Source organism: Heterocephalus glaber, unplaced genomic scaffold (genome assembly GCF_053883595.1).
Source record: "Heterocephalus glaber isolate CG9 unplaced genomic scaffold, H.glaber_assembly_v1.0 deba00001577, whole genome shotgun sequence".
In the NCBI taxonomy this organism is placed as follows: domain Eukaryota; kingdom Metazoa; phylum Chordata; class Mammalia; order Rodentia; family Bathyergidae; genus Heterocephalus; species Heterocephalus glaber.
Window position 1 is genome coordinate 973690 of NW_028258358.1, and position 144179 is coordinate 1117868.

Here is a 144179-nt window from a genome sequence, read left to right on the forward strand (position 1 = left end):
ATTTTTAATTAAGTTTTCAATTTCTCTGATTGCAATTGGAGAGTTTAGAATATTTATATCTTCTTTTAACTTTGGCAATTCATATGTATCTAGGAATCTGTCCATTTCTTCTGTGTTTTGCATTTTATTAGAGTACAGTTTCTCAAAGTAGGTATTGATGATCCTCTGGATTTCTGCTGGATCTCTTGTGACTTTACCTTTTTTGCTGTTAAGTGCATGGATTTGAGCCTTTCCTTTCCTTTTTTTTTGATAAGGTTGGCTAAAGTTTTATTGATTTTATTTATTCTTTCAAAAAAACAACTCTTTGATTCACTGATTTTTTTGTATCATTCTCTTAGTCTCCATTGCATTAATTTCTGCTCTGATCTTTATAATATTCTGTCTTGTATGATCTTTGGGTTTCTTATCCTCTTCTTTTTCTAGGTGCTTGAGGCCTGCATTAGGCTGTTTATTTGAGTTCTCTCTGTTTTCCAAATATGGGCATTCACTGCTATGAATTTCCCTCATAGAACTGGTTTTATATTGTCCTATAGATTCCTGTATGGTGTACTGGCATTATCATTTACTTGTAGAAACTGTCTAATTTCTTCTTTAATTTCCTTTGTGACCCATTGGTTCAGGAGGATGTTACTCATTTTTCATGTGTTTGTGGGAGTTTTGCCATTTTTTATGTTATTGATCTCTAATTTTATTCCACTATGTTCTGATAATATACAGGGGGTAAGTTTAGTTCTTTTACATTTACTTAAATATTTCCTAAGAGCTAGCATGTGGTCTATTTTGGAGAATGACCTGTGTGCAGCTAAAAAAGAATGTGTATTCTGATTTTGTGGGGGTGTAACACTCTGTAAATATCTATTAAGTCCATTTGTTCAATAGCTTGATTCAGTTGTAGAATTTTGTTGTTGATTTTTTGTCTTGATGATCTGTCTATTTGTGATATTGAGGTATTGAATGGTGTATTGTGATAGTGGGGTATTCTAGAGCCTCTTTCATCTGTTTTGTTACTTCCTGTGCTATCAGTTTAGGGTGTCCAGGTTGATGATTGTTAGACTTTTCCACCTCATTTTCCCCAGAATTTGCTTTCTGTGGGGTGGAAGTCTGAGTTTGTGACTTGCTTAAATGTCTTCTCATTTTTGTTTTTGGTACTGTCTTTGGTTTAATTTCTGGGTTGATTGCTTATTATAAGTATCTTTTTTGCTTGTATTTAGAAATTTTATGGAATGATTGCTTCTCAGAGGTGTCTTCCAGATATATTTGATCTTTAGGTTTTGAGTCTCTAATGACTCTGGGACTATCTCATTTTCATTATACCAGGAAAGACAACTGATTAGATCAATCATAACACCTTAGCCCAAGGGATACAATTATCAACACCATAGCATCAATCACAGCTTAGAAAATGACAATTCATGGTAGTTATTAATCTATCACCTTTAACTGTGTGATTTAAATCAAAATCAAGGACCAATCCAACTTATGTTTATAATGAATAAACTCTTCAATATAGCAACTTTACCCTTTGGGATGGGGAGTTAGAAGGAGTTTGGGAGGGAGGGATAGATAGGTAGAAGTTTGGGGCAAGGTTATCAGTGAGGCCAGAGGATGGACGAAGTTCATGCAAACTCTAAGAAACAGTTAAAGACAAGAGGAAAAGATAGAATGAAAGAACAAAGGTGAGAACAGAACAACCTAACAGCTCTAGAGAGGCTAAATCTGTGTTTACTTTCCTTTAAAATTAATGGTAATTGAGAGGAGGAAAAAGAGAAGAAAAGAAAAATAAAGAAGAAATCCAAATTGGAGCCAGAACAGGAACAAATAGGGGGATGATGAACAATGTTGGTCAGTGAAAGAGTGAGAGAGAGAGAGAGAGAGAGAGAGAGAGAGAGAGAGAGAGAGAGAGAGAGAGAGAGAGAGAGAGAGAGAGAGAGAGAGAGAGAGAGAGAGAGAGAGAGAGAGAGAGAGAGAGAGAGAGAGAGAGAGAGAGAGAGAGAGAAAAGAAAGAAAAAAAGAAGAGAAAAAATTTGAAAAGAGTAGAAAAAGAAAAAAATTAAAATAAAAAATAACAGCAAAAGAAATAATTTTGCAAATAACAAATAAAAAATAAAAATGAAGGGCTTCCTTCAGGGTATGTGTCTGCTGTCACAAAAGACAACATGAGAAGCAGTGTGCAGACATAAGTCAATGAGTCTCAGCAAGCCAATGCAGACAGGTGAGATTCAGGCAGATTTCTCTCTTCAGGTCCCAAGTTGAGCTCCCTGTCCTCCTGTATGGTTGAACTCTGCAAGGTTCTACTGCAGGTTCCTGCTGCCCTTCCCCTGAAGATATCGTCAGGTCCAATGGGAGGTGATGATCCCTCCAACTTACCAAGTACGGTGGTCTGGTGTGCCTTTATTGCAGAGATTCTCTTCACTTTTCCAGTAGGGTTCAGATTTTTTCAAGGAGCCTGAGAGAGGCCCTCTTTCTGTCATTCACTTCTGCTCTATCTTCTGGAGCTCAGCACAATGGCCTTTATGAACCCCTGTGCCTCTGTATTGTGGAACCAGGTAGCAGCACAGCCAGGAGGTGAGGAGCCTGCAGGCCCCCTTGTGGTTAAACTGGTGGCTGGGTGTGGGGTGAGGGTGGGATGGAGGGGGACTCCATGAGGCCAGCTGAGGTTTTTGCCTTTCGCCAGCTGTTACACAACAAGATCTTAATAGTTATCAAGTTCTATCTTGATTAATATCATTCATTATTTCAAATTAAAATATAAAGCATAGTCTTAGAATTATTACTCTCTTCATTTTAAACACATTAAAATTAGGACCAAGGAGAATAAATATCTTCCCTGAGATCATATTTTAGCAATATTTAAGCTTGAATACCAATCAAAACATTTTATATCCAGATTATATGTACTGAATCACTACTTGTGTGGTAAGGATTAGACTGAACAGTGGTAAGGATTAGACTGAACAGTGAAAAATATCTTCAGAACAAAAATTTAGAGCATTTGAACATTTTGAAAAAAGAGACTAAAATAATCAAACAAGGATACTTGGAATAAATGACCAATACATTGACTGTAAATATATTAGCTGTGTTGCTGCTATACAAAATACTTGACTTATAACATTTAAAGAAAGGGAGTTATTTAGTCATGGTTTCAGAGGATTTAGTCCATGTTTAGCTGTCTCCAAAGAAGAAATGCCCTGGTGGAAAGCTATGGTGGAAAAAAGCTACTCACTTCAGGAAGGATTGAAAACAAAATAGGGGAACAGCGCAAGAAAGGCAGCACTCAATGGCCAGATAAGACTACAAGTTCATGTCACAATGACTCATGTATAGACACACAGATATATGCTTTAATTGTATCTTAGGTAGCTCCCAATTGTTTTAATCAAGTTGACAATTTTCACCATCGCATTCCTTGGCTTTTAGTCTTGACAGTCAAACATATCTCCTTAAACCTTAATCTCCAAATAAAGACTAAAAAATTTGTAATTCTGCCTAATAATAAATAATGATCCTTGATTAACCAAAAATTTAATAATAACTTCTTCAAAGTCTCAATGTTTCAGCATTGCCTAAAACTTCAATTCAAAATCTCTTCTGAGATTCAAGGAATTGTGTTCCTCTGTAAAATTTTTTTAAAAAACTACTTAATCCAAAAATACAATGATAACAAGTAAACTTTCTGATTTAGAAAAGGAGAAGTAGAGGAAAGAAAAGAATCAAACCAAGGCAAGACTGAAAACTATTCCTATAGCTCTATTTCAGGTGTCATGGGCAGAGATGGGTAGACAGACCCTGCAGTCTTGGGCCTGACTCTCCTGACAGTGCAGAAGGTTGTGGAAGAATCAGATAGAGATCAAAAGCATAGAAGCAAGGTTGTACTTTTATTCAGTAAGCATGAAAGAGTACAGCTGCCTTCTCTCAGTGAAACAGGCAGGGTTGCCCGAAACAGAGCCACCATTGAAGGGGAGCTCAAGAGTTTGATTTTATAGTAGTCAGGGGGCTACCCAGTCTCTGGGCTAAGGGTGCCTCTACTTGATTGGCTAATTGGTTGATATGGCTTGTTATTAGGGAAGGGTCATGGAAGTTTTCACACCTTAGGGTCATTTTTTTTCTTGTCTTGATCTTAGCAAACCAAGCTTTGCAGGGTACAACATAAAGAATAAGCGTAACTACAGACCGTCAGGTTTTCACAGGTGGTTAAGCCTGTTCTGACATCCATCTAAAACTCCTTCAGGGGTAGGGGGAAATTCCTCATCTTTGCCTGGCTATGGGCCTCGATCCCTACACAGGAATCCAGAGTTAATGGCAATAAAATATGAGTTTTACAGAGTTTTGGCAGGCTTATCTCCCTGGAGCTTCTCTTGGGCTACCTCTGTCAAGACCTGCAGATTTTCTCAGCAGACCTACCACATTCCTGGCATCTTCAACTTTGTGAGTTATTAACTGCAACTCCACAGCTTCATTTCTACAGCTTCTCGTACCTCTAAGGAGCACATTGCCTGCCTGTCCCCTGAGAACTTCCTTTGAAATATGGGTGGGAGGCTACAACAGCCCACAAGACTTGCATTGTGCATGCCAGTAAAACCAGTATCTCATAAACAAGACCAGTGTTTTCCACACCACAAGCAGTCACCAACCTCTATTGACTATAGCTGCCACAGGTTCTGAGGCTGTGGATGGTTGAGCATGGTAAAATGAATTTCAGGGAACTATTTCCTTTTGTGGCCCATCTCTAGCAGAAGGTTCAAAGTATCTCTTCTCAAAGAGAACATTTACACTTTTGCACCCTTAAATCTGCCATGAGGGGGGTTTGGTAATTTTTAAGATGTTCTCAAAGCATCTTTTTTTTTCTTTTCCCTATTCAAAGTACTTGGTTTTATTTTCATAGAACTCTCTTCAGCAATCACTTCTTCTTTGGCCCCAACTGTCGCAATCTGCTTTTTACTCCTATTTCTAATTTTAAATCTGGCTAAAAACATCTGACAGTAACCAGGCCACAGCCTCAAAGTTGGGCTGTCTGAAAATTTCCTTCAAGAGGGCTGGGGATTTAGTTCAGTGATTCTGCCACCTGCCTCGCCAGCACAAGGTCCTGAGTTCAATCCCTGGTACTAAAAAAAGAAAAAAATATTTCCTCTATGAGATCAATTAGTCTATAGCTCTTAACTTCAGACTTCCACAAATTCTCAAAATAGGGGCAAACTTCCGAGAAGTTATTTGCTACAAAGTAATACACATGACTTCTAATATAATTCCAATTAAAGCCCCCATTTAAAACCTCACAAGCCTGTCCTTTATTGCCTGCATTTTTATCAGCATTCTGATCTTCTGAGTTTTGACAAAAATTGCAGATGAGGTTCTGCTTACAATACTGTAGAGGTTCTCTGGCCTGCATCTATAAACCTGTCCAAATACTTCCTGAAAACCAGTTCCAAAGGCTTCTGAACTATGTGATCATGTACAGTTAAAACAATTATGTTGCTTCTTGGTACCATTTTTTTGTATTAGCTTTCTCATAGAAAAAGTTCCTAATACCTGCAACTTAAAGGATGAGATATACATTTGGCTCATGATTTCAGTGGATTTATATCATGTTTTGTAGCTCCAAGACAGAAATATCATGATAGAAGGAGATGGTGGAACAAAACTACTCACTTCATGGTGGCAAAAAAGTATAGTACAGGGGAATCTCATGTAAAATGAAGTGGACAGGGACCAGATATAGACTTCAAGTTTACATCTCCAGGTCAATTTTAAAGGCACCCAGAATTGTGATTTATTGGTCTCCTATGTGGCTTCAAGAGCACAAATATAACAATTAAGCTAAGGCATTGTGGAAAGTAAAAAAAATATTATGTTCTGGAAATCAAGACAGATTCTGTTTTAAGGAGAATTACATATAAGTTATGAATTTGCTAAAAGCTGCTGAAAGGTTAAGATGATAACCTAGCAGAGATGTATGGGCTTTATAAAACACATTATTTGGTTTGTTTATTTATTTGTCAAGTTTAGCCTCATTGGTATGGTAAAATGAAGTACTTCTGAAACGGACAAGAGGTTATAGAAAGTATGGAAGTGAAATAAATGAATATAAAGTTTATGAGAAAGATTTCTTAAAGGATAAACAAGATGGTTTTGATATTATGGGACAAAAATAAATAGTCAAGGAAACTTTGTGTATTTGGGGACATATTGTAGCATGTTTGACTTCTATTGGAAATAATCTGGAGGACAGACAATACTAGATGCTATAAAATAGGGCTATTTCTAGGGCTTTGTAGTGTCAATAATCAGGCAATGCTGATATGCTAATTGCATAAGTGAACTGATTAAATTCAGAAGAAGAATCATTCATATGAGTGAGAAAATTAGAATATATGGGTAGAATCAAGGAAAAATGAGAGATTTTGGGATGGATTTTTAAAAACTGAGGCTCTTATTTTTTTCTATTTGTCAGCCAGGGTGAATTGTCAACTTCTACTTTTTTTTCTGTGGTCACATACATCTTCAAAGCCAGAAATCGTGGGTCACATAAATCTCATGTTTAAAGTCTCTCTTCTGTCATTTTTGCAGCATCTCTTTAACTTCCGTTTTTGTCATTAACTGGGAGAAAGCTCTGATTTTAACAACTCATATGGTTACACTGGATTCACCTAGTTAACCCAGAATAATCTTCTTAAGTATGGAGCCTAAGAAATTTGGGCTTTTCAATGAACATAAGAGGTAGTAATAGATAATGAGGTTCTATTGACAGTCATTGGACAAGCATGCATGGAAGGTAATGTCTCTCACAGAATAAGTTCTCTCAGGAGCTTATGGCTTAGGAATCTAATGGGAAAGATGGAAAACCAAATCATAGGTAAAAGAGAGATCTGGGGGGCTAACAAGCCTAGGTGATGTCACTCCGTAGCATGGGAGAGACTCTTCAGGTCAGGGAAAACTACAGTTCCCTGGCTTGTGGCTTTATAACTGTAAGGTCCTGAATTATCTGTAACAGTTATTTAACAATATTTTGTGGGGTAGGCAAAGCAGTATCCTCTTAAAAGCTTCAATTTCTTCATGTCTTGACTACTTTTTAAATAACCTTATGGGAATAAGTTGAGTTTAATGCTAATCAGCTTTTGACTCTGCAATGCAGAAATGAAGTAAAGATCAAATATACCACCCTTGGCTCATTTATGAGACAGTCTGTCATCTGACCCTAGCTTATAATCTAAATTATATATTATTTTATACTTGGATTTAAAGCCAATGATAAAACATATTTAAGGCCACTGGTCATCACAGAGGACAGACTAGGATTTTAAAGGCTATTTATAGCAAGTTTAACTATTTAATGGATAAATGACAGGAAAATGGATAAAAGAAGTTGGGTTGTTTTATCAGTTTTGTTAACTGAGTGATATTATGGCACCTTATGTGTCTCTGTGTAAAGTTTGGTATTAGCTACAAACATGTTACAAAGATATGTGAACAAGTGCTTCAGCAACCAATAAATAATGTCTGACTAGGGTGACATGCTACTATATATGTGATCTTCAAGTGAGGCGAGGAGTGACTCAGGTAAGAAAGAAATAAAAAAGCAGAATAGAGGCTAGGCTTGTAAGTTATCTTTGACTGGCAATAAGGTATCAAATTGTCCTGTGAATATCATGCAAATGGTGATTTGAGTATATTGAACCATCCTTATATCCTGGGAGAAAATCTCACTTATTTTGTTTATAATGCTTTTAACTTGCTATTGAAATATGTTTGCTGGTACATTTTGGGGATATTTGCATCTGTGTTCATCAGGAATATTGCCCAATAATTTTTTATTCCTGAAATCCATCACTATCTTTTATAAGTCATATTGTGTATATTTACTACCTTCATCTGTGGAAAAAGGTGAGTTGGTTTCCACTTGGTAGCACTCACCAACAGTATATAAGGTTTAGTATTGACTGAGGCAGTACATTCCAGTAAAAAGAAATTTTATTATTGCTATCAACCAAGACAGAAGCATCTCTTAATAAAAGTAGGCCACCTTTAAAAAGTACACAGGTAATTGCTTCTTCAATTAATCTTCTTCCCAAGACAGTAACCTCTTAGAGTGGGGGATAAGGCAGATAGAGAGGGAGAGCTTCATTATTTACATAGCACATTTTTATGGGAAATGAGGCTTAAAGTGAGAAGTGTATGAGATTAAAATTACAATTACTAACTTAATTATGTCTATAAAGTACTTTTTCATACCAGGTAATATAATCACAATAGTAGCAATACAGGGTGACTTTCATGCCAATGAGCATGTTCACTACCTCTGTGATTAATTATAATCTTATTTATTTATTTATTTATTTATTTTTTCCCATTAAGTTTGTTGGCACATTTTCAGTATAAAATAAAGTTACATTCATCATTGGGATCTTGTACCATTACATGAGTATCTTGGTTCTTTTTTCTTCCCCCTTCCCTTGCCCTCCCTTCATCCCCTCTACCCTTCTCTATTTGCAAAGACTTTGTTTCAATTTTTTTTCCTTTTTTCATATTTTTTCTTTTCCTTTTTTTCCTTTCCCCTACCCTTCCCACTTCCACTGCACCTTTAGACCGTTTCTTCCTGTTACGCAATATCAATTAAACATTTTTTAAATTACAATATCAAGATCTAGGAGACATTACCATAGATTTTACAGAATTTAAAAGGATATAGAAAGCATATTACAAAAATCTGTTTTGAAATAACTTTGACAACTTCTAAGAAGTACCTTGGAAGACAAATTAATGAAACTAACTCTGGAGGAAATAAAAAATTTGAATAGCACCTATTAAAGAAAGTATATTCCTAGCTTGAAAACCTACCTATACGACAACAGCAGGCTCAAATACATTTTAACTGATGAATTTTATCAAACAATTAAAGCAGCAAAAAGAAGGAATGCTTCTCCCCTCATTTTAGGAACTCGACATTGTGCTAATCCTAAAACTAGATAAAGATAATAGAAGAAAAAAGTATGAACATAGATAGGAATTTGCTTAACAAAACAAACTATTAGAAGTCAGATCTGACAATAGGTAGAAAGTGGTTTTGTTGTAGGGATGGCAGTGTTGGTTCAGCATTGGAAGATCCACCCCCAAAAGTCATCATTTTAACAGAATAAATGACAAAGCCATATGATCCTGTCACTAGTTGGAGAAAAAGTATTGGATTAAATACTACAGTTGTTTATGGTAAAAGCTATCAGAAGACTAGAAGTAGAACAGAACCTTCTCAACAGATTAAAGACATGTACGCCATACTTCCAGAGAGGATGTCTTATATGAATGGAGAAGATACAATGCTTTCTCCTTAAGGTGGGGAACAAGGGCAGATATGCTTACTCTTTATCTGTCCATTAAACTTTGAAACCTAGTCCCCACCAAAATAGTCTGGCAATAAAATGACATAATTAGGATAGGATTGGCAAGGTAGAAGCAAAATCTTTATATGTAGATGAAATGATCATCTACAGAGAAAATACTAAGAAATCTCTAGGAGCCCCTAGAACTTGTATTTGAATTTAGCAGGATTAGAAAACACAAGGTATATATAAAAATTCAGGTCTGTGTATACTTGGTATAAATGAAGAATTGGATATTGAAATTTAAAAGTTATGTAGGAGTACACAGGACCTAGAAAAGTTAAAAACAAAAACATTGTTGGAAGACGTTTAGTACCTAATTTTAAGACTTCTTCTAAAGCTACAGTAATCAAGGCAGTGTTGATGTAAGGAAAGACATATAGATCACTTGAATAAAACAGAGAATCTAGAAATAGAACCACATATACATGGAATCTGATACTGGTGATAAAGAAACCAAGAGCATGATTCATTTAGCCTATATAGACCTATTAATAAACTATCATTAAATAATGTATTATTTTATAGTGTCTTATTTTAGAAAGGTACCTAGTCAGATTAGGCAATTATAAAACTTTTGTCAAATTAATACATGTAGTTGGATTAAGAATTTGACTAACTCAACACTATACATATAGGGTCAATTATGTACAATTTTCTACAACAAGTATATGCTTAAACAGAATATGTTATGCTTCCAACTTCTTTGGTATCCTTGTACACTTTCATTTTATTTGTTTCAAGAAAATATAAAATAATACAATCAAGATAGATGTGAAGTTCTGTCTCTAGCTTTTTCTGTATTTTTGCCATAGAATAAAAAACAAAGATAAGTCAAGCCTAGGGAAAAAGGCTCTCTTGGATACTGTGAGATAATTCTATCAGCCACTGACATCATTTTATATGGATACAGTATTAGAATTCCCTTCAATAAGTTCTGATTTTAAGATAAGAAAAATTTGCAGGAAATATATAAAGAACATCTTTTCATTTGAATTTAGATACAGTAACAAATGTCACCAGATTGTTAGTTTTCTGTTACAGAAAAAAATACCTGAAATAATCAACTTGAAAGGAGAAAAGGTTTATTTTGGCTCACCATGGTTTCAGAAGTTTCAGTTCATGGTTGCTTGGTACTAGTGCTTTGGAACTGTGACAGCACAGTACATCACGGTGGGAATACTTGCCAGAGAAAGGCTGTTCACCTCATGATGTTCAGGAAACAAGAAGAGAGACAGAAAAGGGTCAATGTCCCAGTATCACTTTCAAGGCCTTATTTCCAATGACCAAACTTCCCTCCAGTAGGCCCCAACTCCTCCAAGTCATACACCTGTAATAAGGTCATGTAACAACAAACCATTTGTCCTAATGATGTGCGCTTGGCTAGACATGAAAACTTGGAGAGTATATAAACATGTCACTTTTCCTACTTTACAAAGTTTCATTAAAACTGAATCAAATTATAGTTATGAATAATGGACATCTATTTTTAACAAAATGAAATAATGGTAAACTTATAGGTATATAAACTGTGCCTCAGTTCACAAACTCAGTTCTCACCACGATTCTGGTCACAAACTCAACTGGTGAAAACTGTATCAAATTATTTGCAAATTATTTTACCAATTATATTTATGTCCTAGAGATGAAAAGACTCAAAAATTAATATTTTTCATGAAGCATGGAATTGTTTAGCATTAGAGACAACATGGAGTATATTAAAGATACCTAAATGAATCAATAGGCATTTTTGTTGAATCAGAAAATATGTTCATTACATGTACATTACAGAGAACCATCAAAAGATGCATAAATAGCTCTGCACTTCTAACAGTTATTCAATAGTTAAGGGCTGCTTTAAATTTATATCCTTCAAAAGTGCTGAAGTAATTCTTATTTAAATCCAGTCATAAAAAAGTTGCTTTAAATTTTATGCCAATTAAATAGTTCTATCAAAATCTCTAATTATATGAATAGATTTTTAAACTGAGTAATTTAATTTAAATTATAAAATAATCTAAAATCTAAATGTCCCTTTTCTGTAGTATTATTCTCATGTCTTTTTATGTGTTGAATTGTATTATTTGTTAAATTTACTCTCCTCTAACTTTATGACTCTAGTAATTAATCAAGTTTTAATGTAAGTATATTGGAGAATATATATATGAGTATTTTATGATCTGGGTCAGATATATTTATAATTTAATTTTATGATTATTTATATATTCTTTCTATGCAACATTTAAACAAATATCACAGAGAAAAAGTAAAAGGAACTTTATGTGCACAATTAATATTAGGTTTATATATTATGCTTTTCCTCAAAAAGTTTATGTTGAATAGTTCAAACAAAAAGAAAGGGAAATCAATATATAAATACTGTGAAGTAAAATTCATTATATATTATCTCATTTCATTTCATGATTATACCATTATATCACATGAGAGAAATAAAAAGACAAAAGAAAATTTTATTTTTTAGACTACAGTACTTGAGGAAAAAAGAATATTTCCAATGTGGGAAAATACATAGATTTTTGAAAAATATGTATATATTAAAAATTAAAAGCACAGCAAGCAAATGTTCTTTGGCAAAAATGAAGAGCTTATAGTAGCCAAGAATTTCTTTGGTTTAATTCCTGCTTCTCTTTGTGGCCACATCTGGGATTGATTTTTTTCTAAAGTCTCTGCCAAGCAAGCTAATGAAATGCTTCTCTGAATAGCTATTATTTGGTTTTCATATGTAAACAAATGGGTATATATTCCATATTGCAATTAAGATTTATCAAATTCTGCACATATCCTCTGAATATGTAGTACTATTATTAATATTTAGGCACATCTGTGTTATCCAGCCATATCTTTACCAATTGAAGAAATGCCAGAGCACATGAAACAAATATTTTTTCACCAATTCAGAAATTAGTCATCACTCAAAATTGTACCAGTAAGCACATTGAGTTTCTCTTTACAAACTTGTTTTAGATGCTTTCTTATTAATGAAATCTTTGATAGAATCACTTAGAAGAAATTTTCAAGTAAAAAGTACAACCAAACTATTTATAATATTCACTCAGAATTGAGCCAGTTTTGTTGAACAACTTACTAAAGTTTTTAAGGAGGCGCTGACATAAAACTTTAGAATTTCTGAAAAGTATACCTTAAAATTTATAAGATTTAGGTTTTTTGTGAGAATTATATCTCAATTTTTAGACATTTCAAATGGACTAAAATTAGGGAGTCACTGGCTTGTGGGTTTTAGGTAATCTCATCCATCTCATCCATTATCAAGAACAAGAATCTTTACTTTTTAAAATTAGGCAATAGATATACTTAAATACTCAATAGTCAATAAATATTTACTTTTGAATTAATATTAATTTTCTATAAAATGTTTTGTTTTCCATAAAGATAAAAAATAAAAACTTCATGTTAAATGACAAGTCAAACTTGCATGAAATCTGTATATATATTTCTATATCTCCATGTATAACTGTGCATATATCTATTTCAATCTTATATTCAAAACAAACTTTAATCCATTTATTTTGTGAATAAGACCCCAAATACATAATTAGCAAAAGCAAAAATAGTGAAGTAAAATCACATCAAACTATAAATCTTCTGCATTACAAAAGAAACGGTTAAAGGTGAATAACCTATAAAATGGAAAACAGTACTTACAAACTGTGCATCTAGGGAGGGATTAGCATGCAAAATATATAAGGAACTCAACGCAATAACAAAAAATAATAACACAAAAATAAACCAAATTTTAGCAAAGACCATAAATTTAAATAGATATTTTTCAAGAGAAGGCATACAAATTTAAAGCAAATATATAAAAAAGTACTCAACCACACTAATTATCGGGGAAAGGCACATCAAAATCAAAATGAGATATCACCTTAGTATATTTAGAATTGATACCACCAGAAAGACAAAAAGTAAATGCTGGCATTGATTTGGAGAAAGGAGAGCTTTTATATACTATTCATGGAAGTGTAAATTAGTACAACAATTATGGAAAACAATATAAAATTTCCTTTAAAAAGTAAAAATTAGAAATTTCATGTAACCAGGTATTCTACTACTAGGTATACATCCAAAGGAAATTAAATTATATCAAAGATATACCCTTATCTTTATTTAAACATTATTAACAATAAACAGTAGAGTGTATGGAATTAAAATATTCTTCAACAGATGAATGAAGAATACTATTTAGTTGAAACAAGAATGCAGTCCTGTCATTTGCAATAACATGGATGAATCTGAAGTACATTATGTTTAATTAAATAAGCCAGGAAAAGAAGAATGGATATCAGATATTCTTACTAATATATGGAATCCCAAAGGACTTATCTTATGGAAGTACAGTAGAGCTGAGAATGGTGCACATGCCTGTACTCCCAGTACTGGGGAGGCTGAAGCAGGATTGCTACAAGGTTTAGACCAACATGGGCAACGTAGTGAATTCAAGGCCAGCCTGTGCTACAAAGAAAGACTGTCTCAAAAAAACCAAACAAATAAATAAGCAAACAAAAACATACAGTACAGTGATTGTTAGAAGCTGGAGAGTGTGAAAAAAAGCAAAGTCTAAAAAGTTTTTTTTCTTTTTTCCCAATGGGTATAGAGTTACAACTTAGAAAAGAGGAATAAGTACTGGTATTCTATTTCACAGTACATTAACTATAGTTAATAGTATTTCATTGATTATTTCAAAATAGGCAGAAGTGAGGATTTTTGTTTGCTCACTACAAGGTAATGATAAATTTTTGAGATGATATGAATGCTAAATATGCTAATTTGATTATTACATAAAATATACATGTGTCAAAGCATCACACTTTATGCCATAAAAATATATATTTAGAATGTATCAATTAAAAACAATGTAAAATAGTATACTTCCTTTAAGGGCTATGAAATTCATTCTTTGATTTGAGGAATTAAAAAATTTAATTCTCAGGAAAAATTTAATGTTGAAAGATGACTTTTAATTAACTAGACGATGAGGGATTACAGGATGAGAAAGCATCTCACTAATTGGAGCAGGAATGCATTGACAAGGCAATATATGTGGAGGCCAAAGGAAAGCTTAGAGCGTGAAAGGAAAAGAATGGAGCAAGGGAGGGATTAATGGATGAAGGCTGTAACACGGAAAAAAATGTTTTAGCAAAATCTGAGGTTTAGAATGCTAAAATTTCCATTAAAACAAAAGTAAGATTTGTGGTCTTTAAAGACAGTAAAAAGGGAAGTCAATATAATGGCTATGCAATATTTTAAGTAGCATGCCACAGTATTTTACATATATGCAAATAAGATTAAGTAAAGTGATGAAAGGATGACAGTAGATAAATTAGGCCCACATGTTGATTTTTTTAGAAAATGAGCAAGAAGACGGTAAAAAGAGAGCCTTCTAGATTTCTGGTTTGTTTGATTAGGCAGATGGTGTTGCAATCAGAAGAGATAGAGATTCCTGGGAAAATAGCTATGTTTGGAGAATATGGGTGGGGAATGGTGAATTCTATTTTTGATATGTTAATTGTGTCCTTTTCTTTTTCTTTGTTAAATTAGAGTATCACAGCAGTTTTTTTGGTGGGATAAAGAAATTAGAAATAGCATAGTGCAGTACTGAAAAACATTATAAAAATAAAGAGATTTTATTTCTAAAAAAAGCTTAACATCAAATGTGAGGAATATTACTAAACATGAATTCTGTCTCTTTTTGATGCCAGGCACAGTGTTAACAATCTGACCTTGGATATGTCTCACGAATATCTCACTGATGGGAGTACTAACTACACATTAACTCTGTCTGTGCTGCAGTTTCCTTATCTAAACTTCCAGGAAAATGTTAAGAGTATCAAGTAGAGGAATGTATAATATGAAGTAATAAAAACACATATAAAATACTAAGCAAATATAGCTATTACAGTTCAAAAGATGGTAAGGTAAAATTGTTCATTAAACCATTGCTTAAAAAACAGACATTTCATTTTCTTTTCTAAAGAACAGTTCTTTCCTTTTCCTATAGGTAAAAGAATGAAGAATTTTCTTCAATCACTATACTGAATACTTTCCTGCCCCTAAGTAAAGCATAATGGCCAGGCATCCTCAAGAAGTCACATTCTGCTTACACAGAGTCACCAAGCAAAAGAAAAATCTATATAAACTTAATGTGAATAGTGTTTAGTCTGTGGAAGTAAAAAGATAAAAAAACATACATTTAGTGGCAATAAAGACACTTGCTGCATAAAGAAAAAAAAGCAAAACAAAATAACCTTGCCGCCTTTGCCACACTATTACTGCCTACTTATATGTGAATGAATAGAGAAGATAAAATTAACACTATCTCAGCAATCACAATACAAACGGTTGGGTTCCCATTTGATTCTAAACAAGTGGATAAAGGAAAACTACTTGATCTCTCAGTGTTTACTAATTTTTCAAGATTGAGACAGCATGCAATTAAACTTTGTTTCTCAATTCTTCCTATTTGGTGAAGGTTACTCATTGATTGCTTGATTTTCTAAAACTTTTCACTTATTTGATTTAAGCTCTTTGATAAAGAAATATAAAAATTTTTAATTCAAGAACTCATGGAGAGAAAGTACTAAAATATTAGCCTAAGTTATTATTTAAAAATAAATATTTTTGATTCAATAAATTGTGTTGCTTTAGGAATTATTAAAGTATAATTCTAGTGACTTTTAAAATTTAGAAATATAGAACTAAAAGTTTTATTATTTCATTTTCATATAAACATTATTTTAGCATGTCACTCCAAAGTGAAGAATATATTTTAACCACACCTACACACACACTACTTATTCAATGAAATGTATTTAATTGGTTTTCCTTTCTACCAAGAGATGAAAATAAAATTTTTAAAAGCTTGTAATTTTAAAGGGAGTGTAGGACATTGAAGATGAAATTTCTGCCTAAAATGTCCTTAGCAAGGTAAACTTGTGGGAGCATTTAGTCACATAATCTTTCAAAATCTTTCTAATAGTCTTTCAAAAGTTTACAAAAAATGTAAATGTGAGTTTGGCAATCTTGGGATAAGATAACATTATTATGCTATTTTACTGAAATATTTTCTCAAAGTACAATCTCTTCTTGAAAGTGGAAATATAATTTTCATAGTAAGATTATAAGCCATTTGTGAAAATTATTAAATGAATATTCTTAAAGTAATCAGAGATTTTAACTAGTCAGTTAAAATAATATAATGTTAAAGCACTACAGATTTATAAACTATTGGTAGATTTAGTTTTAAGAAAAAGAGACCAAAAACACGTGTTATACACTTGAAGGTCAATAGATTCAGCTTCCATCAGATTAGGATTGATGAGTTCAGAGAACCTCATGAAAACTCTTACTTCAATTTTTACTGTTTGTCTTTCTCTTAACTGATGGTATCAGTTGCAAAAGGACAAGATGAAAAAACAGTCTGTAGGTAATCTGTATGTAAAGAACACAAGGTGTCTGCTAAAAATAAGCACTGGCATTGTAGTAAGGTCTAATAGGAAGCAGGGTGCTTGTCACGGAATTGGTCTGAGATACAGCATAGCCAGAGGCAATACATATCAGCTGTAGGTTGTAAACTGTGCCAAGATGGGTACCAGAAGTCAGCATACATAGTTACTAAAAATTCACTGTTTTTATCAGTGACAGTTGAAATCAGAAAGCCAAGGTCAGATCCAGCTGAGAAGCCAGTCTGAGAGGTAGAATATTCTGCTTGGAGGAGCTGAAGGTAAGTTCATTTGAAGCAGTATTGGCTTTAAAAGATTGTTCCTTAATAAAAGATGTTCTGACAGGATCTGGGGAAAAATAAAAAGTAATTTTAATTTTCTGGTTGAAGAAGAATTTTCTTCTCTTTTGTTATAGTCTGGGGAATAGGAGCAGGACTGTTAGGCTAGTGTACATAGAGTTAACCCATACCTTGAGACATAAAAGTTCCTAACAATTCAGGCCCTGGAAATGTAACTCCGAAATGTTTCCAGGAAAGATTCTCTCTCCTCAGTTAGATTAGTGGAATTTCCAGAAGAAATCTCTAGCAAGTATGAATTATGATTTTTTGTATTACTTTTGGTTGGCTTAAACAATCATTCAAAAATATTGAGTTTATTGAGAGAAATAATAGTGTTTGGATCCAGATTGGTTATGTATGAGAATATAAGATTTAGACTGAAATAATGCCCATATTTCTATCAAATTTGATGACTAAGTTTTAGTAATTTCTGAAAACTAGTTTTCAGGATTATTTGTGAAGGCATTTGTTTAAAACTAAAATCTGAATTACAATTTAAAATTTTTAAAAAAGCAATTGTAGAGCTTAAGAAGTAGCTGACTGGTCAGGATATAGAAATAACATGATTTTCACTAGTACTAAATTGAATTCTAGCTCATAAATACTGCATAAAATTCACATAATTAGTCTGTAAGAGGACATTAGAGGGTAAAGGTTAATGCAAATAAATGCATAAGTACAAATATTTCAAGGAACAAAGAGTTGAGACAATCATTATCCAGATGTTAAAGTCGGTATGGAATAGGGACTGCAATTCTTCCTTTTTTTCTGTAATATAAATGATCTCATATTCAGATATCTCTGAAAACACTGCTGCTGATATAGAGAAATATTCAGTGTAAGTAAAATAGTAAATATTACAAACACATTTCTACCTTCAGCCATAATGTGTTCCATTGATTCATTGAGTTAGCAGTTGTACAAGACCTATATCAGTACATGCTATCAGAATCCCACAGTCAATAATTAAATAAAAACTACATTGTGTTGTTTATCCTCCCTACATCTTAAAAGATAAGTTGCAAACTAGCAGAGGGAGGGATATGCCATTGCTTTTCCTATCTTTTAACTTCTTCAAAGGCAAAATTTGTTTATTCCTATTACATTGTTCTAACCAGCACAAAATGAATACTTAAAAACATTTTAGATTCTGTCTTAGTTATTTTTCTCATTGCTGAGACAAAATACCTAGGGCTGGGGAGTTAGCTCAGTGTTTCTGCCACCTGCCTTGCAAGTGCAAGGTCCCGAGTTCAATCACCTGTACAAAAAAAAAAAAAAAAGTTCACCAAAATACCTGACACCCAAAGTTAAAGGAGGAAAGGTTTATTGTAGCTCACAGTTTGTGGAGGTTTCAGTCCATAATCAGCTGGCTCCAAGTCAGAGTGCCGTGGCAACGGGGCATCACAGAGGAGAAATAGTTCATGGAAGGCAGAAGGGAGCAAAATCACCCAAGCAGCAAGAAGCAAACCACAAGCCACAAGCAACTACAGCAGCCCTCTTTCTGTCCTTCATATTCTGTCCATTATCCACTACTAGAACTATTCCAAACTAATTAGTAGACTAATTTATTAATTATTCACCCCTGATCTTAGCTTAATCCTAGTGTCACACACTGTAGATCTAGCCACCTCTAAAAAGCTCCGCCAGTGAATGCATGAGTCTTTGGAAGGGGGGCATCTAGACAGAAACCATTACAGACTCTAATTGTAGAATCATTAAATTGAAAAAATATGGACAATATATAACATTCTTCTATTTAGAGATATATAAACAATCAAATGGTCTCCTACTCTTCATGAATTTAACAATTGATTATACTAATTTCAAAATTAAGTTTTAATAGAGATTATTTTAATTAATAAAAATTGAAGTGGTTATATAGACTGTGTACATAATACTTATAAACTAATAATTTTAAGAATATTAATTTCTATACTTACATGTATTACTCCTTATTTACTATTAGGGCCCAGTAATTGATTTTTAGTGTATTCCAAGTTGCTGCATGCATGTGCATTGTATTTCTAAGTTTAGTCAAGCAGTTAAAAAACCTAATAATACCCTTGAAATGTGACCTTACATATTCTTTTGTTACATTGTTTTTCGTTTCTGACACCTTCAAGGTACAGTTTATCTCTGGGTTCTTTAGTAACCTTAATAGTGACTTGACATGGTGGGTTTTAACAAATATAGGATATTTATTTTAAATGAATTTAATTTTCAGAGAAGTTTTAAATTCACAGCAAAACTGATTAAAATGTTTATGAGATTTTCCTTATCCCCCTGCCACACTATTGCATAATCCCTGCTCTTATTATCATCCCTCACCAGCCTGATATATTTATTACAACTCATGAATCTACAGAGACATATCTGTTATTACTTAAAACAAATAGTTTAAATTATAGTCCACTTTTGGTGTTGTACACTTTGTGGTTTTGGACAAATTTCTAACAAGTAGCTACCATCATAATACAAACAGTTGTTTCTGTTTTGGTTTGGCATGGTATTTTGTAGTGAGGTTTGAACCCATGCCTTCACACTAAGCTTCACCCTTAACCCTTTTTAAATTTTATTTTGAGGTAGGGTCTCACTAAATCACTGTTTCACAGTCTAGGATTGAATTTAAGATTCTGTTTGCTCAGTCTCCCAGGGTCATAGAGAGTATTTTTATTGCCCTAGAAATTTGGGTACACCACATTTTCCTCACTATTCCACAGCTCTTGAAAACCACTAATATCTTACTGTCATAATTTTACTTTGTTCATGCTTCTATATACTCTACTTTGAATCATACAGTATAAAACTTTTTGAGACTGGTTTCTTTTCAGGTAGTAACATATATTTAAATTTTCTCCATGTCTTTCTTTGGTTTTTTAAATTATTTCCTGTAAGTGCTGAATAATTATTCATTGATACACCACAGTTTATTTATTACATCACCTGTTGATGAACATCTTCTTGCTTCAAAGTTTTGGCAATTATCAATATAAATCTGCAATCAACATCTATGTGCAAAATTTGGAGTAAACAAAACTTTTCAGCTCCTTTTGTTAAATAACAAGATCAGTGGATCCTATAATAAGAATATGCTTTGTTTCTAAAAATATCTACCAGTGGTCCCAGGGTTTAGCTCAGTGGCACAGCAGTTGCCTCACAAGTGCAAGGTCCTGAGTTCAATCCCCGGTACCAAATAAGTAAATAAATAAATAATAAAAATATCTACCAAAACTATTTTCCAAAATTTCTCTATGTTATTGTGTAACTACCGGAAATAATTGAGAGGTTTTGTTACAACCTATTCTTAGCAATATTTGGTGCTGCCATTTTTAAAAATATCGTCCACTCTAATATATATGTAGTGGTATCTTTGTTGTTATTTTAATATGCATTTCCCTGATGACATATATTGCAAAACATCTTTTGCATATGTTTCATTGCCATCTGTATATTTTATTTGATGGTGTCTGTTAAAGTATTTTGCTCATTTTTAATTGATGTTTAGCGAGACAGAGAGAGGGGTGGGGGCAGTTTTACTGGAAAATGAACCCATGACTGTACACTCAGATAAATCTGCAACCAATATTTTTGCTAAGTCACTAAATTGCCTCTGCTGGGTTGGAACTTCCTATCCTTTTGCCACAACTTTTCTGAACACTGAGATTACAATCCTAAACTAATATGACTGGCTTGTTCTTTGCATATTTTCGTTAACAATTCTTTTTCAAGTATGTATTTTGTATATATTTTCTTTGAGTCTATGTTTTTCCTTTTTATTTCTTTGATAGTTTACTTTGCAGTGCAAAATTTTGAATTTTCAATAAAAATTTGTCTTATAAATTATTTCTTTAAGATTGTTCCTTTGATGCTATATCTAAAATGTTATCTTCAAACTCTACATCATCTAGATTTTCCCTTATAGTTCTCAGTTATTTTAGCACTTTACAGTTTTACACTTAGATATGTGATATATTTTGGTATGATTTTTGTTAAAAAGTTTAATTTCAGCGTCTACATTCTTGTGTATTTTTATGTCCAATTAGTCAAGCATATATCTGGAAAAAATAGATTTTCTCTATTTTCTCTATTGTATGTGCACAGTTTTTTTTTTTTAATCAAATATTGATTTACTCTACTTATATGATTCCATTTCTGGGTTCCCTATTCTTTCTAATGACCTACTTATCTATTCTTTTCCATCCATCATCTCTCTTAATTACTAGAACTTTAAGGTAATTCCTAAGGTCAAATAGTATGTGTCCTTCAAATTTATTTATTTATTTATTTGTTTATTTATTTATTTATTTTGGTACTGGTGTTTGAACTTGCAGGTGGTGGAACTACTGAGCTAAATCCCTGGCCCCTTCAAATTTATTTTTACCTTTCAACATTTAGTTAAATATTTTGAGTCTTGCCTCCCTGTATAATCTCAGTCACATAAATTGCTTCAGTGAAAAATTTTTTAAAAAAGTTTAAATATATCTTATGATAATTTTTAATTGATTGAACCTCTGTAAATGTTTTTACCTGTGCAAAAGCACAGATAAAGTTCCTTTTGCTGCACTTTTCCCACACACTAAGAGCTTAGGATATCATTCTACTAGATATGCATCATCCACATAAATTTACCCATCTGGAATTATCCGTATTTCCATGGGATACATTCATTATGTTCATTATCTTGTGCCTTCTTTAGATTTTATTTTATATATTCTATCTTTATTAAACTAGCATTGTAAGGTTAACACCACTGTTAGCTTTTTGCTCTCACTCATATTTCCAAAATCAGTAATCAAGATAAACAAAATGTAGTGAGAATCCTGTAGATATTCTTATCATATATACTACATGTACACTGTCCTTTATCCTCACAAAGCATATGAGAGCTAATTAATTAACAAATTTCACTGTGGAGAAAATACTCTATACTGCAGCCATTTCTTTCCTCTCTGAGAAAATTTAAAAACAAATAGACCAGCTTCCTGTGTTTGTCTCTGCAATACAGCTATTAGGCTGCCTGTGCCACTATTGATAATTTTAAATGTAGATATCAGGAAACAACCATAGGAAAATGGAAATCAGATTCTCTACCATGTGGTGAGACATGTGGGAAAAAATCAGTAATATAGAGCTCACAGGAGCTAGGTCACCTTGAATTCTAGATCTAGGAAAAGGGTCTAGGACACTTGCTGCTGAGCTATCACAGTGTAGCATTTTATCAGGCACCCTAAATAATAAGTACCTCCTCTTTCTCTTCTGTGATTTATTCTAGCAACTTTTCAAATATACCACTATGTTGATTTTAAATAAGGTGTAGTTTCTATAACTTATAGCAAAAAATGCTTAACTAATACAAACCATATATAGTCAATGTAAATTTTATGCAAATAAGTGTTTTACAGGTCATTTTTACCATTCAATTATGAAAATCTTACTGGTAGAATATAATATTTTTAGTATTTTTCCAAACACTATAATTTTTATAAACTACCATGTTCCTTAAATTTTAAAGAAATTATAAATGTGAAGGATGGATTACATACAAAAATATTTGAGTGGAATGCATCAAGGAAAAGAAATAATTCTGAATTTTTTTCACATTACATGCATGTAACAAAAATGTCTAACATGTATTAAAGGAATTAAGAGTATATTACAAAATTATTTTTGCAACCTTGTTAAATAAATATTATTTCATCTCTAATTATTGCTTAGCTTGTCATAGTTGTTCTTTTTTGTCAATAATGAATAATTTATTGTGAAGTATAGATATATGACAGTCTTACAGACCCAACCTTCCCCAATATTATACATTCTAGTTGTTGTATGTAATACACTTACATGTGTCAGACAAAGTTATAAATATGTTTTAAGCAGCAACAAATACTTTAAGAAAATACAGTACAAAATTTATAAAACAATAGTGAAAATAGAAAAATAAATGGAAAAGGGCAAAAAATGTCTTTGTCATTTTTCCAAATATTCATAAATTCTGGTGTTCATCATGCTTTTCTGAGTATCTGGATTTCTACCTGATATCATTTTATGCAACACGTAGAATTTGTTTAGCATTACTTGATGTGCTGTAGATGAATTCTTAGTTTTCCTTAAATTAAAAAATATATTTCACTGTGTGGTGTGTGTGTGTGTGTTTGCGTGTGTGACTGGAGGTTGAAAACAGGGCCTTGTGCATACTAGGCAAGTGCTCTGCCATGATGCTGCACCCTCAGACCTCCTTCACCCTTCATTGTTAGCTATATTTTCATTGGACCTAGAGCTCTCTCTTTGCTGCCAATTTTTTCCTTCTGTACCTCAAAATGATCAATTCTTTCTCTTGTGGCTTTTAGACTTTTCATTAATCAGTCATGAATTGGATCACTGATCCCCTGTTTGTAACATGTCATTTTTCTCTTACTATTTGCAAGATTTCCTTTTTCATTCTTATTTTTATTAATTGTTTATTGGTACATTTTTGTCAGTGGTCTCTCTATAGGGAGACCAGTGACCCCGGAGAACACTGACCTTTATAGAAAGAAAAGGAGACAGCTGGGGGGAGGAGCAGCAGTTTATTCTACTGATACTGTTTGACAATCAGAAAGGAAAGAGGTAAGGCTCTTATACATATAAGAAAGCAGCTTAGTCATTCTGGCTATTGTCTTTTTGGTTTTAACATCTGGTGATAACAAGTGACTCTAAGTGATTCATAAAAGCTACAGGCGAATTTACATGTCCCTTGTTTCTGTTCACTGATTCATACATCTAAGAGTACACCACAGCCCTCTTCTTATCAGATGGTATCAAGAAAGTAGGGTGACCTCAGCAGAAGTCAAGCCCACTGGCCAACTGCAAACATCACAGCTGTACATAGTGAACAGTATCTCTCTCATAGAGTTATTGGGTCACAGTCCTCTGACCCTGGATAATGGTCACTAAGAAAGCTAGGAAAACATGTTTTTCTCCTGTAAAACTTTTACAACATCCCTTAAAGTTTCCTGGAATTCTTTTAACAAACAGACTTGTGGAAATTCCCAGAAATGACTTCTTAATTTTCTCAGTTAAAAAACTTCTTGGATCATATTCTTACAATTAGATAACTAAATTCTACAATTTCCCACAATTCCCCTTTTTTAAATTTTATTTAGGCTAAATTCTTGATTATAACATTGAGAAGATCAAGAGACAGGATCTTGAAAGGCCAGGAAGGTAGCCATCTTATGCCAGCTCAATTCAATGTTTAGTCCTTCTATAATTTTATAAAACAACAAGAAATATAATAAAAGAGGAAATAATATTGAAAAAAATCATCCTTAAATCCTTTAATCATTGTATAAAGGGGATAAAGATGGTTTCTGTTTTTGTTTTAACATATAAGTAATTTCTTTTTTCAGGCACAATCCCATACAATAAGGTGGGCATTGCATGCTGAAGTATGATAACAACAAACATATGGTAACAATTATGACTACAAGAAAAAGCTGTTTCAACCGTTCCGTATTAAGCAACCATTGGGTTAACCATTGAAACAAATCCCATTCTAATTTTTCATTATGTATTTTCTCTGTCAATTCTTCTAATTGTTTTATTTTTTCTTCAATCCCTGGGATATTGTCAGTCATTTTAAAACAACACATATTTTTTATTTTCTCACATCCTTGATGATGGAATAAGAGTAAGTAATCTATTGCTGCCCTGTTGTCTAGTATAGCCTGTTGGTGTTATTGTAACTCCTGATTAATTAATGCCAAGGCAGATGAGGCAGAGTTTAGACCTTTGACCACCTTGCATGCCAATTTTCATACCACCCTTTCAGCATGAATTCCTATGGCAGGCTGAGCAAGCACAGATACTATCATAGGTATCACTTGAGCATCTGTCAAGAGACTTACATCATCATCACATCCTGGTTCAGTATAGGGTGACCAATGTTTAATTCTTTTGGGTGCTATCAAATCAGTTTGATCTGGTAATATTATGGCCAAGTGACTTAGGCAGCAGTGAGTCTCAGACAAGTAGGGAGGGATATAATTAAACATTACTCCTTCACATGTATAAAACCATCCTGATGGTAAAGGTACATGACCATCATTACAGATGATTTTTTGTTCCTCATAACAGGTAATTTTTTCTAACTTTTGTAATCTTAGACATTTTGTAGTACATTTTTTATATATAGCACATTGTGTATTGTTTAACATAATCATTTGAGGTGTATATTACTTAATGGCATTTTTTGGTTTAAAATAAGAGGGGGTCCCCCAATTGTAACTATCTTCATATATAAGATTTTTTCCTGGGATGTCTTTAAACAGGGTATAAGGTTGTATCAGACTCAAGGGAGTACACACTGGGATGAGGCAACTCCCTAATATATAATGTAAATTTACATCTACAGTTAAAGAGAACTTAGACAAATTGTGATTGTGCCAGCTGAATCCAAACATTATCAGCAAGTTCTAATTGTTTTGGGGGTCATATTGCCAATGTTCCAGAAAATAATGAGTTAAAAATAATGATCATAATAAATGCTAAATTATGGGTCAATATAGCAAACATTATCATTCCCAACAAAAGGAATCCATCAGTTTCCCTTTTTACCTCTTGGACTTTATAAAAGTTTTTGTTTGAATCTAAGAACATTTTGTTAGAATAGAAAGAGAGAGTCCAAAAGGAATCATGGATATATATTATAGGTTTCACATATATCCAATCTTCAATTATAATAGTACTAGTACCATTTTGAGGGGCCCAATAATCATAATCCAACATACACCTACCTGAGCAGTAGATGAATTTAATAGAGATATCATAGTGAGGAAGAAAAATACTGAGCGTCTAGGCTCAGGGAGGTGCTGGGCCCATAAATGACATGTAGTCTCGAGCCTTTGTTACCAGATTAGTTAACATATCCCAATGAGGGAGTTTAGAATGGTATTTAGCATGAGACATTTTCTTTCTTTTTCTCTTTGATTTAAGAGAGAGCTTTCTAATTTTTTGAATGACCTCTTCTTCCGATCCTTCTGGAATAGTGCTTAAAGACTGTTTAAGCACTATTTGTTCTTGGAGACCCATTGTCCAGGTTAATGTCTTGATACCAGAATTTAATTCTTTGTCCAGGAAGCCAGATTTGGTTTGTTCCACTATCTGTGGAAATACAAGCATATCCTTTCCCCTTTGCAAGCATTTGTCCTGGTGTCCAATTATCGTGATCTAATTTTACCCAGACTGGTTGAGGTGATTCTGAGTCAATTTCTTTAAAATGTTTTTCAGCCCAAGATTCAACATCTCCTTGTGGCAAATTTTTAAAATGCAATGTAAATAAAGTAATATGTAAAAGTTGATGTGGTGTTTGTATTAATTGTTTCATAAATTTCTTATAGGTTACATTTTCTTCTTCACCTGAGGAATCAGTTTCCTTTTCCCCAAATTCCCCTTTTTTTAAATTTAATTGTAATTTTAATGTATGATGAGCTTATTCTACAAGTGCTTGTCCCTGAGGATTATAAGGATTGCCAGTAACATGTTTAATATGATATTCTTGCAAAAACTTTTAAAATTTTAAACTAGTATATGCAGGTCCATTATCTGTTTTTATAGATCCAGGAACTGTCATTATAGCAAAACATTCTAATAAATGAACAATAACATGTTTAGTTGATTCTCCTGTACGAGCAGAGGCCCATATGAATTTGGAGTAAGTATAAATGCATACATGTAAATAACAGAATTTGCCAAATGGAGGATAATGAGTAACACCCATCTGCCAAATTTGACCTGGTTTTAAACCTCTTGGGTTAATTCCCATTGGCTCTTGTTGTAAGTGTAGTGGATAAAAAATTGGATATGATCTAATAATTTTATGGGCTTGGGAATATGGAATTTTATAACTTTGATGTAGCCTTCCTGAATTAGTATGTAAAGTATCATGTTCTTGTTGAGCATTGTTGAAATAAATTAAATCTTTGTTAGGATGTGCCAATCTATCTGCTTGATCATTGACCAAAGTTAAAGATCCAGGCAAATTTGAATGTGCCCTTATATGAGTAATATAGATAGGCTGTTGTCTTTTTTTCTGATCAAGGCTTGAATCTCTTTAGTTAGAAATTGTATACTGGATGAAGAGGTGCATATAATGGTAGTTTCTAATTGATTAATCAAATTAACCACATACATTGAGTCTGCAACAATATTTATAGCTACATCAGGCTTCCATTGTAACAGAGCTAAGACAGCAAACAATTCATTTTGTTGTGCCATATGATATGGGGTTGATATAAACTTTTGTTCTTTGGGTGACCATACACCAGCGTGTTTTTCCTTGGTGACATCTATAAAATAAGTTTCTGTTTTTGTAAGGGACTCAACAACAATGATTTTATTAATAATCCATTCTGTCATGATTAGAAAATTCCACATTTTTCCTTTAGGGTAATGGAACCTTATATTTACAAAATAATCTGCTAATGCTAATTGTAAAGTATCTGTTTTCATTGTTTCCTCAAATTGTTCTTTGGTAAATGGTCAAATAATATTATCTGGTTCTTTTCCTAATATTTGTTTGCTTCTGGTTCTTCCTCCTAAAATTAATTTACCAATTATACTAACATATGAATTAATACAAGAAGAATATTTATGTTTAGAATGTATCCATTCTAAAATTCCTTGATCTTAAATCAAAACTGCAGTAGGATATAATTTAGTGGGAAGGATCATGAGCCCTATAGCCAATTCCGGATCAAATCTTGTTAACATTTTATTTTTAAAAGCTTGTTCTACCAATTATAACTCTTTTTCACCTTCTGGAGTAAGAGTTCTGGGGCTGTTTAAACCTGGATCTCCTTCAAGAGTGTTAAATAAATTTCTTAAATTGCCAGTAACAATGCCTAAAGTAGGATGGACCCAATTAATATTACCTAACAATTTTTGAAAATCATTTAATGCTTTTAACTTACTTTTATCAATGGTAATTGATTTGGGAATTATTTGTGTATTGGTAATTTGAAAACCAAGTTATTCATAGGGTGTAGTCTGTTGAATTTTATCTGGGGCTAAAAAAATCCAGCCTCCATTAATGTCTCTTGTACAAGAGAAAAAATTTCTGAAGCCTTTTGTCTACCTATATGGGCTATCAAAATATCATCCATATATTGAATGATCACAGCTTCTGGAAATTTTTGCCTTACAAAAATAGGTAAAACAGTACCTACAAAGGCTTGACACATAGGGGAATTCATCATTCCCTGTGGTAAAACTGTCCATTCATATCATTCTAAAGGTGCCTGAAAATTAATGGAGGGAATGGAAAAAGCACATCTAGCAGTATCATCTGGGTGTAATGGGATAGAATAAAAAATCTTTAATATCTACAATAATTAAAGTCCAATTTGTTGGTATGGCTGTTGGGGATGGCAGTCCAGGTTGCAGAGCTCCGAATGGTAACACAGTATTATTTACTTTTCTGAGATCAGTAGGCATTCTCCATCCATCTGATCTTTTTAAAATAACAAACACAGAATTCCAAGGGGAAGTAGATGGTTGAATATGTCTTAATTTGAATTGTTCTTTTACCAGTTGTTTAAGAGCCTCCAGTTTTTCTGCTGTTAGTGGCCATTGATCTACCCAAAGGGGGTCATAATTTTTCCAATTTAATTTAATGGGTTGTGGAGACTTTACAATGGCCCCTATCCAAAATATCCTAAACCAGATTTGTCATTTGGGCTTGGTCCATTATTGAGAATGGGAGTAATTAATCCCTGTTCATTTTGTCCAATGCCCAGACCAGGGGTGTAACACAATTTTTCCATCATTTTTTTACTTTCTTTAGAGTAGGAGTTTTGAAAAGGTATAACAAGATGGGCATGAAATTGTTGTAATAATTCTCTTCCCCATAAGGTTATAGAAAATGGCATAATCCTAGGCCTAATAGTTGCTAATTGTCCTTCTGGCCCTTCAGTCCTATATATATGAACAGCTCTTTGAATCTTTTTTATTCCTTGTGTTCCTACTCCTTGAATATGACATGGCTCTTCTTCTATTGGCCACAATTTAGGTCAGTCGTTTTCTGATACAATAGAAGAGTCTGCTCCAGTATCAGGTAATCCATTAAATACTTTGCCATTGATTTTTACTTTAAATAAAGGTCTTTGATCAGTAAGTTTTTCAACCCAATTTACAGATAAATCTGTGCTTCCAAAACCTCCAATTCTCATTTTATCTGATGATCCAATAGTTTTATAAGGTAAAACTAATATTTGAGCTATTTTATCACCCCTTTTAACAGGAGAAGACATCAATATTATTATTTCTCCTATGTAGTCAGAATTGATGAGTCCTGTATGAACTATGATACCTTTAGATGTTAGGCTAGACCATCCTAGAATTAAGCACAAAAGTTTTTTGGTAGAGACCCATAAATTCCAGTTTGAACTCTAGCAGGTAAGTGTCCGCATGAGAGGACAATGTCTTCCGGGCAGGAATGTCTACTGCGGCACTTCCTGCGGTGGCAGGACACAGTGATAAGAGGGAAATTTTTGAATCAGAGGATTGTCGAGAGGCCTTATCATCTCCCAATTTTGACTTGTGTGGGGGACTGGGGTAACCCCCAGGAAACAGTTTCCTGACTTTACACTTTCTGTCAAGGGATTTCCCTCAATATCAAACTTAGATCTACATTCATTAGCATAATATTTTCCCGTTTTGCATCTTGGACATAGCCTAGGTCCCTTACTTTTCTTTGTAGGGTTTTTTGGATAAAATGATTATTCATTCTTTGACACAGGGCGATTTTTCTTTATGTGTCCCTGTTTTCCACATTGAAAACGTCCTGAAGATAATTTTTGTTTGTTAGAGTTTAAGGCCTGAGTCAAAAAAGCTGCATGTATTTCAGCTTTATAATTTTCTGATCCCTGTTCACTACAAGCTTTAATATAATCATAAAAAGAACTTGAGTCTTTTATAGGTCTGATAAGGTGATGGCAATCAGCATTTGCATTTTCATAGGCCAACATTTTTAACAAATTTGTTGAGCCTCTTCTCCTTCTACTTGTCTTTGAATTGCTCCCTCTAATTGAGAAGCAAATTCAGTATATGATTGGGAGTTTCCTTGTCTAATATTAGTACAAGCTCCCCTAGGAGACCCTTTAGGAGTTATTTTTTTGAAAGCCATCATACAAATGAGAGCAGTTTGTTCAATTGCCTCCGGATGGAGCTGTGCCTGAGCAGCATTAGTATTAAATTGTTCATCTCCTGCTAACATATCAGCAGTGATATGTTGATTGCTAATATTGGCCATATTACGTCGTACCTGTTCTTCAATTCCCTCTTGACACCACATTTTCCATTCCAAGAATTGAGAAAGTGGCAACAAAGCTTTAGCCAATAAATTCCAATCATAAGGTGTCAAATGGCCCACATTTCCAGATATGTTTCCAATTAGTCCTAATGTATAATCACTCTGTATACCATAATCCATTGCAACCCTTTTTAAATATCTGAAAACACTTAAATCCCAGGGTTAATATTGCCTTTGGCCCTGTGCATTTACCATAATAGGAGAAGCCATTTGTGAGGCTGATAATTCATCCTCAAAACTTAAAGTTTTTAAAGCAGTTTCAGATTTTGTTTGGTCATGCTGAATGTGCACAGGAAAATCATATTTTTTTAGAATGAACCCAAAAACTTTTTTTATGAATAGTAATCTTCCTCATTCTCATCTTTCCCTGAGCTACTTTTCTGAGGAGGAAGAAGAATCAGTATTAAATTCCTGTCTTTTGCAATTTCGGAGAGGATACGATTTTGTCATGGGCTCTTTTTTTAGATTTGGCTTTTAAAGATTTATTATTGTTTTTAAATAATGGTATAGGCTGATCTATGGGTCCTAAAAGATCTTGCTGCATGGGCATAGTTTTATTAGGCATTTTGGCTCCTTGTGCTGAAGAACAAAGGTTTCTAATTTTTCCTTCGGCTGGAGTTAGCATAGAAGGAGCCAAGGGTGTAACTTGAGGGGGAGGTAAAGGAGCCAAAGGACAAGGAAATCCTTTTTAATCAGATTTATCATCCTTATCCTGAGGTATAATTTGAATTAAATTATTTGTCACATTTTTCTCATCTTCCTCAATTAAACCTTGTTCTTTAAGAGCTAATTTGGCCTGATCTGATAACTCTGCTCATGCAGTTAAACCTTCAGCACAATGAAGAACAAGTTATAATGCAATAGCAGTTCTCTCAAACCTGTCATCAATCATTATTCCTTCTTTATAAGACTTTCGAGCACAAGCAAGCACTTCACTCCATTTATCCTCAGACCAGCCCTCCTTGAACTCAGCCAAATTATAAAATCTATTTGCCATATGTAAACATTGTTTAAAATCCTCCTTATTGATCTGAAATCCAAACCTCTTTAATAAAAGTTTAAGGTTTGGAATGGCTTTGCTAAGCTGTGAAGACCCCTGTCCCATTGTTACCCAGAAATTTCTGAGTCTTCCCTGACTCACAGAATGCCGATCACTCCCTTATTTTCACCTTACCTCTGCTGAGAGGATTCAAGGTCCCTGTTCGGGCACCACTTGTCAGTGGTCTCTCTAGAGGGAGACTGATTGGTGACCCTAGAGAGCACTGACCTTTATAGAAAGAAAAGGAGACAGCCTGGGGGATGAACAGCAGTTTATTCTACTGACACTGTTCAACAATCACAAAGGAAAGAGGTAAGGCTCTTATACATATAAGAAAGCAGCTTAGTCATTCTGGCTATTGTCTTTTTGGTTTTAACATCTGGTGATAACAAGTGACTCTAAGTGACTCATAAAAGCTACAGGTGAATTTACATGTCCCTTGTTTCTATTCAATGATCCCTACATCTAAGAGTACACCACAACCCTCTTCTTATCAGACAGTATCAAGAAAGCAGAGTGACCTCAGCAGAAATCAAGCCCACCGGCCCACTGCAAACATCACAGGTGTACATAGTGAACCTTATCTCTCTCACCACCTGTAGAGTCAAGGGGTCACAGTCCTCTGACCCTGAATAATGGTTACTAAGAAAGCTAGGAAAACATGTTTTTTCTCCTGTAAAACTTCTACAACATCTCTTAAAGTTTCCTGGAATTCTTTTAACAAACAGACTTGTGGAAATTCCCAGAAATGACTTCTTAATTTTCTCAGTTAACAAACTTCTTGTAATCATATTCTTACATTAAATAACTAAATTCTACAATTTCCCACACATTTTAGTTATACAATATGATGACATTCATCACTGGGAATTTGTACCTTTACATAATCTATCTTGGTTCTTATTTCATTCCCACTCCCTTGACCACCCTTCAACCCCTCCACCCCTCCATAATTAAAAAGACTTTATTTCCATTTTTTCCTTTTCTCGTATTTATTCTTTTCCTTTCCCCTATCCCTCCCACAATCCCTTCCCCTTTGGGCCATATCTTCTTATTTCACATTATCTATTCTACATTTTGAACCTTATTTACACTTTCAATTTCTTACACCAGAGAAACTATTCAGTATTTACATATGTGTGTCATATTTATTTTACTTAAGAGTATCACTTCAATGTACATCCATTTAGCTAAAAATCTCTCTAGTTTCTCATTCTTTATGGCTGAGTAGTACTCCATTTTATAAAAAGAAAATCCCATCTTCTTTATCCAGTTATTAGTTGATAGGCAATTGGGCTGTTTCCAAGTTTTAGCTATTACATACTGTGAAAAATAAACAGGGGTGCACATATATCATTGTTGTATGATTCTTTCAATTCTTCCCATAGATGCTCTTAAGAAGATTTTATGTCACAGTGAAGGAAAAATAGACAATATTTGATCTTTCAAGAGTGTGAGTTAATTTAATACCTTTTATAAAATGAATTGTAAGTGATTCTACTTATATAGATTGATAAATATTATATTAGGTACCTAACTAAAGGAATATTAGATGTTCATTTTAAAAATTTCAGTAGTTAAATCAAATCTGTTTTAAAAGTTTACTTTATAGTGAATAAATTAAGTCAATATAAAATAATACATATTTGTGTTTAGAGCATTTATTATATACTGTGTGTTATATTTTTATACATGTTTATTTAAGTGTAATATTTGTGGAACTTAAAACATCCCATGCTGTATGAAATAAGGTAGTGTAAGAACTGATATTTAGATAATTTTTTAGTTTGGAAAATAATCAATTGCAATTAGAAAAATAACTGAACTCTCTTTCTTGCATGTCATTATGAAGTGTGATTAAAATTTTTTGGTGAATGCTGCAGGCTAGTGCCATCCAATAAAAAGGCAGGCTCACAAAGTCAGTACAATGTATCCTCATCCACCTTATTCATTGGACATGGAACTGGGTGACTTCAGACTCTTCCTCAAAGATATAATGATCATGAAAGGTAAACACTTTGAATGGATGCAGGAGATTGAAGCAGACATATAACAGTGTCACTGAAGACACTCATAAGGGAGAACTTCCAGAACAGATTCACAAATTAACAAGAGCAATGGGATATGTATGTGGGTTGTTTTTGTATTTTTAAAATTCTTTTATTGGTACATTTTCTATAAAACACTTTTACACTTATCACTGGGTGCTTGTACCTGTACATGATGTATCTTAGTTCTTATTTTGATCCCATTAGCTGTGCTGCCTTCCCTATTTACATAGATTTTGTTTCCATTTTTTTTCTTTTCTCATAATTTTTTGTTTCCCTTCTTCCCTTTCCCCTTCCTCTCACACCACCCTTACACCTTTGGACCTTTTTCTATTTCAAATTATCAATTATTCATTTTAATCATTTAAATTCTTATTTACACTTTCAGTTTCTCAAACTAGAAAATCTATTTGGTATTTACACATGTGTGCTATTTATTTCACTTAAGAGTATGGCCTTAATATGAATCCATTTAGCTATAAATGTCTCTAGTTTCTCATTCTTTATGGCTGAGTAGTACCCCATTTTATATAAAAAAACACATCTTCTTTATCCACTTTCCAGTTGATGGGCATTTGCCCTGTTTCCAAACTTTAGCTATTACAAACTGTGGTGCTATAAACATGGGTGCACATATATTTCTGTAGTATGATTCTTTTAATTCTTTGGGGAAGATACCCAGCAGGGGAATAGCTGGGTCAAATGGGACCTGTAGTCCTTGTTCTTTGAGGTATCTTCATACTGATTTCCACAGTGTCTCTACCAGTCTACACTCCCACTAGCAGTGGAGCAGCGTTTCTCTTTTCTCACAGTCCTGCCAGCATTTGATATTGGTTGATTTCATGAAAGCAGCCATTCTTTCAGGGGTGAGGTGTAATCCCAGCATTGTTTTCATTTGCATCTCTCCTATGACCAGTTATGTTGAAGATTTTTTCATATGCTTATTTGCTATTTCTACTTCTTCACCTGAGAAATGTCTCTTCATTTCAGATGCCCATTTTTGGTTTGGGTCTTTAAATTTGGGAGGTCTGATTTTTTAAAATTCTTTATAGATTCTAGGTAGTAGGCCTTTCTCTGAGGAACAGCAGGTGAAGATTTTTTTCCTATATTATGAGTTGTCTCTTCACACTGTTGGTGGTTTGTCTTTCTGTGCAGAAGCTTTTTAATAAGAAAAGATTCCACTTGTTGGTTGTTTATGCTAGTTCATGGGCAACTGAGGTTTGGTTCATAAAATCTTTTCCTACACCAATGTCTTCAAGAGTTCTACTGAACCTCTGTTCCATCTGGCTCAGTGTTCCTGTTTTAATATTTGGATCTTTAATCTATTTTGATTTTAGTTTAGTGCATGGTGAGAGATGTAGGTCTAATTTTAATCTCTGGTAAGTTGAAACCCATTTTTTCCAGCACCATTTATTAAAGAGTCTATCTTTCCTTCATAAGGGTGTTTGGCTCCTTTGTCAAAGATGAGGTGGCTGAGTGTGTCTGGAGTTGTTTCTCCATCTTCTAACCTGTTGCACTGGTCCTCAGGTCTGTTTCATTGCCAGTATCATGCTGTTTTTATCACAGTAGCTTTGTAGTATAGTTTCCAGTTGGGGGTTCTGATACCTCCTGCCATATCTCCATTGCCTAGAAATACTTTTGCTATTCTCAGGTGCTTTTTGTTCCAAATGAATTTTTGGATTGTTCTCTCAAGGTCTGTGAAATATGCTGCTGGGATTTCAATTGGGATTGCATTGAATCTATAGCAGTTTTGGAAGTATGGCCATTTTCACTATATTAATCCTTCCTACCCAGGAGCAGGGGATGTCTGTCCATTTTCTGATATCATCTTCAATCTCTCTCTTCAGAGTGCTATAGTTTTCAGAGAACAGGTCTTATTTCTTTTGTTATGTTGATTCCTAGGTATTTCAGTTTTTTGGATGCTATTGTGAAAGGAATTGTTTACCCTATTCCTCTCTCAGTGAGTCTGTTGTTCATCTAGAGGAAACCTATTGATTTTGTGTGTTGACTTTCTATCCCATGAGTTTACTGAATTATGTTATTAAGTCTAGAAAACTTTTGGTTGAGTTCTTAGAGTCTTCTATATAGAGTATCATGTCATCTGAAAATAATGACATTTTGACTTCTTCATTTCCTATCTTTATTCCTTTTATTACTTTCTCTCATCTTATTGCTGTGGCTAATGTTTCCCAAACCATATAGAACAGGAGTGTGATAGCGCACATCTTTGTCTTGTTCTTGATTTCAATTTTTGACCATTTAGTATAATATTGGCTGTTAGTTTTTCATTGATGGCTTTTATCAGATTGAGGTGGAGACTATATATTCCTATTTTTTGTAGGGTTTTTATCATACATGCATGTTGGAATTTGTCAAATGCATTTTCTGCATTTATTGAGATGATCATATGGATTTTGTCCTTGGCTCTATTGGTATAGTCTGTTAAATTTATTTATTTGCATATATTGAAGCATCCCTGCATCTCTGGGATCAATCCCAGGTGGTCAGGGTGTATGATCTTCTTAATGATCTTCTGCATTCTATTTGCCAGTATCTTATTAAGGATTTTTGCATCTATGTTCATTAGTGAAATTGGCCTATTGTTCTCTTTCGATTGGGTGTTTCTCCACTTTAGGGATCAAGGTGATGCTTGCTTCCAGGAATGAATTTGGGAGTATTGCTTCCCTTTCAATTTCAATGAAGATTTTAAACAGTAGTGGCAGTAGTTCTTCTCTAAATGTCTTGTAGAATTCAGCAGTGAAGCCATGAGGACTGAGGCTTTTCTTAGTTGATAATTTTTAATTACACTTTCAATTTCATTGATTGTTATTGGGTTGTTTAGAATTTTTAGGTCTTCTTTGTTCATCTTTGGTAAATCATACATATCTAGGAATCTGTCAATTTCTTCTGTGTTTTCCATCTTATTGGTATATAGGTTCTCAAAGTAGGTATTGATGATCCTCTGGATTTCTGCTGGTCCATTTTAATTTAACCCTTTTCATTCCTAATTGCATGGATTTGAGTCTTTTCTTTCCTCTTTCTGATAAGGTTGGCTAATGGATTGTCAATTTTGTTTATCCTTTTGAAGAAAAAAGGTTTTGCTTCATTGATTTTTTTTGTATTGCTCTCTTAGTCTCCATTGAATTGATTTCTGCTCTTATCTTCATAATTTCCTCCCTTGTCTGAGCTTTGGGTTTGTTCTGCTCTTCTTTTTCTAGATGCTTAAGGTTCAGCATCAGGTTGTTTACTTGGGCTCACTCAGCTTTCCTAATATGAGTATTCACTGCTATGAATTTCCCTGATAAGTGTGCTTTCATTTTGTTCCATAGATTCCTATATGTGGTATTGGCATTTTCGTATAATTGTAGGAACTATCTAATTTCTTCTTTAGTTTCCTGTGTGACCCATTGTTTATTCAGAAGTGTGTTGTACAACTTCCATGTATTTATGAAATTTTTGTGGTTTCTTTTGATGTTGATCTCCAATTTCATCACACTTTGGTCTGATAATATACAGGGGATAATTTCAATTCCTTTCCACTTACATAAATATGTTCTATGAGCAAATATGTGGCCTATTTTGGAGAATGACACATGTGCAACTGTACAGAATGTGTATTCTGATTTTGTGGGGTTGAACTCTCTTTAAATATTTCTTCCATTCATTTGTTCAAGAGTTTGAGGTCTAGTATTTCATTGCTTATTGTTTTGTCTAGTTGATCTATCTATTTGTGATAGTGGGGCATTGATGTCACCCACTACTATCATATTAGAGCTTATTTGATTTTCATGTCTGTTAGTATTTGTTTTATACAGTTAGGTGCAGTAGAGTTTGGTGCATATATGTTTATGATTGTCATCTCATCCTCTTGGACTGTTCCCTGCATAAGGACATAGTGGTCTTTTTTGTCCCTTAATCAGTGTTGTTTTGAAATCCACTTGATCTGCAAAGAGGATAGCTACTCCTGATTTTTTTGGGTTCCTGTCACATGGAGTATTGTTTTCTACCCTTTAACTTTCAGTCTATGAGTTTATTTTGGAATCAGTGTGTTTCTTGTATGGAGCATATTGTTGGATCTTGCTTCTTGACCCATTCTGCCAGACTATTTCTTTTGGTTGGTGAATTGAGACCATTAACATTGATAGCTATAACTGATATGTATTGGCTTATCATTGTCATGACCTTTTCTTTTTGTTGGATTCTCCCCCTTTATGTTTAATTTCTTATCTTGCCAGGTGGATCCATTCTTCTGGCCTTCCTGCTGTTGTGATGCTCATTGTCTTTTCCTAGGATATTGTGTAAAATTCTTTGGAGTGCTGGTTTGGTATTCATGAAGTTCCTAAGGTGCTCTTGTCATGAAAGTATCTTATTTCACCATCAATTTTGAAAGATAGCTTTGCAGAATACATTAATCTGGGTTGGAGGCTGTTTTCCCTGAAATACATCACTCCAAGCTCTTCTTGCCTTGAGGGTTTGCATTGAGAAGTCTGCTGTTATTCTGATGGGCTTTCCTTTGTATGTAATTTGTTTCTTTTCTCTCACTGCTTGTAGAAGTTTGTTCTTCTGTTTGGTTTCTGGAATCCTAACTATTGTATGCCTATGTGTAGATTTTTTTTTTGATCAAGGCTAGTTGAAGTCCTATATGCCTCACTTATCTGTATGTCAAGTTCTTTCCCCCTGCTTGGGAAGTTTTCTGCCATCACTTCTGTGAACAGGTTTTTTTATGTCATCTGCACTCTCTCCTGTTTCTTCATTGACTCCAATCACTCTTATGTTATTTGTCTTGACATCATCTAGCAGCTGCTGGATTGATTTCTCATGTTCCCTTACTATTTTAAAGAAAATTTCTTTTTCTGGTCACTAATTGCAATCTTATCTTCTACATTGAAATTTTGCCCTCACATTGGCTGATTGTACTGTGTAGACTTTTATTGGAGTTTCTAATCTCCTAGAAATCTGTTTGCATCTGTTTTATGGATTCCATTTGTTTCCTATATTATGATTCTATCATGTTTCTTAGCTCCTCTATTTTTTTTATCTGTGCTCTCTAGATTTATTAATCATCTCTTGCGCTATAGGCATCATCTCTGCTGTTATCTGTGAAATTATTTCTGATTTAATTTTTTCCAGACCCTCTTTTGTTGACAGTTCAGGTTGTCCAGGTCATTGAGTATTGGATTGTTCCATCTTGTTTCCCTCTGGGGTTTCTTTAGTTGATCTGGAAGTCTGGTTTTGAGATCTTTGTACACATTGTCTCATTTCAAGTGGGGGCTGGTAGGAGGGGTGTGTGTTGTTGGTGGCTCACCTCCTTGGCACTGGGGGTAGCTGTGCTCCTTAGTGCTGGGGGTGGTTTTATGGTGGTCCAGAAGGTTCACCTCCATGGGGCTCAATATTTTTTTTTCTTTCTTTCTTTTTTTTTGGTATCAGGGATTGAACTAGGGACCTTACATTTGTAAAGCAGGCACCAGAACCACAGAGCTAAACTCCCAGCCCCTGACACTCAATATTTTTTATTTTAATATTCACCATACTTTTTATAGTGTATCTATAATAGAAACTTCAAAAAATTTAACTTATATTACAGAAAAATTAGCCTGACTACTTTATTTTGAAATATATTAATTTTACTTATACCTACCTTTCCCCAAAACTAAATTAGCCCATTTTCAAAGAAAAAATTGCCCTGGACAATTTTAGACAAAGAACACTTTATTCTTGGCCAATGTAATGAGGAAGATAGAATAGAGCTAAATATAACCTTGACTTCACTGAGAAATAAAAATATGAGAGAATTCTTAAACCTCAGGGCATCTGAAAAACTGTAGAAGGATGTTTGTGGGAAGGATGACCAATGGTACTCTTCTAGCTCATTGGGTTACTACTGAGTTTACAAATACTTTCTCTCTCTCATCTCTCTCTGTATCTCTCTCTATTCCTCTGTCTCTGTCTCTCTAACACCTTCTCTCTTTGTCTCTCTCTTCTCTCTCTCTTTGTCTCAGTCTCTCTCTATTTCTCTTTCTGTTTTTCTCTGTCTCTGTCTCTCTGTCTCCCTGTCTCTGTCTCTCTATCACTCTGTATTTCTCTGTGTCTCTATCTCTCTCTGTCTCTCTGTTTCGGTCTCTCTCTTTCTCTTTCTCCATCTCTCTGTTTCTCTCCCTCTCTCTCTCTCTCTCTCTCTCTCTCTCTCTCTCTCTCTGCTATTAAGCCATTTGTATTTGCTAACTGGAACTTCTTGTAAGCTGATTCTATTTAGCTCTTTCATAATACCACAGATGGTGTCATTTACAAAGAATAGAAATTTATTTTTTTACAGTTCTCGAGGTTGAGAAGTCCAAGATCCAGGCACTGGCATCTGGTGAGAGACTTCATACTGCAGCATATCATGATGAAAAGCATCACACAGGCAAAGAGAAGAGACAGAAATAATCATATATAAAGACCCAATTTTCATAACATACTCACTGCCATGAAAACATTAATCCACAGGATTAATTGATTAACCCATTGGTTTCTTCCCTCATGACCCAATCATCTTTGAAACGCCCCACCTATTAATGTTATTGGATTGGAGATTAAATTTCTAACACATAAATTTTAGGGGCCATATTCAAACCATTGAAAAACCTACCAACATTAGGCTTTTATTCTTCTAAATAGACTGGAGGGGTGGCACTAGCTTCCTTGATGATTACTGAATAAAGCAATGACTTCTCCATAATTAAGAAAACATACCTGTTTTGTAAAACTGACAAAAGGTTTTTTATTTTTAATAAAGACTTACATCTCATAGGAGGAGAGAAAAAAGTTACAATTACATATTTCCCTCTAGTAAATGCTTTAAGAAGAGGGAGCACAGGGACCTAGAATTAGGAAAAATAATATGTAAATTTAGTCATCCTGGAAGAAAATTTATAAGGCAATCTTGGTAAATCTCTTAGGGAATCTAAGAATGAAGTTTGAATTCTATAAGCCTTTTATTTTACATCAGAGACTCAGTTTGATCCAAATTTTAATGTGCAAACAGTCATTATCCAGGCATAGAGTCTTATTTAATACAAAATTTTATTAGGCTTAACCATAAAGTACAGCATAATGAACATATTTTCTGATTCAATGAGTATGTTTATTGAGTATCTAGCAAAAGATTAGCAATGCCAGTTCTCTTGCTTCAAATGGGTACCCAATATAGCTGAAACATGAGAAGCATAAGCAAGATTTGGGTTATGTTGAAAAGAAGGAACTTAGGAGAGAGAAAAATATATATTAATTCTGAAATTTTCAATTTAGTGTGAAATATAAACACTGTAGTCAGAAGATCTGGATATCATATATATAATAGTATTAGTGATTTTTTTTTTGATAGCAGTAGTTAAGGTAAGATTTTGGGGAGCTCTGATAGTCTGGGCCACAATAGGTACACTGCACTGGGTTCCCATGTCCAGCTTACTAGTAAATGTCAACAGCTCATTAATAGACATTCTGAATTTCATATAATTCTCAATAAATCTTAGGAAATTAGGGTTGTTCTTGTTATTTAACAATTGAGGAAATTGAAATTTTGATAATTGTAATTTATTTTTAAGTTTATGTAGCTTATTACAGAGTTAATAAGACTTGTTAATACCAAATTGTGTGCTTTTCCCACTAAAAATACTGTTACCCAATTTGGTCCACTACACGAGATATAAACAGTTTTTCCTTGTTCCTTTAATATTGAAATTGCTGAACTATGCTGTCAAGAAATATATATATATATATATATATTAATTTTTAACTCATCTTGTGGATATCATATTTTTCTACCATAAGAGAGCTTGATAGGTAGTTCATTTTTATTTTTTAAATTATATTAGTGCACATTTGCAGTATATAATTGTTCATCCATTGTGGGGAGATAGTTCATAGAAAAACTGAGGCTTTAATGACAGAATTATTGTACTTATGTTGCTAACTTACACATGGTTTTTATCAGAGGCACCATGTGTATATAATCACTAAAATTATCTCCCATTTTGTCTCACAAATTGCACAAAGGAAGACTTGTTATTGCACTAAACACAAGAGAAGGAGCTGAACAAAACTACTTGTCTAACTTAAAAATCATAATGTAATATGTAGGAACTCATATAAAGTGCTTAATAGTTGTATTTACAAGTTTTATAAAATAATTGTGACTAGTGACCTACCTAACATACCACCAGTCATAAGGCACTTTGGTAAAAGTATGACATTTCTAAATATAAAAATAGGTTTTGCATGATATCATCATCTAGATATGTTATAATATATTAAATTTTCATTTATCTAGTACAATAACAAAAGTGTTTTACCTTTTCAAAACACATGCAGTTTGGCTATGTGATGTAAAGTTTTTGTCATTTAATCATTTAGCAGATAATTAATTTTTATCAAATTAGGTATCATTTTCAGCAGAGTTGTCAATAAAAATGTCAGTTATCATATTATAATTAAAACTTCCTGAATAAATTTCAAAGGCTGAGAAATACATACCTCATTCAAGTCTTTTAAAATATATTTATTGTACTATATAATCAGGAATTAAATCTTTACAAAACAATTAAAAGTTAATATATTAGTGTGATTGAAAAGGGATTGTCAAGCACTTCATGAATGAATGCTTTTACATAAGCTATAGAACTCTACATGTACACTATATACATGTATGCTGATTTTGTTGCAATTTACAAGAGTTGCATAGTTGTTGCTATTAATTGGTTTTTACTGTATGATAATATCTGGTTGGACTCATATCATCAACAATACTACAGTTCTTTCTTAGAGAACTGGGTGCTACGCCAATTACACTGCACCCTCCCCTCACAAATTAATAGAGGTAGTTGTATTTTTGGACAGAGTCAAAGGCCTATAGTTAGCCAAGACTTGTGCCCATCATTGAAAAGCAGACACAAACTAAAAAGACCTCCATACTAGCAACAAAGGCTTTCCACTACAACAGGTCCACAGATCTCAGCAAAATAAACATATAGAAACAGGAGAAAGCAAGGCAACAAAATGTCTCCATGTGATAGTTAACTGTTGTATCAACTTGAGTATGAAACTGGCTTAGACTTATTGAAGAAGAGGGAACACACACCCTGGGTGTGATAGGCACCAACAAATAGGCTTGTAGCCTAAATGGAATAAAAAGGGAGGGAAGAAGGAAGTACCACTTCTGCTTCTTTGGAGGGGCTCCAGTCTTTGGCATTGCCTTTGGATGTCCATCTCCAGGTTTCTAGTTATCTTTCTCTTTCTCTCTCTCTCTCTCTCTCTCTCTCTCTCTCTCTCTCTGTCTCTCTCAGAGAGGGAGAGAGAGAGATAGATCAGGTGCATGTACCAAGCAAGAGTTGTAGGGTCAAAGGCTTCCACCTAGATTTCAGAAGACCTGGGAGGGTAGTGTGTAAAGCTGAGAGTGTAAAGCTGAGAGCGTAAAGCTGAAAGTGCAATGGAGACCCCAGAAGTTTGGAGAATCCAGGAATGTGTATTGTGTGAGGAAAACTGCAAAGGCTGAGCAAATCTGGCCCAAGAGAAAGACTACTAGAGCTACAATCACTAGCAGTGATGTGAGGATGGGGCCATTCAACCCCTTTGGAGTTCACAATTTGTCACAGATTTCCCCTGGTGCTGGACATGGAACTACAGAATTTAATATTTGCCACAATGGATTTTGGTCTTACTTTTATCCTGTTTCTTTCTATTCTCCTATTTCTCCCTTTTGGAATGGGAATGTTTACATTGGGGCATAGTATGTTGGAAGTTTTTCACTTTCTTTTCATTTTTACAGGGGTTCACAGTAAATAGTTTGCCTTAAATTTTAGAGAAGAATTTGGATTTGGACTTTACAGCAATGCTGAAATTGTTAGGAATTTGGTAACCTCTATAGATCCACTAAATGTGCTTTGAGTAAAAGGATGCACATGAGTCTTTTGGGGACTAAGGGCAGAATATTATGGTTTATATATGGATGTCCCCCCCAAAACTTCCATGCATTCATAGATGGGTCTTTTTGGAAATGATTAGATCATGGGTATGTGGTTCTGGATTAGACCACTGATGGATTCATAGGTGAGTGTGAAAACATGATTCTGTTTACTTTTTTATTATTTTATTTATTATATAATATAGAAGCCAAATACTCAAAAATCAAACAGAATCATGTTATATATCAGTAAGAATTTTTCAGGAAAAAAACAGAGACCAAGATAAAAAAAATGATTTCTATTAGATTTTGAAAAAGGCTCAATAATAGGAGAAGAGGAAAATTCTGTTAGGAGACAGCAGAATCCTTCAAAGAATATAGGCATGATATATATAGAAGAGGGGTTTTTTTCATATAAAAATGGCTGAACTCTAGTCCTTACAAAAAGTGAATGGTGATTAATTCTGATAGATATAAAGAGAAATTATTTTGTATCCAATGGGTAATAACTGAAAATTTTAAGCAAAGAATAAACTTGGTAGAATTAGTAAATTAACATGTATAAAGTTGTAGACAAGATATTATTGGTTGAGGGGGATAAAGTCATGGGATAGAAATTGTTAAGTGGTCATGAGATTCAGTTCATCTTGGTTTTTGGATGAATGGAAGGAATGTCAGTGTGTGTTGGGTTTACTTTGAGTCTTTGATGTTAATTATAGATAATAAAATATGTAGAGATCATTTCCCTTAGGACTTCTTCATACTGTCCTCTAGTGAAGAACATTCTAAATTTACATAATTATCATATATAGAATAAGGGCCAACACACTAAATTAGATTTTGAAGATGTCATTCTGAGATACTGTATTTAGTCAATTATAATCGGACTACACGAACAATAGGCCAGTGTAAGAAATACAATCATACAACAAGGCAGAGTCCACATTCCTCTTCAAAGACTTTGGATGATTTGTGGACTAAGAGTTATGGTTCTTTCTAGGAATAACAGGGGCCAAGGGCATTATATTATCTAAATATTGCCATCATTTGCATTTGATTTTCTTTTTAAAGTTTTCCCCCCAGTCTAACTCAAAAAGATTATTTTCCATCTTTGAAAAATTTCACTTCACCATTAAATCAATCCACAAAATTGAATTATTTTCAGTGTCCAAATTTCTAATATTTTTCTTTCATTTATTGGACCCATGAACAATCCCTGTCATTCAGTACAATTTTGCCATTTCATTGTCATTTTATTAGCAACTTTTGTTCCATCGGCAACCTTAATTCTCTTTTCCCATATAACAACCCTGTATAGTCAAATTTCAATTAATTGGTATGTACATATCTTTGTGAGAGGTATTTTTTATGATTCTATTTACCAAAGGTATTATTTTTTAAATGATCTATTTATTATAATGTATTAGTTTACATATCAGAGGATATTTGGAAATGGATCTTTTCCTATATAACTATACAAATATTTCCTCAAAAGAAAGAGTAATACATGGTATGCACTTAATTTAAAACTAGAGAAACTACATTATATTCTGTCACAGTTTTGAGTGGTCTTTCTGTAAAATGAATTATTTAATGGAAAACGTTATACTTCAAAATTATATTTTCCATTTTTAGTATTTTAAATATTTTTGTGGTTTGTTCCTTCTTTATTTTCTATGAACCTGAAAGAGAATATGACCTGCTTAGCAATTGAAACTGGTAATACTTCACCAGGGGAATGATTAGATACTACCACTCTATAGCTCAGTATCTAAATATGGACACCAGAACTGTGTCAAGACACTATAAATAATTTATGTTATAATATTTCTAAAATGATTTTTTAAATATTTGTTGCAATGTAGTTTAAGGAATAAAGATGAAATTAAAGATGAAATTATATGTGTTATAATTGGCAGCAAATGGATTTCTATTGTTATTTTATTTAAAAAATAACATTGTAAGAAAAACTAAGACAATGCATTTAAAATAATAAGTGAAATGTGCTATGCATAATTACAAGCTTTAATACCATTGTTTGTCAGGTTTACTGATGAATTCTTTACATAAAGTAAAAATTAACATTTTTGTTTTGTAATTCTATGAATTTTAACACATACAGATTTGTACACTAAAATCATGAAATACATCTATTTCTTTAAAAAAATTAGTCCTATTCTCCTTTGTTGCCAAATCTCCAACTCTTTCACAGTCCCCAAATATCCACCTATCTGTTGACTGTACATGTGATTTCATCTTTTCTAGAATGTCACATATATGGAGATTTACAGAATATCATACTCTTATTTTGACTTTGTTCCCTCTATTGGTCAGGTTTACACTGCTGGGACAAAATGCCACAAACAAATTAAAGAAAGTATAGTTTATTTTTTTCATGGTTTTAGTCCTTGGTCAGCTGGCTCTAAAACAGAAAGGTATGGCAGAGGAAAGCTGCTCAGCTCATGGTGTCCAGGACACAAAGAGGGGAAGAGAGTAAGAAGGAATCACGCAGTAGATTTAGACTCCAACATCACACCCTCATGACTGACCAGACACAACAAGAACTGTGCATTACAAATTTCCTAGTCATGTCTCAAGCCAATTAGTTTATAACCAAGAATAACAATCACTATCACCACCCTCCTTGCTTGTCAACTTTACACTCAAGCATATATCTTTAACCAAGGTCATTGTTCCACCCAATATGATATAAGTATCTCTTGTACAACCAGAATGTACTATTTTCTTCCATAAAGTCGCAACAGCCCTAGCCCTGCTCAAAAGGACAAGTCCAAAATACCCTCTGAGATTCAGTGCAAATGTTAATAGTGAATATATGGAATATTTTTTAAAGTATATAATCCAAAAATAAAATGCCACAAGATGAACATTTTCATTCCAAAAGGGAATAGGAGGACAGAAAAGAATTGGATCAAAATCAGACTGAAGTCTGTCAGGGAAACTATTCTATTCTATTGCTACATGTCCAGCATCCTAGGTACATGGGATGATGTAAGCTCTAAAGGACTTGGGCAGCCACAACTCTTTGGCTTTGCTGCTTGAAGCTCACAGGACCTTTCTAGGGCTGGCTCTCTGCACAACCTATGTCTTTCCTCTGCAATTATTTCAGAGTTATGACATCTCCAACTTCTTTCATACTCCAGTACACCTTTAGTTTCATTCCCACGCCTTCACATATCTACTTAGGAGTTCTTGGCATGATCTTTGATTCAGTCATACATTGTCTGGGCTCTCAGGCCTTTTTATGAAATCTGAATGGAAGCTACCTGACCCTGTAACTCTTTCATACTGAATGCCTGAAAAACCAGCATCATATGGGTGACAAAAAATTCTGCTGCCAGCTTGAGCAGTAGCCAGATTCCTTGGCTTTTGAGTACCTGAGCATTCTGAGATAAAGCCCAAGATGCCCCTCCTTGATCAGTGGCCTGAGGCCTTTTCTTTGCAGATGAAAGATTTACAATTTTAGGGCCTTGAATTTGGTATTGGTAGGGTCTTGCTGATTTCTGAGATACTCTCAATTAATCCTTCTTAATTTTCTGTTGTAAAATATTTATCTTCTATTAAACTGTGATAACATCTTCAGCAAACATGGCTTCCATTGCTCCAACTCTATGCATGTTTCTTTTCTGAAAATAAAAGGAAACATCTTCCAAATCTTTTGGCTGTGATTTTTGCTCCCATTTTTTACTGTAAATCTGGCTACAAGTGGCAAGAAGTACCCATGCCTAAACAATGGACTACCTTACATTTCCTTCTCCAAATCAATTAATGCATTGTCAATATGCCCAGTATAATACAATCTGGTAAGTCATGCTCAAAATGTAACCACATTCTTTGTCAAAATGTAACACACATGGCCTCTAGTCCAGGTAACAATCAAGACCTCTTTTCCGCATGAATCCTCCAGTGCTCTCTTGTTACTGTCCACACTGCTGTCAGCATTCTGATCTTCTAAGGTCCCAGAATCGCCTCTTAATTTCTGCTTATAGCACTATAGGTCTTCTGTAGTCTAAATCTCCAAATTCCTCCCGCAGACTGATTCCCACATATTCTAAACCACGTGGTCAGGTATAATTACATCCATAATCTCAATTCTTTTTTTTTTTTTGACAAGTACACATAACATTTATTTTGAACACTGAGCAGCAAGAAAATGCCTCTGATTTTAGTTACAGAGAGCAATGTAAGAAAACCTCTGTAACAGTGTAAGTGTTGTCCAGACTGTCTTGTTAGCTACTGCCAAAAACAGAACTCCATACATTTCTGATTACATCCTAGATTAGCAATATAATTCATTTTATAATCCTTCCATTTATGTATAGTCATTCATTTAAATACACTATATGTACTTATGTGGATTCTAAAATGTACACAAGAAACAGTACTTTTTAAAAGATTAAGGGAGAAATAACAATCCTAATACTTATTTATGTTTTCACTTATCTCTGGTAAGTAATAAAAAAGGTAAGTAGACCATGGAGCTAGTAACTTTAACTTTAATTTTAACTTTAATTATGAAATTTTCAGAGTTATATCTAACGTGGCATAATTTTTAAATTACAAACGGTTATGTAAGAGTTTCATTTTCTGTGTATCTTATTTATTGTTAGAGTTACCCTCAATATACCATTAACTTCAAATTCTATTGGAACATTGTTATTTCTGTGTGTTTGGTTGTAATTTAGGCCAGGAGAAGATTTTAGAATCTGGTACTTCCAACACTGTTGCTGATACAAAAGCGCAGCTTAAGACTAAGGCAAACCCGAGGAAGAATTTTGAGGAAGAAACACTACACATACTAAACTTACTCCTTACCAGTCTGATTTTCTGCCTGCTAATTCTGATATCTCAAGTACTTAGGACTAAGAAATACCTAACAGATTGGGAAAGCATGTTCCTGTGTGTGTCTGCCTGGGTTATGAAGGTACGACCTTGACTGCCATCTACGGAAGCACGACCATTCCTTTCTGGCATTAAACAGCCTTGCTCCATGGTGCCGCTTCTCCATGATGTCTCTGTCTTGGTGTAAGATGAATATGGACTGAAACTTTGAGAAAGTTAAATTTCTCTTCTTTAAGTTATGAGTGTTGGGTATTATGTCTCAGCAATGAGAAAGCTGACTAGTACAAAAAAAATGGTGCCAGGAATGGGGTTGTTGCTGTTGCAGTACTTGAAAATGTGCTTTAGAAGTCTTTGGAATTACTTTGAGAGTGTTGTTTGGAAAGATTTGGAGACACAAGTTAGAGAAACTCTGCAGTGCTTTAAGCGGTGCTTGGTTAGTGATGCTGATCAGAGCTCAAAATGCTAATAGTAATGCAGAGAGCAATGACAGACACAAAATGTTTCAGTTGGAAACAAGCATTGGATTCATAGTTGGACTAGTGGCTATGTGCATTTCACTCTGGTAGAATGTTTTTTTTTTCATTTTGCTGTGTACAAAGACTTTATAAGAGACTGAAAATTAAGATTGTATAATAGTTACCTAGTGAAGGAAATTTCAAGACAGCACAACATTAAAGCTGTCGCATGGATGATGCTGCAGAATTTTAGCAAGTTTATAATGAGAACTAACAGAAAAAGTATAGTGGCAAAAGGAGAAAACTTTGAAAAATTTAACTTTGGGCCCAAAAAGAAACATGAATAAAGTTGTAGATAAAATATGTATGACTGCTAAAGTGATTAGCATCATTAAAAGTAAACCAAGTCCTTTGTTCAAACACAGGAAGAAAGAGTCCTTCAGAGCATCTAAAAATACTGATTGCTAAGACCCCAAATATTGCAGGCTTGAAGGTACAAATGTGTAAACTTTTCATTTCAGAAAAGAGTCTCTGGGATGCCTGCTCTAGAAGGCTCCTCTGGGGAATTGCCGCTGTGGAAACTATTTCACTGTAATCAGCAGCCACTCTGACACCCAGAAGCTGCTGCAACCATGCATCAAGTGAGCCTGGCTACTGCTCATGCTGGCAACCAACTTTGACATTGTCTTTGTGATGCTGGCTTTACTGGTATGCAGAATGTAAGAAATATAGCCTCAGGAAGTCTTTTTATACAGATTTCAAAGGAAAATCTGCTAAGACAGGAAAAAAGCCACTGAAAGGATAGCACCTAAGAGTGTACGAAAGAAGTCAAAGTGCAGTGGAGGCTCCAGAAAGTCCCTGATGCCAAGAACATGAAATGTCTGCTGAGGAAAGCTGGAGGTCCTGAGTGAAGATAATGTGTGTCAAAAACAGCAAGGTCATGGGGGAGAGGGGTGCCCAAGCACTGTGGAACACACATTTTACCAAATATGGAACAATAAAATTGTATATTTGCCCTACTTTGTTCTGCTTTCATTTTGGTTCAGTTCTTTCCTGTCCCCCTTTCTGAATGAGAATCTTTAAACTGTGTCATGGTACCTTGGGATTATGTAGTTTTTTTTTCCCCACAGAGACTCACAGTTAAGAGTTTGCCTTGAGTCTCAGAACTAGGACTTTTAAAGAATGCTGGTACTGCTGAGACTTGGGAGAGAATTATCATATTTTGAGTTGTACCCAGGATCATTGTATGCTATTTTCAATTACGAACTTACTACTCTCTTTTTGTATAGATTAGGTATATGGTTTAAGGAGATTCATTTAGCTATGACATTGACAAGGGATATATTGTGATAGTTAATATTGATATGTCAACTTCATTGAATTAAGAAATGCCTAACACATTAGTAAAATATGTTTTTGGGTGTGTTTAGTTGGGCTATGGGTGGGAGGATAAACTTGAGTACCATATACCATCCTTTGCCCCTTCTTTTTTAACATTCTTCCCTTGTTTTGCTTTCCAGCTGCCATGAACTAAGCAGCTTTGTTCAACTATGCCATTTCACCATGACATGTCTGCCTTGAAGCCAGATGATCATGGGTTGAAATTTATGCAAATTAAACCAAACCTCCTTTAAATTTAAGGTGTTGGGTATTGAATATCAGCAATGAAATAGCTGACTGGCACAGTTATTTAATTTTGTGTAGATAGTATTTGAATATGTACTTATAAAATCAAATCTTCTGAATTAAACATCTTTCTTGATATTCAGTTATTACAAGGATTATCTTTATATCCCTTCAAATCTTTTTCTTCCTTACAGTAACAAACCAGCACAGTAGCTTACCCTCCTGTTTACTTATGTAGTTTGTCTTTTGAGTTGTTAGTGTAGATATACTTTCAAGGTATATTTGAAATTTGCCACTTGTTTATTAGTTCCCCATGCTTCTCAATCAGTCAATAATATTGTACAATTGTTTCTCTGCTCTGTCTGTCTGTCTGTCTCTCTCTCTCTCTCTCTCTCATGCTCTCTCTCTGTCTCTCTGCTTATTTTTTATCCAGCAAAAGATAACTTTCTGAAAACTTTGTGCTACCTTTTTTTGGATGAATATTGAGAATAAAATATAAAAGGAGGTCATGGAGGTGGAAGATGAGGAGAAAGAGAATGAGGAGAGGGTGAATGGGAAGAGGAAAAGCATGAGGAGGAAGAGAAGGAAGATAAGGGAGAGAAAAATAAATCTTTGCCAGTTATTTCCTTTTGTTGTCCACTTAGCAGAAACAAAAATCCACCAAAATATTGTTTGTATTCACTGGTTCAGATTACCCTCTTTATATTCACTATATATTTTTTCCTGTTAGGATTTTGCCAATATCATTCAGCAGAAATTTCTATAGTTAAAATCAACAGTTATACTTACATTGATAAGTTCAGTGGTTAATTTTTAGTCTTCATCATATTTAGGCTATTGATATCTGTTCCAAAAATTGATTTTCTTGTATTGGTTTCTAATAGGAGCCAATTTCATTAGCATGATAACTTTGCAGTCACGTGAGTCTAACAGGTCTCTGGGTTGAGAAAGTTTCTACACTTGGAATATTCTGCTCTTTTGTTGAATTTTAAATAATTTTAACAAGAATTTCATCATTTTATTTCAAGCAAAAGCAACAATGTACTTCATGATTATTTCAATAGACCAATATTTCTGATAGTTATATCTTTGTCTCTTTCCTTGCCCACTTCTCTACTTACTCAGAACATTTTTTCTCCTTTAAATATAGTCATTTTTTATCTCACCTATTTTTATGCTGTATGTACCATGAATTTGCTAAATAATTCAGTTTATATTTCTAGACAAGACAGATAATCCTCTTAAACTCTAGTTTTGTAAAACTGCAACTAAATTTTTCATGATCAATATAGTTGAAATTGAGCTCATATTTGCTCACAGACTTTCTCATCTTTGTTGAAACAGTTTATATTATCCCAATTGCTCATTTGTTTGTATATTTAAAAAGTTCTCTACATCATAGCTGTCAGGAAATAAGGCTGAGGCTGTCTTCACAATATATCTAGAATCTCACTATTTGGTCATCATCAACAAGGCAATCCTTTTTGTCTGAGCCACCATGATCACTCACTAGATTTCTTTGATAGCTTTGAAGAAAAGTTCAATCTCTTCTATTGTTTTCCTGCATTCTATTTTCAGCAAAGCAGTAAATGTCTTTATGGTATAAATCAGTTCAAATTACTCCTTTGTTCAAAACTCTGATGTGTCTGTCTCTTTCACAGAGTAAAAGCCTATGTTTATACACTGGTTTAACACATCCTACAAGATTTGTTCTCTCAATTTCCTGTCAGATATTCTTTACTACCTTATTACTCACTAAACTGTAGAATGCTAGTGTCTTTTTTCTTCCTCAAACAGACCAAGCATATTCTTATTTTAACATGATTCTTCTGGCTGTCCTTCCTTCCACAAATTTTCTTTTTCTAGACATATATTTGACTAACTCCTTTGTGACTTTTAAGCTATTTGTTGTATCTGAACTTTTCAATGAGGCTTTTTTGACCAGCCTGTTTATAGATGGTGACTATGTTTCTTTCTTTGCATTCTATGTTTCTTTTGCTTTATTTTTTCTTCGTTTTCCATTCTCTGTGTGTATTTTCCTGATATATATGAAAGTTAAAAATTACTATTGTCATTTCCCCCCAATAAATTTATATTTGAAATCCTAACGCCCAAGGCGATAGTATTTAGATGTGAGTCTTTGGAGTGTGACTAAGTAATAAACATAAAACACTCATGATTGGGATTAGTGCCTTTGTAAAGAACAAATGGGGGTGTTTGCTTGCACCATCTGTCAAGTAAAGACACAGGGAGAAGGTATCATATATTAATCAGGATATATGTCACCACCAGACATAGACTCCACATTGGTCTTGGACTTCTTGTCCTCAATAACAGTGTGAAATAAATTTATGTTTTTCATAAATTACCAGCTTATGGTATTTTGTAATAACTGGATGGACTAAGACACCAATATTGTCTCTCAACACCAAAATGAATTCTTTAACAATAAGAATGCTTTCCTACATAACTGGAATATGGTTATCATTCCATAGAAAATATTAACTTCCTTTGGATGTCCAGTTATCCAGGACTTTAGCTTTATTATTTGTTTCTTTTTTGATGAATATTTTTTAGTGTAGTGCATTAAATAGTGTCCTCCAAAAATCTATAATGACACAGGATCTCAGCATGTGATCTTATGTGGAAAAAAGGTCTTTGCAGACATAATTAGTCAAGATGAAATCATAGAGAATTACTGTGGGTCCTACATGAAATAAGCCCTGTCCTTATAAGAAGAGGAGAGGATACATAGAAATACACATAGGAAAGATAGTCACTTAACATGGAGGTACCCCCAAATTGCAAGGATTACCGAGAGTTCAGTAAGCTAGAAGAAGCATGAAAAGATACTTCTTTAGAACATTTGGAGAGTGGATAACACTGCTTGTTACACCTTGATTTTTTATTTTTATCCTCCATAGAATAGTCAGAGAGTAAGTAGTTTGGAGTTTGAGGCATTTTGTTAGGTTGTGGTCACTATAGAAAATTAATATACCTATTATAAAATAGAAATTGTCAACCAAATGTATTTTATGAAAAATTTCTGTGATAGTAACATAGGAGAGATCACTTAAGGAGTTTTGTCTTCCCTTACAATCTTTTATGATTCAAGCAAGAACAAAATTAAATTATATTGTGCCAGAAGGACAAAATTTGCAAAGATTAATTGTAATATTGCTGAATTAAAAAACATTCATTTCTTCTCTACAATTTTATTTGTAGGTAAATGATTCTGCAAATTAAAATATGTAACAAACATTATATAGTTTTCTGAGGAACAAAAATAGTATATTTGCATGATAGTTAAGAATTATACTTAGAATTAACAAAATGAATTTTTTTCATGTTATGACTGAAACCCGTTAAACTTTAAGAAATGTCTAATTGTCTTTGCCAAAGACAATAGTCAAATAATAGACTTGATATTTAGTACACATGGCTTTTTATACAAATTTTAGATTTTGAGACTGAAATTTAATCCTTGTCCCTTTTTCTTCTTTACTTTGAAACGTATTTCTTATAGACAACCTGCTGAAGATTGTGTGAATAAGCAGGGGGCTACACAGTTGTCAAGTGTCTCCAGGTGAGAGGTTACATAAAAAGTAACCAAGTGAAGGAACAAATGACACTAAGAGCCAAATGGGGAAAATCAACAGGTGGCATGGACTTAATATCAATCAGTAGATTAGAAGGGGAGTATCACCCCCACATTGTGTTAGTGCCAATGAGCCACTAACATGTCTACAGAAGAAGAGCTGGAAAGATAGACTGCAGCTGGTTTTTAATATAGAGAATATATGCCTCTACAATGGAGTGTAGGTAGTCCCTAGAAGCTAGAAAAGATAAAAGCAAAAACAAAAAATATGACACAAAGAATCCCATGTCATTCTCCTTGATATTCACTGAAAAGGAATAAAGCATTTTTAATACCTTGACTGTAGCCTGATGCAACCTGCCAAACTTCTGAAATTTAGAACAGTAACTTAATAAATTTATATTATTTCAAGCTGTAGATTTGAGAGAATTTTTTATAACAATAGAAAACTGAAAATAAACAAATATTTTACTATTAAAGCAAAATAGAAAGCATAAGAAACAAGTTGGCTAGAATAAATTCTGAAATGTTTAATTAAAATTCCAATTAATAACACAAACATTAATTCATTATGTGAATATAAATATGATTATAGTTATGGATTGATACAGATATGAATGTCTGTCTTGTATTTATATGTTTACACATAAACACAAAGGCTGGGAGTAGCTCAGGTATAAGACACGGGCCTCATTTCACTTTTCTGCGTGTCCATAGTAGTGTTTTCCTAATACTACTTCTTTAAATGACTTTTCCTTCCTCATTATATGTTCTTGTCATCTTGTTGAAAATCAGTTTGCCATAAATAACTGGGCTGGATATCTGGTTATTTATTCTATTCTTTTGGTTTATGATTTTTTTTCATATACCAATACTATGCTGTTTTACTTACACTCCTTTGTAGTATAGTTTGACACTAAGTAGTATACTGCCTATGGCTCCATTCATTTTGCCCATGATGCTTTGACACTCTTTATTTTCTATTATATAGAGATTGTTATTGGCACTTTGATAAGAATTGGATTGAATTTATAGGCCAATATTTATAGTGTGTATGTTTGCAGAGTATTAATTCTTTCAATCCACAAACATGAGCTAATTTTGCATATGTATCTTCATCAGTTTCTTTCATCAATGTTCTAGAATGTTCGTAGTAGGAATCTTTTACCTTCTTGGTTAAATTGATTACAGAATATTTTTTTGAGATATTTTTGTAATTCAGATTGTTTTCTTCCTTTCTCTGTTTCTTTGTTTCTTTTTTTTTTTTTGGACCATGGCTCGATCGCCGAATTTGGTGTTACCGTATAGGAATACTACTGATTCTTCTGTATTAATTTAATATCCTGCAACTTTACTAAATTCATTAGTTCTATCAGTTTTTTGTTTGTTTTGATGAAGTCTTTAGATTGTTCTATACATGAAGAAGTTCATGTCATCTGCAAATAAAGGACAATTTACTGTGCTGAGGTATATTCCTCATATGTATAATTTGTTGAGACTTAATCATAAAAAAGTATTGAATTTTTCAAATGTCATTTGTATATTTATTAACAAGATTACATGTTTTTATCCATCATTCCCACATCATTCCCATGTTTGTTGATGTGCATATGTGAATCATCCTTTATCACCAAGGAAACCTTACACTGATTTGCACATGGAGAGCCATTCTTACATCTCAGAGATAAATCCTACTTGATTCTGGTAAATGAGGCTTACAATGTATGTTGAATTTAGTTTTCCAGTATTTTGTGAAATGTATTCACATTTTTGTTCTCCAAGAATATTGTCCTGTGTCCTGATTTAACTTTGCTGTACATTAGTTTAAAGCTAGCCATACCAAATCACTTGAAAGTATTTACATTCACTTTTTGAAATAATTTGAGAAGGAATCATATTGAATTTTCTATAAATATTTGATAAAAAAAAACATTGTGAAAAAATCTGATTTAAAATTTTTCTTTCATGGGAGACTTTTACTTATAAATTTAATTTTCTTCTACTTATTTATCTGTTCAGATATTTCCTTTCTTCCTGAAAGTTTTACTAGATTGTATGTTTCTAGGAATTTATGCATTTATTTTAGCTTATCCAATCTACTGGCATGTAATTATTCATACTAGTGTGTTATTATCATTTATATTGTTATGAAATTAGTTGTAATTCCTCATTTTAATTTCAGATTATATTTATTATAATTCTTATGTTTTTACTAGTCTAGGTAAATGTTCAAAAATTTTTCTTAATTTTCTAGGTCTTTTTTATTGGTTTTATAATCTGTATTTCAATTATTTCACCTCTGATATTATCCCCTTCCTTTTTCTAACTTTGGGCTCAGTTTCTATTTTTCTAGTTTTATAATATGCAACTTTAAGTTTTTTATGTGATCCTTCTTCTTTAATTATATAGGTAGTTATTGATATAAACTACCAATTTCCAATTGCATTTGCTATATCCTGCATGTTTGAGTACGTTGTGTTTCCATTTATGTTTGTTAGAAGTATTTCATTTTAAATTTCTCTTTCGGTCTGGTTATTAACTTTTTGTTATTTAGGAGTGTGTCATTTAAATTTCATTTATTTGTGATATAAATTTCCTCCTATTATTAATATCTGGTTTATGTCATTGTAGTCAGAAAAGACACTTTTTGAAAAAATCTTCAAATTGTTAAAACTGTTTCCTGTCTTAACACGCAATCTATGTTACAGCATGTTCTATGTATAATTATAAAGAAAGTATACTTTGCTGCTGCTGGATGAAATGTTCTATATCTGTACATTAGCATGAATCCCGTATTTTTTTATTGATTTTTTAATTTGAATAATCCAGTCATTGCTATAATAATGTGGTGAAGCCACAAAATTATCATTTGGCAGTCTGTCTCTCCTTTTAGATCTATTAGCATTTGCTGTATATTTAGACCATTGGATGTTGGCTGTACATAAACTTAATATTGTTACATTATTTTGCCAAATCAACTTATTTTTCATTGTATAATGATCTTCCTTGTCTCTTTTTACAGGCTTTTTGCCTGACGTGTATTTTACATGATAAAAATATACCTATATTTTAAATATTTTAGAAGTCAGCATATGCCACAAAATGAGTATTTATATATCTGTGTTCACACAAACACACTTTTAAGAATATGTATCATACACAAGAGATGTATACAGGTATTTATTTTTAAATAACATTAAGAAAATAGGGAAAGAATGATGTTGTCACGTAGGTAGTATATATACACAGCACACATTTACTTGTTCAGAAAAAGTCACTATTAATATTTTGTACACATTATTTTCAGTTTTGTGTGACAAAGTTGTATAAGAAGGATGGTAATGAAGTTGTGAAAAATAAGGGATTTGTTGCTGTGAAATACTTCTACAGATTCCATTAGCTCTTTTCTGCACTAGCTATAGGGGTTCCAAATATTAAATGTTGAACAATTATTTAAGAGTTGGCTACTCCCTTCTTTTGTTCTTTAGCAATTGGATGCATCTTTCTTTTTATAATCAACATTCCTAATCTCAGTTTTCTTCTCTTTCTCTAACACTGAAATTACTATTCAGTCAGGTATTCATTCATGTACCATCTTTGCTAATTTTATTGACTAATTTTCTGAAGATATGAGTCCTTTCCTTCTCATATTCTATCAATTAATGTAATACACTATATCAATAAAACCAAGGACAAAACCCATACGATTATCTCCATAGATGCAGAAAAAGCATTTGACAAAATCTAACATGCATTTATGATAAAAACCCTACAAAACATTGGAATACATGGTCTCTATCTCAAACTGATAGAAGGCATCTATGAATAACCAACAGCCAATATCATACTAAATGGTCAAAAACTGAAATCCTTCACACTAAAATCAGGAACAAGACAAGGATGTCCACTATCACCACTCTTGTTCAATATAGTTCTGGAAGCATTAGCCAGGCAAATAGACAAGAGAAAGAAATAAAAGGAATAAAGATAGGTAATGAAGAAGTCAAATTGTCATTATTTGCAGATGACATGATACTCTATATAGAAGACCCCAAGAACTCCACCAAAAGTCTTCTAGACTTAATAACCAAATTCAGTCAAGTAGCTGGTTACAAGGTCAACACACAAAAATCAATAGCTTTCCTCTACACCAATGACAGACTCACTGAGAGAGAAATGGGGCAAATAATTCCTTTCACAATAGCATCCAAAAAATTGAAATAAATAGGAATCATCCTAACAAAAGAAATCAAAGACCTCTTCTCTGAAAACTATGGCACTCTGAAAAGAGAGATTGAAGATGATATCAGAAAATGGACAGACATCCCCTGCTCCTGGGTAGGAAGGATTAATATAGTGAAAATGGCCATGCTTCCAAAACTGCTATATAGATTAATGCAATTCCAATTGAGATCCCAGCAGCATACTTCATAGACCTCGATAAAACAATCCAGAAATTCATTTGGAACAAGAAGAGACCCAGAATAGCAAAAGCAATTCTAAGTAACAGAGACATGGCAGGGGGTATCACAATCCCCAACCTGCAACTCTACTACAAAGCTACTGTGATAAAAATAGCATGGTACTGGCAAAGAAACAGACTTGACCAGTGGAACAGATTAGAAGATGCAGAAACAACACCAGACACACTTAGCCATCTCATCTTTGACAAAGGAGCCAAACATCCTCACTGGAGGAAAGATAGCCTCTTTAATAAATGGTGCTGGAAAAATTGGGCTTCAACTTGCCAAAGATTAAAACTAGGCCTATATCTCTCACCATGCACTAAACTAAAATCAAACTGGATTAAAGATCTAAATATTAAAATAGAAACTCTGAACCAGTTGGAACAGATGTTAGGTAGAACCCTTGAAGACATCGGTGTAGGAAAAGATTTTATGAACAAAACCTCAGTTGCCCGTGAGCTAGCACAAACAATCAACAAATGGGATCTCTTCTTATTGAAGAGACAACCCACAATGTGGGAAAAAATCTTGACCTGCTCTTCCTCAGACAAAGGTCTACTATCTCTATCTTTAAAATGTTGATGAAATCATAGTGTAGTTTAAATTAATGTGTTGAAAAACTCAAATTCTTCAGCTTTTCTCCTGGCTTCCTAGTGGCATATATCTATCCCTTTACTAATATATTTCTCCTGTAATGGGGATTGAATTCAGGGCATCACAAATGCTGGGAAAGATTGGCACCTTTGTGTTATTTCCCAAGCCTTACTTTATTTTATTTTTGAGAAAAGATCCGAAACAGCTGCCAAAGCTGGATTTGATCTTGTGAGCCTCCTGCTTCAGCCTCACATGTAGCTGGAGACTGTAGGCATTCACTACCTTGACTGGAAGATTTGAACCAACTTTGTTACCAACAGTGATTAATCTAGATCTTTAATGATTTTTTTGTATTTAATACTTGGTAGATTGGATTATTGCTTAATTTATAGAAGGAACCTAGGATATCAGTTTTAATTTTTCACTTGAATAAACAAACCTCTTGTGAACAGTTTACCCACTACTTGTCTTTATTTTTTCTAAGTAAAATGAGTGATACTCCCACTTCTTCATCAGTCTCTAAGTACACACTTTTATTAACACAATCTGAACCAAAACACTCATAAATACATACATATATCTCTCTACTGTCTCCTAGTTTTCTCTTTTTCTTTTTCATCCAATATTTTAAGAAACAATGATTTTTTTTTATTTCTTTAACTTTGTTTCCCTTTAAATCTATAATTGGCTTAAATATGTTATAATTTGTCATCATTCCTAACAATCCACTGACTACCATATAAAAGGATTATAATACTTTATTTACATTTTCCAGTTATTGCCATTCCCCTGTGTGAAGGGAGTTTAGCATCACATTAACTCAGTTCAAATGGAATTTATTTGGTTATTGGAAATGAGCAGATATGATCATTTTTATGTTGAAGCAAAAACCCCTGGCAACATACTATCAATATCTCTACTCTTTTTCTTCCTACCATAAAAATTGTACATCAAGATCCAGGATGATCTTTTACCAGAAAGACACATTAGCAGAACCACAGCTGACTTCAGTCAACATGCATGAAAAATAAATTAAAATTAAAACTATCTTATAAATGACTGCTTTTTTCTTGTTTTCCTATAAGATAACTGAAAGACAGACAGACATAAAGATAAAAGAAAAAAGAGAGACAGAGAGAGACAGAGAGACAGAGACAGAGAGACAGAGAAAGACACAATTTTGTAGTCAGAGAAAATGAGGAAACATCACAAGGAATTATTTGGCAAAACTGTCAAAACCAGTACTGTGAAAGCAAGTTATATATCTAGGGAACTTGAAAATTTAATTTTTATTGATGATGCAGTCTGCATTTGGCATACTACAACAAGAAAGACACAAGCTGATTTATATATTGGGTAGAGGAAAAATACAAGTGAAGTTAAATTTTGAGAAGTTCTGAGACTATCAGTGTTGGGAGACACAACTCTTGCATACAGCTGATCAAAGATCTACTTTAAAAGTTCAACAATTAGCATTAGGAAGCAGACCTAGTCTAGAGTCTCACCATGAGATTCTTTGCTAAATATCTAACTTGATTTAATTGTCTCTCAGCCAGTACTTAAATCAAGAAAAAAAGCCTAGAGAAATGAAATTAAATATGTTACTCTTCCAAAGGAGAAAAAAGAGAAGAGACACTCAATTACCTGCAAATGAGTCAAGCGAAAGAGCATGTCTAGATGTTTATTGTATTGACTGTTGGTACATCATCTAGAACATAGTTGTTATGAGTTGAATTATGCCTATCAAAACTGTATGTTGGACTCTAATTCCCATTGATTCATCAATGAATATATTGGGAATAAGTTCATTGCAGATTGACCTAGTTAAAATGAGGTCATACTTAAGTAGAGCGAGCACTTAATCCAATATGACTGATGTGTCAGAAGAATGAAATAATATCATATACAGGTACCTTGACATGATAACCACGTGAAAGCGAAAGACTGAGTAGTGATCCATTTATGTTGTCACAGGTCAAAGAACACCTAAGGCTACGGAAGCTGGCACAGCAAGGAGATACCCTACCCAAGAGGCTGCAAAGGTAGGATACATGCAACCACATCCTAATTTTCAACTTCCAAGTTTTATAACTGTGAGAGAATTAACGTTCATAGCTTTTAAAGTCACAAATTCTGTGATCATTGTTATAGTAAACTTATAAAGCTAATTCACAACAAAAGCTAACACTGGGCCTTTACAGTATCAAGTCCAGACTGCTCTCCCAAAATTTCAGTTATAAATATTCAAAGCTCGGTGTTTAAAGCAGATAATCTCCCAAACTAAATGCATGTCCTAAGCCAATCTCATCACACTTCCCTCAAAAAAAAATTCTATTATCTATATTTGTTTCTCTTATGAGTGATGATGTTATTATGAAAATCAAATATTCAAAGACTAATTTTTAACTTCTATTACTGCTTCTTCTCTACATCCAATAAACTTTTTTATATTGCCTGTTAAAATTTTCTTAAATCCATCACTTCAAATTTGACTATGGTTCCTGAGCTTATTCTCTCACTCATGGACAGTTAATTTTATAAATTAGTTCATTCCACTCTTTTCTGTGATATGTCATTACCACATTCTACTCCTCAGAGAGTTTATTTTCATTTTCTTTTAAAGTCTGTTCTGTGTCATTAAGTCTCTTAGTTACTTTTCTCTTGTTGCTGAGACAAAATACACAACACCCAAATTTAAAGGGGTAAAGGTTTATTTAGCTCACAGTTTGTAGAGATTTTAGCTCATAATTGGCTAGCTCCAAAGCAAGGTGGCATGGCAGACAGGAATTGCAGAGGAAAAACTCTTCATGGTGGGCAGAAGGTAACAAAGCAAAAAGGACAACCTTGGCTCTTTCTATTCTTTTTACCTTATCCAGGCTTCTTAGGGTAGGTAGCACTCACACCCTTAAACCTAGTGCCCTTGATGCTAGCATCACCCCATGAGTCAATTCCAGTATCACACACTCTATTTCCAGCCACCTCTGAAAAAAGCCAACCTATGACCACATGAGGCTAGTGGGGGACATCTAGACAAAACCATAACATTAATTTTAAAAATTCTTAGATATCTCTTACCATTCTTTTTATTATTACTAGTACTACAACTACACACCATATTACTGCATAGTTTTACTTACTTCTATTGTATTCAACATATTTTGTATTCTTATTGTTTGTTATTTGATGATCAGGAACCGAATGGATTTAGATAACAAAGAATCTCTTTTCATCCAAATTTGCTGAACAAAGCCTCATTATTTAATCACTCTCAGAGAATCTTAAGAACAGTAATTTAGAGGGCTGGGGATTTAGCTCAGCAGTGCCACTGCCTGCCTGGCAAGAGCAAGGTCCTGTGTTTGATCCCCGGTACAAAATAATAAATAAATAAATAAATAAATAAATAAATAAATAAATAAATAAATAAATAAAACAGTAATATACAGAGCTGTAGTAGCTTGAACAGATTAAGGTACAAACCTGTAGAGAACAGGGAAAGGGAAAGTTACTATAACATAAGTCCTAGTCTCCTGCGAGCCACGACAACACAAGGTGAATTAACTTATTGTACAGGAAAGGTGGAAAAAATGACACTTTGAGAAGCCAAGCTTTTAGTCTGATCAATGCTGAGCTGGGTGGCAAAGATGAAAACCCCCCAGTTTGCCACACCTTTGTTCAGTACATCAGGAGAAACAAATATAACAAATGATTCCGGACAGAGAGTTCAGTACATCAGGAGAAACAAGTGTAACAGATGACTTGGGGGGGGGTGGAAATCCTGGAACAATGAGGAACTATGCAGATGAATATTTTGTTCCTCCCAGGATATCTTCAGCTGGTGTAATCTTGTCCTGGAGCATCACAGCATCGCTGGACCATTGAGGTCTTAGCTGTGACTGGAGGCCAAAATGGAGTTATGCCTTGAAATGCCATAGCTGGCCTGTAGGCAGGAGAACTAGGCCTAATCAAATTATTTTTTCCCAAAATTATATAGAATTACGCCCAACACAAACCTCATTTTCAGCTGCTTATGCAATCTCCACTTGAATGGCAATAGGTACTCTGGTTCATATTCCATAATGGAGTCATCTACACCAATTTCTATGTGCAGTTTTCTATTTCTCCTCATTGTAAATAGACTTCTGAAGTAATGGGTGTTTAGATATCCTACAAATAAGGTTTAAAGATTTAAATTTTTATTCACAGATCCTTATCCCCAACTTCACAATTCAACTGTCTACTAAGTCTTTCATTCAGTACATTTCAATAATTCTGAATTTCATTCTTGTCTGATAGTAATTTCAGTAAGCTTCCTGGATGTTCTTTTTTTCAAAAATCTCCAGAAAAATCCCACTTCCTTATATCACCTGAAACAAACGTCCATAAACTAAGCCAAATTTGCCTTTGAAACCTTACCTTTGCATTAGTCTATAAACAATCAAAACAATTTTCATTTTTCATACAAGTTGTAATTGCCATCTCTCTCAATATAAAATATCTTTCTTGACAGATTTATTCACTGTTCTGTGAAATGCATCAAATTTTTGTGATTCAGTTTAATATATTATACTTTTACTATGTTAGCTTCTGCTATTATTTTTCCATTCTGTAAACTTTGTGTTAGTTGTCTTATTATTTTCTGTAATAGATACATAGTTCACTAAATTTCTTCTTTTTTAATATAAATATTTAGGACTCAATTTTACATTTAATCACAGTTTTAGTTGTGAGACATATATTTTAACATTCATTAAATTTATTAACATGAAACTCAAAATACATATTTTTGTAATAATTTTTGTCAGTTTTTATATAATACATATTTTCTATTTATCATTTCTTGATAATAATTTCTTGCTAAATACTACCTATGGACACAAAGCATAATATAAATCTTTCCAATATCTTTACTATTTTAGATATTTTGTAGTATATAATATTTTAATTTTATGATTGCTTAATGTCCACTGAAAAAAATCTAATTATTTTGAATATGTTAATTCATTCAAATAATTGGGTATTCTTGATATATATATTTATATGTATATATATATTATTTTTTTCAATATATGATACATACACTGCTAAGAAAAAAATATGTTAAAAATATCCCAGAATTATGCTGTATGCATCATTATGGATTGGAAGTTATATACATAATTGTGCTAAATCTCTTTGAGGGTATATTATTAAATACACTAATTTACAACTGTTATGTTTTCAATGACTTACCATTCTATCTATATACATGTCATTTTTTCTAACTGATTTTAAATTAATCCTTTTTCTGATATTAGAGCTACAAATAACTTTATTTTTGTTACATTTTGTCAAAAATATTTTCTATTCTTAAACTTTAGACATGCTACATGTGAACAACATACAATTGGCTTTTCCTTGTTTTATAAATGGAACATTTCATCTTTTACATTTTTTAATATAATTATATTTAAATCTACCATATATTTTGTCCTTATTGTCTTTGCTTTACTTTTTTCTGGAGAGAATTCAAAGGTGGCAGAAGAGAACTCCAAGCTGTATGCCTGCCTGTATGATCCTTCCCCTTCAATGGGGGCAAGACTGATGAATACAAAGTAATGTGGTTCCTATGAAAAATTTGATATTGAGTTAACTTTGACTTAATCAAAAGAGAAATCATTCTGGGTTTTCTTGATATAATACATTGAGATGTTTTTAAATAGGTGAAACAAGCTGGGTGTTATGACACATAAGGGGAGACTGAGGCAAAAGGCTCATGAGTTCAAGGCCAACATGGGCTAATTAGTGAGATCCTGACACAAAAGAGAAGAAAAGCGGAGAGAAGAGAAGAGAAGAGAAAAGAGAAGAGAAGTTGGTGATGTAGCTCAGCAGTAGAACACTTGCCAGGCCAGGGATTTAGCTCAGTGCCGCTGCACCTGCCTGGCAAGTGCAAGGCCCTGAGTTCAATTCCCGGTACCAGAAAAAAAAAGAAAGAATAGAACGCTTGCTTACCATGCTCAAGTCATTGGGTTCAGAGCCAGCATAAGAAAAACAATTTGGGAAAAATTGCCATATTGCAGAGAGAGTTCCATGTCAAGGATGAGTCCTAGAGGTGAGAGTGGCCCCTGGCCAAGATCAAGTATGAAAATACACATCCTAGTCATATCTCCACAGCGAAAATGTCTGCTCACAACTAGAGTGAGCATAAAGCAAGATGTTTCCCCATGTGAGTCTACAGATGAATATGCATGCACTCCAACACATTGATACCAGTCTCATGAAACCCTCAACAGAGGATCTAACATAAACATGTACCAATTTAAATCACAAAAACTGTAAGATAGTAAATCTGCATTATTTTGAGTTTTGATAAATTTCTGATTTTATATTCTGTAGCAATAGAAAGTATGCAACTCTACTGCCTCCTTTTGAATTGATGGGTATATTTGACAGATGAAACATTCTATGCCTACTTCTCACTATTTCTTCATTGGTCTCAAAGCATTGTTTGATTCACAACTTGAGTTGTTCTGCATGGAGGGCTAATTCCATAAGTCCAGAAGACCTCAAATAATGAATTTATTTCTCTATATTTTGCTCATTCTCAGAACTTTTCTTAGAATGTTACCTTGTAGTTGTCTCACAAATTAAATTGTTTTACATATGTTGTTAATTTTCTCTGTATGTTCCTAGGGTTCAGAATTGGTACAAAACTATTTAAACTATTATCATATAAAATATTTTAAAAGTTCTAAAAATTAAGATGTGTGCTAACCCTTTGAAATAATTAAAATGCTCTTATTTGGTTTCTTGTGCTCAAGTGAAAGAGGATTGTGTAAAATATCTTATGTAAATTTTATCTAAATCATTTGTCATTTTAGCCATGATACCTGTGACTTAGCTGTCCAGTCAATATAAATGTAATAGTGTTATGATATTGCAACATTTTGTTCTATATATATGTGACTTGTTTATCTAATCATTATACTAGTCTTCCTGAATTGCATTTTTAAAATTATTTATTTTGTATAATTTATACCAGTGTTTAAATTTCTGCAACATCTTTATACCTTCTATAGTCAATCTTCTGTGAAAACAAAAAACACTGGGTAAGAGGTATTCATAATTTAGTCATTTTCAGAAAGTTATGATACATTTTGACTAGGGTACTTTTAAGCCTTGTTTTTGGAATACTGTATTTACTTCTATTTACTTCATTTTAGTATATATAAATATACTACCTAATTTGCTTTTTTGTTGAGCAGCTCATCTACATGTGGTAAATGTTCCTTTCTACTTAATTTCTGCTTCATCTACTTTTGAAACAATTTTATAGATTGCCCCCATCTCCTACTTGGTTGTTTTGAAATAATCTAGTGACTATTGTTTTGTTTTTCATTGTTTTCTAGGTGTTTTGATATCAACTTATTCTGTGTGCCCCTATACACCTTGCTACAAATAGGCAGCTTTCTTGATCCATCACATCGAATGGGGTATGGGTGATTAAGAGCTCTTGAATACTGTTCTAAAATCACAGGAGACATGAGTCACAGTTCCACACCAGAGACCTAACCATCATTCTTTTATTTAAGTTTACCTTCAGTTTTGTCAATATAGCTTACTTACTTTACTTTAACTACTGGTTGGACTCATGTAATAAATGTACTTACCAATTAGAGGAATGAAACATTTTTAATCCTTTTAGTTGGCATATTATTTCTCACTCTATTTCCACAAACACTACTCAATTAGTATCAGTTATCTTTAAGCCATTCTATGTCCTAATCTCCTGATCTGTAATATTGAAATCAAAAGGTTACTCTACATATTTCACAGAATTTTTAGGTATTATAAATGTATCAGATGAAATAGTTTACAACAATGCTGAGACCTAACTGTCATGAAACTACCATGGTTATATAATCTATCTATGTAAGTTATATTATCATGATTCTACTCTAAAGTTGGTGCATACAAAATTGCTTATGTTTTCTGTTTAATTTTACATATGGTCTTCATGTCTAAAATAAAATTGTTGGATGCGACCAATCAAATTCTAAAAATTGTACCTATATTTAAACAGTATTTATAACGTATGTGAATGGAGAAATTATTCCTGGACCTACTCACCACCTGGTTCTTACTTTCAAAATACATTTTTGATATATTTTAAGCAAAGTTGTACTTTTAGATTTTGTTTGTTTATTTGAATCTTAGGCCACATGGCAAATGAATGAGAAGAAAAAGACAGTTACAGCAAAGAAGTTACCACATATGCCCGTAAAATCTAAAACAAACATTGTATGACTTAGTTTATTCTGTAAGAAATTCAGGTTCCTATAAATGTATCTAACATACAATTCAATATTGAATACAATAATCAAATAACTATATAGCCATGAACAAAATCCTAAAATGTGAATTTGTGAGATTTTTAAAAATCCTGAGCAACAAAATGTCTAAAAAGTCATAGCCCAATAAGAATACATACTCCAATAGTAAATATTTTACTCTTTCATTAATGTGTGCATTCTAATGCTAAGACTTCACCAGGAAAGTAGATGTACAGAAAAAATACAGATTTTTAAAATTGATTTCCCCCTAATATCTAAGGAACTGGATGTTAATTTCAGTTAAGTAAAAAATGTAAATTAAATGTATGCTATATTTGAATTTGTACATGTGTGTTGTGATCTCAAGGTACTTAAGGATTATGAAATCTTCAGAAAAAAGATAAAAAATGTATAGATTGTAAAACACTATCTTAGAAAATGCTGTTCTTTTATTATTATTCTCCTAATAATAAAGGAAGCTATCTATGAGACTTGCTATAATTTTTATGAACATATCATATTTATTAGCCCTACAATGGTATTTTATATATTGTTTTCCATAATACAATGAAAGAAAAAGGTTTTGCAAATTATCCAAGAAGACAGTGATTTTAAGTGATATATCAAGTATTGAAACTTAAATCAATAATATCTAATTCTGCAGTGAATTGGATTTCTTACTAAAAGTTAATATTACATATCTGGTAGTATCTTTATTATCTCCATTATAATATATATTACTAAATTAATAATTTGTTAAATGAATGTTACAAGTTAGAGAACACAAAATGTAATATGTATTCTTCTCTGAGAAGAGCACAGTCTGACCATTTGATTCAAATTGAACGAAGTGCAATAGCAAACATGACACAGGCAGAGGATTGATAACTCCCTGCACACTGAGATGTGTAGCCTACATTCTCTTCTAAATGTAGCTATTCAGCAACCCTACTGGAAATCCACATGAAGAAAAACACTTAGCCCAGATGTTTCTGCCATCACAATGAGTCTGCCAGTATATAAAATAAGAGAGCATCTTGAACACTCCAGTCCCACTGATGCTACGGGAAGCAGAACATCTGTCTGTGCTCATCCTCAAAGGAAGATTTATGCAAGAAAAAAATTAAATATAAGTTTTTGAATGGTTTCAGCAATCCGTGGACAATTGAATCATCAATGTAGTTATTGCTTTATAACCAAATAATGTATTAAATTTATCTCTATTCTTCCTCAATTGTTTTGCTCACCTTTAAAGTTATGTAGTGGTTTAGATCTATGATGCCCCCAAAGTCTCATGTGTTTGGAAGGTGATTGGATCCCGGGGATACTACTCAACAGTAGGTTTATCTTTTGATGAGTTCAGTAGCTGAATGTGCTTTTAAGAGGTGAGACCTGGCTGGGTGTGGGAAACTGAGGCATGACACAGAAGGATGTATTCTCCCCCCCCCCCCGCCGCCCCTCGCCCTTCCTGGCTGCCATGAGGTGGGCAAATTTCCTCTTTCATGTACTTTTCTCCATACTGTACAACTCTGGAGCCAGCTAACCATGGATAGAATTCACAGAAACTGTTAGGCAAAATAAATATCTCCAGTTTTAAGTGCAGATCCCAGATATTTTGTCCCAGCACAGGGAATTTGTCAAATACAGATTATATCATGTCTTTACTTATAGATAGGTTTTTCTTTCTTCTCTGTGAAATATATCATTTGAAAATTCTCTAGGTAAGTCATAAGATTTTGTTTTTATAAAAGTATTTTCATTTTGCTCCCCCTTAGAATGACAGCTTGTATATGCTATTACTTACCTTCATCAATTTAAAGATTCTGGTTCATACTCTTGGCTTTCATTGTTACCCTCAGCTGCTGTTAAAAGCCAACAACAATTGTGTGGTCATTTTTTCCATTCTCATTAGTTATTTTGAAAATCTAACATTCTGGACATTTTTTCCTATACTTTACTATGATATTATAGCCTATGTATTTCTTGGATGGGGAGTCTCTGTATTTGTTTTCCTTCATTTTGGAATCTGAGTGAGCGTATGATTCTTCAATTCTGGAAAAATTCCAGCCATGATATTCTTGCATTTTATTTCTCCCATATTTCATATCTTTGTTCCTCTTGTGAAGTCAATTAGTCTATAGTATAAATATAAATTTTAATCTATTTTCTCAAAATTGATATTTTATATTCTCTCCCTTTTGTTTATATCACACAAAATCTTTTCAGACCTAACTTTCATTCTTTTTTCATTCTATATGCATTCTATATTTTTTTTTCTTTATCAGATCTGCATTGCCTTATTGGTAGTTATATTATTAATCTTTTTAATTAAATATTTTTATAATTGAAATAATGATATTTTTATTATGTTATTAGAAGAAGATTGGACTTTGGGAACACTATGTTTATCAGTGGTTTCACCCCAATAATTCCAACGAAGGTCCTAATTGTCACTACTGAGAACTTGTATAGAAATTTTTTCTTGAGTTTTGACTGTATACTGATAAGTGGTTGATATTAATTGTTGGTATAGTAATGAGTGTGTGTTGATTGTACTTTCACCCAAAAGCCTTTGTTTTACTTTATACACAGGAGTTTCTTCAATATAATGTCTTATTCTCGAGCTTTTAAAAATCTTTCCCTAAACACCTGATTTTGAAAGAAATATTGTTTACTTTTTTATCCAAGGGTAATAATTAATCTTCCTGGGGCACAGTGTAATATTTTAATACCTTTATAAATTGGGAATTGTTCAACTCAAGATACTTGGGTTGTTCATTATTTCAACATTTATCATTTTTTTGTGAAGAGAATATTCAAAAGCCTCGCTTCAACTTATTTTGAATTATAAAATACAATATTGTTAACTATAATCAACCTCTGTGTAATAGAACACTATATAACTTATTGAGAAATAAGTTAAATCTGGCTGTGACTTTGATTGGCTATTATTGAAAAGACAAAAAATGACCAATGTTGATGAGGGAGTAGAGAATGGACAATTTTTATGCACTGTGGGTGAAAATGTAAATTAGCACCGCCATTATGGAAAGCACTGTGGTGGTTCCTCAGCAAATTAAACACTGAATTAATGTATGATCCAGCTATCCCACTAATGGGTATATATCCAAAGAAATAAAATCAGTTTATCAGAAAGATATCTGCCATTCCATATTTATAGCAGCAGTAACAATCATCATGATATAGAATTAAATTTGTTGTCAATTTAACTTTTACACTTTTGATTTTCCAGCCTTATGAATAATATGTGCTTTCTAAATTGCATGTCTTTAATCATGCATATTTTCACCTGTAAAGAGTTATGGATGTTGCCATAGACACTTTCTATACTACTTTTCTTTAAGTATTATGTAATATTCTCAGCACTCATCCCACATCTAGGAAAGGCTCCAAACAATAGTGCTTATTCTCTTCACAAGTGGATAAACACCACTATGTTCTGGTATGTAAATGGAAAATAAAAGCCTTCTTTTGCTTATTTTTAGTTTTTACTTTTTTTCTAATCATTCTGATTTCCTGCTGCCTCTGGATTGAAGCCACAGGGTTTCCTTTTTCCTTTTTCTTTTTGTAGGGCTTGCTATTCAATTAAAATTATGTTCATTGAAATTTAGCCAGCATGTAGGTGTGCATATCCTGATGTTTCTTTAATAAGACTAGCAGTTTTGGCTGAACTACAACCTTCCTATTTTCTTTTCCTCCTATTACCACATTATAGTTGGGTCTTTTTATTAATTTTACAGTTACATTTTCTGTAGTCAAATCATCTGTTTCTTCCACTGTTCAGAATTCTTAGGTTATTGGTGTAGTTCTTAGATCCTCTCCTGGTAATGAATTCTTTAGTTATATAATTTAAGTCAGTGCTCATAAGGAATTTCATTAGTAGATTTATAGTATTTCTATAATTTTATGAGAGAATCTATAAATTTAATTTTAAAATTAAAATTGTCATTTCATTCATTTTCCAGTGAAATAAGTAAAGAAATGTAATAGGCATTTAATTAATAGAAATCTACCATTTATAAGGGGAGGTCTGCAAACAGGTGCTTGAGATTTAATTGATTCAGCCAGAAAACTTCATCAGAATATGAATACTTTCCATTTCTTTGCTCTGCTGTTTGTTTCATGGTGGTTTTAAACTTCAAGAATGTGTACTTATTGTAACAAAATAGTGTCTGCCACCCCAAGGTTTAGTTTTCTACTCCTGAAGCAATCTCTGAAAGAAGAATGGAAATTATGATTAGTTGTTGATGAACATATGTTTCTTCAAAATATCCAAACAACATTGACTTCTATGGAGTATGAAAGGAGAAGACTTCCTGTGACTTACCAGCAGCTGGTATCTGCCACAAAATCCTTCCATATTTACTAAATGCATTGTTAATATGATAGTGGCCAACATTTCTATAAATGTCATACATATATGTATATATACATATAGCACAGGCATAATTATACATTATATTATAAATAATGTACACGTTATATTACATAAATATATATATGTGTTTGCACAGATAAATCATTAAGTCACACTAATTTTTTATTCTAAGGCTATTGTTTCCAGTGGAGCTAAGGAGTGGGTTACAGTCATAACAAAATATTGTTTGCTGTAGTCACAGATGTAGTTAACACACACTGAGGCTGGTTGTCAAAATTTAGGGCAGTCATAGACCCTGAGATAGTCACTTCCATGTATAAGACTCTACTATTAATCCGATTCAGTCACAGAGATAACAAACCCCTATGTATTGAGGAAAAGCTACTTTAAGCTACCCATCAATATATTCTCACTGAATTTATAAAATATTTTTATTAAATTTTTTATTTTGTTTCATTTCCTGTAGTTTTATGTTTATGAAGTACTATTTAATATATCCTTTCATCAACTTTAATTGGTTAGTTCTTCCAATTTCTTCATTATGTAGACTCCACTTTTTACTAAATATTTCAAAGTTTATGGTAGTTATACTCATGCAATATTTTTATTTATAGTCAACTTGTTAGTTTATATTATTATTTAAATGTATAAAATACTTCTGTAAAAGAGAAAAATTTTGAAGAATGAATGTGTATCTGAAACAATACCACAAGAAATCAAAGAATCACTTTTCTATATAATAAATTTAAAACCGTCAATTATAAGGAATGTTTGATGTTGGAAATCTAAACAGAATTCTGTGACACAATCTTATTCAGAAAAACGTGATAGTCTAAAACATTGCAGAATAAAAATATTCGGAAAAATTATACTGTTTTTACAAAATTTTAATAGTTATCATAGCTAAAAAGCAAGAACTTATTGATTTTAAAACACTGTGATTAAGGAAGATAGATGGGGCTGGGATTTAGCTCAGTAGTTCCACCGCCTGCCTCCCAAACACAAGGTCCTGAGTTTGATCCCTGGGCCCCCCCCAAAATGATAGATGGTGTCTGATATCAAATGATTTGTTGATGTAATCTGCTTTTCTCTCCTTGCTCTCTCTGATTTTCTGGAAATAATTGAAATAGTAGGACTTCTAGTTTTTCTATATAATTATGTAAAAATAAACATAATTGGGATTAGCAGGGACAGAAAAAAAACTATCAACATATGAATATATTTTTAGATTATTTAGGGGGATAAATCACAGGCAACATCAGAGATAACATGAGACTGAGAATCTTGCCTTTACCCTAATATGAAAATGGTGTATAGACTTAGTCAACTATGTAGGAAGCCTACAAGTATGTTGTGTTAGTCTAAGGCTTGGAAAGAAAATGAAAAAAGCATCAGCATATGTACCCACATGGTATCAAGACATTATAAAAAAAGTAATTCCTACTACTAGTGACATCATAACCATTCTAATATCACAGTGCAATTTATTATGTATGTGTGCTGTAAAATTCTATTGTGCAGCCAAAATAGAATACAAAAAATAGAGCACTTGAAATTATGTACAGGCAATAATACTTCAAGTGATAATAACTGTTATTGTTTCATGTGTAAACTATAATATAATTTTAATTATTATTTTAAAGTGTACTTCTACTAATTGAAAAAGTTTGCTGTAAAAGAGTGTTTGATTTGTGTGTAAATGTTCCCCAATAGCTTCATGAGGTTATAAGGCTTTTTCAGAGGTGGCTAGATCTAGAGTGTGTGACACTGGGATGGATTCATGATGCAATACTGGGATCAAGGGCTCTAGGATTAAGAGTGTGAGTTCTACCCACTAAAGTAGCCTGGATAAGATATAAGGGATAGAAAGAGTTGTGATCATCCCTTGTTGTTTTGTTATTTTCTGCCCTCCATGAACTATTTCTCCTCTGTGATGCCTGTCAGGCATGCCACTCTGCCTTGGAGCCAACCTATTATGAACTGAAACCTCTACAAACTGTGAACTAAATAAACCTTTCCCCCTTTAACTTTGAATGTTGGTTATTTTATCTCAGCAATGAGAGAAAATTAACTAAGACAAGCAGTTTATTGGGTTATGCCAACAACAGCCACATATACCTTGTGCTTTTCACATCTAATTCCATCAAGAAGTCATTTGAGTGAGTGACTTATAGTGTTTAAGTAGACACTATGCTGCTTGCACAATAACAGAAGTCCCTAACTATACATTTCTGAAAATGTAAAATGAAAATGACACTGTCTTTAAGCAGCATGATTCTGTGTATGTGTGTGTTTATGTATTATAATACACATGCATTGTTGTGAAAAACTGAAACATCATATCAGTGTCATCCATAATATGAGAGCCAAGAAGCAAAATGTATGCTACATTGCTCATGTAGAAACCTTTAATCCCTAATAAAAATTCCTTTAAAAAATAACTCTGACTTCTATTGAACTTCCTATAGAAATTGTATTAATCAGTGTAGGTGCCATAACTCAATGCCATAGGTTGTGACTTAAACAAAAACTAATTTCCTCACAGTCACAAAGGCTAAAAAAATCCATGATCGGGGTTCATTCATAGTCAAGGACAGGTGAAGCTTCTTTTCCTACTTTACACATGAACATCATTTCTTAAGGTTCTTGCATAGTTTTTCCTCAGTTTGTGATGGAACAGAAATAAGGAGGATGCTCTATTGTTTTTTCTTATGAGGTTACTAAGGTCTTTATAAGGTGCCCACCATTATTAGCACATGTAAACTTATTTACGTTGCAAAATCTCTAGCTTCAAGTACCGTCACACTCAATGATGAGAATACAACATATAAATTTGAAGGGACAGAGTGAAATTTAGTTCATAACAGAAATAAATGCAAGATAGTTTTCCCGTAGGTTTTCAGGTACATTTTGTCATTATAGTTTTAAATGTAACTCTCCAGGGAAAATAATGTTAGAATTTTACAAAGTAACAAGAAATAAAAGAAATGTAAGTGAAAATATGAAACCTAAACAAATGTTATAATAACTTGTACAATAGAGTAAGGCAAGAAAGGCAAGGAAAAATAAAATAATAAAATGGAAGACAATCTTTCATATACAGAAATAAATCCTATAAATTGAAAAAATATAGCCTTCAAAATTAATAATTCGGTGGCTAATCAAACCACAGATTACACAGAGCTGGAGAGAACTTTATTGCACTGAAATACGTGTGTGAAAAAATTATCAAAAACACAACAAAGAAAGAACATGAGATAGTTGTCATAACTGAAATCATTGAATTTTATTCAAATTCATGATATCTTACTTCAACAATGTAAAATATTTTCTGGGAGTAGATTGAGAGTATATTTGATTAGAAAATCTTTATTTGACATTTAACCAGTCAATGTTTATTTAAAGCTTTTTGTATGCTAGCTCTCTAAAGACTAAAGTATTAATTTGATTTGAGATATCATATAAAACCAGAAATTGTACTTGCATTATAAACATGTACTTTTCAAGTAGCAAATATAAATAATTTATTTGTAATTTTAAATAATATATTATATATAATATCAAATAAATAGTATTTTGTGGTTTCTCTGGAGTATACATATTGTAAGATTTTTAGAATAATGTTACTAGTCTACATTTTCAAGATGGAAGGTAAAAATTAAATCAACAATTATTTTGAAAAGTTGAGAATGAAGCAGAAATAAACAAAAAAAGGAAACAACTAGATTTTAAGTAAGTAATTTATCCATACTAAAGGGAGAAGGTAGCTTAAATAACTTTTGAATGAGTTATGTAGGGCAAAGCTTCTTATACTGAGTTACGTTGAAGGTAATTCTGGCTCCATTCTTGAGCAATAAAATTTGACCCAAAGTGGCTTTCATATATAGTGATATATACCCCAACTTAATGTGTATATAATAAACTAATCTAAGAGTATAGCTTTACAGTCAATCAACTGTCAGACAATTGTTATTTTGTTATATAACAACATATTTGCTCTAGGAAGCAAGGTAAAATATTTAGGAGTAAACTAAAGCTAATTACTATCAAATAATTTTTTAAAAATATGTAGAATAAGAAACAAAAGTAAAGGAAACATGATCAAACTTTGACATTTATTAAAACCGAGCAAAGTATAAGTTTGTAATGTTTGAATTCTTTGCAGTAGTCTTATTATTTTTCTGTATCTGATATTCCCTTATCAAAATTTTAAAGAAAAAGAAAATTCCTTTTTTAAAATCTCTCTCCACTTTTATTTTGGACATGACTACAGAAAAGATATATTTTCAAAGGTTTAAAACCTGTCTTCAAAATTTTTGCACCTTTATAATAAAAGATCACCTGCAGTAATTGCCTTTGTAGACTATACATCTGCAATACAATGTCTGGCTAGGATGAGGAAGTTTGGTTTGTGCCTTTTCCTACAACTTATGTTCATTGATTATTATCACTCCAGAAACAGCAAACGAAAAACAATGTGAAATGCAAATCTCTTCTGTGATTGTGATTTTACTTTCCGAAGCTTGATAAGGTAGTTCGCCGATCCCAACTCCTAAAATTAGGCTTATGGGTTTTACAGGGATAATCCCTAATCAATTTTTCTGTTATTATCAATGAAACCAATTGTCATCTCAAATATGTTTACTTTCCCCTCATCTTTCTTCTCTATCAAAATACCTAATGAACATCCAACCTATTTTCCCCTTTTAAGTGCCTTTTATTTTTGGCAATTTGAATTGCATAACTTTCTTACTAAGAACATTTTAATATTTCCATTTCACTTTTTGGTAAAGTTTAATTTCAAACATTTCCTTTCATATAATCATGAATTAATGATTAATTATACACTGTATAGTGATTTTTTGTTCTATTTTAATGTAATTTTGTCAAATTGATTTTCAAAATACTTTATACGGCCTCAGTATTCTACTTCTATGGATTGTTATGCCCACATTATACACATATATAGCAAGTAACTGCTAAATATTTATCAATTTATTCAAAAACTATAGAGTGCTTTCTATACTAACCAATATTTCTGCCCTTGGAATTTGTATGGCTGATCTTTGCAAATCTGCCTTGCAGGAGGAAAAGAGAGAAGACCAATCAATTAAATATATGCAAAAATAAGATAATTTTAGGCTACAAAATATGCTATGAAGGGAATTAAAAAGAGATATTAATTAAGAAGTGTCAGAGCTGTGTGTGAAAAGTGAGGGAAGATTGGCTTAGATGTCCTGAGCCTGAATGCCTTGAACTGAGACATATGGTGGTATGGAGGCGGCTGTAAGAAGAGCTGGGCACTGAGTTTCAGGAACAATCAAAGCTAAGTATACATGAAAAATGTGAGAAAAATTTTAATATATTAATGGAGAAGGAAAAGAAATGTTATTGGAATTTAGTGAATGAGAAAGAGAGACAGAGAGATAAGAGACATGCAGAGTAAGGACAATCTAATAGCAATGGGAATAAAATGGACATTTTAAAATTGAGTGCATCATAAGCTAATTTTATTTTTAATGAATCTATGTACTACAAGAAAATATTTATTATAGTGGAAAATATTTGGAATCAGAAAAATATTTAGATAATTAAAATGATTTAAATAAAGGTTGATGAGCTTATTGACAAGACTAAATAATGGCAATGATTTGGACAGTGTGGAAAGGTACCAGTAAAGTGTTTTATATTTTCAATTCTAGCAAAGCAGATCAAGGGAAAGATTAAAGGATCTGGACTGGAAATATAAATATGAATGAATTTTGGAGATCACAGATACTACCAAAGTCACGACAGATTTGTAGTATCTCTGGATAGTCATAGTGTTCTATGAAGTAACATTGTTTTGATGCACAGAGACATCAAGGATAAAGACATAATTTCAGAGTCACTGGAAATGTAATTTTATTATAATTTTAATAGGTTTACTTACATATATATGTATATATATACACATATGGGCTATAGGGTGATAATTTAGTAGATGTATTAGTTCCTTCTCTGCAATACAATATTGTACTATCACCCCCAACTTAATAAAAACATGTTTCATTTAGCTTACAGTTTCAGGGGATTCAGTCCATTTGTGGCTGGCTCTAAGAAGAAAAATCATGGAACAAAGGCACTTAGTTCATGGTAGTCAAGAAAGAGCAGATGGGACAGAGCCCTGGAAGAAAGAGTGAAAGACCAGGCAGGAACTCCAAGATCCATTCCTCCATGACCCATCTTATCAAGGCATAGCCAGAAGTTTGCTCCACAAATTTCCTAGGTAGATTCTCAAGCTAATCACATTGGCACTCCATCCCAACCACTTCACATGTATACAATGTGTACAGGTCAAATCCAGATAACGCATAATGTGTTTAATAGTTTTTCATTTCTTCAGTGTAAATAATTGATTATAACATGTACTGTTAATTTAGTATAACACCAACTGACCTACATTACAAATTTCTTACAGAAAGTAAAATTGAATCACCTTTTTAAAATAGACAGTCTTGCTATGTAGCTCAAGCTGGCCTTCTATGTGCTATTTGTAGACCTATCTGGACTCAAACTCATGTGGGATTCCGAGTGCATGCCAGCAGATGCAGTTTAAACTACTGTTAAGGGCTGGGGCTGTAGAACAGTGACAGAGAGCCTGCTCATCATACCTAAGACCCAGGATTCAATCCCCAATATCACCACCAAAAATAAAAAAATAAAAGAAAAATAACATTTAATACCCTAAGTACGATGATTATTATTTTCGAACTAACATATTGACCCTTGAGGTTATTCTTCCCACTTTTTTTAAGAAAACTATTTTAAGATTACTTTTATGTAGAAAATGCATTATATCTTCATTTTTTTATAAATGAATATATTTTCACAGTTAATTTCACTTATTTCATATTTTTCTTATTACTTGTGAAAATAAAGATGAGTAACAAATATGAATGTAACACTTATCTGGTAATTTTTTGTCCAGATCTTTTATAATCTTGATACAAATCAAGGAGAGAATTCACAGACTATTCCACAAGTATTTTCTCTCAAGTCCCATTGGCTGAATTGTGGCTGGTAATGGTCTGTAAAAGCAAGCCAATTTGCCCCTTGATGGAGATTACTGCACCAAATGTAGCAAAGAGCTTTAGAAAATGTGATACGCTTTCTACTCAACAGTGAAAGAGTCGATTAGTTTCTTAGTTTTCTTTTTGTGCAATAGAAATAGGTCTTGCTTGTTAATTCTCTTTAATCTCACACATCAGTTTCTCAGTACCATTGTTGCTTATATATACACCTGTAGAGTTATAGTTAAGATAATAAACTGTAGAAAATGTTTTAAAAATTTATCAGCAATTATTTTCTAAACATGATTTAGTGAGGTTAAATACTTCAAGACTAAATTGATTATAATGATAAATAATGTTTTTGAAAGCAGAATGCTTTACTTTCAACATTTCTAAATTTCTCAGTATTAATTAACAGGACTTTATTCCCAGATTGACTTTAAAAATAAAATCTGATTATGCTATAGCTATCCACACAGTTAATATTTAAGACAATTTGTCTTTATTTCTTATGTATTGGTCCATAAACAAACATAAAAAAGACATTGATATCTAAAATCATCTTATGTATTTATAAAATTAAAACAAAATATATATAATTAAACCAAAAATATAATTAAAATTTATGCTTTCTATCTTTCTGATACTTTAATATAGTCATTCTATAGCTATAGTTGAGGCAGTATTTTAATTTAAATGTAAATGAATCATTTGTTAAACATAATCAAATAAATTTATTTAATTGAAATAAACATATCAAAACTATTTTTCTTAAGATGTATGCTTTATATGTTTTGTTGAGAAGAAATAATTTGGTAACGATAAACTTACAACAATGTTTCAGAAAATACTTGCTGAAAAATACATTAAGCCAAAGGCCTTATTTGAGCTCTCATACTTTGGTATGCTTACAAAGAGCTATTGTTACAATAAAGGATATAAATTCAAAATATGCAAAAATAGTTTTAATCAGAATATTCTATATGTAAAATTTAATAGCATAGGGAAGCAACACAATTTTATCTAATTTCTCCAATTTCTCCTGAAGTATGCATGTGATATTAATATTATCCTTGAATGTAACCTGAGATTAATAAGCACAAATTTGAAATAGACTTACAGAAACATTAACTTTCAAATGACCACTTTTGTAAGACTCCTGATTCTGAAGTTAAGCACTCCTCAATGATTTAAAAATTTACAAAAGGTATCACTTCACAGAATATTTATTTTATTCATTCAGCAGATAATGGCTGAGTGTCTCCTTCAGGTAGATACTGGTTTAGGCACTGGGGAAATAAAGTGTCACAAATGATTCCCATACAAAATACTGATGACATGAACAAATACCATACTTGGAGTAAACTCTGCCATTATAGGGCAGAAGCAAAAAATATACAAGGAAATAACAATCAGAAAATGTTTCAGTGGTAAAACTTGAATCACTAATGAAGAGAAATGTTTGCTAGTACAAGAGTGACAGAAGGAAAACAAAGAGAAAATGCAGAGAAATATAAAAAGACGTGTTTCAAGGAAAATTCAAACATTTGGCCACTGTTGGCATATAGGCTTCTAGGAACGATGATGTACAGTGACAGTGAAGATGTAGTTAAAGACAAGGTCATGGATAACTTATACTATTTTCTCCATTTCTCAGTTTCTAGCTTTCAATCCATTATTTTTGGAAATCACTATTTTCTTTCATTGCTATAGTCTTTTGATGGATCCATTAATATACAATTTGCCTACAATAGTATATTTTCTCTCATGTACAAAAATTTTCAGCTCACTTTGATAACATTTATACTCATAATTCATAAACATCATGAAGTAAACCAAATTAATTTCCAAACCTTTCCATTCTATAGTCCTCGTTGAGAGTTAACTAATTCAGTCTTCACTACTTTTTTTTTGTCTTTCAGTTTTTCATCCACCATCTTTGGATATGCATCACAATTTAGTCTGAGTACTGTACCATTTTTCACATTCACCCAAATTTAGGTAAAATCTTTTCAGGTAGTAAAGGTAACTATTTTCATATATAAATTTCTCCTCATTCTTACAGGATACCTCTCTTTCTCATCTTACTGCCTTCCTTTTAAAGTAACAGTAACCTTGTTAAAATGTGCTGTGATATATAAAAATCAAGAATTCCAATTAAACTGTACGTACTTTATTTATATCTCTGTATTTCTTTCATTGACAGACTTCAAACTAGTAAAAACATAGCCTTATTTTCTCAGATATTTCTGCTTTCATACACGTATATGCATAGCAGGGCTGATCAAATAATATGACATGTGTTTAAATTATAATAAATCTTACAATAAAAGACATATTTCCATTAGTGGACCTCAAAATAGCCACTTTTGCTTTTGACACACTTTTCCCATTTTTCTGGCTTCTTTCTGAAACATTTCTGTAAGTTCTCTTTCCTGTAAGCTCCTTTCCTTTTTCTTTTGGGTTGTGATGAAAAATAAGATTAACGAGACTGCCAATGTTATCCAACAAAAAGACAGGCTTGTAAAACAGTGCAGTCTATCTTTATTAACTTTCAGTACCAGAGCTAACACCAAGAGATTCCTAGCTCTTTCTCAAGTTCAAAATGACCATGAGAGGTAAAATTTTTGAACTGATACAGGACATCAAGGTAGCCAGGACAGTACACCTGAAGATATTAAAGTAGACTTCCAGAGCTGCTTCAAAAAATGGCAAGAACAATGGAATATATGTTCAAAGCCAGGCAGGGGATATTTTGGAGGATATTAATGATGATAGATGTTTTACTGAAACAAATATTTTTAATGTCATCTTTCCTTGTATTTTGTGATCATACTTTATATATATTTTATGTACACTCTTGTAATTTAGCTAATATTTATCTAGATTTTATGAGAATAAATGCCAATATTAAAGACATACTTGGCATCACCATACATAATATAAAATAATAATTATTGTAAAATGCTTATATCAAAGACAAAAGATTAATCTGATATTGACTGAATTGGAGCTTCACACAAATTCATAAGTTGCACTTTTAAATCCCAGTACCAAGCCTTTAAAAAAGTAATTAGGTCCAAAAATATTGACATAGTACTGAGTTCTTGTGTCATTATAAGAAGAAGGCAATGTGACGTACAGAGATACACTTGTGCTGTGTAAGCACAGGATAAATGTTACTTGAGGATAAAGGGTAAAGCTTAACATGGGAAAGCAGAAACTATAAGAGTACCTGCACTGACATTCTTGATCTTTGACTTCTAACTCTAAAATCGTGGGAAAAGAGATTTCTATTGCTTAGTATACCAATTTATGATATTTTATTAAACAGCCAGAGTAGACTAATATGTATCTTCTCTTAAGGCAAAGAAGGAAAAATAAGTACAATAATGTCCCTAAATCCAACTCTAAATAGACAAAAAACAGGAAAATACACAATCCACAAATATTCCTTAGACATATGAAAAGTTGCATAAGCTCATTCATAATAAAATAATTTCATTACAACCTCAACTTTGCTCAGTCTCATTATTCAGATTGCCAAAACTCCCAAAGATGTGGGGAAATATAAGTTCTTTCCCAAAGGTCAGCTCTTCTGCAACCACGAAGTCTTCTTATAATGTTTTTTAGCTAATCATAAACTTAGTAGGTAGTTTCATTGATATAATTTATTCAAATTTAAGTTTACATTGCACTACTTCCTCTGAATTTTATCAATATACATAAATAAATGAAATTTGAAATGTTTTACCACAAATAAAATGCAACTGCCTATATCTGATCTCAGAAAATTTCTAGGCAGCATTTTTAAAAACAAATTCTCACTATTTAGGCCACTCACACCTATTCCCACATTTGTTTTTTCTCATCTTGGACTAGAAGACCTATGATTTGTCTCATTATTATTTGACTACAACTATAGCCAGCATTTCAAGACTATCTTCAAAAGCATTAAGATGATTTTGACCTTTCCTAGAGTCAGAAGATAAATCTTCATCAGGACCCTTTCTCACTTATTCCTAAAGTAGGTCCTTTAGAAAGCTGGCCCTTAGACATGACGACAGGAAATAATATCTTCCTAGGTTAGTCCCAGTGGAACTGCCATTTCTACTTCGCTCACTGGTCAATTCTTTCTACTATTTAAATTTTTCTCTCAAAAGGATCACCTGAAGAAATAAAAAAGACTGGCAGAATTCCAGTGGAAGTTCAAAATCATGGTTCCCCTAACTGACAAATTCTTTGGATCTGACCGTAACTCTACAAAGAATCACATTTTTACAGATTTAAAAAGTACCTGTGTATCAAATTTCTTCTCCATCTGCTTTATATTTTAGTCATATGTATAATGTATCTGTATAAACTTTTCTACTCTCTAGAATTTATAAAATGTTCCTATATAGCACCTGGAATCCATGACATATGCCAGCATTCTCCATTCCTCGGGAGGATGAGGAAGGAGGATCGCTTGACTTGAGATTCAGAAGTCAGGGCAAAAATGCTAGATATCAGTTTTTGAGAACAAAATCACATACACATAACAAACATGATGTATTCAACCTCATATCTTGGAATTTCTGGAAAAGTGTTTCTTTTCTTAATAGAAAAGAACAATGATTTTACATGGAACACTTATGCTTATGACAACAAAAAGAGTATCATTTCTTTTTACCATAAGGCATAAGTTTCTAAACTAAAACATAATGTGGTAGTTACCATGAAGTGATTTTTACATATATATATATATATGTATTAAAATACAAAATAATAAAGCAGATCATGGAAAATTGAAGAATTAGTATTTAGAAGATTGAGCCATGTTATGATCATGAAGTGTTTATTTCAATTGTTATGTAAACATATATTGATTTCTAATAATATGAACAACTGCATTTAGTAGAGCTATTGATATACCATAGTCTCTTTAAAAACTGGCTATATTGCCTACATAAACTTTAAAATACTGATTTATTTTGAAAATGACAAATTCAGACCTTTATTTTCCAGAGATAATTTTCTTAAATTTATCTTACAAATGTTCTACTGAATATTCTTTTTACTTTTTTCTTAATTTTTGTTTTTATTGCTACATGATTGCAGCATATTATCATTACATTCACCATGTGAATTCAGTACATATACATAACATATATGAATTCATTTCATGCCCCAATTACTCACCTCTTTTGCTGACTTCAATGATGCATTTCAGGTATGAGTGTGAAATATATCAAGGAAAGTTTTATTTTCATTTTAAATGAAGGAGATCAAAAATACAGATTTAATGCCATTTTAAAGATAGTTTAGTATTTATTCTTCAAAACTTCTGAGTTTAATGAAATATTTGGTTATGAGATTTCTGTTTATGAATCTGTATTTGAATTTTTAATGATAAATGATTATTTCTTATTTAAATATCAAAGAATCTAAAAATTGCATCTGTTCTTTGAGACTGTGTAAATGCAAAAGCAGAGAATCTCTGACTTTTGCACACAATGGATGTATTTTATTACACTGGTCCTCTCTTATACACAGAGATAATATTCCAAGATGACAAACAAGTAACCTGAAACTGAATATCAACAACTGTGTGTATGTGTGTGTGCACACGTGCAGAGGTGAGACGGTTCCTAAAGGACTAGTGCCTAAACTGCACATACAGTGGCAATAAAACAGACAAAGGGGTGATTGATATCTTACTTTGGATGAAGAGACAATATGAGATTTCATGTGGCTAAGAAGAAATTATGCAGTTTAAAACTTGGGAATCACTTACCTCTAGAGTTTTTCAATTAGAATTTTTAGACCATGGTTAGCTACAACAAATTGAAATTATGGAATCTAAAATCATGGACTATTGTACCCGATTCGTTTGAGTAAAATATATGGTAATTTGGGTATCAAATTCACTTTGATTCTAAGAATAATTTGCAGAGTAATATACTTTGATGCTTGCTAATAACTAAAATACCTCATTTGCTTTAATTCAATGATTTTTTAAATAGTCAATTTGAAATATACATTTTATTATACTTTTGGGGAATTATATGGCTTCCATAGGTTTTAAGGTGCCTTGAATGCTAATCAGTTATAATAAAATAGAAATATATAAAGATCAAGTACTTTGAAGAAGAAGCATATACAGAAAAGAATGTTTGCACATCATATATCCAATAAAATGTGAATAGCCAAAATAGATAAATACTCAAACAGCTCAAACTCAAAACTCAAACAACTCAATAGAAAGACAACAAATAACCTGATTAAACATTGACAAAGGACCTGAAGAGAGTTCTCAAAGAAGATGTGCAAATGGCCAGCAGACAATATAGATAACAATGATGAACTGTATACTTCAAAAAAGTAAAAGACGGGATTTTGAACATTTCACCAAAAAGAAATAAAATTTTGAGTAGATAGATATGTTTAATATGACTTTTAAGACCCACATATATATGTATATGTGTATGTTTATACCCAAATCTCATGACACTACATAAATATGTATGATTTTTAGTTTAGCACTTGTCAGTTAAGAAATACAAACCAAAATCACAATGACCTATCACTTCACAGGTTTTAGCATGTTCCTATTAAAAAACACAAAAGTTTACAAATATTTATGAGGATGTAGACAGAAGGGAATCCTTGTGTACTGTGGGTGGAAATATAAATCAGTACAGGTAGAACATATCTGAAATAGTTGGGAACAGAAGTGTTTCAAGGTTTGGATTTTTTCAAGTTTTGGAATATTTATATATACATAATCTTGAAGTTAGGGCCCAAGTACAAACATAAAATGCATATATGTTTCATGTATATTCCATACACATAGGCAGAATGTAATCTTGAAAGAGAATTTTAATTCATCAGTATTTTGACTGTGGCATGTCAAATGAGTTGAGGGATAAAACTTCCCACTTGGGTTTTCATAATGACGTTCAAAAATTTTTGCATTTTTAAAGCAATTTGGAATTCTGGTTTTCAGCATGGAAATGTTCAACCCAAACCATTAAGGAAAATCTTATGTGGGTTCTTCAAAAATAAAAAAATAAACCTAGCATAAGGCCAAGCAATTTCATTACTGACTACATGTAAATAATAAGTGAAGTCAATTATCATGTACAGTATCAACTTTACTACATTATTTGCCATAGTCAGTATACAAAATCAACCTTTGGATGCATTGATAAAGATAGAGATAATGGACAATAGATAAAGATCATTTGGCATATATTTATACAGTGGACTACTATGCAGCCATAAAATAGAATGAAATGCTCAAATCTCCGATCACGTGGATGAACCTGGAAGATATGTTAAGTGAAATAAGCAAGACACAGAATGAAAAACACATCATGGTCCCATTTATATATAGATTCTAAGGAATGTGAATTCATAGAAGCAGAGTGTAGAAAGCTGGGTTCCAGTGACTGGGTGGGGGGATACTGGTCCAATAGTACAGAATTTCAGTTACATGAGATAAGTTCTGGAGATAAAATGTATAATATGCTTACTTCAGTTAATAATAAAGTAGTATATACTTGGAATTTGAGTATATCTTAAATATATTTACTCCCCCATATACAGAATATAAATATGTGAGCTGATGGCTAAGCTAACCAGTCCAAAAGTAGCAATCATTTCACATTTTATATTAACACATTTCACAAAATAAATACATTAAATTCTTATTTTTAAATTATATCTCAATAAAATTTGGGCAGAGAGAAAAATGACTAAACACACTGCTTCCTAGTTTTAAACAATGACCAAAAATTTTACAATCCCATATGAGATCACACTTTCCACCATTAGGATTAAATTGCCTTTTCTTGCCCGCATCTTCAAGCCACTCCCGTAGCTGTCCTCTTCAACTTAGATAGGTGATACTCCACACATCAAGTGACCCTCCCTACTCTACTTGAAAAGTGCTCACCTGCTCTGGATCATAATGCTCTCTTCACTCTCCTACACAGATGCCATATTGTCTGCTAATGTACCCATAAGGGCATTTACTCTTGATTTTTCAGAAAGAGAGGAAGAAGGTAAAAGAAAGAAGGGGATCATGTAGAAGGAAAAGGGAAAATAAGAGTGAAGAAAAAGGAGTAGTGAAATATAATAATATTTTTCATCAACATTTCATAGTTAAAGATATGAGAATTCAAGAATAGAGTTGTCACATGCCAGAATAAGATATGTACTAGACAGATAGCATTTGAGGCGAAGACATCCGCAGAAATTGGGCTGGGTAATGCAGGCTAGAAAAGGAAGTCAAACTAATGAGATGAAGGGTTCACCTTCACATCATGTCGGCAGATCTGGGGTGCTACACCCTCAACAAGGTGAAGAGCTTGTCTAGGTTGTATATGCAGTAGGAGGAGCTAAAATACAATAAATGGTACATCCTGAAAATGTGTGTATTGTTTGAAAATGTTTTTTTAGTGGATAGAAATGCTATTTACACTCTCATGGAGTGTTGAGAATTTCAATATATTTCACCCATAATTTGAGAGTTTAATTAAGAAACAGTCAAACTAAATAAGATATCGAAATTCTTGTGTAGATACCTTGCTTCAATAAATAATGTGTATAACCTTGGTTCAATAAATAGTATTTACTAAATAAATAATAGTATTTTTTATTTCAGGTGATTATTTCCTACCTGTCATTTGTTTAAATGGCATAAATGCCTACACACACAAAAGAATGATTAAAATCCAAAAGAAAAGATCAAATGTTGGGAAACATGAAAAGCAATTCCTATATAAGTGCTTCATATCATGCAGTCAGAGGTACAGATATTGTTTTAGTTTGCAAAATGCTTACAATAGCATTTGTAACACCACACCCTTTAAATATATGCACACCAGAGGATCAACAATACAAACTACATGACATTTATAAATATATACATAAACAAGCAGCCCAATGTATATGATATTTATGAAGCTCATGAACACATAAGTACAAGACAGTTTATAGCAGCTTTGTTTGAAAGAAGTTTAAATATTACTTTGATGCTAGTGGAAAGCTATTTAATATCTTTCAACAGGAGACTAATATCTTTGGATTTGTATCTTTGTTTCCAAAGAGTAATCTGACTCAAGAATGATGAATTATGGTAGGGGACAAGACTGATGAGGGGAGAGCAGTTAGAGTGATGTCTTCCTTGTCCAGCTAAAAAAAAAATAGTAATTTGTATGTGGCTATTTGAGGCAGACATGATGCAACTTATATTTAGGATATATTTAACTTATATTTAACATGTACTTGAAATAACTATATGATCATTTTTGTTCTGGGAATACTATTTCATGCATAAAGAGAGAAGAAAAGGAAGAAAATATCAGCTATGTTCACATTTTGATACATAACTGGACTAGCTTTAGGCAAGACATTAAATTAAGTAAAACAAGCATTTTTTTCTTTATCATGTCCTTATATATTTTTCTCATATAACTAATTACTTAGATTCTCAAGTATATAGTGTTCTCAGGCTATCCTAATTTCTTTCTTGTGACATGTATTAAACATAAAAATAAAATCTCCAAAATATCAGTTTATTATTTCTATACCAATTCTCAAAACATCTGTTACATTTTGGCAGGAAAATAAATGATGAAGATAATAAATAAGTAAGTAAATTTGCCAAAAATTTTCTACACTTTCTGAAGGACTAATAGATCATGACTTTGCTTAGAATGTTCTTATTTATTTACTATTAAGAAAGAATACTGGTCTCATACAAAGTGGCATGGTACAAACCAACTAAAACCCCATATGTATTGAAAGTGAGCAATGAGATTTAATGGATCAAACAAGACAATTTATTACTCATAGCAGAACAAACATCATGAACATCAGTAGAGTTTTATCACTTTCTCTGTCTCCAAGTCCTAAGGGGTGGCACAGTGGTCACAGATAGCTCCTAGGCACACCAGGCTCTATTTTGCAACTCAGAAAACCTACAACTTATATAGAAAATAATAAACAAGGCTGTCCTTTGAGTCAAAACTTACAGAAGCAAACAAGCACAACAAAGGAATTTCCCCTTAACATTTCAAAATGTGTGTGTTTGTACATAGGGAGGGGAGGGAATTGAGGGGAGCAGGGAATGGGATAAAAGGGCCAAGATGTACCATGTACAGGTGCATATTCCCACGATAAGTATTAGCACTATGTATCTCTAGAATGTGCCAATAAATGTTTTGGTATTAAAAACACATATACAATAAGAAAAAATATAAATATTTTAGAAGTAAAGGTATATGAGTCCCTTTGTGAAAAAAATAATGTAAAAGAAGAGGGAAAGTGAGAGCATTTAAGAAGTGTGAGGTAATATTTATTTCCACCCAGTTATGTGACCTCTTAGTCCAATATCTAAATTGCACCTGATTTAAACATTCTTAACTTTCTCAATCTAAATGGAGAGAAACTTCGCTTCGTCAATTTCTCTCAGTATGTTTCATTTGTTTTGGTCTCTCAATTGCTCCCCTAGAGAAAATGGCAGCTGGAGAGGAAGATTTTAGTAGGGACCTTCTGACTTCTGATAGGCAGAGGGAATGTTACTGCAGAGTACTGAGGTGGGTTCAGGAGAGCTGAGGAGTGTAATTGCTTGTAATTCATGTATTGGTGTACCAAGTCCTTCCTACATTCATGAACAAGAACAAATGCCTGTTTTTATAAGTAGTGGTGGTGGCTACTGTTTACAAAGGGATGAAGCTCAGGGTATAGTTTTAATTGCTGTCTTTTTCCCTTTTAATTTATCTTGTAAAAGCTAGAATGCTGAATCAAAATGATAAAGCAGGTAACAGCAATGTATATGCCTACCACACTATCTATAGTCCTGCTTTAAAATGCTCTTTGCCGTTTACTTAATTAAATACTATTTCTGCTTTATAACTTCAATATACAATATTTTTAAGAAGGCAAACATTATTTCATACAATAATGGTTGAAACACCTGTATAGTGCTACCTAGCTAAACAGAGAGGTTTGGTCTATAAAAGAAGTCTTAATAATTGGTCCAGGAAATGTGAAGAAATGAGATATCTTTATGAAGACTAGTTATGTCAAGTTGTTAGAAGAAATTCTGAAAACTAAACCAGCTACAAATATATCCATAATAGCAGCTACATCAGTATAATAGTTTGTTATGTATCCGATAAAATAAGAACTCAGTATCTAAATTGTGACAAAGCTCCACAGAGGCTTAATGCTATTCTTTCTACAGTGTACATGTTATTTTGGAATTTCTTTATGTTGCCCATCCTGCAGTAAAGACTTTAGTGGACATGCCAAATCCAAAGATTCTGAGGTTGGTGATGGCACCACCACAGTGACCCTGCTGGCTGCGGAGTGGCTGAAGCAGGTGAATCCACAAGTGGAAGAAAGATTTCTGGCTCAGATCATCACCAGAGCTTTCCACACAGCCACATAGTTGTTACTTTACAGATCAAAGAGATCACTGTGATCGTGAAGCGCAACAGAGGAACTGCTGGAGAAGTGTGCTATGAGAGGTGTGAGCTTCAAGCTCATCTCCCAGCTGAGAGCTTTTTTCAGTCTGAAATGCAACCTAAAAAGTCCAATAACCCCATGATCACTCTTGTAAATATTGAGGTCAAGCAGAAAGATACTGCTGAAATCAAATTCCATACTATGGAGGACTATCAGGTAATCCTCCATGCTGAGTAGAACATTCTCTGTAAGTTAGAGGGGAGTTATAATTCCAGAGCCAAAGTTATCTTGTCCAAACTTCCTGATGAGGATGTGGTCACCCAGCACTTCCCTGATAATGATATGTTCTGAGCTGGCTATGTGCCTAAGGAGATTCTGAAGAGGATAATAGCGGTCCACACAGGCTCATTCCATAGCTATCTGAGAATGCTCTTTCAGCAGATAAGCTGGGCCACTGCTGAGTGTTTGAAGAAATTTAGACTAGAAGTGACACCCTCAGGTTTTTCACTGGCTGCATAAATCCAAGTCTTGCACCTTCTTCCTCTGTGACAGTGATGATTGGTAAAATAGAGGACACAGAGTGGTTCCTACATGATACTATCATGCTCTTCAGGAGGGACATCAAGAATGATTCAGTGGTAGCTAGTGGTGAGGCCATCAAGATGGAACTCATCAAGTACCTTCTTGATTACTCAAGGACTAATCTAGAAAAACAGAAGCTATTGATTGGGCATATTCTAAAGCCTTAGGAATCACCCCATGCTAGTTATGTGACAATACTGGGTTTGATCCCATAAACAACCTGAATAAGCTGTAGGTTCAGCATATCCAGGAAGGCCCATAGCATGAGATAGACATCTACAATGAGTACATTACTGACAACTTCAAGGCCTTTGTGCGGGAGTTAGCTATGGTGCAGATCAACGCCCTGATGCCAGACTTATTTGTGTACCTCAAGAGAAACATCAAGACCCTCTGCTTCATGATAATGATTCTTCAGCTGCTAGCCCAGGGCCAAGACTGAGGCTACCTCTGTTACAATATCCCACCCATCACAACACTGGCTGGCACCTGGGTGGAAGGCGCTCACTCTCCTCAGCTTGATTCCTTGGTGTTATGAAGTAGTAGTAACTGGTCCACTCTGTTCTCACTAGAAATTACTTAAATAAAAGTTAAGGCTCAGAAAATGAAAATGAATCATTGTAAATTTTACACTTTCTCTTTGACCACTTAATAATAATAATAATAATAATAATAACAATAATAGTAATAATAATACTGACACAAGGAGAGAGATTAACCAGAAAAATAAGTTTAATTACTTCATAGAGTACAAAAGATTTGACCCAACAAGAGTAAAATTTACAATGATGTAAGTGGTATTTCCAGATGTGTCAATTAACTCTGATCATACATTCAATAAGAAAAAATAACTGCTAAATAAAGACTGATTCAAACAGCAAAATAATAAATGCACCAACTTCCATTATGATTTTGATGGCATTGCATATTCACTACTTGTGTAATGCAAGCACAGCAATCTTCAAAAATGAAGATAACACACTTGGATCCATTATGCTTACTCAGAAGGCTTGTCTCCAGGGTGTGCCAGCCATTCTAAGTGGAGATGCTTTCAAAGATGATAAGACCGATCATTTTCTCTGTGTGCAGAAAATTGTAACATCTATGATGCTGTGCCAGATGTTGAATATATTAAATTTTGCTTGAGAGTAAATTACATTCCAAAGGTAAATAAAATAATTTTAAAGACAGAACAGCATTTTCAAATATTCATTCTCTTAATAAATGAAGAAACAATATTTTAAACAGCCCCAAATTCATTTTAATGCAACAGAAGCAACATTATATACAAGTAACAAGCAGTCTAAGATTGCAGTTGATTGGGAATAAAAATAACTGCATTTTCATGAAGATATGTACTTGTAACAGCCAAAGATAAACTTAAGACAAGTCCTAAATTCCTCAAGATAATGAGACTCTACTTGTTTTCTAAATGACACAAAATCTTATCTAGTTTCAGTTGAAAATATGATAACCCTGAAAGACAAAACATGGATGAATATAAATATTAATAAACATACATATATATTTTCCTAAACTAGGAATGACTATATCACCAGATGTAAATGATGCTTTGGGGGAACAGGTGTTAGAACATTCTGTGTTAATTCATTAGTTAGCAGTGGAGACAAGGTGGGGTATGAGGAGAACAAAAGAACTGATAGCATTAGAAGTTAAGTTTATCAATTAACTGCCAGAGTTAGAAACTGAAACTCAAATGTAATGAAAATATTGAGAGAGGAATGACAAACTTACCTAAACTATGCATTAAAAATAATGAATGAAATGGTGAGATCTTCATATTTTAAATAAAATTTATATGAGGAAGGTTAGATGCATTATAGAGGAGTTTTAGTTTCACATGAGGGTGTCTATGGCTGGAAGATAAGAAAGAAAACCTAGAAAAGATAAATACCTCAGGCCTTCATTATACATTAGACAAAAACATTCTACAAGGTCAGCCGAAGAAGCCTAGTTTCTCAGTGTATGATAGTTATTTCAGGTGACTTTGAATCATGTCCATTCATACACTCAATTATCTTGTCCATTCAGTCAGCCATTTTCACATCCTTCTTTAAAATTCAACTACTAGGCCAAGCAGTAATTCATATTAGTATATAATTTTACTAATGAAAAAGCTTGATCATTTGCACTCTTTCATTTAAACCCTTGGTCAAATCCATGAAAAGAATAAAGCAGCATATCCCAATCCTTTACAAATGAGTTTAAAAAAAAGAATGAAATGTTAATTGATTTGCCTTACTTCACATAGGAAATAAATTTTATATCCAGTAATTTATAACTTCCAATATTAATAGTGTTTTATACTGCAGTAGAAAATGCAAAGATGCCCTCAGTTTTCATTCAATAATAGCAAAACAAAAAATAAATATGCCTTCAAAGATTTGGTTGAGGGACAAAAACTCATTACAAGAAGACAGGGATTTGAAGTTTCTCAACAAAGAATTAATAAATAATTAGAAGATAAAAATGTGAATCATTTTTCATCATTACATGTTGTATATAAATATCAAATTATCTCACTGTACCCCATGAATATGTAGTTATTAAATGTCAATCATATTTCTTAGGAGGAAATGATTTAAAAAACAAAACAAAACAAAATAATAGTGTTATGGTTTAGACATAAAATTTTCCCCCAAATTTTTATGTGTCAGGAAGGCGATTGGGTCGTGTATTAGCAATTGGTCTTGATTGGAGGTGGATCACAATATGGAACTGTGTATTCTTGCCCCCAACTCTTCACTTCTGACTCAGTTTTCATGAACACCAGTAACTTTCTTCTGCCATGCCCCTTTGCTGTGCCTTTCTGCCTTGACTCTTACTGGCCACTGAATGAAATCATGTGCCAAAATAAATTTTCTTCCTTTATGTGGTGTTAGGTACTGTACTGTGTCTCAGTGACATGAAAGTGACTAAGATAAACAGCTTACTAGCACATTCAAGAAAAATTTAAAGGAGAAAAACTGATTGTGGCATTCTGTGTTTTCCAATTCCAAAATGTGAATAATCAGAGAAGCATTACTTTCTTTTTTCTGAATTATTGTTGTTGAATTGCTAAAAGTTGACTAATTCCCTATTGATTTAACTCTTTATTTGCTTCATTACTGGATATAAACAAAGCAAATCTGTCAAAATTTTTTCAAGTTTTTGTGCCCACTTAATCAGTGACTGTAATAAAAACTTGAAATGTTTACAACACTGTAATCTCTATACAAAGTTAACAGATCAGTACTGCCAATATATGTTGCTACCAAAAATGGAAACAAAATAGAGAGGTGAAAGATGTTTCAACCTTACTGTGTTATTTACTGTATCACTTAATTCTGAGATTTTTATAAATCTATACTCCTCAATGCAGCAATTTTGTTGTAGTTAATCTTGGTGTAGCTATTGAAGATATAGTAATACCTCAATTCACCCGTACTTCTCTTTGTGAACAATCGGATTCCCAAACAGAAACATTGGGAAAAATTTTGCTTAGGTTTATGAACTTCACATTGGGTGACAAACAAGACTGCAGCCATCATCCTTGCAAGAACACAAATGTTGCTATCTTCTGCAGATTCATGGAAGAAATTAAGTTCCTGGATTGAAGTACGACTGTATTATAAATTTAGATTAAATGTTTATTTTGATTTAGAAATTGAACTTATTTTCATAAAATAATTCAAATTCTATACTCATCACTAAATATATTATAAACTACAGCAATTTATTTGTATGTACATTGCAAATTGAGATGTATACAAAAGTATTATTTTGAAACAGAAAATATATTCAATTCTTTAAATGGTTATTCCTATCAGTAACAGTTACCTCTGATGTGATGCAATCTGAATGGGAATTTCCCTATGTATATCATTACAAAAACCCATAACTCCATTTTAACCATGAAAAATTATTTGCCAAGCATAGATCAAAGTTTTTTTTACTAAGTACTTAGCCACTTAATTTGTACATTCAAGATCAAGGAAAATAAGCAGAAAGTGAAAAATGTCCACAAAGTTGAAAAAACTAAGAAGATATCATAACTAAATGTAGTACAGACTCCTGCATTAGGTATGGAAAGAGAGAAAATAAAATGGAAATTTGATGAAATCAGAATAAAGTCTGTTGTTTAGCAGCATTTTACTAATTAATGTTAATTTCTTTATTTTTTTAAGTGCAGTATTCTGTAAGATTCTTGAGTAAATAGAGATTGAAAAGTATGTGAAGCTGTACTATAATAAAGGATAGGTAGTAAGAAACAAGGTGCAAGGTCTCTTCCAAAAAGGAAGGGGTCCAGGAAACTGAGGGTGAGGAGAAAGGATGAGGGGATGAAGAAGTAGATATAATTTAGATATGCTATGTACTGGAACCTAATCACCTCGAAGAATGTAAATATTATATGTCATAAACATGAGCTAAGTATAATAATGACATGAAGAATGAAAATGGCAAAAGGGGATTTGAGGCAAAGTGTTAGAGTTGGGTGAGAAGGGGATTTTTAAAAAAGAAAGAAACTGTATTATCCATATGTACTCATTCCTGAAGATTAATGTAAACTTCAAGTATTTCAAACAAGCACTAATAAAACAAAAAAAAATCTGCAAGACATAAGCACTGCACAAAGTCAATGAGATGTTTCTTTTTTTCTCAAGTTCTTATATTAGTACTTTTTAGCTATACAATATGTTTGCATTTATTATTGGGTTCTTGTACCTTTACGTGATATATCTTGGTTCCTATTTTTTCCCCATTCCCTATGCTCCCTTCACCCGCTCTAGCCTTCCCTATGTACAAAGACTTTGTTTCCATTTTTTTCTTTTCTCATAATTTTTCCTTTCCCTTCTTTCCTTTCCCCTTCCCCTCCCACTTAATATCCTCCTTTGGACCTTTTCATATTTCAAATTATCAATTATTCATTTTAATCACTATTAACACTTTCAGTTTCTCACAGCAGAGAAACTATTCAATATTTACACATCTGTCCTATTTATTTCAATTAAAGAGTATGGCCTCAATATGCAACCATTTAGCTATAAAAGCCTCTATTTTCTCATTCTTTATGGCTGAGTAGTACTCCATTTTATTAAAAAAAACACATCTTCTTTATCCAGTCTCCAGTTGATGGCCACTTGGGCTGTTTCCAAGCTTTCATTATTACAAACTGGGTCATTATAAACATGGGTGCACATATATCGCTGTGGTATGATTCTTTTAATTCTTTTGGGAAGATACCCAGCAGGGGAATAGCTGGGTCAAGTGGAACCTCTAGCCCTAGTTCTTTGAGGTATCTCCATATTAATCTCCACAGTGATTGCACCAGTCTGCACAGCCACCAACAATGAGAATGGTTCCTTTCTCTCCACAACCCTGTTAATGTTTGTTATTGGTTGATTTCATGATAGCACCCATTCTTTCTGGGGTGAGGTGTAATCTCAGTGTTGTTTTCATCTGCGTCTCTCGAATGAGCAGTGATGCTGAACATTTTTTCAAGTGCTTATGTGCTGCTTTTACTTCTTTGTCTGAGAAATTTGTGTTCATTTCAGATACTCATTTTTGAATTGGGTCTTTGAATTTGTAGTGTCTGATTTTTTTCTGTTCTTTATGTATTCTAGATAGTAGTCCTTTGCCTGAGGTACAGCTGCTAAAATTTTTTTCCCACATGGTTGTCTGTTATCTTTGTTGGTGGTTTCTCTTGCAATGCAGAGCTTTTTAATAAGATGAGACATCAGTTGTTAATTCTTTGTACTAGTTATCGTGCTGCTGAGGTTTTCTTCATAAAGTCTTTTCCTATGCCAATGTCTTCAAGAGTTGTACCTAACTTATCTTCCAGTGAGTTTATTATTTCTGTTTTAATATTTAGTTCTTTAATCTACTTCCATCTTAGTTTAGTGCATGGTGATAGATATGGTTCTAGTTTTAATCTTTGGCAGGTTGAAATCCAGATTTTCCAACACCATTTATTAAAGACCTTATCTTTCCTCCAGTGAGGAAGTTTGGCTCCTTTGTCAAAGATGAGGTGACTGAATATCTGGAGTTGTTTCTGTATCTTCTAATCTATTCCACTGATCCTTGGTCTGTTTCTTTCCCAGTGCAATGCTGTTTTTATCACTGTAGCTTTGTAGTTTAGTTTCAAGTTGGTGTTTGTGATAACCCCTGCCATGTCTCTGTTGCTTAGAATTGCTTTATCTATTCTAGGTCTATTCTAGTTCCAAATCAATTTTTGGATTGTTTTCTCTAGTTCTGTGAAATATATTGTTGGAATTTCAATTGATTTTATATTAAATCTATATATCAGTTTTGGAAGTATGGTCATTTTCGCTATATTGGTTCTTCCTACACATGAACAAGGGATGTCTTTCAATTTTCTTATATCCTCTTCAATCTCTTTTTTCAGAGTGTTCTAGTTTTCAGTGTAGAGGTCTTTTGCTTTCTTTGTTAGATTGATTCCTAGATATTTCATTTTTTTGGATGCTATTGTAAAGGAATTGTTTCCCTAATTTCTCTCTCAGTGAGTCTGCTATTTGTGTACAAGAAGGCTATTGTTTTTTGGCTGTTGACTTTATATCTATCTGCTATACTTAATCTGTCAATTAAGTCCTGGAAGAAAGTGTTACTTTGATTATAAAACCAGGGAAAGACCCAACGAAGAAAGAGAACTATAGACCAATCTCCCTAATGAACATAGATGCAAAAGTCCTCAACAAGATACTGGCAAACAGAATACAGAGGGTCATCAAGAAGATCATGCATAATGACCAAGTCAGATTTATCCCAGGGACGCAAGGATGGTTCAATATATGTAAATCAATAAATGCAGGGGCCAGGGATTTAGCTCAGTGGTTTCGCCACCTGCTGCGCAAGCGCAAGGACCTGAGTTCAATCCCTGGTATCAAAAAATAAAAATAAATAAATAAATGCAATACACTATATTAACAGAGCCAAGGACAAAATCCATATGATTATCTCAATAGATGCAGAAAAAGCATTCGACAAAATTCAACACCCATTCATGATAAAAAGCCTACAGAAAATTGGAATAAAAGGTCTTTATCTCAATTTTATTAAGGCTATCTATGAAAAACCAACAGCCAACATTATACTAAATGGTCAAAAACTGAAAACCTTCGCTCTAAAATCAGGAACAAAACAAGATGTCCACTATCAGCACTCCTATTCAATATAGTTATGGAAACATTAGCCACAGCAATTAGACATGTGAAAGAAATAAAAGGAATAAAGATAGGAAAGCAAGAATTTAAAGTGTCATTATTTGCTGATGATATGGCACTCTACATAGAAGAGTCAGTGAGTCTCTGTCAGTGAGACTCTTCATGTGTGTAGCAGGGGAATATCATTCCGGGGATAGGTCACAAGTCACTGGCTTGATACCTTCCTGGGACTCTGATTGTTGCCAGCCTTATGATTTAAGAGTGTTAGGAATTGGGGAGATAGTTCTTTTGCATATGGGAGGGGGGCCAAGAGATGTTGTGGGGCAAGGCATGTAAAAAATATTAAAAAGTCCTATGTACATGTACCAACTCCGCACAATGAATGTGATCGTTACGTATTGCAAACATGTACTAAAAAAAGTACTAGGAAACATGGCCACTAACTAGTTAATACAAAAGAAGCAATAATAAGTACCATTTCAGTTTGTGGAAAAAAATAAAGCCAACCACAAAAATCATGTCCTCTATACATGTTGAACTTATAGTTTCAGCTTATGTCATACAATTGTTTGCTAATAATATAGTACTTTTGTAGAATGTTGGTTATAAATCTTACCATTATTTTAAAATATAATTGAGAAAGCATTTTGCCCATTCAGTAATTATACATGCCTAACTTTGCAACCTGGAATTTTGAAGAAGTAATGTTTTTATTTATTTTACACAATATACCTTTCACCTAATGACTACCCTAAAAATAAGTTTTCTTATACACTTTGATCCTAATGCACAAAGTTTTAATAATAATGGATTTCTTAGCTGGAATCATTGACACTTCCATTTGACATTTTTTATGCTGCACAATTTCATCAAAATACTTGATTCTTTTAATTATTAAAGAAGTTTCCTATGTATTTTCAAAAAAGTACTTGCTGACAAATGAATACTACTTTTCCTTGCATATAATATATCTGAGTAATTACATAATTTTTAAGTGACAAAGGATATGAATTGGTTTTTATTTAGTTTTAAACAAGTAATCCCATAAAAAACTTCCCAACATATGACTATCAGAGCCCCCACTCAAAGCTTAGTATGAAAAGGACAGCATAATATTTATTTTTTTAAACTCTAAATTGAGTTTCACATAGCATTAATAATTGCAGAGAAAAATATTTAGTTTGCTTTCCTATTTAGAATGTTTTTTGTTGCAGTTCATGACCATGGTGCAGAACAAAAGATGAGGGACCACTCAGAGTCCATGTACTGTTTAACTTCTGAGGGCCAGGAGTGGCTGCCATAACTGAGACTCCTGTGAGAAAGTCTCAGGAAAAAACAGCCTCATCTGAAGCTTCTGCAGCCTTTTAGTGATAGAACCAGGAAGCAAAGGAAAAGGACAAAAGGAAGACACCTGTGAAGGAATTCAAGTAAAGGATGGGGGAAGGACAAGGGAAGGACAGGATAATGACAGGGTGGTCTGCTTCATGACTGATCGTAAGAACAACGTAAGCAAATTGGAGTAAGGGGAGGAAAAGTGCCAGTGAATATATTCTTTAAGACAATGTATTTTGATCCTATTAGGACTTGAGGCCCTATAGGCTATGTTTCGATCTCTAACCATATATTTCAGGAAGTTTTAGGCCTATAGCCCCCAAAAGTCCTTATCTCTGCTTATCAATCTCATATATACCTCTGGCCAATACCTCACCACCATCAAGTTTTAAATATTTATTACTAATGCAATTCTCTTAGCATCATTACCCATTATCTGAAAGCACCATAAATGTTATCCAAGGTTAATCATTGATGATAATTGATCCAACTCTGTAGTTCACATCATTTCATGGCATCTGTGACTGCACATATATAATCATATGAGTTTATCAGTTTGCTTTTATTTAGAAAAATTTTTTGTATTCTTATTCTTCAAATGTTGATTTTTTATAGAATTTTTTCACTGCTTTCTTGTGAAAGGTGAGTTTAATAAAATAACAATGATATATTCTACAAGTTCCCTATGTGACATGCGCAAATCTAAGTCTAATCCTGTTAACTTCACCCACTATCATATTTCCTCCTTAGATTTATCCCATTTCCAATACATTAATGACCTATGACCACTTAGCAAATACACTAATAAAGAATGCTTACATTAAAACATATTCAAATATTAATAAAACTGAATTTTATAAAATAATCTCAATAGATATTACCACTAGTTTTCCGTGCATGTATGGATCATCTTATAAACTACATTCTCCTCATCCAAGATCAGAGTAATCTGAATATTTGAATTTTTTCAAAATTTACCTGGAGGAATGCCTAGTAATTCCTTAAATATGGCATTTCTGTAGCTGAACGGCCTCTGGATACACTTTTACAATGTAAAAACATCATAAACTTGGAATAAACTCTTCAAGATGTTCTTTGTAGTTTAATTGCCTGAATTTAGAGAAATAGGTTATATCACCTGCAAAGATAACTGTACAATGTATGCACAATATTGAATTCACCTAAAGATATTTTTCTCATAAAATATCTCAATCATTAAGCAATACATAACTGTACATTAAAGATTCCTCGGGGCCAGGGACTTAGCTCAGTGGTTTTGCCGCCTGCTGCGCAAGCAGAAGGACCGGAGTTCGATCCCCAGTACCCAAAAAAGAAAAAAGACTGCAAAGATTCCTCATAAAATGCATCATCTTACATATTTTCTAGATCAAAAATATTATTAAAAATTTCATAAGGGCCGGGGATTTAGCTAAGTGGTTTCACCACCTGCTGCGCAAGCTCAAGAACCCGAGTTCAATCCCCGGTACCAAAAAAAAAAAAAAAATTTCATGAGCAATATATTGAAAATAGAAATTTTATGAATTCAATAATTTAGTAACAGAAACTCAAGTGAAGCTTAGTATCAGTGTTTAGAAAATATATCTGCTAGTAGAGCTACTATAATATTGAAAATAGTTGTTTTTTATGCTATGCAAGTCTTAAAAACTTCAATGACAGTCGTCTAAGCCATTTTCTCACCAATGAACTACATGTGTGTGAAAATGTTCTTATTAGGGTTCCTAAAAGTCGTAAAATTGTACCATGATATAAATGAAACCAGGCTTGAAATTATGGATTATAAAAATTTCATTCGTGATTAATCCATGTTTATCTAAAAAATGAAAATCTATCAGCATGAAACCAAAAATATACAAAATGAACAATATGAGCTCTTTTATCTGTAGAAAATTAATATTTTATCTACAATACACCTGCTAAATTTTAATATGAATCATCTTATATGTCATGTTTTCTATACATGTGTTAAGATAGTCACCATATGTATGTCTATATATTTCATTTTATAAATAAGTTAATATTAGCAACCTAATAATCAAATAGTTAAGACAAAAAAAATTTAAATTTAAAGATATGTTAAGTTGCAATATTCAATGTGTATTAATAATAGTGTGAATAATACAGATCATGAGTGAAAATGATACCTGTTCTATACTTGTGGGCAGGATAGCTTGCAAATTTGGGAAATGTTGAGAAAATAGGAACAAAGTCATCCTTTTGTAAAACTTCATAAAAGTACTAGTTTCTAACTATGCTCTATGCTAATAACAATAGCCCTTTCCTTTTAGTTCTAAATTCTAACAATCAATTCTTCTTTGTCTGTCCTTTAATATAACTTCTGAACTTAACATCAAGTTCTTGAAAGATCTTGTGAATGATGGCCACAAAAATCATCTTTACAAATCTTCAGGAAATGACAGAACTCAAAATAGAATCAGTGAATAAAAGCCTAGAAACTAAGAAGTATGTCTATAGGATCATTGCACCTGATTGCCTCAGGGTTGAACTTTAAATTTCTGAAATACTCACGGAATTTGGAACCACAAAATTTCAATCTCTTGCTTTTTTCTTTATCAGCCTGGATAAAGTTCATAGCAGACATATCATTTTAATTTTTCACCATTAATCCATGTGTTACAGAAATTGGTATATAATCATTTTGAAATCTGATATTGCAACTTTGACTAGATTGACATTATATTTCCTTGAAATAGTGAAAGAATGTTGAAGAAAAAAACAGATTTAAAGAAATTACAGTGATAGATGAACTTTAAACTTTCCTAGTCTAATTTAAAGGGAATAAATTCTTTTAAAATGAGTGTCTTTTAGTGATTTCCACATTAGCAATTATCTGAATAAAAATTTTGTCCTCGATTTTGAGAGCATTTAACAGAAAAATTTTGGCCTCGGAATTCCAAATCTGATATATTTATAAAATTCCAAACACACATTCATAAGATGTTTATGTTTGTTTTGATAAAGGAGAGAATGTGATGAAGCAGGATAAAAGTACAGGGAAAATGTGACAGAGTTTGTATCCCTGATAAATAGGATATCGAGATTTGGATCTGGGTTTTGCAGATGTGGAGTTGATTTCTTTTGGTGCGCACATAATCACTATATACAATCTTTACTTAGCTTTTGATTCATGTGACAGTGAAAACCCACATTCATTGGAAAGATATTGAAAACAAAATTCTTTGATTTCTATGTAAGATGTTCTATCAGAATAAATCAAACAAAGTCTTTTTTTTAGTTTATCTGCTTCTAATCCTGTCCTCATTCCTCAGAGGACATTTTTTCAGCTTTATTTTACTGGACAAAGTTCTGTTTATATTATGCTGAAAATAATTAGTCCTTACCAATTAAACATAATTTAGATGCATAAGTGAGATTAAGTGAGTAAAGGTTAAGGTTAAATTAAGTGCAGAAAATTCTAAAGGATTATCTTGTTTTCTTCAATTTTCCTCTTAATTTTATTTTTTTAAAAAATCAGCATATAAAATTCTATTCTTTTATCATATACAACATACTTTTTAAAAGTGTTTATCCATTGTGGAATGATGAGGTCTAGCTTATTAACATGTATTTTCTTCATATTGTTGTATTAAAAATTTTAATATCCACTCTACTTTCATTTCTTAGGAATATAATTTAATATTATTAAACACAGATACTCTGTGGTACAATAGATACATTAAATTCATCCTTCTTACCCAACTGTAACTCTCCTTTAATCATCACCTTCCCACTCCCCTCCATCTCTTAAAGTAAGCTTTAACCTTTGGTAACCACCATTCTATTCTATAAAATTAACATTTTAGATTCCAAATATTAGTGTGATCACATGGCATACTTTTACTGGGCTTGGCTTATTTCATTTAACATAATGCCCTCAGATTCACCCATGTTGGTGAATATTCTCCTTAGTCTTATTTATATCTTTTTCTATTTATTTCAATGTTTTATAGTTTTCAGTTTACAGACTTTTCAGCTTATCAACTAAACTTACATTTAAAGTATTTTTGGTGATTTTGTAAGTGGTATTGCTCACCTTTTTTGGATAGTTCATTGTTAGTCCATAGGAACAAGACAGAATTTGTACATTGTTTCTTCATCCTTCAAATTTATCGAATTCCATTATTTGCCCACACAGTTTATGATAGAGTCTTAGGGTTTTTCATGCAAATAAAAGCACTCATATTATTTTTTCCTTTCTAGTTTGGAAGACTGTAATTTCTTTTCCTTGCCTAATTTCTTGGTGAGTACTAGTACTATACTGAATAGATGTGTTGATAATAAATAGTCTGTCTTCTTTCTCTTGTTTTATTTTTAGTTATTTAGTGTTCAGCCTAAATTTAGGTGACAGAATTTATTTGTCAGTTCTTGGTGTAGTGAGTAACAAGACCATGTTTTAGAGTTTTTAAGGGAAATTCATGTTCCAATTTCATTAAATGATATTAATATCTCTATTTCTTTAGTAATAAAGAGGATATTTATAAAAATATAACATAAACTATTTAAAATGTTTCAATATTCATAGAGTTTGGAATATATAGGAAAACTAAAACTCTTTAAATATATCCATGTATGTAAATATTTCATATAAGATGTTAAATAAAGACATGAATTCCAAATTTGAACTCAGTGGAAATTCTTTAAACATATGCACAGAACACCGTTAAATTTTTTCCTTTCTCTTCATTCTTTAATTTTGACTGCCAAACTTCATTATATCATTTCTCAAGGAAATGTAGAAGATGAAACTGATAGGAATCTAAATTCAATTAGTCACTAAATAGGTAAAAATTACCATGATAGGTTCTCTGAATATTAATTAATATAAAAAGGTACAAATTAGAATTATTATCTATGTGCTACAAAAAGAATGTTTTCATGATATGTAAATTAAAATCTTAAAGGGAATCATATTTTATTAATTAATAACAGCATTAAATAATTGAAAGAAAAATTTAGCTTTAAATATTATTCCAGATTGTTTGCATCTATGATACAAGTGAAAAGGAGGCATAGTCCCATATTGTTGAATTTGTTCTCTTTTACAGTACACAATGTACCATGTTTTAAGTACCACTTACGAAAACCATAAAATGTTTAAAATTTTATTTACTTAAATAATAATTTAAAAATAATAGGTAAGAATTTTAACTCACTTTTTGTGTTAAAAACACTGTTACAGAAAATAAAATTTACATGAATTCTGTAGATTTACCTGTCTTACTAGTGAAAAAATTGAGATCTACAAAGCTTGGCTGACTTAAACCTGATAGGACAGTGAACAATAAGTTCCAGGCAATCTGACGTTGGTCTGCCTTGCTATCCTTGGTGCACACCACCTTAGGGATGGAAATATGACCTGGTATGGGATCATTTTTCAGTGTTTGTAGAGCTTCAAGGAAGAGCATATTAAGGGGCACAAAATAAGCATACATTATATTGTATTTATTAATATTTTATTTCCACAAAATATTCATGAATTTTTAATTCCTTTTCTTTTCATCTTTACTTCATTTTATTCTTTTTCACTAAGAAGAAATATAAATGAAGTATACTAAAGAAATGTTAGAATGTGCTCTGCTTCCTATGACCAGATAGGCAACTGAAAAGTGAGATCTACACTTACAAAAACCATTTCTTGATTCACAAAATATGTTTCTGTCTCTGTTTCATACACACCCAAATATAAACATGTACATAAATACCCAACCCACTTGAATGCACATACTGACCATCCTATCCACACACTGATAAATACCCTCAATACTGCAGTGTCCAGGGACCTAGATAAGCTGGTTCTAGACCTTGCTTTTTCATTATTCTGAAATAACTTTAAAAATGGAGTTTCATTTACATCATTTGTAAAATTAGATTGGGAGAATAGATAGCATAGAACCTTTCTCAGAATTCTGCATTTGTTTTTATAGTTTTGTGTTAGTTTTCTGAATTATGGTGTAACAAAGTAGACCACTGTATAATTTACAATGATAATGATAAATTTAATCAAAGTTATAAGACCAGATATTCATGCTCTTCAACAGTAATATTTTCTTTTTTATATAAATGTGAAATTTTCATGGATCTACCTGTATCATTCTCATTTAGTTTAGCACCCTGTATCTTTTACAGGTTTAGTGTCATAGAACAACACGTATTTGATGACTAAGGAAAATTATTCTAGACCTCCTAAAAGAAAAATCACCTATCTCATAATGACACATAAGAAATTTCTCTTGCGTGAAAATTTCATTTTTAAAATTTTTACATCTTTATTTTAATGCTTTCTAATGAGTCCTTTTGGGAAAGAAGTCACTTCTATTTCTCTATTTTTTAGGAAATATTCATGTACACTTTAATTTGACACTTTGGTTTCTCTCTCTACCCCGGTACAGGTAGGTCTCAGATAAAAAGAAATTCTGTAGATATTAATGGACTACCCGCAAACCAACCTGTGGTATAAAATCAATATGGGCTCAAATGATAGAAAAATAATTGTCTTTTGCTGCCGGACTGTCCTTTCTACTGAATATATCAGACTTAAACTGAGATTTTCTATTTTGAGGGTTATTACAAGTGAAGTTAAGTTTTTCAAATGCCCTGAAAATTACACAGTTTGATTTATAACTAATATACTATGCTTTTAATTTCTTTTAAGTTTGTGGGCTTTGATCACTAGTGATATCCTGGTTGACTCATTATTAGAACATAATGCAATGTTGTTTTCTTTAGCAAACACTGTTTGTAAATTACATTTGCTATTGTTTCTTTTGAAAACCAATTCTGGTTACTGTGGATTGATGTTAAAATCACAGACTGTGTCCATGTACCTTGAGAAATAAAACATGTCTGTACCCTGTAACCAATGGCTATTTTAAACATAATAAATGTCAGGGCCATAATAGCTGCAGTTTCTATGAACTTGATGCATTCATTCGTATCATTTACATAGCATAATAATTTAAGGATTATATGTTCAAACTTTTTGAAAAAAATGTCTGTTACTCTGGTTTTAGTTGACATTTAGTTAATTAACAAAGACGAATCACACTTTAGATATCTCCTCTTCTGATTTAACACCCGAATCTCTTGGATAAAACTTGGAATTTCAGAGGTAATAAAAATTATTCTTTGACTTTCATCACAAATATCAAAGTTGAACAATTTTTACACCGACTAGGACCCAGGAATATAAGTCTTGAACTCTCATTTTACACAGTGGGTGAAAAAGAATATAAAGCAGAGATTAGTTAATATAAACACTAAAATAAAAGCAGATAAATGGTGATTTGTTCTTGAATATGTTTCTTTCAGCACTGTTATACATTTCTTCCTTTTTTCAATTAGAAACAAAGACCGTACATAGCTTGAAGTTTTAGAGTGTGTATTGCAATAGCTTATCATCTGAATCTTAATGATATAATAATTCTCAACTTCAGCTTTTAATTTTCCAGTCTTTGAAATGGGTTTATTTTAATTTTTCCAGACAAATATTTTTAAGGAGAGACATATGATTGTCTCATTAATTGTTGAAAATCAAATTAATATGCGAAATGCCTTTCTTTAAGAATGAACCTTTGCACCGGGCATTTAGCTCAGCAGTTTCACTGCCTGCTGCACAAGTGCAAGGACCTGAGTTCGATCCCCCATACCAAAAAAAAAAAAAAACAAACTTTCAAGAATTAATCTTTATCCTGATAAGTCACTCTCAGTGATTTATTTATTATTGTATTAGAGAATGAAACTTAACAATTGTTAAACTAAAACTAAAATATGATCGAAATATAATTTAAGATAAATATTTTTGTATTGAAAACACTACAACACTGATAACATGAAAAGCCAAAACTGTCAAACTTTTAAAAAGAGGTATTTTATAGCCACTTTAAATCTGAGATTAAGAATTAAGTAACTATAAACATAATTATCATAGATAAGTATATTGATTCAATATAAAGCAGATGTTAATATAAACACTAAAATAAAAGCAAATAAATGGTGATTTATTCTTGAATATGTTTCTTTTAGCAGTATTATATATTTTCTTTTTTTGAAAACAGCATACATAGCTTGAAGTTGTAGAGTATATATTGCAATAGCTTATCATCTGAATCCTAATGATATAATAATTCTTAACTTCAGCTTTCATATTTTCTATTTTTTTTAAGAGCACATAGAACTTTTTCCATGATAGACCACAAAGCATGTTAAAATAAACATAAAAGAATTAAAATAACTCTCTGCATATAATCAGATCATAGCAGAATGAAGCTAGACATAAATAGCAAAAGAAGTCACAGAAACTATGCAAAAACATGGAGATGAAACATCAAATTTATTATTGGATTATACAGAAAATCAAGGAAGAAATTAAAATCTTTCTACAATCAAATGACAGTGGAAGCAAAATATATCAATACCTATGAGACAGAATGAAAACACTTCAGAGAGGAAAGTTTATAGCCATAAATCTATATATGAAAAAGAATAAAGTCACCCCAAATAAATAACCTCAATGATTCATCTCAAGGTTCTAGAAAGACAGGAAGTGTTCAAATCCAAAACAAACAGGAAAAAAATTATAAAAATTGGAGCAGAAATTAATGAAATCAAGACAAAAATACAGAGAATCAATGAATCAAAGAGAGTTTCTTTGAAAGGATGGGAAGGGGATGTGAAGTTGGGGAGAAACTGACAGAAAGGGGAGATAATCGGAAGTAAAAAGCACTAAGACACAATATTAATAAGAACAAATTCCTCCATAATGAATGTATTAATTACATACTGCAGGCATACCCTAATAAAAATTTGAGGAAGAATATGCCTTGCATTTATTAATATTACATATTAATAAGTATGTAATAAATAATTGAAGAAAAGTGTAATTTATAGGCATAAGCAGTTACTCAAATATGAGATGTTTTTAAAACATTGTTGGTTTAATGATGTCCTTGTTTATCAGTATAAAGGCTGTTTTTATTTAGGCACCAAGGGTAGCTGATAAATACTGCTAAAACAAATCATGGAGAAGTAAAATGTAAGATTTTTGACGTTTACTTTCTACTCATTACCTATGCTTTTCAAAATTATAAATGTGATATAAATAAAATATTTCATAGATTTTGTGATCTTGTTAGAAATGTAGGAGATGTTTTCTCTGTTTTTGCTAAATATTATTGAATATCACTTACAAAATACAGTTTGTTTTTCTATTGGTTTTAATACTGGATAATTTTTCTTTTTTTCACAGCTGATGAAGTTCTCATATATCCTTGAAGACTTTGAGGGTTTTTAGCTATTTTAGATTTCTTTACATTGCAGTTAACTATAGTGTTGTCACAAGCATTAGGGAAAAGTAAGAAGCATTAGCAATTTGATGAAATCTGCTTCACAGAGGTAGCAATGGATTAGACCAATTACCATATACCTGTAACCATGCTACTTATTTAGTTTTATGAAAATATTAAATATATACATAATTATATTAATGTGTTCATATAATTATGATGAGTAACTTTAGAATTCTTATTTTACAATATTCTTCCTTATTATGAATATATATAATGCCATACTAAGTACTTTGAGTTATAAGTCTGCCTGTCTTTTATATATCATTTAATCTTAACAACAATTCTGAGAATGCAGATATTACATTCCCCATTTTACTCATGAAGAGAATGATATCCAGGGAATTTCAGCCAGGAGACAAAGGTCACAGAACTAAGAAGAGATACAGACCTAATCGAAACTTAGTTCTTATGAGCTTCTAATTTAGTTTTCTTTTTATCCTATCATAATGCTTACACATTTTTCCTCAGTGACAATGCCAGTGTGATTTCTCTCACTTTCATTGACTAGCAAAAAGTCTCTCCACAACTCACTATTGTCATCCTTACATCCTTATTTCCAATAGATTTTGTCCACTTCAGGAACCAGGTCAACATCTTTCTATTTATAAAACCTCTAGAGCCTTGTTAATGTTTACCTCACATCCATTTATTTTATATTCCAAGCACCTCACTCAGAATCTAGTAGCATTTATCTTCTCAGTAGTGTCAAAATTATTCTAACCTGAAGTGTCCTCTGAAAAAAAAAAGTACTCTTCTACTCTCCACTTTTGTAATTCATCAATGATCTAAGATGCTCTGTGACTGAACTACATTTAACTTCATTGTTAGTGATCTACATATATAATTTCTAAGTTTTGAGAAGGTATATATTAGTTCCTTAAAACAAAAATGGTAGTATTAAAAAAAAATACAGTTCCTGTGTCAGACATATGATGTAAAGAAAAATGTTATGAAAGAAACATGTGAGCTATGAAAATATATAATTGCTCACACTTAGATTTTTATAGTTTAATATAGAAAAATTTGTTATAATATGTCACTTTTGCATTTTGTAATAAGACCTCATGCTTGCAACATTATACCTACTTGTTACTCTGAATTTTGAGTGTAAGGGAAGGTTACACCTTTTAATGATTCCTATATGAAGAAATAATAATTTGCTATGTGACGTTGACTACTCTGAAGTCTTCAAGAATTTTTTTCAATTAAAAAGGAACAGATAACATAGGTATTTGAAATTATGAGTGGAATATACAAATGCTGCTTTTTATTTCATATGTTAAGAAGGGTAATATCACTCCAGACCAAAGACATAGGTTTGGGAAGTTATAAAGCAATTAATCCAATCTCTTGCTGCCAAAATAAGATCTATGCAGGGAAATTAATACATAAACGCCTTCCTTTCACTGTGATGGCATTTGGGAGTTTTAGAGCTCTGTAGCCCATTAGTCAGTTTAGTTCATGACTCTGTTTATACTCTTAATCACGTGCAATGCAGTCGATGAGCTTCATTTAGTTCAAAGTGCCTTTCACAAGTCGGAATTGAATCTTAGTTGGAGCAAATGTTACCTTTTCAGAGTATAGAACATATTTGTTTTATATCACTTTTTTATTTCTTAAATTTTTGGATATTTTAAGAAATTTTGAGGGCTTTCTCAGTAAAGAAAATGAAAATCAACATAAGGCTCAAAGAAGTCAGAGCTTGAGTGGTTCATTATTTTACACCTTTAGCTTATTTCATGCTAAAGAACACATTAAATTCATATATATTTTAAATAATAAAGAAAGAGAGCAAACATACAAAATACAACTTTAAAAGAATCTTTTTCTAATACAATATTGAAATTTATATGACTGTTTTAAGACCATACTTTAATTTTTTGAAATAGAGGGCTGAGTGAAAAATTATAATCAGATTAATTTTTATAATTTAGCACATATTGAAATTATCCCCTTCTCTCTTTGAGGAGGCAGTAAATTAATCATTCGTAAAATCAGGAAATTTCTAGCCATTATAATCAACTGAAACTCAAAATATTCAAAGGATAGTTTACTTATTCATTGAAAATTCCATGAGAAAAGGAATAATGATTTAATCTTTTTCTTCCTTAGTGAAAAGAACTAATGTTACTTAAGAATTTTAAATTTGTGAATTTATTACCTGTAGGGAACAGGGAAAAATCAAGTTCAATTGTACAAATTGTTTGATTGCTGTTGTTGGCTTCTGAAATAATAAAATTTCCAGGACTCAAAAGTAGATACCTGTTTCCTTTTTCCTCCTTTCATTTTTCCTCCCTTCCTTCATTCTTTCTTTCTTGCTGCTTAGCTCCCATGACATATGATTCACATGTATCAACTGGAAAGATGTATACTTCTGTATATCTTCATTTTGATTCATATGGATATTACTAGACTATTGGTATTATTTTCTTTAATATTTTTAATTTGGCTCATAATTATAACATACATAGTCTAGTGTAGACCTGATATATTTTCCCTAATTGAAGGAAAGAATTTGATATCTATGCTCTACACTTTTCTTATCCAATCTATCACTGACATCTGGACTACCTTTAACAACCTGACATCACAAACAATAGTTTGATGAATATGCTTACTTGATTCTTTGTGATCTAGGTAAGACCATCTTTTAGTAATATCCAGCAATGGCATTGGTAAGTTACATAATACATATATCCAAATTGTATTTTCTACAAAGATTCTCCCCCCCTAGAGTGGCTTGTCAGTTTGCATTCACACTGGCAGAAAGTAAAGGATCTCATATTTTAACATATCTGGATCCCTGACAGAATCAAGCTTTCTGATTTATACTAAACTAAGAGTTGAAAATTGCAATGCTCTTTTAAATAATATTAACTGCTTACAAGATTTTAAGCACCTTTAATAGTCTTGCTAGCTTCCTTGTTTTTTTCTTCTGTGAATGTTTTCCTATATCACCATTAACCCTTTTAAAATGAGAATTCACATCCTCATACTGATTTGTAGGATTTTGCTTAGATTAGAGTTTGAGAATTTTTTGCCAAGGGCTAAATAAAATATTTTAAGCTTTGTCATCTATGTAGTCATTGGGATAAATATTTAGCTCTGCTGTAGTAATACAAAAGCAGTAATAATCAATACACAAATACATAACTGTGTCTTAGTAAAATGCTGATTATAGAAATAGGCCATTGTGCAGATTTGACCCATATCTGATGCTTTATGTACATGAATACAGTAGTAAGATAACCAAGAACAATGTCAGGAATGTTGATAGAACAAAAATAGTAAGATAGGGACAAAAATCATTAGAAAAGTGGCAGAGAAGGAATAGAACCTTCCTGGAATTATACATAATAAAATTATAAAATTGATAGAAGTTCAGTGGAATATTTTCATAATTCAATTCACAAGTCATAATATGAAAGAAACTAATTAACAAAAAGAAACCCTAAAATTGAGAATTTCTGTTTAAAGAACAGCATAGACAAAATTAAAATACAAAGTATAGAAAAGGAGAAGAAAATTACAGTGAATATAACAACATGAAGAACTATCTAGTTTAATGATTAATTTATACTGTCTTAAAAGTAATTGTCCACTTTAAGAAAAAAAACTTGCAAGCTAAAAAAGAAAAGTAAAAGTAATGTATTTGGACAGTTAAGGCAGTTTGTTTGGTAGAAGTGAAGATTTACAAAAGTACCAGAAAGAAAGATGAAAACACAAAGAGCCAGATTGAAGGAGGTCATGCACTTCAATATTTAGATAATTTTACATGTGAGAAAATAGAAATTTGCCAAGTGTGGTAATTCAAGGTACTCGGGAGGTTGAAGCTGAAATATTGCAAGACTGAGGACAACCTAGGCAAGTTATGCTTCAAAATAAAATAAAAAAGGATAGGGATGTAGTGCAGGACTACATGGATTCCCCCCTCACTATGGTGATAGATTGATAGATATAAATCTAATGTTTAAGTGAAATAAATTAGACACAAGTTTAAATATCTTATGATTTCTTTCATATGAGAAACCCAAAGTATAAAATGGTTTAAAGAGAAAATAAAATATAAACAGAAAACAAGAAAATCATTTTTTTTTAACTGAGGAGACCAAGAAATGAAGAAAGGGAGGAAGAAGGGGAAGGAATGGGGGGAAGTAAAAAGAATTAACACGTGTTATGCACATTTACCAACTCCCTATAGTGAATGTAATCATTCGGTACTGAAAACATGTACTAATAAAAAATAAAAAATAAAGAATTGTAATCATATTTATTTCTAACAGACTGAATCTGTGAAAGCCCATGATTTGACAGAAAGGATGAAAAGAAAGGGTATGTAGCACACCACTGTCAGAAGGTTAATAATTAGTTAAATTCCCAAAGAGCTAATGATACAGTAAGAATCACCGGTAACAAAGTTTATAGAACATGGGATTAATTTTACAGAGAGATTATTAAAATAGAAATACATTTACTGATATGACAATGTACTAGGTGAAGGTGCCACACTGGTGGAACAATAGGTTAAACACTTTTGGCCTCAAGGAAGAAAACATTTTTTCTAGGAAATCTCCTAGGATTTTAAAAAGTAAAACCTCAAAGTAGAAGATTTAAAATTTTCATGATACAATTAATTGTATAAATTTAAATATTTTCCATTGCAAAAATAAGTACAATGACAACAAATCTTTAAAAATAAGCCAGTATGGAACTGTTTCATTTCCTTATCTCTCTCTTTCACTCTATCTTTCTTTCTCTCTCCTTTCTTCTTTCTTTTCTGCTTTCCTTTGCTCATTTTATGATTAGTTTTGTTGTAAATATATAAACCTTATCAAAATACAAGTATTTTATCTGGTTTAATTGCCTTAAAGTATAGAAGTTAACCTTGACAAATACAAAAGTATGAGAATAAAAAATAAAGAACTAGGGCTGGGGATTTAGCTTAGTAGTGCCACTGCCTGCCTCTTAAACGCAAAGTCCAAGTTCGATCTCTGGTATCAAAAAAAAAGGAGAACTATATCAAAACCCATATAATAAAACTTCCCTATTCATTTTATAATGTCTAAATCTTTTAAAGTTAATGCATATTTGTACATTATCTATTATATATATAAAAATATTATATTTATACATATTATATATGACTTTTACATTTTTAGAAGCAATTAATTAATTGTTCCTTCCCTTTTTAAATATTTATTAAAAATGGTTGTGTAAGTACTTAAATTTCTTATACTTTTTGAATAATTGATTACTTGGGGAAATGTTAACATTACAATTAAGTGGAAATCAGTATGAAGATACCTCAAAGAACTAGGACTAGAGGTCTCATTTGACCCAGCTAATCCCCTGCTGGGTATCTTCCCAAAACAATTAAAAGAATCATACCACAGCAATATATGGCAATATATGTGCACCCATGTTTATAGCGGCAGTGTGTAATAGCTAAAGCTTGGAAACAGCCTAAGTGCCCATCAACTGTAAATTGGATAAAGAAGATGTGTTTTTGCAATAAAATGGAGTACTACTCAGCCATAAAGAATGAAAAACTACAGTCATTTATAGCTAAATGGAGGTATATCGAGGACATACTCTTCAGTGAAATAAATAGGACACACATGTGTAAATACCAAATAGTTTCTCTAGTGTGAGAAACTGATAGTGTAAACAAGGGTTAAAATGACTAAAATGAATAATTGATAATTTGAAATAGGAAAAAAGGTCCAAAGACAAAAGAGTGAAGGGAGGGGAAGGGGAAAGGAAAAGAGAGAAAGGAAAAACTATGAGAAAAGAAAAACAAAATGGAAATGAAATCTATGTAAATAGGGAAGGGCAGAAGGGGTGAAAGGTGCACAGGTAATGGGGAAAAAATAAGAACCAAGATACATCATATACAGGTACAAGCACTCAGTGATAAATGTAAATGTATTGTATACCTAAAATGTACCAATAAAAGAACTTAGGGGAAAAAAAGATTAATTATAAAATTAATAAAGTTCCCATTTAAACATGAATAGTAGTAAGTAACTCTCTCTGAACCCAGTAAAAGTAAAGTTAAAAATATTATACAACTTTCCAAAATGTCAAATTTAGATATCCTGATTTCTGTCCATCTTTGACCTTTCCAGACAACTATTCTAGGAACTCCACAGAAACAACTGATCACCCTGTTTGGGAGGCCCAGCCAGTTCTTACTATCAATGTTTCTGTGTAATCTCTCACATTCTCTATTTTGTCACTGTCTTGTTTTTATTCTAAGATTCACCATTATAATCCTCACCTCCTTTACAACTTTGTCTGCCCCCGTAGACTGTAACTCTATACAGCTTAAACCCATCTCCCCAACTCATTAGTCACACACATGGCAGGACCTTATTAGAGTAGAACAGAATTAACACATTTCTACCTAACAGTTCTACACTCTGAGGTATTTTCCAGGTCAAATTCTTCTCTCAATTTCAAATATAGAATCTTCAAAACTTTCTGTCTTGCTAAACATTTCTATATCCAGGCAATGTACCACTGATGTTTCAACTATGTCAACGAACTTTATAGAAAGTACAGTAATACCTTAATTCATGAACTCTTCTGTTGCAAACAATTCAGTTCATAAACAGAAGAGTTGGCAAAATTTTGCTTCCGTTTGAGAACTCCACATTGGATGATGAATGACTGTGGCATGACTGTGACTGTGGTGATTTGAGAAACATGGAACAAATTAAGTTCGTGAACCGAGGTACCAGTATTCATATACTTAATTGTACACTAGAGTTTTTGCAAATATCTTAAAATACATAAATCTTCCTCACTACTTCAAAGTGAATATTTTAAAATCTACAACTTAACACTGTCACTTAATATACTAATTTTTAGAAGTGTACTTAATGTTATAGTAAAACAAGTTCCTATTAGAACTTAGAAACTGGTTAAAATTTTTGATATGACTGCTGCCCTTTATCATCATATAATTTATTTTACAAATTTATGAGGAGTCTACTAGTGTATTGAAAGATTCAGGGTATGCAAATGCCCAAATTTAAGACCTAGTAACTGATAACCTAACTTCTCAATTCACAAACAGAACAGAAGAGAGTTTCTTCATTTTTATCAGATAATATCAATCTTTCTACTTGGTACTGTTCTAATTATCTGCTTTATTTCCAGCTGCAGTGAAGTCTTTTTATTTTATTTTATTTTACTTTTTTGGTACGAGGAATCCAACTCGGGTGTTTGTGCTTGGGAGGCAGGCGGCGGAACCACTGAGCTAAATTCCTGGCCCCTCTAAATACTATCTTTAAGGGACAAGTTTTCCCATTTATACATGGGATTCTTTTCCTTTACCTACCCCAGATGTTTCATAGTATGAATACCCTCCTCCCCCTTTCTCTTTCTTATTTGCTGATAGAAATACACCAGCAATGAAAGAGCTCTTTAATATGTCTTATACTTGAAATGTATAAATCTTGAAATAAAATCTATGCTATGTTCTTCATTTCTTCTTCCATTTTTATGAGGTTCTTACCATCAGATATTAAATAGTTATTTTCTTTTTCTTATGAGCTGACTTCTACACCAGAATAATCTCCTTAGAGATTATTAGAGGGCACCTTCTGTCTTTTATCTATTGGTATCAGCCTGGACAGGGTGGGAATTGCACTGAATGAAGGACTTAATGTAAAAAATGAATTAGAAAGAGTAGCTAGGAAAGTCTAATTTTTCTAGAATAAGATATATTTGACAATTGCAGGCTTGGACCAATGATAGTACCAGAATATGTCCATAAACATGTCTAAAGGCCAGCAAAAATGTGCAAAAAAAATCCTATCCTAATGAAAATGGATCATTTTATTAAATGGTGAATATAAATCTCCAGAAAAAGGATAAACAGGATTGATCATCAACAACGATGTTGGAAGACTATGCGGCAAAATTGGCAAATTATACAGTACTGAAATACTAATAAATAGGGGTGCTCTCATCATCATTAGCATGTGGGCTATGGAGCAAACATTTCTTTTCTCATGCAGAAAGGCCCCAGGCCTGGTTTAACTTGTACATTTTCATCCTGAAATTTTTGTTAATTTCTGAGCAAAGCACTCTGTATTTTCAGTTTGCCCTCATATTATGTAACTCTGTATTTTTGTTTTGCCCTCATATTATGTACTTGTCTTATTAGTAATTTACCTAGTCTCCTTATACCTAGAGAACTGTAATAAATGAAATTTTATTTCATATTTGCATTATGCATGTGCTGGATATTAGAGTTTTTTGCCATTTCTAAGTTTTACTTTTGTAATAAAGCTTTGGAGCATTTTATTTCAAAGAACATTCTGGTGAATTTGCCAGGTAATTAGAACATTACTTAAAATAGATCACCTATTTATTCAGACTATTTTATACATCTAAAAGGAAATTTATTAACAAAATTAATATTAATATTGGAAGGTCAAGTTTTTATGTAAGACTAAAGTGTTCAAAACTTGAAGTTACTAAACATAAGAATATTTCTTAGTGAATTTTTTTCTTGCAGAAATATTGTGCCTCTTCATATACAAATGTTTGAAATTCTCTGGTACTACTATTCATCTCAGAATTGGGATTCATTTTAAGTCTATATTTTAAGTGTATAAAACTTCCAATAATCCCTGTTTTTTTCTTTTTCTTCTTTTCTCCTTTCAGGGGGCTTCTGTGTCCAGATACTTTTTTCTTATAATCTGATTTTTTTCACTAGAGTACAATAATTTAGGGTATCTCCTATTTTATCCACTGCTATTCCTTGTCCTTGAATGTAGTGGAACTGCATTGCATGGATGACTTATGGGATGGTGGAGATTTACATATGTAGAGATTTGTGCCATGGGTAGGGTCCAAAGCAATTTTTTATGGGAATGATTCCATATAAGAATTTTTGATGAGCATGTGTTACAAAATCTACTGATTAATGTTAGATGTTAGGTATATCTCAAAGATTTAAAGTAAATTGGTAAAGTTCTGTACAAATCTGATATGGGTCTCTTCCTTAATCATAATTTTAAGGATTTTTTAAGCTAGAAAAAAGTATTAAGAAATATTGGAGAATTTTTCACATATCATGGTTCTATTATACTTTTTAAGCTTCAAAAGCTATAGAATCTTAAAATTAACTGATTCTAGAACCTGATAAGACCTCATATCAAGATCATTTGAAGTGTGACCATGATTTTTCTTTTTGAAAAGGAAAATGTGGTATGCGTTCATCTGAAAGATAGAGTTAACCTTAATTGTAAATTTCTGTAGTCTGAAATGATTCACATAATTTCTTGCTTTCTGGTGCCAAGAATATAGCTTGCTATCTTTCCAGGCTGTGCTGTTGCTCAGGTGATTTGTAACCAATGAAGTCTGCCCAGGCCTTGAACTTCCTTGAGATGTAACAGAGGAATTCCTGACACACCCTGGGCTTAGGCCACTCGGGGCCTTACAGGTATGATGAGGACCAACATGAGGGTCTTTACCTTCTCCCCTCTATCAACTAATGCTACTATAACTTGGGCTACCAACAGAAGCACAACAGGAATATAACATGATGAGTGTGTCACCAGTCTAAAACAATGTAAATCACGAATGTCTGGTCTAAGCTAACTCCATCCAGGCTTCCCTGAGCCTGAACTAATAAGCACCTCTGGTACCATCTTCCCTTGTTTGCTCCTCTGGCAGCCCCCATGTTAAACTAACGTACTAGCCAAAGATATATCTAGTAGACCCTAACTCAAATGATGTATTCTCACCTTGAATTTCAAGTAGGTATAACAATCAAATAGTGATGATATAATATGTAACCAATCATCTGCTTACTCCACTTCTGTGTCAGCAACTTGCAACCCTATATAAGAAGTTACTTTTTGACACACCTTGCCTAGTATTGAGGAATTATCCCCACCAGGCCCATGCACATAAAGTAGACATTGCTTTGTGTCTCTAAAATCTCAAGTGCTTCAGTGGTCCTTGTCCCCCCTTGCTGCCTCCTGCAACATTTTAAGTAAATATAAGGGCTATATTTTAACAAGCCAGACCCTGTTAGTATAATTGCTTGAGATAGTACTCTTTTTATCCTTGGCAGGTGTTGCTTCTGACCAGGCACTGAGCTTCAGATACCTTCTTAATGTTTTCTATGGTCCTTCCAACAGACACTACTACCCACTAATATCAACGGTTAAATTCACCTGAACAGAGATTTTGGGGGATTTTTGCGCTGTTTCATTCTTCTCAGATGCTCTCTGATCCTTATCCTACAAGTAGGCAGCCTAGCCCAAGGATCACCTGCCTTAATGAGACTGCCTCAGTACAAGGCATTTTACAACTATGTTAGCAGTCTGAATCACTAAAAGCAAACCACTAATCCTTGTCTTGAACTGCAAATGTGAGCTCAAAGACATCTATATTTCAGCCCTCATGTTACCTCTGGTAGAGATCCCAATAATTGCTGTAGAAGTGTCTGGCATCTTGGACCTTATGCACCCTCTGCTTCTCCCGTTCCATGATAATCCTTTTACCCTCAACACAACTTTCACCAACCTCTGTGCCAGTGCACTAGGGTGACAGTGATCCTATTTGTCAAGGAATAATTTTTTGTCTTCTGTCATAGAATCAAGACAGAGAGGAGAGCAGATCCATTAAAGCCAAGAGAGGTGATCCAGTGGATTAGGATTACTCTTCTAACTCATTCCAAGGTGAATGCTTTTGATTTTCTTCTAAGTGCCTCTCTAGAGAACTTCAGAGAATAGAGCCTGAAGACTTCAAGAGAACATGTGATTGGAAAAGACATGTCACAACACATTTAAACTTGTTATTATCAAAGAAGCACAGTTAACAACCTTTGAGAAAGTCATAGGATGCAAATATTCAGTGCACAATTGGCTACACAGCATCATGAATGTCATTAAGTGTATTTTAAAATGCAATTACAGAATTACGTAGGCAAGAAAAATGTATCTTGCTTCAAAAACACAAATAGATAAAAAATCAACAATCTGATTAATATTTTTCGTCTTGTGTTAAGAAATACAAACCTAACAAGGAACAGTAGACTTGACAATGAGGAATAGAAAGAGATGAAGCCTAGGCCATCCCTCCAAGGGCCTTGATAAAACAAAAGGATTGAAGAAAAACAAGCATCCTCTTACTTCTGGAGCTGGGACATTCTCCTTTTCCCCATGGGCTTCAGCATTTCAGGTTCTTAGGCCTTTAGACTTTAACACTTAACACAAGTGACTCTTCCTGTTCTTAAGTTTAGTCTCAGTCTGAATGTTGTACAGTACTACTGTCTACTCTGGTTCTTAGATCTTCAGACTTAGATTGAATTAATAACAGATTTCTTACATGTCCTACCTGTGCACAGCATACACTGGGACTCCTCAGCAGCTATGATTGGGGATCCATCTCCCCAATGAATCCTTTCATATGTTTAAGTATTTCCTACTGATTTTAAATAAGAGAATACCACTTTACTGTAAATCTTTGGTGTGTATCCAACATCTAACATTGATCAATAGATTTTGTAACATGTGCTCATCAAAAAATTCTAATATGAAATCATTCTCATAAAAAATTGCTCTTGACACACTCATGACACAAAAAGTAGCTCACATTTAGAAAAAAATTGCTCCAATTGTAGGGCCAGATGCATATTTGGTAATATAGAAATAGAGGGCCTTATGTAAAAATATTATTAAAATTTTGGAATATTAATGAGTAGAGCAATAATCTAAACACTGGCTCTTTCTGAAGACACAGTTATCCACAGCTACTCTCAGAAAACACGATCTTGGTTACTGACTACAAAATCACAGAGAAATTTCTTGTTTTCATTTTCAATTACACCTCATCACATGCTTGGAAATTATTTAAACTGTGATTTCTGCTATGGATTCACCTGTTTTTCCTTAAAGACTGTCTAAATTTCATAATGATCTGGCTAATTCCAAAATATCTTTATTTATTCTCTCAATCACATAAAAGTTTTGATATTCTTGTAGTATTTTTATGATTTATATTATAGTGTAGTGTTGATTATGTTTGTGAAATTGAGCTGAATATGACATTTGCTTAGCATCAAATTTTTACCACAGCTAAAACATAAGTCACATATATTAACAAAAGATTTCACTTCATTGTTTGATACAAATTTAAAATACAATAAGTGTTCAAAGAGAAAATGATCAAAGTAGTCAGAATTTGTCAAGATAATATTTAACTGGATCCTGATAAATGGAAAAGAAATAACTGAGGCAGTACACCAGAGGGAATTAGGAACCCTGAAGGACAGGTAGAAGATAAAAGCTCTGAAATGACAGAACACAGGTTAGTGGACACTTACTAGATTGTTGAGTAAGGAAATTGCCAGACAACAGTGGTGTGATAAGAATAATAATTTGAGAGCCGAGTCCAGCATGCAAGCTGAAAAGATTGGAGAAGGATGAAAGAGGGTATATGTAGGGCTGGAGATTTAGCTCACTGGTACCGCATCTGCCGCATAAACACAAGGTCCTGAGTTCCATGCCTGGTACCAAAAACAAAGAGAGAGGGTATATGTAAAGAGAAGATGCAATGTTCCAGATAGCAAATTGTTAGAATATGATTAGGGTATTTGAGAGAAAAGACAGAAATGCATAGGTAATGACAAAACAAACTCAGTCTCTACAAATAAATACAGCAGACCTTGGTAAAATTTATATAGAAGAAAATATTGAGATGTTTCAAAGGTGAGATTGAAGGAATAATTGAAGCAGAGAATCCACAAACCACAAAATGGAGTTTTACTGAATCTACATAGATCATCACATTTTGCAAAACAAAGGACTTTTCAATACTTTATAAAATATTCTTAAATGAGCAGTAGCACTGTCTCAGTTGTACCATCCATAGCTATCAATATTATGGACCATTTAAAAATTATTAAAATATATATATATATGTTTTTGTCCAAGTACTAGTACTTTCAAATTAATATTCCATTAAATATGCACTGCTTTATTAGTACTAAAGATAATATATAATATGTACACTTTACATTAAAGACAAGGTAATAGGAATTTTGATGATATAGCTCAATTACATGTAGGCTGGATTGTAAATATAAAACAAAAGAAAATCAATGCAATTTAGGAGTAATTTATGGTTGTGTGATTAGAGCTTTTCCTCTTAGAATATTTCAGTTATTAAATGTGAATTCCAAAAGCTATCTTTTTAAATCCAGCATTGATTGTTAAAAAATAAATATTGACATATAATCATATGTGTAAAAAACTGTGCCTTATTAAATCATACTAGTTCCTTTCAAACAATTACATTCTAATTAAAATGTATTGTTCACAGAAGAATAGAATTGTGTGTGTGCAGTCTCTTGACATAGCAAAGATTCTACAATTTATTCAGCCCTCAGTGATATGTTTTGATGACTCTTTACATTTCAGTCATAACATTTTTCCAAAACACAACTGCAATTACTCATCAAAAAAGCCCTAAAATATTCTTTACATGTGCTTAATCCTGCCATTATGCTGATTTTAGCAAAATTTTATACACGCAGCATTTCAATAATATATTTAAATTGTACCTTTTATCAAACTTGTTAAAATCACAACATACAATGTAAAAATGCAAAATGGAAATGAAATATTAAATAGTCAGGAAAGACTTTTAAGAAGTATTAGAGAATAGCATTGTTAGAAGTAATTATTTTAATTAAAGGTCATTAGAAATAATTGCCCAGGTCAACATAATGACTCTGTGTTAAGCAATTGCAACACAGAGATCCTAGAGCAGCCAGGACTGTGTGCAATGCTCTTCCTATTTTAAATAAAGCTCCATATGCCTTAGATTTGAGGACTCTCATCAGGAGCATACTGTCTGACTTCAAATGTCATTATATGGCAGAGGGAGAGACGGGATTTCTGAGGGAGCCAGAGCCCAAACTATTTAGAGCTTTATAGAGTAAAGTCAACATCTTTGAATTGCAATTTTAAGCAAATGGGTAGGCAGTGCAGACTGTGGAAAATTGGTATTATGCACTCCCTGTGGCTTGTACCACTTAGTTGCCGAGCCGCAGAATTTAGTCTTTGTAGAGGCTTCTGTGTTGTACTGAAGACTGGGACTACACTAAGGGATGTAAAGCTGATGTTCATCCAAGCATACATTCAACCCAAACTTTACAATCATTTGGGTGAGTGCAGTGTACAATCTCAGGGAAAAGTTCAATAATTACAGTGAGAAAAAGTTGGAAGTTGAAGGGCTCACCCTCCATTAAATTCTGCTTTCATTAAGCAATTTTTACATGAACAGCTGTTAAAGAGATAAATACCAACATGTAGATTGTGCTCACAGTCAAAGAAGAATTGATCTATCCTTATGAAAAGAAAAATAATTCTATGTATCATAGGTGAAACTATTTGTGACAGCTATTTTATGAATAGACTCAGTTAAGTCCTGCATTTGAAATGTACAAATATAATCATGGGTAAAATCACATTGTTTTATATGGTTAACTATGCACAAAAACCCTTAGCCAAAATAATACAGAATTTGACATATTTCTAGCTCCATGCTACTTTTATTTCATTCATTAAATCCTAACATTAAATATGTATTTTTTAAAACTTCTCCACTCTCAAACTACCCTCTCCGAAATAACATTTTACATCAAATACATCTTCACACAGAGCTTTAGATGAGAGAGAATAAATATAATTACCACACACAAGGTTACTGACATTTTAAATCTAAATAATTATTTTAGATTGTATTGGTTTTAGGAAAAGAGATTTCAAGGACCCAAATGTGCAGTACTTCCTTAATTCTCCTTTGTGAAGAAACTGGACAAATATTTAGTCAAGTTACTGTGTAACTTAGCTAACTATTTATAACAATTCTGATTTATTTTTCCAACACATTTTTTAAAGAATTTGTCCCCAAATAAACAACCATAATGCATAAATATATGAAATGGCATAAATATTTGAAGAGTTCACACCAAAATAGAAATTAATGACAACAGATAATAGATTCTTCCACATCATCACTATAAAAACAAATTGTGCAAAAGTAATAGAGAAGACTAGGAAGCTTCTCACTAGAGCCCCGTTCCTGATGGAAGAGCTCCCAAACTTTAGTTGTCTTATCATCATGTACAAAAATATGACAGATTAGAAGAATATGGGTGTATGGGATTACTACTGAGTGAGGAAAAGATAACTCTGTCAATCCATCCAACACTTACAAGAAAATAGTTTCAAAAGAGAGAAAAATGGTAGAGTAAAAATTAGAAGCAGATCACCAACTCTCTGGGACCTGGAATGAGATACCTAGAAAGGAATAACCTAGAGAAGAGAAAGAGAAGAGCTCCAGAAATCAAGAAAGAGCAGATGAAACTCTAGAAATCACAGAGAAATTGGAAAAGGTTAAGACCATATAGAGAAAAGAATGCAACAATTCTGAATACTAGTCCAGCTCCCAGGGCCTAACCCCAGAAAGAATCAGCAGACCCAATGATAACAATGGAACAGCAGTTCTAGCCCCAGGAAAAGACCAGTTACTGTAAGCTGCAAATATAGTGTGATGTTTTATTCTGGAAGTGATTCTTTCTTGATGGCAGGCCAGCATCAGAGAATAAATTCACTACAACTCTCACAGTATTTTGCAGTGATATAATAAGGAGACATTTTGAGAAGGGGTTTATTGTTTGTGATTGGACTATTAGCAATCAAAAGTCATAGAACAAACATATGATCGGGTTTCTGGTTGAGGGCTAGTGAAGATCCCTGAGAAGATTAGCCAGCAGTGAGCCCAGGATATACAGGACACAATGGTCCTGCATAGGACCATGAGAAGCCAGGCTGGTTACATGTGGTTTTCTGAGGGCCCTGGGTCTGAAAGTGCTGAGATTGAGCACCACATACTGTTTGGCACCCATTGCTGCCTACTTCCAGGACAGAACAAAGTGATATGTTTGCTTTTCCTGATCAGCAAATGTTACCAGAGATACACCTCAGCTTCCATTTTGCCACATTCTGGGGCATTGTGGCCTTTACCTCATAAATCCACAGGCTGTAAAGATAGTGAGGGGTAGTAGTAGCTTAGGACACATGGAAAAACACAAAAACCAAAGTCACTGGAATAAACACACCCTTAGGTCTACAATACACCACTGATTAAACCCAACAAATGGGAAAGGCCTGGTGGAACTCAACATTCATACAGCAAATAATGTGTGTGGAAACCCAATAGCTCATGGTTGTGGCTCACTATCCCTTTCTTATATTTGGTGGATTTCAATACTACAGGACCTAGAAAGGAACCACTCATGCAAATACCTTAGTATGGAGGGAGATTTTGGACTCCTTTCTGTATGTTTTCTTTGTTATTTTTTCTCCTTCTTTTTTTTTTTATTCTTATTTCTTTTCTCTATTCTTTTTACTTATTCAGTTTACCTAGTCTTTTACTTTTTATTGGATTTTTATCTCACTTTCTCTGCTCCTCTTCTTTACCTCTCTTTCTTTTCAAACTTTAGTTTAAGTTTTTGTTCTCCACATTCTCTATTTTTATTAGTAGTGTGAAGTTTTACTTATTTTTATCTATTTAGTTTATTTTATGCTGATTTTGCTGATTAATTTTTTATTGTTACTGGTGCCATCAATGTGGCTTTTAGCTGATATTTCCTGTGCCAATATTTGTTTACTCTTCATGTCTACATTATTTTAGCAAAACTCTTTTCTACTTTTAAAGAGTGTATAGTTGGAGCTTTTGTTGGTTCTTATGGTATGTATATATTCAGTTCATCACTGACTGTATTGTTGCAGATTTCTATGGCTAATCATAGCATAGTTGTTCTTTTAATTAGATTTTACTGTATATCAATATCTAGTTTGCCTTTTTGTCATCAAAATTGCTATGATTTGTTTTCTCATTTCTAAGTAGATTAGTCAAAAAAGGTTGGATTCTAGGAAGACCTTCAAATATTGAGTAGTTTAAAGTAGCTTGAAGATGACTACAAACAATAAAACCCAATCAAAGCAAGGGCATGTTGCAGAGAGACAGAATCTAAATGAGGAGATCTTTACAGTAGTGGCATAGTTTTTCTACTTTAACTGATCTTTAAATAGCTGCAGAAAAACACTAGAAACATTGTGTTACTTACTTTTCTCTCATTGCTGAGACAAAATATCCAACACCCAAAGTTAAAGAGGGAAAGATTTATTTGCCTTACACTTTGTAGAGGTTTTGGTCCATAATCATCTGGCTTCAAGGAACAGTGTCATGGCACATGGCAGAGAGGCATCATAGAGGAGAAACAGTTCATGGTGCCCACTAGGTAGCAAAAGAAACAAGGGACCTTAACAGCTTCTTCCTGACCCTTTTATCTGACTCGGACTACATAGGGTGGGTAGTACTCACACCCTTAATCCTAATGACCTCTGGCCCAGCCCCACCATGAATCAATCTCACACTCTATGTTCAGCCACCCCTGAGAAAGCATGAGGCTTTGGGGGACACATCAAAACACAAGCCATAACAAACATTATAGAGCAAGGTAAAAATATTCCTTCAAAACCCATAACTCCCCAGAAGCTAATCTTTAGGAAATTGATGTACAGAAAGTTATAGGTATGAAACAAAAAATGTTTAAAATTTTTGAAGCAAAGGAAAAAAATATAAGCAAATCTACATGATATTTATTGAGTTCAAATAAGATCTAAATCAAGAAGTTAATTAATAAGATATTCAGTGAGCATAAAGAAAAACAGAATAAATTGATTGCGTTAAAAAAGACAATGTGAAATATGAATGCTCATTTTCTTAAAGACTAAAAATTATGAAAATAAATCAAGCAGAAATTCAAAATATAAAAAAATTCAATGGATGCATGGGTAGCAAATTTGACCATTGTTAGGAGAATGTTAGAAATTGAAGAGAGTTTGATGCAGGGAATCCTGTACTCAGTGACATCCTAAAAAAAGACACCATGAAAACAGCTAGGCGATTTTTTTAAAAAAACTCAGAGTTTGAGGAATAAAGAAAATTAGACTATGAATGAAAAGGTATTAAAATGTATTCATTTATATCATAGCAGAAAAATTTCCAAATATCAGGAAGGAATTTAATATTCAAGCACTAGAGACAAAGAACCCCATTAGCCATGGCCAGAAAAGGATCTCTCCTTCATACATCCTAACAAAATTCCAGTAATAAAATAAAAAGAGAGAATACTAAAAGCCCTTAGGAAAAAAACAAGATCTTATAACTTATCCTATAAAAAGCAAGGCATTCAGAATAATAACAGTTTTCTCAGCACAAAATATAAAGTTCAGAAGAATTTGAAGTAAATTTGCCAAGCCATAAAAGAAAATAATTATCAACCCAGACTTCTATATCCTCTTAAATTAGCCTTCAAGATTGCTGAAGAAGTAATAACAGTTCATGTAAAGTTAACTCTAGAGACATGACCACCAAACCAGACTTAATACTTAACTCCAGACAGAAGTAGGGAGGACACTGTTAAAATTTACACCTAATTTGGAGAGTTAAACAAAAGGAGAAAAACAGAAATCAAAACTGAAAAAAATGACAAGATGTACTAAATACTTTAAAACCATAAATCTCAAAGTTAGTGATCTCAACTCTCCAATCAAAGACACAGGCCAGCAGATACTATCACAAAGCAAAATCCAACCATATGTTGCATGCAAGAAAAACATCTCATCCAAAAGCAATCACATATACTTAAACTGAAAGTTTGAAAAAAACAATACTCCAAGAATCAGAGGCTAAAATGGAAGCAGAACTAGATATTTATTTTTCATGTACAACAGATTTCAAGCCAAAATTAATCAGAAGAGACAAAGATGGCACTACACACTAGTAAGCATAACAATTCAACAAGATATAAGAAGTGTAAATGTACATGTACCAAATGCTGGTTCATATAAATGCATAAAAATTTACTGAAAATAAAAGGACAGATGGACACACCGTCACATTTTAAACACGTTAGAAGATAGATGCACTTTAAACACAGTCAAAGTAAGGGACTTCAATAACCAACTGTCATGAATAGACAGTCAAGTAGGCAAAAAGTCAGGAAAGAAATATCAGAGGTACAGCTGGAAAATTTTTCCCATATTGTGGGTTGTCTCTTCACTCTGTTGGTGGTTTATCTTGCTGTGCAGAAGCTTTTTAATAAGATGAGATCCCAGTTGTTGATTATTTGTGCTAGTTCATGTGAGACTGAGGTTTTGTTCATGAAATCTTTTCCTATGTCAATGTCTTCAGGAGTTCTACCTAATCTTTCTTCCAGCTGGTTTAGAGTTTTTGTTTTAATGTTTAGATCTTTGATCCATTTCAATTTTAATTTAGTTCATAGTGAGAGATATAGGTCTAGTTTTAATCTTTGGCAAGTTGAAACTTAACTTTTCCAGCACCATTTATTAAAGAGACTATCTTTCCTTCAGTAAGGGTGTTTGGCTCCTTTGTCAAAGATGAGGAGGCAGAGTATGTCTGGAGTTTTTTGGCATCTTCTAATCTGTTCCACTGATCCTTGGGTCTGTTTCTTTCCCAGTACCATGCTGCTTTTTTCACAGTAGCTTTGTAGTATAATTTCAAATTGGGGATTGTGATATTCCCTGCCATGTCTCTGTTACCTAGAATTGCTTTTGCTATTCCATGTCTCTTTTTGTTCCAAATGATTTTTTGGATTGTTTTCTAAAGTTCTGTGAAGTATGCTGTTGGAATTTCAATTGGGATTACATTGAATCATAGTACTTTTGAGAGTATGGCCATTTTCACTATATTCATTCTCCTACCCAGGAGAAGGGATGTCTTTCCATTTTCTGAAATCCTATTTGATTTCTTTTGTCAGAGTACTGTGATTTTCAGGGTAGAGGTCTTTGATCTCTGTGGTGAAAAAATTTACCAGCTGTTCTTCAGACAAAGGTCTACTATTTAAAATATATAAAGAATTTTTAAAAATTAGACTTCCTAAATTTAAAGATCCAATCCAAAGTGGGCATCTGAAATGAACAAACATTTCCCAGACAAAGAAGTAGAAACAGTAAATAAACATGTGATAAAATGTTCAACATCACTGGTCATTTGAGAGATGCAAATGTAAATAACACTGAGATTCCACCTCACTACAGAAAGACTGGTTGCTATCAAGAAATCAACCAATAACAAATGCTGGAGGGGTTGTGGGGAAAAAGGAACTCTTCTCTACTGTTGGTGGGAGTGTAGACTGGTGCAACCACTGTGGAAATCAGTTTGGAGATACCTCAAAGAACTACGACTGGAAGTCTCATTTGACCCCACTATTCCACTGCTGGAGATCTTCCCCAAAGAATTCAAAGAATCATACCACAGTGATATATGTGCACCCATGTTCATAGCAGCACAGCTTATAATAGCTAAAACTTGGAAACAGCCTAATTGCCCATCAACTGGAGACTGAATAAAGAAGATTTTTTTAAAAATAAAATGGAGTATTACTCATCCATAAAGAATAAAAAACTAGATACATTTATAATTAAATGGATGCACATTGAGGCCATACTCTTAAGTGAAATAATTAGGACACACATGTGTAAATACTGAATATTTTCTCCGATATGAGAAACTGAAAATGTAAATAAGGATAAAAATGTATAACAGATAATGTGATATAGGAAGAAAAGGTCCAAAATGGAAGGCTAAGTATGAGGGGAAGAAGAAAGGAAAGAAGGGAAAAGAATAAATATGAGAAAAACAAGAAATGGAAAGAATGTCTTTGTAAATAGAGAGGAGTGGAAGGGTTGAAGGGAGGGCAGAGGAATGGGGAAAAAAATAAGAACAAAGATATACATGTAAAGGTACAAATTCCCAATGATGAATCTCATCATATTATATACCTAAAATGGACCAATAAACTAAATGAATTAAAAAAAGAAATATCAGAGATAAGCCACACCATTTAATAAAATGGCATTAACAGATATTCTGTCTATTAAGTGTTTTACCCAAGAGCAAAAGAATGTACATTTTTTCCAGCAACAGATAGAACTTTTTATAAAATAGACCATATCTTATATGGCACAGTGTGATTGAATGAATAAAAAATTGAAATAATCCCTTGCATATTATCATATCACAGCAAAATAATTTTAGAATCCAATAAAACAGAAACCACAGAAAATGTTCCAACATATGGAGATCATATAATACATTATTGAATAATAAGTAGATTAGCAATTAAATTAGGGAAGAAATATAAATGTTCCTAGAATCATATGACAATGAAGACAGAAGACACCAATACATATGGAACACAAAGAAAGCTGTCCTAAGAGGGAAATTTATAGAGTTAAAAGCATTCATTAATAAAATAGAGCAATCCTAAATAAATAACCATGTGATACACCTCAATTTCCCAGAAGAAGAAAAACCTTCCAAATTCAAGACTAATAGGAAATAAATTATGAAGATCAGAGTGACATTTAATGAAATTGAAACTAAAACAAACAAAAAATGCAAAAGATTAATGAATTAATGAATTGGTTCTTTGAGATGATAAGCAAGATTGATAAACACTTAGCCAAACTTACCAAAAGAAAAATAGAAAAAGCATATCAATGCCATTAGAGACAAAAAAGTGAAATCACAATGGACACTAAAAAACATCTAGAAGATTATAAAAACTTATTTTGAAAATTTATTCTTCAGTAAATTTTATAACCTAGAAAAAATGGAGAAATCCTTAGGTATGTATAAATTATCAAAATTGAATGAAGGACATGTAAAATTCCAGACTACTACAAGAAAGTGAAAGAGGCAAAAATAAAGAAAAAAAAAATCTTACTAAAAAAGCGCTGAAGGGTTCGCTACAATTTTAGATAAGATCTAATCCATAAAATTGAAGAGATCTCTGCCAGATTCATTCCTGGAAGCAAGAATTACCTTGATACCACAACCAGATAAGTACTTTTAAACAAAGAAACTTCAGGCTATTCTCACGCAAAAATTCTCAGAAAGATACTCACAAAAGATCATAAATCATGACCAAGTTGGCATCATCCTAGAAAAGCAAAGTTGGTTCCACATACATATGTCAAGAAATGTATACATCACAAGAGAAGCAGAACCAGAATTTACATGATCATCTTAATAGGTGCAGAAAAAAATTAACAGTATCCAACATCCATTTATGATAAAACCCTGATGAAAATCAGTAAAATTGGTCCTATCTCAAACTCATATAATCCATTTGTGGAAAATCTACTCCCAACATCATACTATATGGTGAAAAACTAAAAATATTTCATTTAAAATCAGTAATAAGGCACATTTTTCCATTCTCACAGATTCTGTTCAATATATTACTCAAAATTTAGCCAGAGAAATCAGATAAGAGAAGGAAAGAAAGAAAGGAAAAAAGAAAGAAAGAAAGAAAGAAAGAAAGAAAGAAAGAAAGAAAGAAAGATAAATACTAAAGGAAGAAATAGAACTATCCCTACTTGTACATGACATGATCCACAGCAAATAAACTCCACAAGGATACTCTTATAACTAATACATTCACCAAGAAGCAGGTTACAAAATCAATATACAACAATTAATAGTATTTTGATATACCAACAATGAACTCACTGGAAAAAAATCAGGAAAACTAGAATGAAAAATAGCCTTCAAATTTGAATATGTAAGAATTAACTTAACCAAGGTAGAGAAAAACTTCTGTAATTAAAATTGTAGTACTGAGTAAAAAGAGATTGAAGGGGATATCAGAACATGTAAAGACATCCCCTGTTCCTGAATAGGCAAAACTAATATTGTCCAACTCTTCAAATTACCAAAAATGATATACAGATTTAAAACAATTTAATTCAAAATACCAACAATATTGTTCAAAGAACTAGTAAAAACAATCCAACAATTCCAAAGAGGAAATGGAACTATAGTCTTCCCACCTCATTTTGCTGGCCTACATTCAATCATATCTGGAAAGATCCCCATGGAGAAATCTAGAAATATGCTCTATTATTCTGCTAAGTGTTTCTTAATCCAGTTAAATGGATAATCAACCTTCAAATTTATCTGTATGGTCCAGGTTAATGATTCAAGAAAAGAAATTAAAGAACAGTAATGATTCAAAATGGACAACCTCCAAAAACAAGGCACATATTAATGGGAAAAAATTGTTTATTTATTTCTTTTCAAGATGAAAGCAAACTGAAAAATGTAGAGTCAGCTAGAAGATTCTTGGGAGTCTATTACATTTTTAATAAGAGTGAGGATTTGGGGATCATGCAGAGAGTTTGGGTCTTGTTTTGCTGGTGCAACAGAAGCTGTTCATGCCATGTCCCAACAAAGGACATATAAAGCACCTGTTGCTCCTCAAATCATTGGAAGAGGTTATTTGTTGTTGTTGTTGTTGTTGTTGTCATTTATTTGTTTGTTTGGTTGGTTGACTGTTGTTTTTATTTTACTATTTTTGGCAGTAAGATTCATTTAATGAAGACCTTTACAAAGAGCTAAGTTCCATCCTTATTTTTTAATTTAGAGAAATGGTGTCACCAATTTGCTAAATTGCCCAGCCTTGGCTAAAATTTGAGATCCTCTGTCTCAGCCTTCCTGAGTATTGGACTTATGGGTGTCTATTCCTAGATTTGGGATTTATTTCATTAAGAGTATATCTGTTCTGCCTGTGCACTTTGAAGGCTAGAATAAATAGAAAATTCCTTATGATCCTGCCCAGTAAAAATTCTTCAAAGACTGACTGAGAAGAGCTGATCTATATATTTTCCAGATTCCAGACCATGAGGGCAAGATGATTCTGCAGCACTGACTCCTACAGTCAAAACAGAATTACTCCCCAGTATTCCACAGTTACTGACTTGATAGTACACTTTTCATTAATTGTATTTATTTTGCACTTTTTCTCTCCTAATATTATGAGAATGAGGCCTAGCATTTCCTTTTTTAAAATGCATGTATTCAAAGGAGATTTTGAGAAAAGGTAGACTAAGATAATATGAAATATATTAAGACACAGAATTTCATCAAGAATAACTTAGGTTATAAACACTTGTGAAAATTTCATAAAACTTTTAGATTCATGGCTTCCAAAAACTGCATGTACATGTTTGCATACAGTCCCACAGACACTCATTTACACATTAATTCATTTAGTGTTTAGTGATTGCTAGCAATAACCCAGGCATTGTTAAGCTAAATTTCCAGTACACAATAAGAAGAATCTCTTGTAAAGCTACATGCTGATATGCTTTTAAAAATATAATGCTATTTTTCCATGGATATACTAACATGGGGATCACAGGTACTATGGAGTCCATATTCACAATCTTTGAAGAAAAAAATTAAAATGTAGATATGAAGTACCAGATTCAAGAAACACCTGATGAACTGTAGATTTGAGTGAAATAATGGGCCATTAAGAAAAACAGTTAATACAGTTAGTGCTGTCCTCAATTGGGAAGAAAAATTAGTAAGAGATGTTAAAGAATACTGTTGTTTTTTTCTTTTTTTTAAAAAAGGTGGGCAATTTAAACTGTTGAGCTTACTAAAACACAAATATGTAAACTATAGCCTGATTATCTGGCCAATGTCTTAGTGACTACAGCATTGATATGAGAACACTTGAAGCTTCTTCTTATAACCGGTCTTTAGATGAACTACACCTCTCCTACTCCAAGCTAAATGTGGTCCCATAATTTTAATTAACCAATAGTGTGTATGGAAAGTGTGTTAGCTATTTTTCTTGCTGCTGGGACAAAATACCTGACATCTAAAATTAAAGGAGGAAAAGTTTATTTGGCTCACAGTTTATAGAGGTTTCAGTCCATAGCTGGCTGGCTCCAAGGCAGAGTGGCACATGGCAGAGGTGATTACAGAGGAGAAACAGTTCATTGCACACAGAAGATAGTAAAAGAAAGCAAGGGACATTAACAGCTTTTTTTTTCCACACTTTTATATCCTATCTAGGATACTGGAATTAGGGCAGTACCAAACCAATTACTAGGCTTATTTAGTGATAACTCACCCTTAATCCCAGCATTGCACCATGAATCAGTCACATACTCTAGATTCAGTCAACCCTGAAAGAGCCCAACCTATGACTGCATGAGGCTTTGGGGAGACATCTAGACACAAACCATAACAGAAAGCAATGCAACACTTAGCTTACATCACTTGACAGAATGGCTTCCAGTTTCATCCATGTTGTAAAAAATGCCAGCATTTCATTTATTTTATGGCAAATCATATTCTTTTATAGGTATTTACATATTCTATAATTTCTTTAGCCATTCAACCATTGATGGGCATTTATGTTGATCCTATATATTGTATTCTTGAAAACTTTAAAAGGAATGGATATTAGGAGCTCTCACTAAGGAAATAATAACTACATACAAAAGATATTTGATAATTCAATTTAAATGTTTCAAAATGTATATATACATTAAACATCACGTTTTCATAATCAAATACATAATGTTGTCAATTTAAAATAAATAAATAGAAAGAAAAAATTATATTGTATGACTTTGAGGCCAAAGCTTCCAATCAAATCAATTTCTTCTTCAGATCTCTGAGCCCCTTTGTTATAGGTTCAGTACCCTGCTGGAGATGCCATATTGTGCTTTCATGGACCTTTAAACCATGGTAATAAATGAAATATATCATACAGAGAAGGTTAAATATTACATAGTTTCTCTAATAAAGGAGGCCCAAATATTTAAAAAAATCAAGAGCCAAATAAATGGAAGGATAAGGAGTGAGGGAGAGGCAAGCAAGGGGACATAAAAAACATTAAAAGTTGTTATGTACATCTACCAACTGCCCATGTCAAATGTAATCATTATGCACTGCAAACATGAAAATTGAAAAAGGGTGTGCATTGCATATTTATGTTAATAGAAAAATAAATTCATCTACATGAAATATTTATCTCATTTCTAAAAATAAATGTAATATAAAAGAGATATAAGAAACAGGGAGGTAGACACTATGGAGATAGGAAGGGGATCAGGAGATTGAAGGATCAGGCAGGGTGGGTGTGGGACATGGAGAGTAAAAAGATCACAATGTGATAAGCCTAAGTACCAGTTCCCCAAAATGAATTAAATTACTACCTACCGCAAACATATACTAATAAATATTTGTTTAAAAAGAGACAATGGCACTATAACCCACTTCTTCTAACTTGGTCACACTTTTGACTGCATGGGACTTTTGGAGACATTTTAGATCTCAGTCATAACAATTTTACTCAGTTAGGGCTGCTGAAAACAGAATACATACGCTTGGTGCCTTAAACACCAAACATTTATTTCTCACAGTTCTAGTAGCTGAAAGTATGAGATCAGGACATCAGTATGCTCAGGATTTGGTAGGACTTTCTCTACGTTTACAGAGGCTTGCCTACTTGCTCTATCCACACATACTGAAGAGAGGTAATTTTAGGCTCTTCATCCCTTACATGAAAACACATGTCCCATTATGGGAGCTCCATCCCAGAGACCTTCTCCAAAGCAAATTACGTCTCAGTGCATCACACTTGGAAGAAAGCTTTTAACATGTGGATGTGGAAGAAGACAGGAATATTCATTCCACAGCAATAACTAAATTTGGCAAATATATGGTATTTTGAGTATTTACTGGGTTATGTTTAGAGGTTTTCAATTAACCAATAATGCTGGTGTTGGGAGTAAAACTTATCTTTGTCTATTCCAGTTGAATTTTTTATATAATTAGCTAAACTGCTTACTCTAAATATATGATTGCTTAAAGCACAGTAGGTCAACTTGTGTAGCAATTTAGAAAATCAGGCAACTGAAAGAATTTGTTGAGTTATTTCTACACATGCATAGCAGATGTGATGTAAATATGGATGTAATCATTCTCAAATACTAGAACCTTTTCCCACAGTGTTTGACTGCATAGTAGGAAATGATCACATCCCATCTGGTCTGTGTTATAACTGTATGGCAGTTTCTCTAATGTAAATTGTTCAAGGTCAATCTTTCTGTAATCTCCCTAATGTTCAAACTCTAATATAGTCTTAACATTACCATGTAAATGCAGTTAGCATTTTTAATATCAGGAAATTATAAAACAATGTTCTAAATTTCAAGCATACTTCCTAGACTGCTTTCACAATTTCATATGAAAATGTGTATTTTATGAAGAAAATCTTATAGTAAAATAGAATTTTATTTATTCAAGAGTTATTTTCTAAATGACACTGGAAAAATGATTTTATTTGCTTCATCTGTTATTTCATATTTGAGATTTTCATTTCCCTTTTTGTTTTCATTCAAAATAAAATTGTGTTTATACAATTTTCTTATACATATTGAAGAAAAGCTATACATCAAAGAAGATGTCACATATAATTATCTCAACTGTATACATTCATTGGAAATGCTTTTAGTGTAATATTATTGGAAATTGAAAAAGTTTAAATACTTTAATTTTTCTTGAAATACTGGTCAACTCACTTATATTGTCTTTCTTTATGAAACAGTAAATACATTGAGAAATTCTGTTAAATTACTGAGAATAACATACATAGTTAAACCCTAATAAACAGATACATATGCAGTCCAGTTAACGTCATAAAAATGAAATCATAATGTTATTTAAATATTCACTTCAAATAATTAATTTTCATGTCAATAAAACCACAGATATTACATTACTAAAATCAGAGTATCAATGCAAAGACTATTCCCCCAAATTTTTTTGTGGTTAACAGATAACAATGGAATATCAATGAGAATGATAACAAACAGCATCAGTGATTGTTAAAAGATAATAAAATAGGAATCACCCCGCTGCAGACAGGCAGGTCTGCCCACACCCTACCGAGGTCTCAAGTCTCAGGGAACATGCCGAATCAGCCCACTGCAGACAGGCAGGTCTGTGCATGCCCCACTGAGGTCCTGAGTTGTGCAGAAGATGCCAAATCAAACTGCGCCAGACAGGCAGCCACATGGTTCCACACTACAAAGACACAGAGGACACCAGACCACCAGGCCACTGAGTCTCGCTGCTCCCGGCCCAGAAGTAGGGGCTTCTGCACCTCTGTCCCACTGCTCCTGGTCAAGAGGAAGGGGCTTCCCAGCCACCATCCCTCCCAGTGCTACCAGCCCACAGGAAAGGGCTTTTGGGCCACCATACTTACGGCTGCTCCCGGCCTCTGTCCCACCTCTCCCAGCTCAGAGGAGAGGATCTGTGCAGGTGCTAACAGCCCCCCACCCCCATCAAAAGGAGAAAACACATAAACAAGTCTCAAAACCAGACTTCCAGGTCACTTACATCAACCCCAAAGGGAAATGAGATGGAACACTCTGATACTCAACCACCTGAACCCACTGAATTGGCAACAAAAGGGGATCTGGAAAAAATGAAATCAGAAATATTTTTTTAGATAACAGGAGAAATTGTGCCCCTAGTGCAAGACATAATTAATAAATCTAGAGAGGAGCTCAGGAACATGATGGAATCCCAGCATAGGAAACAAATGGAATCCATAAAACAGATGCAAATAGATTTCCAGGACATGAAAAACTCCATTGAAAGTCTACACAGCAGAATGAGCCAATGTGAGGACAGAATTTCAGATATAGAAGATAAGATTGTAATTAGTGACCAGGAAAAGAAAAATTCCTTCACAATTATAAGGGAACATGAGAAATCAATCCAGCTGCTGCTAGATGATGCAAAGAAGAATAACATAAGACTGATTGGGCTCAGTGAAGAAACAGGAGAGAGTGGAGATGACATAAAAAACTCTTCACAGAAATAATGGCAGAAAACTTCCCAAGCAGGGGAAAAGAACTTGACATACAGTTAAGTGAGGCATATGGGACTCCAAGTAGCCTTGATCAAAAAAAATCTACACATAGGCATATACTTGTTAAGATTCCAGAAACACAACAGAAGATCAAAGTTCTACAAGCAGTTAGAGAAAAGAAACAAATCACATACAAAGGAAAGCCCATCAGAATAACAGCAGACTTCTCAACACAAACCATCAAGGCAAGAAGAGCTTGGAGTGACATATTCCAAGACCTAAAAGAAAACAGCCTCCAACCCAGATTGATGTACCCTGCAAAACTATCTTTCAAAATGGATGGAGAAATAAGATACTTTCATGACAAAGAGCACCTTAGGAACTTTGTGAATACCAAACCAGCACTCCAAAGAATTTTACACAATATCCTAGGAACAGATATTGAGGATCACAACCCCAGGAAGCAAAGGAGAATGAATCCATCTGGCATGGCAAGAAATTAAATGTAAAGGGGGAGAACCCAACAAAAAGAAAAAGTCATGGCAATGACAAGTCAATACATTTCAGTTATAACCATCAATGTTAATGGTCTCAATTCACCAATGAAAAGAAATAGACTGGCAGAATGGGTCAAGAAGCAAAATTCAATGATATGCTGCATACAAAAAACACACTTAATTCAAAAGGAAGCTCATAGACTGAAAGTTAAAGGGCGGAAAACAATATTCCATGGGACAGAAACCCGAAAAAAAGCAGGAATAGCTATCCTCTTTGCACATCAAGTAGATTTCAAACCAACAATGATTAAGGGAGACAAAGAAGGACACTACATCCTTGTAAAGGGAAGACTCCAAGAGGAAGAGATGACAATCATAAATATCTATGCACCAAACACTACTGCACCCAACTATACAAAACAAATACTAATGGACATGAAAAGTCATATATGCACTAATACAATTGTAGTGGGGGACCTCAACACACCACTGTCACAAATAGATAGATCAACTAGACTAAAAATAAGTAATGAAATACTAGAACTCAATCAAACTCTTGAACAAATGAACTTAACAGATGTTTACAGAGTCTTCCACCCCACAAAATCAGAATACACATTCTTCTCAGCTGCACATGAGTCATTCTCCAAAATAGACCACACACTCACACATAGAACATGTTTAAGTAAGTGCAAAGGAATTGAAGTTATAACCTGTATATTATCAGGCCATAGTGCGATGAAATTGGAGACCCATAGTGAAAGAAACTCAAAAAATTTCATAAACACGTGGAAATTGAACAACACACTTCTGAATAACCAATGGGTCACAGAGGAAATTAAAGAAGAAATCAGACAGTTCCTTCAATTAAATGACAATGACAATACAACATATCGGAATCTATGGGACACAATGAAAGCAGTCTTATGAGGGAAATTCATAGCAGTGAATATGCATATTAGGAAAACAGAATGAGCCCAATTAAACAACCTGATGCTGAACCTCAAGCTTCTAGAAAATGAAGAGCAGGACAACCCCAAAGCTCATACAAGGGAGGAAATTATAAAGATCAGAGGAGAAATCAATGAAATGGAGACTAAGAGAACGATACAAAAAATCAATGAAGCCAAGAGTTGGTTCTTGGAAAGAATCAACAAAATTGACAAACCCTTAACCAACCTCATCAGAAAAATTAAAGAAAAGGCCCAAATCCATGCAATTAGGAATGAAAAGGGTGAAATTATAACAGACCCAGTAGAAATCCAGAGGATCATCAATACCTACTTCCAGAACCTGTACGCCAATAAAATGGACAACACAGAAGAAATGGACAGATTCCTAGATACAGATGAATTTTGAAAGTTGAACGAAGAAGACCTAAAAATTCTGAACAACCCAATATCAACCAATGAAATTGAAAATTTAATTAAAAACTTATCAACTAAGAAAAGCCCAGGCCCTGATGGCTTCACTGCTGAATTCTGCAAGACATTTAGAGAGGAACTGCTGCCACTACTGTTTAAACTCTTCAATGAAATTGAAAGGGAAGCAATACTCCCAAATTCATTCCTGGAAGCAAGCATCACCTTGATCCCCAAAGCAGAGAAAGACCCAACTGAAAAAGAGAACTATAGGCCAATCTCACTAATGAACATAGATGCAAAATTCCTTAATAAGATAATGGCAAACAGAATGCAGAAGATCATCAAGAAGATCATACACCCTGATCAAGTGGGATTCATCCCAGGGATGTAGGGATGGTTTAATAAATGAAAATCAATCAATGTAGTACACTATATCAATAGAGCCTAGGACAAAAACCATATGATTATCTCCATAGATGCAGAAAAAGCATTTGACAAAATCCAACATGCATTTATGATAAAAACCATACAAAAAATTGGAATAGATGGTCTCTACCTCAAACTGACAGAAGCCATCTATGAATAACCAACAGCCAATATCATACTAAATGGTCAAAAACTGAAATCCTTCACACTAAAATCAGGAACAAGACAAGGATGTCCACTATCACCACTCTTGTTCAATATAGTTCTGGAAACATTAGCCATGGCAATTAGACAAGAGAAAGAAATAAAAGGAATAAAGGTAGGAAATGAAGAAGTAAAATTTTCATTATTTGGAGATGGCATGATACTCTATATAGAAGACCTCAAGAACTCCACCAAAAGTCTTCTAGACTTAATAACCAAATTCAGTCAAGTAGCTGGTTACAAGGTCAACACACAAAAATCAATAGCTTTCCTCTACACCAATGACAGACTCACTGAGAGAGAAATAGAGCAAATAATTCCTTTCACAGTAGCATCCAAAAAACTGAAATACCTAGGAATCAACCTAACAAAAGAAATCAAAGAACTCTTCTCTGAAAACTATGGCACCCTGAAAAGAGAGATTGAAGATGATATCAGAAAATGGACAGACATCCCCTGATCCTGGGTAGGAGGGATTAATATAGTGAAAATGGCCATACTTCCAGAACTGCTCTATAGATTTAATGCAATTCCAATTGAGATCCCAGCAGCATACTTCATGGACCTTGAGAAAACAATGCAAAAATTCATTTGGAGCAAGAAGAGACCCAGAATAGCAAAAGCAATTCTAGGTAACAGAGACATGGCAGGGGTATCACAATCCCCAATTTGCAACTCTACTACAAAGCTACTGTGATAAAACAGCATGGTACTGGCAAAGGAACAGACCTGAGGACCAGTGGAATAGATTAGAAGATGCAGAAACAATGCCAGACACACTCAGCCATCTCATCTTCAATAAAGGAGCTAAACACCCTCCCTGGAGGAAAGATAGCCTCTTTAATAAATGGTGCTGGAAAAATTGGGCTTCAACTTGCCAAAGATTAAACTAGACCTATAGCTCTCACCATGCACTAAACTAAAATCAAAATGGATTAAAGATCTAAATATTAAAATAGAAACTCTGAACCAGTTGGAACAGAGGTTAGGTAGGACCCTTGAAGACATCGGTGTAGGAAAAGATTTTATGAACAAAACCTCAGTTGCCTGTGGACTAGCACAAACAATCAACAAATGGGATCTCTTCTTATTAAAAGGCTTCTGAACAGCAAGAGAAACCACCAGCAGTGTGAAGAGACAACCGACAATGTGGGAAAAAATCTTCACCTGCTCTTCCTCCGACAAAGGTCTACTATCTCAAATCTATAAAGAACTTAAAAAGATCAGACCTCCCAAATTTAAAGACCTAATTTCAAAATTGGCATCTGAAATGAACAGACATTTCCCAGACAAAGAAGTAGAAATAGCAAATAAATACATGAAAAAATGTTCAACATCACTCGTCATTCAAGAGATGCAGTTGAAAACAATGCTGAGATTCTGCTTCACTCCAGAAAGAATGGCTGCTATCATGAAATCAACCAATAACAAATGCTGGTAGGGCTGTGAGGAAAGAGGAACCCTTCTCCACTGCTGGTGGGAGTGTAGACTGGTGCAAGCACTGTGGAAATCAGTATGGAGATACCTCAAAGAACTAGAACTGGAAGTTCCATTTGACCTTGCTATTCCACTGCTGGGGATCTTCCCCAAAGAATTAAAAGAATCATACCACAGTGATATATGTGTGCCCCAGTTCACAGCAGTACAGTTTGTGACAGCTAAAACTTGGAAACAGCCCAAATGCCCATCAACTGGAGACTGGATAAAGTAAATGTGGGTTTTTTTTTTATAAAATGGAGTACTACTCAGCCATAAAAAATGAGAAATTAGAGACATTTATAGCTAAGTGGGTGCACATTGAGGCAATACCCTTAAGTGAAATAAATAGGACACACATGTATAAATACCAAATAGTTTCTCTGGTGTGAGAAACTGAAAGTGTAAATAAGGACTCAATGTATAATAGGTCATGTGAAATAGGAAGAAAAGGGGCAAAGTGGAAGGAAGTGGGAGGGGTAGGGGAAAGGATAGAAGGGAATGGGGTTAATATGAGAAAATGGAAAAATAGGAACAAAATCTTTGTAAATAGGGAGGAATGGAGGGGTTGAAGGGAGGGCTGGGCAAGGGTGAAAAATAAGATCCAAGAGAGACTATGTAAAGGTGCAGATTTCCAATGATGAATATCATTATATTGTATATCTAAAATGTACCAATGATTAGAATGAATAATCGATAATGTAAAATAGGAAGAAAAGATCCAAAGGGGTAGGGGTAGTGGGAGAGGCAGGGAAAAAGAACGAAGGGAAAGGAAAAATGATGAGAAATGGAAAAACTGGAAATAAAGTCTTTGTAAATAGGGAAGGGTGGAGGGTGTGAAGGGAGGGCTAGGAATGGGGAAAAAATAAGAACCAAGATGCATTATGTAAAGGTAAAATTCCCAGTGAGAAATGTAATTGTGATGTATACCTACAATGTACCAATTAATGAATTTAATTAAAAAAATAATAAAATAATGCCTTACTTTTCACATGGAAAGAATTTTTATGTGAGTATTAATATTCAACTACTCATCAATGTTTCTCTTCCAAAGCTTGTAACCTCACCTTTTACAAATGTCTTATATTCTGTAGAAAGTCATCAAATTGAGATGTGAGAGCAAAGAAAGAAAAGATAAATAACCCTAAATATTTAAAATACATCCCCAGAAATGTAAGCAGTCACAAGACAAGTGGGCTGCTAAATGACATGAGAACATTTAGTACTTATAATAGGACTTGTAAGAAAACCTCAATAGATACACTATTCTGATAGAAGAATCGACATTTAAAATATCTTTAGTCTTCAAAACAAATTTATGAGATGACAAAGTGATTAAGGAAAGCAATCAGGTTTAAAAATGCAGAGATTTGAGTTGAACTTAATTAAATAAAATCAACCAAGAGATAGATCAAATTTAAAAGTACAGGAATTGGTAAATTGGTTTTATAAAAGTCATAGATCATATTTAGTGCTGATGAAAGCAATTGCAAACTAGGTGTGGAAAGAAGATTTAACAGATAATTTCTCCTACCTCTGAGATATTTGAGAATTTATTTCTTCTAAACATCATTAATTTTAGCTGGAATTATTTATACCTTGCAATATACTTAGATCATTTATTTACTTATTTTTATCTTACAAATACATTACTACATATTGAGCTAGCAACTGTAATCGCTATCATCTTTGTTTTTTTGCCTAATTCCTAATTAATTAGTGACTGATAATTTATAGCAGCACAAGAGACTGGGACCTAGTGACACATCCTTCAGGATCTTAATTGACTAGACAATTTCAATAGTTAAAGAAACTTCATAGCTGACAATTTTACAAAGGTGAGCCAAATATTGCTCACCTGGCCTTGTCCCTATGGTTACAGGTGTGCCAAGTGTTCTGAACTTGAATAACATCAGGAGCTGTCTATGAGCTCCACAATGTATTTGCCTTTCTATTGCTTCTCAGACTGTGTCACCTCCTCATGTCCTTTCTTAACTTTAATTAAAGTGGGTTTTTTGGGGGTGTGTGAGTGGTGGCGGGCATGATATATGAATTCCCTTTCTCCAAGAAACAAATCTCCAAACCACTATAGATTCAAAAGATTTACTGGGTTAAAAATTAATAAAAAAGCTGTCCATAATAGGCAAGAAGATCCCTTAAAGTTTATTATGTCAGACTCCTCAAAAGAAAATTTAATTAGTTAAAAGGCATAGAGAAAATTCTTAAGTTCAACATTATGGCCTAAGGAACTTTGAAATAATGCAATGAGCCCTGAGTCAAGGTTACCTATTAAGAGTTGTGTGTCTTCACATGTGTAAATACTGACTAGTTTCTCTAGTGTGAGAAACTGAAAGTGTAAATAAGGATTAAAATGATTAAAGTGAATAATTAATTTTAAATATTAAAAGGTCCAAAGGTGTAGGGGTGGTGGGAAGGGAAGAGGAAAGGAAAGAAGGGAAAGGAAAAAATTATGAGAAAAGAAAAAAAATGGAAATGAAATCTATGTAAATAGGGAAGGGTGGAGGGGTTGA

The 144179-nt window shown here is 33.0% G+C and overlaps 1 long non-coding RNA gene and 1 pseudogene across 1 annotated transcript; both read left to right on the forward strand.

Annotated features, from left to right (window-relative positions):
* Nucleotides 1-17009: 17009 nt before the first annotated feature.
* LOC110348982 (uncharacterized) lies at nt 17010-120068 on the forward strand. The gene is made up of 4 exons (XR_015443689.1): nt 17010-17136; nt 61142-61209; nt 118206-118325; nt 119487-120068. It is a non-coding gene; the product is annotated as an uncharacterized LOC110348982 (long non-coding RNA).
* LOC110348969 (T-complex protein 1 subunit eta pseudogene) lies at nt 90428-91558 on the forward strand (annotated as a pseudogene).
* Nucleotides 120069-144179: the final 24111 nt, after the last annotated feature.